This window comes from Pinus tabuliformis, chromosome 1_1 (assembly GCF_031772625.1).
Source record: "Pinus tabuliformis cultivar Carrire ecotype Pingquan chromosome 1_1, CPIR1, whole genome shotgun sequence".
NCBI lineage: Eukaryota > Viridiplantae > Streptophyta > Pinopsida > Pinales > Pinaceae > Pinus > Pinus tabuliformis.
Window position 1 is genome coordinate 865,026,682 of NC_142297.1, and position 144,179 is coordinate 865,170,860.

A 144,179-nucleotide genomic window follows, 5' to 3' on the forward strand; every position below is an offset into this window, starting at 1 on the left:
ATTCAATCTCAAAAGAGGGAAGGGAAGCCAAGCGATGTGGCTGCTACAGGTCAAGGCTTGAGGGAAAGGAAGGCAAGGAAAGAAAAACAATTGGCTCGTCTGGGGAATGACGTCCATATAAATAGAAAAATTAAGGAAAAATAAAATTATCAAACATATGTTGACTTAATTAAATATATTTTGTATTCATATGATTGATAAATACATAATTCTTCACAACGGGAAGGTAATTTCTGCTTACCAAACGTAAGTATTCCTGTATATTCATTTACCATGGAGGTTTCGATTTCTATGCAACGTGTTAGAAATATTATTAGATATGCATTTAACATGGAGGTTTCAATTTCTATGCAACGTGTTAGAACGATTCCTTATTGCTCAGGTTGATCAACATGGGAGGGTCCTAGTGTTCTAGAAATTTGTTTGGTGGCTTGTTAGTTTATCCAGTTGGAAAATTTGAGTTTTCGATATGGAGTTTAAGCATTTCTCCTAAACCTTATGTAAATGTAATGAATGCGAGTTCTCATTAAGGGATGGATGGGTGTTTGCAGGAGTGCGATTATCTATGTAACTGTACTTAGTTGCTTCTACATGTTTTTAGTTTTCAATTACTAAGGTAATTGTAATTAGTTGTTACATGTGTCCTTACCTATTAGTTGCTTCAATGCAATATTATTCTGTTTTGTAAATGGTGTAGCATTATCCTTTTGTTTACTTGAAGGTTGGTCTTTCCTTTGTTCATGGAAGCCAGAGAAGTTCATTCATTAATATTAATTCCCTTGGTTTTTTATTGAATCTAAAGTTCATTCTTTTTTTTTTTGCTGAAGCAAGAGACGTTCCTTCTATTTCATTAATCCAAAAGTAATGTTACATAATGTACAATAAATCGTCCAACTTCATGGACTCAGGAAAAAAAGGGTTTCCTGCCGAAGACAAAACCCCCAACCCTACACCAGTTGTCACCAAACCCTCAAATTACATACTCTGTTGGGCTATATGATCCCCCAACCATAGGAAAAACTCCAGAAACTCCCACTCACCCACTGCTCGGAAAAACATCAACAGTCACCACCATCCATGCTTTTTGTGCAAACAAACAGTTGAGGGAAAAAACGCCCTGACAAGACGAGTGGAGAAAAATGACCTGGCCCCACAAAACAGCATGGTAATTCCTGATCGTAGATCTGGGCAGCGGGATCCCATGGCCAGGAGCAATATCGAACTACCTAATCTGACAGAATGTTAGTGAGAGATGGGGGGTGGTATTCAATTCCACCCCCCTGCCACGTGTTGGAAGTCGAATGGAATCGCTTCCAAATCTCCAAAACCATTTTCCGCTCAAGAGCCATGCGATTGCTTGAAAACCATCTTGGGCACAGTTTTCCTTCCCAAAAGTGGAATGAGGGGATATTACCGCTGCCAGTAAAAACAATCCTCCCTTCCCGCGCATTCTTTCTTTGGAACCTAAACCAGAGACTGTGGCTAACTTTGCTTGCCCTCCTCCAAAGTACATACTAAAAGACTGAGGTCGAACTTGTTGAGAAAAATTCATTCCGTGCCTGTCACCCTGGCGCGATGTCGAAATACTTCTCTGTCCTCTACTGCTTGCTCGTCACAGAGAGCTTTTAATATGCTTTGAGGCATCTCCTGCCACTTCATCACAATCTTGCATTCTGAATTGTTCACACCTTGGTTGGCCAAGATGTCCACTAGTTTATTGGCTTTTCATCGAACATGGTTGAAACTAATAGTTCGAAGTCCCTGGAGATGTCTTTGAATTCTTTGGTAAACCTGGATTAGTCTCCAGTGATTTGAGACTTTCTCCGGCCCAGTTCCACAACTGATTCTTTTCACAGAGTTTATGGTTATCTATGAGTCTGCTTCTATAATGACATTTGAGCCATGGTCCTGCATCAGAAACTCTAGGCATTGCTCCAAAGCCATTAATTCAGCCATATTGTTGGTGGATCTTCCTAAATGGTAGTGGAAGATAAAGATAATGCCTCCTTCTTCATCTCTTAACACCCCTCCAAAACCAGCTTGTTATAGACACTTTTGTGCCTAACAGCATGGAGCATGAAATGTCAATAATCTGAGGGATCCAAAGTCCCTAAACATGTTGTTCTTACCCTTAGAGGAACAAGGTCAGCAAACCACATCACTAAAAATCAGTTCTCCACCTAAAAACACTCAAAAACAGGCTATTTCTGGATCATGTCAGCTGCTCCACTGAGCATCTGCGCTGAATGTCAACTGCTCCACTCTGTACCTGCGCTGAATGTCAAATCTAATGAAGGCTACCTGCGCTGGGCGAGATTGGCCAAGTGGCACAGTCATTCTGCAAGGTGTCAATTGCCCAGGAAGCTTCCAAACTGACACTTGGGTCAAGAAATTCGCCTTGTGATGAGTAAGAGGGTCTTGATCTCCAAGTGGACTCAAGAACTGAAGATTAACTAAAGTGGGAGAGGACACTAGTCAGCTTCATGCCAGCCTCAAGCTGACTCATCCTTTCTCCAAAACTCCTATATATAGAGCTCTCTCATGAGGTCTAAAGAGGCTGGAATTTGGTGCAAGTAAGGAAGCGCTGTTGGTTTGAGTATAGAACTATTGGGTGATTTGCTTGAAGGAGGTGAAGAGGAGATTTCTTTCTGCTGGGAGGTGTTGCTGGATTGGGCCTCTTATGGTTGTAACACTCTCAGAACTTTACTTCTTCCATTAATAAAGCATTTGAGGTTCTTCTATATGCATGTGTCTTTGTGGCGTATTGATGCTTGTATATTTGATTTATTCTAATCCTTGAATCAATTATGGATGTATGCTTCTTGTAGTTTCCTTTTCTTGTGCTTTTGTAGGATCTTTGTGTAGCTGGGCCAGTGAAAGAGCAAGGAGCTGGGAGCAAGCAGCAAAGAGGGAAGATTGGATCAATCATTAGCGGAAGATAACGGTTAGTGGATCTCTTCCTCCTCTCTCTTACATCTCATAAAGAAGTAATCTTAAATAGCTTTGCATTCGGTTGTTGCTGAGGTACTATCACCCTTAGAGTGGGATAGGGTCATTCCGTATTGGATACTTTTCCCAACAACAAATTGGCGACTCCACTGGGGATCGTATCTTGTTGGTTGTTTGTGTTTTTTGCTATTCATTTCATAAACAAAGGGAGTACCGAATCGAACTGTATTTGGATCTTTCAAATACAAAGTAGAGGGCAGCTACTCTAGCTCAGTTTCTGGGCAAGTTTATGATTTGAAGAGCTGATCCACAAGGACTCTAAATAGCTCTTAGTGATAGCTTTTCATCCTCCTTTTCATCCCTTAGTGTGTACTTGACAGATAGCTTCTGATTTGGCCAAAAACTGTGAATTTTTGAGCAATCTGTGACCCGGAAACTGAGAAAAACGAAAGTTTGAATCTTCAATGCAGGTGTTGTGAAGGCAGTCTGCATTTCAGCGCAGTTCCCGAAGGGGCTACCTGCGCTGAATGTCAAACTGACAGTTTACCACCTGCGCTGAACCAGTTTTGCCTAGTGCTACTAGGGTTTCCTGCTGTTTCTTGCCCTGTTTTCACTCTTGTTTTTGCTGCCTGTTACCAGTCAATGTGCCTATCTGAAACCAACTTTCCTTGTCACTATTCCGCCTCGGTTGTATAAAGAAACTGTGTTTGTTCTGTGTATTTCTTGTGCATTTACAGTTTCCCATAACGAAAAGTGAACTAGTCTTGTTGTGGCCTCTTAGATCTAGACCCGTGAGAAAGTGTCGTTTTGATCTTAAGAGTTAGTTTATTTGCTGTTCATAGCTGATTGAGCTTTTGCTTTCGTCATATGGTTTGAATTTATATATTTCTAGTGTCGAAACAAGTAAATCTTAAGGTGTCTTTTGATTTTGGACAAGCTTGTTTGCTTTCACTTGAAATTGAATTCAAAGTTATACAACAACTTTCTTTTTGTATTGCACCAACATTAAGAAAGAGAAAAGAAATACCTGCATTTTGCATTTTGCATATAAGTTTGTATGTTGATTTAATGAAAAAGTGCATTAGCGAGTGCTCTTTGATCTGTGTGAAAAGATTTTGTCTCTCTTTTCCCTCAATAGTTAAGATTTTCATAAGTCGAAAAGATTGAAAAAGCTTGCTTCTCATCTTAGACTGCATTTAGGAATTTGTATCAATACATCTCATGGTGAACCTTGAAAGGCAAACTTTAAAAAGATCAACTTAAAATATATTGAATGAACCTAACAATGCTTTGAAACATAACGCAAACATCTAGAGGTCTAAGCTAGAGACGTGTTCCGGCGTCGTTAAACGTAGTGACTGTCGATCTCGACGAAGGTGGGTGATTCCTCCTGAGAGTCGGTGGCACTAATACGGACTTGTGCTCCCACGTACCGTCGCGTATATATTGGGAGACCCCTATAGGCATATATCTTTTATCCATAGGAAGCCGTGTCGGCCGCCCTACTGATCGCAATGCAGTGAACACAGCATTCACGAAGATCGACCACCCGTACCGTAAAACGTATTCTGTGGTTTTGCGAAAGGTTTGGCACACCCTCTGCCTAGATCTCCAGAGCAGTTTCTTTTGGCCTTTTTCAAACTCTATAACTGAAAAAGTCCATCCGAGCATTTGTCCCTTCGGGCTCGATAAAACATCGAAGGAGACTAGAGTCATCTTTAGCTTTTTCTCGACTCTTTAAAACTGAAAAAGCAAGTTGTGTCTAAAGCGTCGTTATAAAATTTATTTTAAGCGGAATAATCATCACCTTTCCCTCGTTGATCTTCGAAGTTAGTCCACCACAAGTGGAAGTTCCTGTAGAATCGCTAAGAAATCTTTTGGATAGACTAGATATGTCTGAACAACTGTCGACATCTAGGACTGTGTCGTCCGACACAGCAGCAGCAGAGCCTCCTGCTGCTACTCCAACGATGTTCGCTGGTATACCATCTGTCCCGACAAATTTTCAACAACAAGCTGGAGTCCAATCAGGGACAACGACATGGTTAGTTCCTATTTCTTTATCCGGATTATCATCTGGTATTTCTTATGTTGAAACTCAACAAATTGATCCAATGTGTCTTCAAAGGCCAATTTACCCTTTAAGTACTGGATTTCCACCATATGGAGGGTAGTATGCTCTTTCATTGTTCCCTCCCAGAGAACAACCATATGGGAGTTTACAACAAAGTTCAGGTCAAACTGGAATTACATCCAGCGGTTGGGTACCAATACTGCCTCAACAACCAGGGGATGTATATTCAATGCAACCAGTACACCCTGTGTCGAATATTCCCACCATACCTGCTATAGTGAATGTGTCGCAAGTACAAGCTCCACCTGTTGTATGTCAACCCCAAGTTTTTCAGGTTGCAATACAACAACCTCTTGTCTCAACGACTCAATCACAATCTCAGGGTAGTGCCTCCTTATCTGGAGTGACTCAGGCTCAAACACGTACTGTGACTCCTCATCCCGGTCAATCATCCAGTATTGGTCAACAGCAAATGGTCCAACAACCAGAGCTGGTTCAATCTCAACAACCGCCATTCCAGCAATCATATCAAGGACCTGAGCAACAAGTCTTTGTAAGTAATGGGCAACCATACTATAATGGTTATGCCCATCAACCTTGTCAAAGTTGCCAGCATTATGCTGGTCTGCAAAGACCCATTGCTCAAGCGATACCATCTTATCCTGGATATGCTTCGCCTAACCTGAACCAACAGTTGCCCTTTGTAGCAACTCTAGAATTACCAGATCTAAATCGGCTGACAAATGATCCAATTGCTTATGCCCCTTGGTGGCCAGCGATTCCGCATAAACTTCCGTCAGATATTCCTAAATTTAATGGAAATCCGGGTGAAGATCCGTCGAATCATGTGATGACATTCCATCTATGGTGTTCATCGAACACTCTGAATGATGATTCGATAAGACTTCACCTCTTTCAGAGGACGTTAACGGGTCCAGCGGCAAAATGGTACATTGAATTGCCTAGAGCTTCGTTCGACAACTTCAGTACCTTAGCCACAACCTTTTTAACCCATTTTCAATTACCGATAAGGTATGAAACGGGAACAGAACTCCTTACCAACTTCAAACAGACGACTGCCACCCACATATCTAATCATATACATGAGTGGCGACGTCGTCGTAGGATGGTAAAAACGTACGTTCCCGATCAGCTATTAGCTGAATGGTTTATCAAGTCATTACTTCCTGCCATCACGGAAGATGTGGCAAAGGGGGGGGGTCGTAACGGAAGAGCAGGTTATCGCTCATGCGCAATATCTGGACTTGGTCTATACTCAGTCCGACACGCTCTACGACAAAATACCTGACGCCCCTAGACCGGAATTCTCAATTCCTCCTCCTCCTAAATCAAACAATGACTCTCACGCCGATGATGGCGTGATTGGCAAGCACAAAATTTATAGTCAAAATGCAAATGAAGAACTTCTTGCCTCAGAAGTAAATGCCATGTCGACCGACAAGGGCAAACAACTGAAGCAACCAGGGGGAAAGAAGAAAAAGAAAGGGAGAAAAAGGAAACCCCCAGCAGGGTGTCATATATGCGATGAGGATCATTGGACGAAAGATTGTCCACATATAGCTGAAGTTAAGAAACTCTTTAAGAGTTCAAAAACCCCAGCAGTATTGACTGATCCGTTTCCTAATCCAGGTCAAAATCTGGTTGCTAATCAAAATGCTTCCTGATCCCAAGTGCTTATGTTGTCTACCTCAAAGCATCAAACTAATGCTTTGACGAGGAATAAAGATTACAGGAATCCAAAGCTGTCGAACAACAAGGCTAATGAACAACCTAGTAGTTCGACAACAACTTTGACCGAAGTTGTGCCACCCATCGTCCCTGAGCCAATAATAAAGTTGCAAAAGGGAGCAGTACACAAATCGACATTTAATCCTTGTGCCAAAATAGCACAGATAGAGGACCTGGCCCAATCGCCGTCCGTTATGTCGACACTTGAGGTACCGCAAAATTGCTTCTCCCAAGAACAAGCTTTATTATCAGCAATAGGTGGAATTGACCCAATGGATTCCAATCTTGTCGCCTTTGATCATAAAGGATATGACCCTCAGTTACCAGCTCAACTAGCTTTCCTTATTCAAGTGAAAGCCCTCAACAAAACTGTTCATCGAACAATTATTGATGAGGGGGAATCTACATGCCTTATGTCGATGAGTTGCTGGAAAGATTTAGGCTCACCACCCTTGTCGAAATCATCAACGACGTTAAAAGCATTTGATGGACGATCATACACTCCATACGGGATTTTAAGTAACTTGCAAGTTGAACTGGGGGGCAAAACAGTAGAAGTTGATGTTGAAGTAATCGATGGAAACCTCGATTACAACATCCTACTGGGAAGGCCCTGGATATATGCCATGGCCGCAGTTGTGTCGACCTACTTCAGGAAGATTGCATTTCCTTTCCAAGGAGGAATTGCAATCGTCGACCAACAAACTTTTCTCCACAACAGTTCACAAGTTACAGGAAGCATTCCAATGATCCATGGAAGGAATCATTTGCTCCAAAATATCGGAGTAGGTCTCCTAAAAGACCCTGCCTTAATGGGTACTTTTGCCCTACCGCCCCCAAGTAATCTGGCAGAAGTGGCCACAGTGGAATATGAAACCTTCTATGTCTGATGGATTTGGACTCTGAGGACGGTTCTAATCTTGTGTCAACCTCATTAAAAAATGAAACAAATCCCCGAGGAAAACCTTCATTCCAACCACCGAGTTGAATGCAATGAAGCTTGGGGGGCGTGCACCTCGATTTGCATTATTATGCTGGGGGCATGCAAACTTATCTCCGAGCAGTTTTAGCACATAGTTCATGCTCGTTAAAAAATAAACATAAGATTGAGCATTCAAGCTCATTAAAAAATGAACATACCCCGGTAAATAATCTCTGTGATCGTAAATTTATTAGCCATAAAAAGCCTTGGTCGTGTTTGCACCTGCCACCTCCATTCCATTTGGCCAATCGTTCACCTCCATATGATTGTTTACCTATTTTGAGGAACAGCTGCGAAGAGTGATTTCACTTAGCCATCCTTGTGACACTGCCGTGATTGGAAAATTCCAACCTGTACCTGGAATCTGCTGCTATCCCTGTTTATCACTCGTTCCTCAAAAGACGAGTCTTCTTTGAGCTCTTTTCATCTGACTCGTAAAATATGAAAAGTTTGCCGAGTTTTGACCTTCCAGCTCGTTAAAGTGACCGGAAGAGCTATCCCTCCTCTAGATTTTAATCTTTTTGGACCTGAGGGATTATTACACAAAAAGGTCGAGCGCTTGTTTTATTCGGCTCGTTAAAGTTATCGAAAACTCATCCCTTTTGTATTGTTTTATACTTTTTCGGACTTAAGGGATTAGATGACGAAAAAGGAATTTTGGAGTTAACTTTCTGTACCTTTTCAGACTCTCTAAAAATGAAAAGGACCGAGTTTTCCTTGTCGTTAGACTCGTTAAAATGATTAAATAGCGACAAACTTGTCTTTAGACGAGAACGAGTTTCCCTATCGCTAGGCTCGTTAAAACATAGCGATGGGCTTGCCCGAAGGGCAGGTTATAGAACAAGCATATGTTATCCTCCTCAAGCTTGACAAAAATAAAGAGGTACTGGTCAGAAATGACTGGGGAAAAATTGGGAGAACCTCAAAGCTTTAATGGTAGCAAGTCGCTCTTGAACATGACACTTTTCCTCCGTATCACATCGGGTTGGGTTGTTTCATTCACCGGTCTCATCACCATGGTCTTCGCCAAACCATCCACATTTGGGGGTAATGCTACTGATCCATCACATCAGTGTCGTTATATGTTCAAGAGATGTTGTTCAGAAAGAGTCAACCGTGTCCCATCCACTGCCATACATTATCCTTCATCCACCCATGATCGCCACCCTGAATCATATCTCACAGACTGTTTTCACCTCCACTAAAATCATTAGCTCCGTTCCATGTCACTGATGTGGGATTCATTAAGGCCCTCCTTTGACGGATCCCTTCTTGTCGACTTCAGCTCATTATCCAAGAAGTTGATCTAGGAACACCCCCCCCAGTACTTTGAAGCTTGCATGCCTCAATGGCAAGTTTCTCACTTCCAGCGACAGGTATACATCAATGACCTTCGACCAGAAGATTTTGCGTGGTGTTCGACGCCAAGTCCTTTATTCACACCACGTGAATTGTAATGCAGTACCTTGAGGGTCATTGTCATTATTGGTGATTCCTCTCGCGCTTGTTAACGGTTTACATTATTGGCCGGTAATCAAGCGATGTCTTTCCATGTTCGACTTCAGCGTAATTCTCACATGGATCGACTTGTACTTAGAGTGAAGATCGAACGAGATCGAAGACCCCGGATCTAGTTTCATCCATCCGGGCTGCGATATATATTCAGGAAATATAAAGACATTTGATAGGTACATTATTGCAGCAGATGATCATCCTACTCAAAGGATGATAATTTCAGCAGAGAATTATCAGTCTATCATCAGACGGTCGTCTGTTATATGTACCAAAATGAATTTATAAAGCTGAGCATGGGAATGCCCGCCTCAGCTAGATCATGAAAGCAGAATGAAAAATAATGTATTGTATTGTATTTTATTGCAGGGCACCTCTCAGCGATTGAATGAACTTCGGATCCTCCTGATAAAGCATTTCACCCGATAAACGACCTCATACTTTAGGGGGCAACTGTTATAGACATTTTTGTGCCTAACAGCATGGAGCATGAAATGTCAATAATCTGAGGGATCCAAAGTCCCTAAACATGTTGTTCTTACCCTTAGAGGAACAAGGTCAGCAAACCACAGCACTAAAAATCAGTTCTCCACCTGAAAACACTCAAAAACAGGCTATTTCTGGATCATGTCAGCTGCTCCACTGAGCATCTGCGCTGAATGTCAACTGCTCCACTCTGTACCTGCGCTGAATGTCAACTGCTCCACTCTGTACCTGCGCTGAATGTCAAATCTAATGAAGGCTACCTGCGCTGGGCGAGATTGGCCAAGTGGCACAGTCATTCTGCAAGGTGTCAATTTCCCAGGAAGCTTCCAAACTGACACTTGGGTCAAGAAATTCGCCTTGTGATGAGTAAGAGGGTCTTGATCTCCAAGTGGAAGCAAGAATCTCCAAGTGGAATCAAGAACTGAAGATTAACTAAAGTGGGAGAGGACACTAGTCAGCTTCATGCCAGCCTCAAGCTGACTCATCCTTTCTCCAAAACTCCTATATATAGAGCTCTCTCATGAGGTCTAAAGAGGCTGGAATTTGGTGCAAGTAAGGAAGTGCTGTTGGTTTGAGTATAGAACTATTGGGTGATTTGCTTGAAGGAGGTGAAGAGGAGATTTCTTTCTGCTGGGAGGTGTTGCTGGATTGGGCCTCTTATGGTTGTAATACTCTCAGAACTTTACTTCTTCCATTAATAAAGCATTTGAGGTTCTTCTATATGCATGTGTCTTTGTGGCGTATTGATGCTTGTATATTTGATTTATTCTAATCCTTGAATCAATTATGGATGTATGCTTCTTGTAGTTTCCTTTTCTTGTGCTTTTGCAGGATCTTTGTGTAGCTGGGCCAGTGAAAGAGCAAGGAGCTGGGAGCAAGCAGCAAAGAGGGAAGATTGGATCAATCATTAGCGGAAGATAACGGTTAGTGGATCTCTTCCTCCTCTCTCTTACATCTCATAAAGAAGTAATCTTAAATAGCTTTGCATTCGGTTGTTGCTGAGGTACTATCACCCTTAGAGTGGGATAGGGTCATTCCGTATTGGATACTTTTCCCAACAACACAGCTGTTCCCGGGTTGCCTTTTGAAGCACCATCAATGTTGTATTTTAGATAGCCTTTCAGTGGAGGATGCCAGAAATCCTTCTCTGTCTCCATTGCGATTTCCTTCCTGTTTAGGCCTTGGGGAATAATCCCTTGCATTCCCAGTTTCCTGAGAGTTCTCAACTTAGTCTCTGAGGGGGGATTCTTGGGGTGATTTCGAATTGTGGTGCTAACTGTCTCCTTAAGCTGTTTCAAGATCAGTTCAAATAGGCGATGAGGGATAGTCTTTTCATCCTTGAAAATTCTTTTGTTCCTTTCTTTCCAAACATTCTAGATAATGAAGCTTGGCATAAAGGCCCAAGCCAAATTAAGGAACTCATGCTCCGTAAATTTTCTTCTCCACTTGTTTAGGGTATTAATGATACTTCCTCTGTCCCTGTCTGTCTATTGAAAAATGGAAAGAATCCCACAACCAGGTGGTATAAGTGCAGCTGTTGAGAATATGATCCATTGTCTCCTCTTGAGCTTCACATAGCTAGCATCTAGAAGGCCCCATAACACCCCTCTTCCTAATATTGTCCCAAGTCAAGATTTTCTTGTGATGTACCAACCACATGAAAAGCTTGATCTTCATCCACCCTTGGTGCCTCCAAAGGTGCTGCCAGGTCTTATTCGGAACACTGGAATCTAGCTCAAGGAGAATACCTTTTGCTTCCTTAAGATTAAAGGTGCCTTCTTTATTGTTGCCCCATCTTAACTGATCCTGCCCCTCTGTTACCAAGATCATCCTTTGTTTTAACATGCTCATAAGTGCCTCTGCTTTTATTTTTATGGGGTTGTCATCTCTGCAATCAATGTTTCTCTAGCTTCTCCACTTTCCCGAGTTATGAGAAAGATCCCAGAAATCCTTTACTTTGTTTAATCCTTGGGAATTTGTTTCTTGCTTGAGGCTCAAAAAGTCCTCTTTTGACAATGTTGGTTCTTGTTGCCATTTGTCCTCCCAGAAGAGTGCTAGATCTCCTGCTCTGATTTCCTAGAAACTATTTTTTTGTACTAGGCTTCTGTTTTCCCAGGATTTATTCCAGATGTATGAGCCCTTTATGTTTCCAGACATTCTTATGAGATCACTAGTGTGCTAGGAGATGGCATATTTTTCTTTCCAGATCCTTGCCCATTGAGCTTTTGGCTCTTGAACCCATCGCCACCAAAGCTTGGCTCTTAAAACTTTACTAAGTATCTCTTGATCATCTAGGCCTAGACCCCCGTGGCTCATTGGTTTAGAGATTTTATCCCAAGAAACAAGGGCCCATTTCTTCCTTGTTTCCTCCTTACCCCAAAGGAAGTCTCTTTGGATATTCTTGAATTGCTATAAAACACTTTTGGGAGTTGGGAGGGCTGATAACATGAAAACAAATATTGATTGAAGAACAACCTTTGTCAGAACTGACCTGCCAACCAGGTTCAAAGATCTGATGGTCCATTTTTTGACTTTGTCCTGCATCTTATTGAGCACCAGTTCCCAAATACTCTTGTGCATTGGTCTGGCCATGAGAGGAACTCCCAAATACTTTGAGGGGAGGGAATCCCTTTGAAAGCCAAGAATTCTGGAGATATTTCTATGAATAGCAATGTTATTATTTAAGAAGAATATTTTTGATTTAGAGAGATTAACTTCCTTACCCGTAGCCATGGAAAAGTCATTCAATATTTTTTTGTAGGCTAAAGCTTCTTTGACTGTGGGGATTCCCTGCAGCATGGTATCATCTAAAAAATTTTGGTGAGTCAGTGCCTGACCATTCTCAGTTAATTGAAGGCCCTTAATATTGCTCGTGACCTTGGCATGCTTAATGGACCGACCAAGTCCTTCCATCATAAGGATGAAGAGAAAGGGAGAGAGCGGGTCTCCCTGCCTGAGGCCTCTAGAAGGAATAAAGATCTCTGAGGGAGAGCCATTCACCAAAATTGAAAAGCTAGAAGAAGTCACCAGAGCCATAACCCATCTGATTCAGTTGTGATTGAAACCAAAAGTAGCAAGAACCTTCTTGATGTAAATCCAATTCACCTTGTTATACGATTTAGCAATATCCAATTGCATGATCATTCCCGCCTGCCTCTTGCTAGTTAGCGTGTGAACCACCTCGTGGGCTTGAATAATGTTATTTAGAATTTGTCTGCCTTCCACATAATCGGGTTGTTCCCTTGAAAATAAAGAAGGAAGTATAGGTTTGAGTATGTTAGCCACTACCTTGGATATTATCTTGTATACCACATTACATAAAGCTATGGGTTTGTACTTATCAACAGTTTGAGTTGTGTCCTGTTTGGGATCATGGAAATGAAGGAGGTGTTGAAGGCTTTCAAAATAGTTATGTTTCTTTTGGAATCCTCCACTACATTCAAAATATCCTGTTTGACAATATTCCATCATGCTTTAAAAAAATCCACATTGAAACCATCCGAGCATGGTGCTTTGCCATTTTGCATATCTTTGAGAACCTCACTGACCTCCTCTTCAGTTATTGGTCTATTTAGGTTAAAATTGTCCTCTCTAGACACCAGCTTAGGGATATGTCTTGTAATTTCCCTGATGCATTGCTCTCTATTTGGATTGTTTTCCCAAGTGATGCCTCAGAAATGCTGGACAAACACAGCTTCGATATCCTTATAAGAGATCTGAAGCTCCCCATCCTCATCCTTTATCGAAGAGATTATATTGTGTGCTCTATTAGCCATAGTGGATCTATGGAAAAATCTTGTATTACGCTCTCCTTCTTTGAGCCATTGAACTCTAGACTTTTGTCTCCAAAATATTTCCTCTTGTTTGCATAAATTCTCCCATTCTTGATGGTGTTTATCAGCTTGATCACTTTTGACTTTGTCAAAGCCATCCATGATCAGTGCCTGGTTGAGTTCCTGAATTTTGATTTCCACTGATTTTTTGTCCACAAAAATGTTACCAAAATCATTCTTGTTCCATTCTTTGAGCCTGAGCTTAATGTGCTTTAGTCTTTTATGGAGGAGGAACATTTTTTATCCCTGGATATGCAAATCTTCTGACCACCATTTTTCAATGTTGCTGATGAAATCTGGATGGGAGAGCCCGATATTCTCAAATTTGAAGGGTCTATTCCTGGGAGAATCTATACCCTTGATCTCTATTTGAATTGGCCGGTGATCTGAGCCTGCAAAGGGGAGAACTCTTGTTGTTATTTCTTTGTCTGTAAGCATAAGCTCCTTTGAGATCATAAATCTATCTAACTTGGAGGCTACCTGTGCCTCACCTCCTCTTTTGTTGTTCCAAGTAAAAAGGCCATTGTTTGTTTCTAAGTCAACCAGTTTCATATTATTTGTGAAGGTTTGGAATGCTAAGGAGTCTTTACTTAGCGCTCTGGTACCTCCTTTTTTTTCTAAAAGAGATTTAATCATGTTAAAATCCCCTCCCATGACCCAAGGTATTCCTGCATGTCTGTTCCTAAGATCCTCAAGGGAGTCTAGAAATATGAGTTTATCATCTATTATTTGAGGGCCATATACATTTATGACCAGGAAGGTATCTGAAACCCCCACTGGTTGAATAACTGCTGATAAATAATTTCTTGATGCCTCTGCATCTATGATGCTAACTTTTTTGGGGTTCCAAAGAGTGAGAATGCCCCCCGCTGTGTTCTCTGCTTTAACTTCTAGAAACTCAAATCTATTGAGCCATTTGCTATGGATTTGTTTTAATTTTTGAATGGAGCATTTCATTTCCTGGATGAAGATTATATCCGGCGTTGTTTGTTTCATTCTATTACTAAGCATTCTTTGTTTTCTTTTACTACCTAGACCTCTGATATTCCAAGATGTGAACTTAATTATTAAAGATTTGTAAAGGAGTAGCTGGTTAGGTCTTTCATCTTACCTGAATTTATCATTAGCTTTCCACACTCCATCAAGAGCTCATTTTGCTTTTTCCTGCCCCTCTTCTTTCCTGGATTTCTAGTAGCTAATCCTGGAGTTGATTTCATTGTTTTCACACCTCTGTACTCCTACTTGTCAATGGTTTTTCCTTTATCCAACCCCCTTTCCTGAGTTTTCCATAAAAACAACTGCTATATTCTGTTGCATTCTTCTTGAGGAAATGAATCTATCCCTCCTGCGGTTCCCTGGATCAAGAATTTCTTGTAGTTCATGGTCCTCCAGATCTATTTCACTCTAGGTCATTTCCTGATCCATCTCTAGTTCTGTTTCACTCATCATAGTCTCTTTCTGATTACCAATATCTTGTGTTTGGTTGTTGTCTTCTTCTTTCTCCTTTTCATTAGGACCTTCCTCCATAGATTGGTCTTCTTTTGTAATTTCTTCATTCTCTTCTAGTACTTGAAACTTGTTCTGACTGACCTTTTGCCCCTCATTATGTTGTTGCTTTGGACCTTTTTTACCTCCTTTTCCTCTACTTACCACTTTATGAAAGCTTTTTGTGTCCTTCATTGTATTAGGTTTGCTCTTGTTGTCTGCTTTACTAAGAGGGCAGTCTCTGAACAAGTGTCCATGTTCGTGGCATCTACGACATCTGAATGGGATATGCTCATAGTCCACTGTTTGCACCCATTCCTCATCAAAAACTTCCAAGATAACTTCATCTAGAAGAGCTCCTGATAGATCCATTTCCACACATATCCTTGCAAAGGAAGTATATTTCCCCCTTCTTGGGGCTTCAAAATCTTTGACAAAACAACCTAGTTTATTGCCTATGGCAGCTAGCAATTCAGTTTTCTAGTAATCAAGAGGTAGAGAATAGAGCCTTACCCAGACTGGTACCGAAGTGAAAGTATCCCGCTCTGGAACAAAGTTCATCATCCAAGGCCGCATATAGAGACCAGTTGTTGCATAAAAGTAGGGCCCTCCTTCGAATACTCTGTCTTTATCTTCGATGTTTGTGAACAACACGGTGAAGAATCCCTTTGACCTAAGATGTAGGTTGATGCTTCCTTTGGGTTTCCAGTGATACTTGATCCACGTCTGTAAAGCTTTTTCAGTGGGCCATAATCCCATGAATTTACAAATGATAGCATAAGTCCCCATGTGTTCCCTGTGTGCCTGCAGAGTAGGATCATTTAACACTACTCTAGGAGTGATCTCTGCTTTGGGTCTACAAGGTCCCTTTTGTTTTTTGTCTCTTGTTCCCTGACTTTTGTCTTCTTCCTCCTTGTCCTTTGTGCTACTGTTTTCCTTGGTCTTGGTCCCATCTGTCTCCTTTTCATTATTCCTTTTCCCTTCCTCCGCAGATCCTCTAACATTTACCAGTGGTGTCTTACCTCTACTGGCTACGACATCCTTATAGGAGGGAGTGGAGCTCCCTCCTCTACGACCCTCCATTAGGATCAACCTCTGCAACTCTCAGAAACCCTAGCTGCTCGCCCTCCGTTCTCGTAATAGTTAACTAAGAGATGAATGTCGTATCACAGTCACAAAATACTTCGACTCTAAAGTTCATTCATTAACATTATATATATATATATATATATATATATATATATATATATATATATATATATATAAAACTGGATTGCTTATTAAACTAGATTGACTTCAGGTATTGGTTGGGGGGATTTTAGTTGTATTCGATGTCTTAATTATTCTCCCAATTTCAATAGTTTTTTTTATAGCTCCTCGCCACGACAATTCTCTCATCTGGACAATTGTAAATTGCTTCATCTATGGTCATATATTTGTGTCTTACTTGTCTCATTGAATCTTATGTTTAGCTTTGGCTTAATTTTCTTTCTTGGCTCTGGGTCTTGTCACCAAATTGAAACTTTATTTACATTCATGATATGTTTCCAAATTGATTTAATACTGACAACTTATCTAGAAATTTTGATGATGACATTGCGGGTTTGAAAAAGAAACAACTTCCCTAATGAGGCAATTTCTTAAAAAATAATGGAAAATTCTGCACAATGTTGATGATAATTTCTGGTTATAATTTTCAAACTTTCAAATTTCCAATTGGTTATAATTGTCAATTATCATCAACATCGACAATTACAAACTTTTTGGTTAGCCCAACCCAACAAATTTCAGTTGCAGGGATTCGCTACTTCGCAATAATTCTTGTTAACCTGTTGTGGCCAGCAACAACCCCCCTTCTTATTTAGTTTTCTCACTAATACTAAATAAGTGGGGACCCTTATCCATAAAATTCAAAAAAATAAATTAGGACTTGTATTATTTTTTTGAATAAATCTTACTATCATAAACTAAGGAGAATACGCGAAAAATCTAAAAAGACTTAAGTTTTATGATAAGTTCGAACAAAATCATTCTCTTAATAAAAAGTGTCACATCACATCGCAAAAAGGAAATAGATGCTTTCCTACGAACCGAATCCTAAGATTGCGAAATAGCGATGCAAGATCACGTATTAAAAGAACTTCATCGCATCGCAATTTTAATGTGCTTCAAGTATCACTTAAATTGAAATACCTCAAACCACCGATATGCGATGGCGCGTCTCGCAAATTGCATTGCGCAGAAAACATATGGTAATAGATGATTGTCACACGTAACGGATCAGCGATATTGTGAAACAAATCACAAAATCGCCTTATCACAGATCTACAGGGCTCGTCGTTCGAAAAAGCTTTTCCACAAACCGATGCCCAGTTATGGGTGTTAATGTTAATTTAATGAGTTAGTTGGAAATCATTAATGAAATATGGTTTTGATCTGATCGAAGAGCCATTTCATGTAAGGTGATATATTTTATATGTTTTCGGCATTTAAAGCTTTCATGTCACCTTTTTCTTATCATTACTCTTTCCTCATTTGCAAATTGCAGGAGCGAAAAGTAGAGAAGTATACATAGCAGTGTTCAGAATATTATGGGAAAGAAAGGAAAGGCTTCGAGTTCTGAAGACAAAGAAATGACGCCCTTATACACAAACACCACCTGTAATAGAGATGCCGACGTTACTACTTGGGAAGGAATGCACAATCTACTTGAGGAAGAAAATCCCAAAGTAATGGAGGTTACAACTACTGCAGACTCACGCGGGTTATCTGAGGCGTCAATTACAGAACTAGCATGCTCATTCTTGCACCGGATAGTGGCAAGGCCCAAGATTCTTCCATACATGGACATGGTCAAATGGGTATTAGATAGCGCTGAGATAACAGACCGATAGTTTAAGACTCATAGCTAAGAACTCGTGGAGTCATTCCTTCCACAAAATTTAAGGTTTATAGCCTCTAACAAAAAAAGCGTAAGAGGCGAAAAATAACACCAGGGAAGCCTGGATCAAGAAACAGAGGCAATTTCCGATGCGCGATTAGCGCCTAGGAAAAACCTCTTGAAAAGGAAAACCTCTAATCACTCAGTCGCTTGTAAGCTTAGAAAATTGTAGGAAAAACTGCTCAAGGCGAAAGGAAAAACCTGAGCTCTAAAAACCAGTGGTATTTATCAAAGATATCTTCAAGTGGTATGTAAATTTCTACCAAATGTGCAGCATCTACAGACAAGCTGGAGACAAAAGGCTCAATAAAAAACAGAGTCCATCAAAAGGTTAACCAAGTTAAATTGGGATTCTTACTGGCAGTACTTGGTTAAAACACCCAGTCAGTGCATGACTCTCAAGTGTCTCACTAATTCTGCCGAGAAGATGGCACCAGCACTTGTCGATTCCATTTTCGTAGGACAACTAAAGTCGAAGGTCAGCCAACCAACTCTCCTCAAGCTGATGCTGGATGCTTATGACTACAAAGATCAGATACATAGATAGATAATTTCTAGTTTTACTTTTAGATTCAGTTTTAGTTTTAGTTTTGCTTTATTTTTGCCTGAAATGAGGACGGTCATTTAAACCGCCTCCTATATTTTTGTAGTAAACTGTTTTTAGATTTAGCTAGTAGTATTTAAACCCTTCTCATGCATTTAGAGAAGGGTCCTGAAATTTATCAAAAACTTGTCCTCAGAACATGCACTTCTGTACCCTCCGAGGAGGTTTTGATGAAAGAATGGAACAAGATTTATTGACATCTGTGTTTGATATCTGCTACTGAAATTGCACTTTTGTACTCTTAGTAGATGTTGAATTAAGAAGAAGATAAATCATTATTGCTGGAGCTCATGAGTAGAACTCATTATAAATGGTACTTTTATCTCTTAAAAATTTCTACTTATGTGTTAAGATGATATTCATGTTCAGTTATTTATGTATGAATTCTTGAATGCTTGAGTTATCATTTGGCACTTCTGTACAGTGATAGCCATTTATTTATGGTTAATATATGAGTGACTTAGTATGCGATATGTTTTCATAACTGTTTGGCTAACTTTTTATACGAAACAGTTCATCTTTATTGAATTCTTTTCTTATAGCAATTGAATGATCTTTATTACCAATTGTTGTAGAAACTATTTTAGATCGCATAATTGAAAGATTAAATCCCGGGTTAGTTTTAGAATTAGATATTTCTGTTCATTAGAATACAATTGCATGTTGTTAAATTAGATTTAGAATAAAAGCATTTTACTTAGAAATTATTAGGAAGGAAATATCAATTCTCAACACACACACACATAAATTGGGAAACTGGTCCCATATCCCCAGTCGGACCCACTATACCAAACGGAAAAGGAGCTGCTAACCAAGGTCTGGACTGGGTGGGTATCCCCCTTGTTGTAGACCCGATTTTCAGGGCTTCAACATATTTGGTGCTAGAAGGAGGGCCCCGAACTATGAATGGCAAGTAAATCTAAATCTAAATAGCATTTTGAGAGTAATTCACCCTCACCATCTCCCACGACTTCTCCATCGCATTTAGAATATTTAAATCTTGAGCGAGAAGTCGATAAAACAACAACCACTGCCACAAACCCGAATATTTCAGAGAAATCTACTATTGAACCTCCTGAAGTTGAATCTTTGATCCATAAAATTCAGCGATTTTCTATATCACCCCAAAAATATGAAAAATTTCAAGGTAGTGTGACTTCGCAATATAACCCTTCTCATCCCCTTACCAGATTGCGGAGTGAAACGTTTGGTATTGAACCAACCGAATTACCTCTACCTACAAGGAAGAGAGCAAGGAAATCACCTAAAGGGTCTGATAGTGAGACTCTTTTGTCATCATCATCCATCTCAACCTCTTCACCACGAAGTCAACCATCCACTACTCCACTTCAAATTATTGTCCACCAGACCACTGGAACTTCAACATCTCCTTCTCAATCATCTGGAACTATAATATCCTCATCTTCCCAACCGCAAGGATCATCTTCTGCGCTTTCCTCTGTTAGTAGTTCAACGATGGCCCAAACTCCATGGAATAACCCAGGGGCAGTCTTAATGCTTGCACCCTTGATCAATTACCGGTCCATCTTGAAAAATGGTTGCCTAAGTTTAATCCTGAAGCAGACATGCTAGCAGAAGAACACATAAACAACTTTATGTTATCTATAAATCTCAATGGGGTTACTAATGAAAACACTGCCAACCGGCTCTTTCCTTACACTTTGCAAGGAGCAGCCGGATCATGGTATTTCTCATTACCATCCAGATCTATCACTAGTTGGGATGTTTTCCAAGAACAATTCTTGACTAAGTTCGGAGATGACAAGTTTACTGCGACACTGATCAATGACCTGTCTAACCTTAGGGCTGAATCAAGGGAACCTGTCAAAGATTTTAACTCACGTTTCAATAAACTTTTGAAAAAAATCCCTACCGCCTCCAAGCCTAGCGAAGAAGTTCGAAGTGAATGGTACATATCTGCTCTACCATCAAAAATAGCAATCTTCATTGATAGAGCTAACAAAACAACTTTAGCTGACAATATGAAGGAATCAATAACTGTAGAGAAACGTATCATAGCCTTAGAAAAGAAAAACGCCGTTGATGAATGAATCTAAGAAGGTTAATCTTAAAGAAGATCCAAAGAAAAAACAATTGAAAGACCCATTCGATTTAGAAGGATTGCAGAAATTTTTGAAACCCATGTCTAACGAAATGGTTGACATTAAGAAACAAGTAGCAGAGAATTCTTCTAAAAAGCCTTACAAGCCTTATAGAAGAAATCATTCAACTGATTCAAAGCCTCCCAATGTTATCACAAATGCCAAATCAGAAGAAGGAGAAGAGGAAATTTCCAACGAGGAGCCTACTGATGAAGAAGAAGTTGTAGAAGTACAGGGAATGTGGGATTTCATCCTCCTAGATGAAGAGGATCAAGAGGCATCACTAGTTAGTACTAGAAGTAGAAATCAACTCAATCCTCCTCAACCTACTCCTAAGCCAAAGAGCGCAAGCTCAATGTCTAAGGATAAAGTCGCAGGTAAGAAAACGTCACCCAAAGCGACTCAAACAAGCCAAGTCCAAACATATTCACTAACTCCATCTAAAACATTGATTGTTTCTGATGAGATGGAGTATAATATTGTAGAAGACATGAAGAAGACTAGGGCTAACATTACTTTTTATGAATTGAGCAAGTTAAAACATCAACAAAAGCTACTTTTGAAAGAATTACATGCAATACCAGTTGCACCTTTTCCTGTCATTGTAATCTCGCAAGATTCTCATGAGATGGGAAGACCTCCAACTACTGTGACTAGTAAAGTTGATCCAAACGATATCGCTTTAATTGGAGGAAGGTCAAGATCTCATACTCATCCATTTCTTCTTACTTATGAAGTTTTCATTAAAAATTTGCATAATTGTTTAGTTGATTCAGGAGCTTCATCCAATATCTTACCTAAATCAATATGTGCAAAGCTGAATGTTCAACCTCAAAAATCTACAGTACGCATAGTTCATTTGGACTGGTCGTAGGTTGAAGTGATCGATGAACTAAATCAGGTTACCATAAGGCTGTCATCTATTCCAAAGGTATGTCAAGTTATTGATATTTTAGTTGCAGACATTCCAGAATTTTATGGCTTAATTCTTAGCAAGGATTGGTCTGAAAAGATTCATGGATATTTTGCAACCAATTGGTTGCATATGTGGCTCCCTTACAATGGTAAACCAAATCAAATAAAGGTTGAGTGAGAAAGGCATCAAAAATACATAGTAACAGAATTGGAAGGAGAAAATGAACCTGTAGCATACAACAACAATATAATTGGCAACTATTATGTTGACTCTTTCTTAGGAAATTTCAATGCTCATACTTCACCTTATTTAGAACATTCTGTTTTATCTCAAGTAGAAAACTTTTCTCAAATAGATAGTTCTAAATGTGTTAATTTCATAGATAGTCCTGTAAATAAATCTTTATTTTGGAAGTTATTTTTTGACGGTTCTAAGTCTAATGATGGAGCAGGAGCAGGATGCGTATTAGTTAGTCTAGAGGGAAACAAAACTATGCTAACTTGTAGACTCGAGTTTGATTGCACCAATAATACTGCAGAATATGAGGCTTTAATCCAAGGATTATACAAAGCAATCGGACTAGATATCAAGTATCTACAAGTTTTTGGAGATTTTGAAATTGTAATTAGACAGGTACGAAATACTATACATTGTCTATCAGGTCATTTAAAGCATTATCAATCTTTAGTACAAGATCTGACTGAACATTTTATAGCATTCAATATTTCATCAATTCCTAGACTCCAAAATGCTAGTGTTGACCTCTTGGCAAACGTAGCTTCCAAGCTCATTCCCTCAGAAGACTATAGCCTGGATAGATTCTCAATTGAATTGATTTTTAGACCCTCGATTCCTGATAACATTACCAATTGGAGAATTTTCAACGATGATCCTGATATTGTAAGCTTCCTCACATCAGAGGGATCTTACAATAATCAGATTATAGATGAAGACCAACATGACAAACAGTTGCAACAAGATAGCACTAATAATGCTATGCCAAAATCAGTAGTCAAATTGGAAGACCTATATGATTTTAAAGAACAATTCAAAATATCTACCAATTCAAAACTTCAAAGTTCAACTCTGAACTATGAATTAGTAAATCTAGGAACTGATACCAAGCCGCAGAATATCAATCTAGGTCTTGGCCTAACCCCTGAAGAAGGATTAGTGTACGTTCATTTCTTGAAACAATACAAAAGTGTCTTTGACTGGAACTATGATGAACTTAAGACTCACGACACTTCTATCATTCAACATACTATCCCAATGATAGACGATGAAAAACCTATCCAGCAAACGCTGAGAAAAATTCATCCTAATTTGGAAAATCAAATTAAGTCTAAGCTCAAAAAATTATTGAAATCCAAAATCATTTTTCCCGTTCGACATTCTAAATTGGTTTCCAATATGGTTCCCGTTAGAAAGAAAAACAGAGACATTATAATTTGCATTGACTTTCGAAATCTTAACAAAGCCTGCCAAAAAGATAATTTTCCTTTGCCTCCCATGGAGCAAATATTACAAGCAGTTGCAGGATCAGAATTAATGTCCTTTTTGGATGGTTTCTCTGGTTACAACCAAGTTTTGGTCCACCCCGATGATCAATTAAAGACGATGTTCAGAACTAAATGCGGTACTTATGCATATCAAAAGATGCCTTTTGGTCTGATCAATGCTGGCACCACATTTCAAAGGGCCATGGACATTGCATTTAAGGGATTAGTAAACAAATCAGTAGTAATCCACTTGGATGATATAACTGTGTATTCCAAGAAACGAAGTAATCATCTCAAAGATTTGAAACAGATCTTCCAACGTTGCCAAAGGTATGGAATTTCACTTAATCCAAAAAAGTCATTTTTTGCATTAAGTGAAGGAAAACTTCTTTGATTTATAGTGTCAAAATATGGAATCCATATTCATCTCGACAGAATCAAGAATATTTTTGAAATACCCTTGCCTCACAACAAGAAAGCTATGCAATCCTTCCTTGGCCAGATTAATTTTGTAAAGAGATTCGTTCTAGGCTTTTCAAGGATCGTATCTCCCTTACAAGCAATGATTAAAAAGAATTCAATATTTAAATGGGGCCAAGAAGAATATGGAGTGATCAATCTGATTAAACAAGCGATTGTAAACGCCCCATCTTTTGCCACTCCAAATTTCTCCGATCCTTTCATTTTATATACATTTGCCTCTGATAAATCATATGTTGCGATACTCACTCAAGCAAATCAAGATAAGGCGGAAGCCACAATTGCCTTTTTCAGTTCAAATCTACAAGGGGCCAAATTAAATTATTTTGACATCGAGAAGCAAGCTTACGCTATTTTCAAAGCGATCAAACATTTTAGACCCTTCTTACTTAAAACCCATACAAAAATCATTGTGCCGTTTCCAGCGGTAAGAAATATTTTAGTATAGAAAGATGTGGGTGAAAAGAGATAAAATTGGGTTATTGCCTTACAAGAATACGACACTGAAATTAAACCAGCAAATATTGTAAAAGGTCAAGTCTTTTTTAAAATGTTGGTTGGAGCATCGCTTATTTCCGAAATACCATATTTAGAAGTACAAATGTATGAGGTAAGCCTAAACGATCTTGAATCATTATACGCTGATATCATATTTTATCCAAAGAATGGATATGCTCCTTCAAACCTAGATTATACAAAGAAAAAAGCCCTAAGGTTGAAGGCTAAGCAATATCAACTCGTAAATGATGTACTTTTTAGGATGAATTATGATTCTGTTCTCCTTCGATGTCTCGAGAAATCTGAAGCTGAAAAGGTGTTGCAGGAACTCCATGATGGACCAGTAGGTGGACATTATTCTGGAGATACTATAGCACATAAAATCTTACGCGCAGGGTACTATTGGCTTACACTATTCAAAGATGCGCATAGCTACATAAGGAAATGTCAAGTTTGTCAAACTACTGCTAGGAGATAAAAGAAACCATCATTGCCTTTGTAACCAGTCAATATTGATCAACCTTTTGATCAATGGGGATTGGATATAATAGGTGAGATTTTTCCTCACTCTTCTAAATAGCATAGGTATATCCTTACAGCTACATATTATTTTACTAAATGGGTAGAAGCAGTTCCTCTCAAGACAGCCAATGCCGAACACATCATTGATTTCATAGATCAGTTCATAATCACCAGGTTTGGTTTATCCTCTGCTTCAATGTTTGATAATGCATCGTATTTTTCTGGCAATGCTATGACTGAATTTTCGCTCAAAAGAGGTTTTAAGCTTAAATACTTTGCCAATTATTACCCACAGGGGAATGGGTTAGCTGAATCAACAAATAAAAACTTAATTAAAATCATTAAGCAAACCATTGATCAAACTCATAAGAATTGGCACAAATCCTTAACATATGCTCTATGGGCACACCGAATAACGCAAAAATCCTCCATTGGCACTTCTCCCCTTAATTTGGTTTATGGGAAAGAAGTGGTCCTTCCAACTCATCTAGCGATTCCCTCATTGGCCTTAGTTTAATTTATTGATGAAACACCAACTTCTTCCTTACAACTAAGGCAGCTGCAAATCCTTAAGCTAGAAGAGCAACGAGAACAGGCTAAAATAACTCATGCGCATCACTAAGCATTGGTAAAATCTTCTTTTGATTCAAACATGATATCTAGAAAGGACTTTCAGACTGGAGATCTAGTTTTAAAATGGGATAAGGCTCACAAGCAAAAGGGCAAACATACAAAATTTCAACGAATGTGGCTTGGCTCTTTCCAAATCGCGAAATCATAGGTCCATCTACTTTTATGTTGCAGGATTTAATAGGAAAAAGAGAATCTTTACCTGTTAATGGTTAGATCCTCAAAAAGTAATTTCCATAGGAGATCATTCTTCTATTTTTGTAAATTATCTTTCCTTTTATTTTGATAATAAAACTAGTTGTAAATGGTTACATTTGGACTTCACGAAAAGGACTAGAATTTCTTTTAATTTTATTTTTTCGCTTGTATAAATAGGATTGATTTAGAAGATTGGACATTATTATTGAAAGATACAGTCAAAGGCTATAAGCTTGAAAATGATACTAGTTTCAACCTTGTAAATCTTGATAAAAAAAACGACCTTTAGTGGGAATTTGTTTTATATCAGTCAAATGAAAAGTATCAATAACAAAACAAAGATTCTCTGCAGAAAAACTCTTTCCAAAAATTCTAACATTGTCGTCCAAAGCTATTCTTAAGGAAATAATGACTTCCTCCCCACCAAGGGAATTATGAGCTTCAAGGAATAATCCAACAATACACTTTAACTTAAAGAATAAGAGGTCTCATCACGAGCCGACTTATCATGATCATAGATATTATAGCTTGCTGACTTTGCCAAAATTGCATATCACAACAGGGCAATGATCCGAGATTATTGAAACCAAAAGACAAGGGGTCTCATCATGAGCCAGCTTGTTCAACAAAGTTATAAATCAAGTGAGTGGCACTACCATAATTTTGCTACCAAACCAAGGCATTGTTCTTAAAGGATTAAAAGAAAATCAATAAGTGTGGATATGGATTTCCCTTTGAAAATTGTATATTTCTCCAAGTAGGATATAGGATCATTGCTGGGTAACAGGTAACCCTGTGGAGGCTATAAATGTCTGCTGGCAACAGAGGCTCTACCTACGACAAATGAGCATATTTAAATCTGATTTACAGAGAAGACTTTGTTTTTATCTTTATAAACCAAGTAGTGACTGATGTAATAACAATGACTAGCTCTAGGAAGTAAATAACCAAAGTTAACATAGAAGAAACAAACTATCCTCAACAGCTGAAAGTATGATGTACTTTATCTTTCTATAATAAAGTTTGATTCTCTAAAAAACCTTCTGTTTTGGAAGTTTAGAAAATTCAAAAGAAAAGCAAAGATAACTGGTTCTTCCAAGTGAATCGCCAATTGTTGTGGTCAGCAACAACCCCCCTTCTTATTTAGCTTTCTCACTAATACTAAATAAGTGGGGACCCTTATCCATAAAATTCAAAAAAATAAATTAGGACTTCTATTCTTTTTTTTGAATAAATCTTACTATCATAAACTTAGGAGAATACCCGAAAAATCTAAAAAGACTTAAGTTTTATGATAAGTTCGAACAAAACCGTTCTCTCAATAAAAAGCGTCGCATCGCATCGCAAAAAGGTAATAGATGCTTTCCTACAAACCGAATCCTAAGATTGTGAAATAGCGATGCGAGATCACGTATTAAAAGAACTTCATCGCATCGCAGTTTTAATGTGCTTCAAGTATCACTTAAAGTGAAATACCTCAAATCGCCGATATGCGATGGCACGTCTTGCAAATCGCATTGTGCAGAAAACATATGGTAATAGATGATTGCCACACGTAATGGATCAGCGATATTGCAAAGAAAATTGCAAAATCACCTTATCGCAAATTTGTAGGGCTCGTTGTTCAAAAAATCTTTTCCACAAACCAATGCCCAGTTATGCGTGTTAATGTTAATTTAATGAGTTAGTTGGCAATCATTAATGAAATGTGGTTTTGATCTGATCGAAGAGCCATTTCACGTAATGTGATATATTTTATATGTTTTCAGCATTTAAAGCTTTCCCATCACCTTTTTCTTATCATTACTCTTTCCTCATTTTAAAATTGCAGGAGCGAAAAGCAGAGAAGTATACATAGCAGTGTTCAAAATATTATGGGAAAGAAAGGAAAGGCTTCAAGTTCTGAAGACAAAGAAATGGTGCCCTTATACAGACACCACCTGTAATAGAGATGCCGACGTTACTACTTGGGAAGGCATGCACAGTCTACTCAAGGAAGAAAATGCCAGAGTAATGGAGGTTACAGCTACTGCAGACTCACGTGGGTTGTCTATGGCATCAATTATAGAACTAGCATGCTCGTTCTTACATCGGATAGTGGCAAGGCCCAAGATTCTTCCATACACAGACATGGTCAAATGGGTATTGGATAGCGTTGAGATAACAGACCGATAGTTTAAGAATCATAGCTAAGAACTCGTGGAGTCATTCCTTCCACAAAATTTAAGGTTTACATCCTCTAACAAAAAACGTGTAAGAGGCGAAAAATAGCACCAGGGAAGCCTAGATCAAGAAACGGAGGCAGTTTCTGATGTGCGATTAGCGCCTAGCGCTAATTGCACATCGCCAAGCAAAACCTCTTGAAAAGGAAAACCTCTAATCACTCAGTCGCCTGTAAGCCCAGAAAATTGTAGAAAAAAGTGCTAAAGGCAAAAGGCAAAACTTGAGCTCTAAAAACCAGTGGTATTTATCAAAGATATCTTCAAGTGGTATGTAAATTTCTACCAAATGTGCAACATCTACAGACAAGCTGGAGACAAAAGGCTCAAGAAAAAATAGAGTCCATCAAAAGGTTAACCAAGTTAAATTGGTATTCTTACTGGCAGTACTTGGTTAAAACACCCAGTCAATGCATGAATCTCAAGTGTCTCACTACTTCTGCCAAGAAGATGGCGCCAACACTTATTGATTCTGTTTTCGAAGGATAGCTAAAGTTGGAGGTCGGCTAGCCAACTCTCCTCAAGCCGGTGTTGGATGCTTGTGACTACAGAGATCAGACACATATATAGCTAATTGCTAGTTTTACTTTTAGATTCAGTTTTAGTTTTAGTTTTGCTTTATTTTTGCCTGAAATGAGGACGGTCATTTAAACCACCTCTTATATTTTTGTAATAAACTATTTTTAGATTTATCTAGTAGTATTTAAACCCTTCTCATGCATTTAGAGAAGGGTCCTAAAATTTATCAAAAACTTGTCCTCAGAACATGTGCTTCTGCACCCTCCGAGGAGGTTTTGATGAATGAATGGAACAAGATTTATTGACATTTGTGTTTGATATCTGCTACTGAAATTGCACTTTTGTACTCTTAGTAGATGTTGAATTAAGAAGAAGATAAATTATTATTGCTGGAGCTCATGAGTAGAACTCGTTATAAATGGTACTTTTATCTCTTAACTATTTCTGTTTATGTGTTAAGGTGATATTCATGTTTAGTTATTTATGTATGAATGCTTGAGTTATCATTTTACACTTCTGTACAGTGATAGTCATTTATTTATGCTTAATATATGAGTGACTTATTATGCAATATGTTTTCATAACTGTTCGGCTAACTTTTTATACGAAACAGTTCATCTTTATTGAATTCTTTTCTTATAGCAATTGAATGATCTTTATTACCAATTGTTGTAGAAACTATTTTAGATCGCATAATTGAAAGATTAAATCCTAGGTTAGTTTTAGAATTAGATATTTCTATTCATTAGAATACAATTGCGTGTTGTTAAATTAGATTTAGAATAAAATCTTTTTACTTAGAAATTATTAGGAAGGAAATATCAATTCTCAACACACACACACATAAATTGGGAAACCGGTCCCATATCCCCAGTCAGACCCACTATACCAAACAGAAAAGAACCAAGGTCCAGACCGGGTGGTTATCACCCTTGTTGTAGACCCAATTTTTGGGGATTCAACATATTTTGCACTAGAAGGAGGGCCCCGAACTATGAATGGCAAGTAAATCTAAATCTAAATACCATTCTGAGAGTAAATCACCCTCACCATCTCCCCCGACTTCTCCATTGCATTTAGAATCTTTAAATCTTGAGCGAGAAGTCGATAAAACAACAACCACTACCACAAACCCAAATATTTCAGAGAAATCTACTATTGAACCTCCTAAAGTTGAATCTTTGATCCATAAACTTCAGCGATTTTCTATATCACCCCAAAAATCTGAAAAATCTCATGGTAGTGTGACTTCGCATTATAACTCTTCTCATCTTCTTACTAGATTGCAGAGTGAAAAGTTTGGTATTGAACCAACCGAATTACCTCTACCTACAAGGAAGAGAGCAAGGAAATCACCTAAAGGGTCTGATAGCGAGACTCTTTCGTCATCATCATCCATCTCAATCTCTTCACCGCGAAGTCAACCATCCACTACTTCACTTCAAATTATTGTCCACCAGACCACTAGAACTTCAACATCTCCTTCTCAATCATCTGGAACTGTAATATCCTCATCTTCCCAACCTCAAGGATCATCTTCTGCGCTCTCCTCTGTTAGTAGTTCAACGATGGCCCAAACTCCATGGAATAACCCAGGGGCAGTCTTAATGCCTGCACCCTTGAGTCAATTACTGGCCCATCCTGAAAAATGGTTGCCTAAGTTTAATCCTGAAGCAGGCATGCTAGCAGAAGAACACATAAACAACTTTATATTATCTATAAATCTCAATGGGGTTACTATGAAGACGCTATCATCTGGCTCTTTCCTTACAATTTGCAAGGTGCCGGATCATGGTATTTTTCATTACCATCCGGATCTATCACTAGTTGGGATGTTTTCCAAGAACAATTCTTGACTAAGTTCGGTGATGACAGGTCTACTACGACACTGATCAATGACCCGTCTAACCTTAGGGCTGATCAAGGGAACCTAGCAAAGATTTTAACTTGCGTTTCAGTAAACTTTTGAACAAAATCCCTACTGCCTCCAAGCCTAGCGAAGAAGTTCGAAGTGAATGGTACATATCTGCTCTACCATCAAACATAGCAATCTTCGTTGATAGAGCTAACAAACTAACTTTAGCTGACAATATGAAGGAAGCAATAGCGATAGAGAAATGTATCATAGCCTTAGAAAAGAAAAACGTCGTTGATGAATGAAAATCTAAGAAGGTCAATTTTAAAGAAGATCCAAAGAAAAAACAGTCGAAAGTCAAAGACCCATTCGATTTAGAAGGATTGCAGAAAGTTTTGAAAACCATGTCTAACAAAATGGTTGACATTAAGAAACAAGTAGCAGAGAATTCTTCTAAAAATCCTTACAAGCCTTAAAGAAGAAATCCTTCAACTAATTCAAAGCCTCCCAATGCTATCACAAATGCCAAATCAGAAGAAGAAGAAGAGGAAATTTCCAACGAGGAGCCTACTGATGAAGAAGAAGTTGTAGAAGTACAGGGAATGTGGGATTTCATCTTCCAGATGAAGAGGATCAAGAGGCATCACTAGTCAGTACTAGAAGTAGAAATCAACTCGATCCTCCTCAACCTACTCCTAAGCCAAAGAGCGCAAGCTCAATGTCTAAGGATAAAGTCGCAGGTAAGAAAACATCACCCAAAGCGACTCAAACAAGCCCAGTCCAAACAGATTCACCAACTCCATCTAAAACATTGATTGTTTCTTATGAGATGGAGTATAATATCGTAGAAGACATGAAGAAGACTAGGGCTAACATTACTTTTTATGAATTGAGCAAGTTAAAACATCAACAAAAGCTACTTTTGAAAGAGTTACACGCAATACCAGTTGCAGCTTTGCATGCTGTTGTAATCTCGCAAGCTTCTCACGAGATGGGAAGACCTCCAACTACTGTGACTAGCAAAGTTGATCCAAACGATATCGCTTTAATTGGAGGAAGGTCAAGATCTCATACTCCTCCATTTCTTCTTACTTATGAAGTTTTCAATAAAAATTTGCATAATTGTTTAGTTGATTCAGGAGCTTCATCCAATATCTTACCTAAATCAATATGTGCAAAGCTGAATGTTCAACCTCAAAAATCTATAGTACGCATAGTTCAGATGCACCGATCGCAAGTTGAAGTGATCAGTGAACTAAATCAGGTTACCATAAGGCTGTCATCTAATCCAAAGGTATGTCAAGTTATTGATATTTTAGTTGCAGACATTCCAGAATTTTATAGCTTAATTCTTAGCAGGGATTGGTCTGAAAAGTTTCATGGATATTTTGCAACCGATTGGTTGCATATGTGGCTCCCTTACAATGGTAAACCAAATCAAATAAAGGTTGAGTGAGGAAGGCATAAAAAATACATAGTAACAGAATTGGAAGGAGAAAATGAACCTGTAGCATACAACAACAATATAATTGGCAACTATTCTGTTGAAGCTTTCTTAGGAAATTTCAATGCTCATACTTCGCCTTATTTAGAACATTTTGTTTTATCTCAAGTAGAAAACTTTTCTCAAACAGATAGTTCTAAATGTGTTAATTTCATAGATAGTCTTGTAAATAAATATTTATTTTGGAAGTTATTTTTTGACGGAAAGTCTAATGATTGAGCAGGAGTAGGATGCATATTAGTTAGTCCATAGGGAAACAAAACTATGCTAACTTGTAGACTTGAGTTTGATTTCACCAATAATACTACAGAATATGAGGCTTTAATCCAAGGATTATACAAAGCAATCGGACTAGATATCAAGTATCTACAAGTTTTTGGAGATTCTGAAATTGTAATTAGATAGGTACGAAATACTATACATTGTCTATCAAGTCATTTAAAGCATTATCAATCTTTAGTAAAAGATCTGACTGAAAATTTTATAGCATTCAATATTTCATCAATTCCTAGACTCCAAAATGCTAGTGCTGACCTCTTGGCAAATGTAGCTTCCAAGCTTATTCCCTCAAAAGACTATAGCCCAGATAGATTCTCAATTGAATTGATTTTTAGACCCTTGATTCCTGATAACATTACCAATTGGAGAGTTTTCAACGATGATCCTAATATTGTAAGGTTCCTCACATTAGAGGGATCTTACAATAATCATATTATAGATGAAGAGCAACATGACAAACAATTGCAACAAGATAGCACTAATAATGATATGCCAAAATCAGTAGTCAAATTGGAAGACCTATATGATTTGAAAGAACGATTCAAAATATCTACCAATTCAAAACTTCAAATTTCAACTCTGAACTATGAATTAGTAAATCTAGGAACTGATACCAAGCTTCAGAATATCAATCTAGGTCTCGGTCTAGCCCCTGAAGAAATATTAGCGTACATTCATCTCTTGAAACAATACAAAAGTGTCTTTGCATGGAACTATGATGAACTTAAGACTTACGACACTTCTACCATTCATCATACTATCCCAATGATAGGCGATGAAAAACCTGTCCAGCAAAAGCTGAGAAAAATTCATCCTAATATGGAAAATCAGATTAAGTCTGAGCTCAACAAATTATTGAAAGCCAAAATCATTTTTCCCGTTCGACATTCTAAATGGGTTTCCAATATGGTTCCCGTTAGAAAGAAAAACGGAGACATTATAATTTGCATTGACTTTCGAAATCTTAACAAAGCCTGTCAAAAAGCTAATTTTCCTTTGCCTCCCATGGAGCAAATATTACAAGCAGTTGCAGGATCAAAATTAATGTCCTTTTTGGATGGTTTCTCCGGTTACAACCAAGTTTTGGTCCACCCTGATGATCAATTAAAGACGACGTTCAGAACTAAATGGGGTACTTATGCATATCAAAAGATGCCTTTTGGTTTGATCAATGCTGGCGCCACATTTCAAAGGGCCATGGACATCACATTTAAGGGATTAGTAAACAAACAGTAGTAATCTACTTGGATGATATAACTGTATATTCCAAGAAACAAAGTAATCATCTCGGAGATTTGAAACAGATCTTCCAATGCTGCCAAAGGTATGGAATTTCACTTAATCCAAAAAAGTCCTTCTTTGCATTAAGTGAAGGAAAACTTCTTGGATTTATAGTGTCAAAATCTGGAATCCATATTGATCCCGATAGAATCAAGAAGATTTCCGAAATACCCTTGCCTCACAACAAGAAATCTATCTAATCCTTCCTTGGCTAGATTAATTTTGTAAAGAGATTCATTCCAGAATTTTCAAGGATCGTATCTCCCTTACAAGAAATGATTAAAAAGAATTCAATCTTTAAATGGGGCCAAGAAGAATATGCAGCATTCAATCTGATTAAACAAGCGATTGTAAACGCCCCATCTTTAGCCACTCCAAATTTCTCCGATCCTTTCATTTTATATACATTTGCCTCTGATAAATCATATGCTGCGATACTCACTCAAGCAAATCAAGATAAGGCGGAAGCCACAATTGCCTTTTTCAGTTCAAATCTACAAGGGGCCGAATTAAATTATTTTGACGTTGAGAAGTAAGCTTACGTTGTTTTCAAAGCGATCAAACATTTAAGACCCTTCCTACTTAAAACCCATACAAAAATCATTATGCCGTTTCCAGCGGTAAGAAATCTTTTAGTACAGAAAGATGTGGGTGAAAAGAGAGAAAAATGGGTTATTTCCTTACAAGAATATGACGCTGAAATTAAACCAACAAATATTGTAAAAGGTTAAGGATTTTGTAAAATGATGGTTGGAGCATCGCTTATTTCCGAAATACCATCTTCAGAAGTACAAATGTATGAGGTAAGCCTAAACGATATTGAATCATTACACGATGATATCATATTTTATCTAAAGAATGGATATGCTCCTTCAAACCTAGATTATACAAAAAGAGCCCTAAGGTTGAAGGCTAAGCAATATAAACTCGTAAACGATGTACTTTTTAGGATGAATTATGATGATGTTCTCCTTTGATGTCTCGAGAAATCTGATGCTGAAAATGTGTTGCAGGAACTCCATGATGGACCAGTAGGTGGACATTATGCTGGAGATACTACAACACATAACATCTTACGCGCAGGGTACTATTGGCCTACACTATTCAAAGATGCGCATAGCTACGTAAGGAAATGTCAAGTTTGTCAAACTGTTGTTGGGAGACAAAAGAAACCATCATTGCCTTTGCAACCAGTCAATATTGATCAACCTTTTGATCAATGGGGATTGGATATAATAGGTGAGATCGTTCCTCACTCGTATAGACAGCACAGGTATATCCTTACAACTACAGATTATTTTACTAAATGGGTAGAATCAGTTCCTCTCAAGACAACAAATGCCAAACACATCATTGATTTCATAGATTAGTTCATAATCACCAGGTTTGGTTTACCCTCCGCTTTAATGTTTGATAATGCATCGTATTTTTCTGGCAATGATATGACTGAATTTGCGCTCAAAAGAGGTTTTAAGCTTAAATACTCTGCCAATTATTACCCACAGGGGAATGGGTTAGCTGAATCAAAAAATAAAAACTTAATTAGAATCATTAAGCGAACCATTGATCAAACTCATAAGAATTGGCACAAATCCTTAACATATGCTCTATGGGCAGACCGAATAACGCAGAAAGCCTCCATTGGCACTTCTCCCTTTAATTTGGTTTATGGGAAAGAAGTGGTCCTTCCAACTCATCTAGCGATTCCCTCGTTGGCCTTAGTTCAATTTATTGATGAAACACCAACTTCTTCCTTACAACTAAGGCAGCTGCAAATCCTTAAGCTAGAAGAGCAACGAGAATAGGCTAAAATAACTCATGCGCATCACCAAGCATTAGTAAAAGCTTCTTTTGATTCAAACATGATATCCAGAAAGGACTTTTAGATTAGAGATCTAGTTTTAAAATGGGATAAGGCTCACGAGGAAAAGGGAAAACATACGAAATTTCAACGAATGTGGCTTGGCCCTTTCCAAATCGCAGAAATCATAGGTCCATCTACTTTTACATTGCAGGATTTGACAGGAAAAAGAGAATCTTTACCTGTTAATGGTCAGATCCTCAAAAAATACTTTCCATAGGAGATCATTCTTCTATTTTTGTAAATTAGCTTTCCTTTTATTTTGATAATAAAACCAATTGTAAATGGTTACATTTGGACTTCCCAGAAAAGACTAGAATTTCTTTTAAATTTTGTTTTTTCGCTTATATAAATAGGACTAGTTTAGAAGATTGGACATTATTATTGAAAGATACAGTCAAAGGGTATAAGCTTGAAAATGATACTAGTTTCAACCTTGTAAATTTTGATAAAAAAACGACCTTTAGTGGGAATTTGTTTTATATCAGTCAAATGAAAAGTATCAATAACAAAACAAAGATTCTCTGTAGAAAAGCTCTTTCCAAAAACTCTAACATTTTCGTCTAGAGCTATTCTTAAGGAAACAATGACTTCCTCCCCACCAAGGGAATTACGAGCTTCAAGGAATAATCCAGCAATACGCTTTAACTTAAAGAATAAGAGGTCTCATCACGAGCCGACTTATCATGATCATACATATTATAGCTTGCTGACTTTGCCAAAATTGCATATCACAACAGGGCAATGACTCGAGATTATTGAAATCAAAAGACAAGGGGTCTCATCACGAGCCAGTTTGTTCAAAAAAGTTATAAATCAAGTGAGTGGCATTGTCATAATTTGGCTACCAAACCAAGGCATTGTTCTTTAAGGATTAAAATAAAAGCAATAAGTGTGGATATGGATTTCCCTTTGAAAATCGTATATTTCTCCAAGTATGATATAGGATCATTGTTGGGTAATAGGTAACCCTCTCGAGGCTCTAAACGCCTGCTGGCAGCAGAGTTTCTACCTATGACAAATGAGCATATTTAAAACTGATTTACAAAGAAGACTTTTTTTTATCTTTATAAACCAAGTAGTGACTGATGTAAATATAATGACTAGCTCTGGGAAGTAAATAACCAAAGTTAACATAGAAGAAACAAACTATCCTCAACAGTTGAAAGTATGATGTACTTTATCTTTCTATAATAAAGTTTGATTCTCTAAAAAACCTTTTGTTTTGGAAGTTTAGAAAATTCAAAAGAAAAGCAGAGATAACTGGTTCTTCCAAGTGAATCGCCAATTGTTGTGGCCAGCAACAACCCCCTTTCTTATTTAGTTTTCTCACTAATACTAAATAAGTGGGGACCCTTATCCATAAAATTCAAAAAAATAAATTAGGACTTGTATTCTTTTTTTGAATAAATCTTACTATCATAAACTTAGGAGAATACTCGAAAAATCTAAAAAGACTTAAGTTTTATGACAAGTTCGAACAAAACCGTTCTCTCAATAAAAAGCGTCGCATCGCATCACAAAAAGGTAATAGATGCTTTCCTACAAACTGAATCCTAATATTGCGAAATAGCGATGTGAGATCACGTATTAAAATAACTTCATCGCATCGCAGTTTTAATGTGCTTCAAGTATCACTTAAAGTGAAATACCTCAAACCACCGATACACGATGGCGTGTCTCGCAAATCGCATTGTGTAGAAAACATATGGTAATAGATGATTGCCACACATAACGGATCAGTGATATTGCGATCTACGATATTGTGAAGCAAATCACAAAATCGCCTTATCGCAGATCTATAGGGCTTGTCATTCGAAAAAGCTTTTCCACAAACCGATGCCTAGTTATGCGCATTAATGTTAATTTAATGAGTTAGTAGGCAATCATTAATGAAATATGGTTTTGATCTGATCGAAGATTCATTTCACGTAAGGTGATATATTTTATATGTTTTCGGCATTTAAAGCTTTCTTGTCACCTTTTTCTTATCATTACTCTTTCCTCATTTGCAAATTGCAGGAGCAAAAAGTAGAGAAGTATACATAGTAGTGTTCAGAATATTATGGGAAAGAAAGGAAAGACTCCGAGTTCTGAAGACAAAGAAATGACGCCCTTATACATAGACACCACCTGTAACAGAGATGTCTGTGTTACTACTTGGGAAGGCATGCACAGTCTACTCGAGGAAGAAAATCCCAGAGTAATGTAGGCTACAACTATTGCAGACTCACGCAGGTCATCTGAGGCATCAATTACAAAACTAGCATTCTCGTTCTTGCATCGGATAGTGGCAAGGCCCAAGATTCTTCCATACACAGACATGGTCAAATGGGTATTGGATAGCGCTGAGATAACAGACCGATAGTTTAAGACTCAGAGCTAAGAACTCGTGGAGTCATTCCCTCCACAAAATTTAAGGTTTACATCCTCTAACAAAAAACACGCAAGAGGCGAAAAATAGCACCAGGGAAGCCCGGATCAAGAAATGGAGGCAGTTTCGCTAGGCAAAACCTCTTGAAAAGGAAAAACTCTAATCACTCAGTCACCTGTAAGCCCGGAAAATTGTAGGAAAAAGTGCTAAAGGCGAAAGGCAAAACTTGAGCTCTAAAAACTAGTGGTATTTATCAGAGATATCTTCAAGTGGTATGTAAATTTCTACCAAATGTGCAGCATCTACAAACAAGCTGGAGACAAAAGGCTCAAGAAAAAATAGAGTCCATCAAAAGGTTAACCAAGTTAAATTGGGATTCTTACTGGAAGTACTTGGTTAAAACACCCAGTCAGTGCATGACTCTCAAGTGTCTCACTAATTCTACTAAGAAGATGGCACCAGCACTTGTCGATTCTGTTTTCGCCGGACAGCTAAAGTCGGAGGTCGGCCAGCCAACTCTCCTCAAGCCAATGCTGGATGCTTGTGACTACAAAGATCAGATACATAGATAGCTAATTTCTATTTTTACTTTTAGATTCAATTTTAGTTTTAGTTTTGCTTTATTTTTTCCTAAAATGAGGACGGTCATTTAAACTGCCTCCTATATTTTTGTAATAAACTATTTTTAGATTTAGCTAGTAGTATTTAAACTCTTCTCATGCATTTAGAGAAGGGTCCTGAAATTTATCAGAAACTTGTCCTCAGAACATGCACTTCTACACCCTCCGAGGAGGTTTTGATGAATGAATGGAACAAGATTTATTGACATTTGTGTTTGATATCTGCTACTCAAATTGCACTTTTGTACTCTTAGTAGATGTCGAATTAAGAAGAAGATAAATCATTATTACTGGAGCTCATGAGTAGAACTCATTATAAATGGTACTTTTATCTCTTAACAATTTCTGCTTATGTGTTAAGGTGATATTCATGTTCAGTTATTTATGTATGAATGCTTGAATGCTTGAGTTATCATTTGGCACTTCTATACGGTGATAGCCATTTATTTATGCTTAATATATGAGTGACTTATTATGCGATATGTTTTCATAACTGTTCGGCTAACTTTTTATACGAAACAGTTCATCTTTATTGAATTCTTTTCTTATAACAATTGAATGATCTTTATTACCAATTGTTGTAGAAACTATTTTAGATTGCATAATTGAAAGATTAAATCTCGGGTTAGTTTTAGAATTAGATATTTCTGTTCATTAGAATACAATTGCACGTTTTTAAATTAGATTTAGAATAAAAGCATTTTACTTAGAAATTATTGGGAAGGAAATATCAATTCTCAACACACACACACACATAAATTGGGAAACTGGTCTCATATCCCCAGTCGGACCCACTATACCAAACGGAAAAGGAGCTGCTAACCAAGGTCTGGACCGAGTGGGTATCCCCCTTGTTGTAGACCTGATTTTTGGGGCTTCAACATAACCATCATTTCGATTCCCATATTAATTCATTTCTCATGCCAACTTTTCACGTTACACTATCATTTTCCTTCTCCCATTTATATGCACTCATCTTCAATGCTTTCCTCTTGTGGTGTCACTAAAAGCTTTGGGCGAATATGCTGCTCTTCTTTATTTTTTATTTCTTTTATTCTTCGGGTGAATATGCTGCTCTTCTTTATTTTTAATTTTCTTCTATTTCTTTATTGTGTATACGTAGGAATGAGAATCATTATTTCTTTATTTTGTGTGACAGAGGAATGAGAAACGAAAAAGAGTTAGATACACAATTTATTTTATTTTATATATAAATCTTATCAGCTCTTCTATTTTTTTATGAAAAAGTATTTGGATGATATATTCTTGGTTAGGTAATTTTAAGGAATTTTATTAGATTCCAATTTGTTATCTGTAATTTTTATGTTCAGTAATTAGATCGCAGTTCAATGAATTAAATTAATCTTTAAAATTAAATATTTAAATATAATTATGATAAGATGTTTGAACATTATATTTTTTTCTTATTTTATCATTAAGACATTTAAATCTAAATAATTAATTATACTTATAAGTTATTATTCCCTGCCGCAACAGGGTAATAATACATTCACAATGCATTGATGTTGACATTAAATCTAAATTCACAAAAAATTAAACGACATCATCTAATGTTTACATTTGAGAAAATTTTAAGTTATTTTTTAATTTTTTTAAATTTAAATTTTCTTCGTTCTGATTGGTTAAATTATTTGGGGTCTTATTTCGTAATGATAATATGGTCGTCATTCGTACGTTGATGGATACCATCATTATTGCATTTTTACCGTAGATCCATTATTACATGTGTACCACAGGTATGGGTAGATTTTGTTTTTAATAAAATAATTTAAACTCTCCGTCGTCTAAATTCAATCGGCTGCCACCATCTCAAGTGAGAATGAACGAAACCATATGATGGTGTTTAGAACTGGTGGCGTTTAACAAATAACAAAGCTCTAGCTATTAAATATTTATATTCATTATGTCGTTCATTCGTCTGTCGACAATTACTCTAACATGTGTCCATGGATGTGGTTGTACATAATTGATTTATTCAATTTGTAAAACTTTCTCTTATATCTGTTCTTTGAATGATAAAAGTTTACGCAATGGTAGAATAAATCATGTGAAAGAGATAAAGTAAATGAAATTATTATTGAATTTAACATGGTATCATGATGCTAACTTCAAAGTTTTCCAAGCTGCGATAAAGAAAAAAATTAATACCTCCACTTACTAGCGTTTTTATAACAAAGTTTTTAAACTTTAGTTAATGTTATTCTTATCAAATTCTACACTTGACCAGTGCTAGTGAGGCCCACATCCCTATGGTATTCACCTGGCATTGATTTCATGGGGGATGGTTGCACACCTACAAAGGAGAAACAAGATAAATAGGTTTTGGCTTGTTGGGGCTTGACCTAGGTTCAGAAGTGATTTAGCCAAACAATTCCTGCACTATCAGCCCTTTCGGCAACAGTTCGCAGAGCGCGGACTGAAGTCTCACCCGAGGTAGTAGGGGATGGTGTTGGAACCAGGTTTCCACACCCTTGGGATGTCTTAATGTAGTCTGGAAGGGTCACGATCATATCGGTGCACTCGCGATGTTCCACGTAGATCCGTGATAAGCACTTCCTAGGTTCTTATTATTATATGTGTTTATTATCGCTCAGATCTATCTCTTAAAGTATTTAAGCAAACATTTAACAATAATAACCAGAGCGCCCAATCATAAATATGGATAAATTCAGAACATAAGAAAACAACTATATTCGCGATAAAACACACAATTGATTTAGAATGTCTTATCTTTATTTATCTTCTGTCAATACAACCAGATCTGTCCTGTGCACTCAGTTGCAGGGGTCCGCGCACACAGCTGCAAGCCTCTATCTATCTACTAAAACCCTCGACTCGGACTTACAAACGCAGAGAGAATATTAACTTCATAAACCCATAACATTCAAGATCAAAACCGAAACTTACTTCTAACCTTAGAGCCTTGCTCTATTTATACATTCCCATGGTCCGCGGACCATGGGCAGGCAAACTCACTTTATATTTTCTTACATTATTTTCGGGCAGACAACCCTTTGACTTGACTCATTACAATTCGCGCTCCACACACCTCGTGGAGCCTTTACCATACTATTACCCAAAATTGTGGGCTTTGAGCCCCAAAACCATTACGCGGGGCCTCTGCTACCCAACAGGCCCCCAACACAATCATCATGACTCATCCTGAGTCACTCAGCTGGTGCAGTAATCTTTGTGCGGAGGTCATCCAGTAACTTCTGTGCTTTGCTTACACTCACAACAAAGTCTTCCGCCATCTGCTGTACTCGTTCTACATGAGCCACCGATGCATCAATATCCTTTTCAGTTGCTTGTCTAGGTTCATATACTACTTGCATGTGTGCTAACTTTCCCTCGATGTTGGTGGAGACCGCGAATGCCTCATCAAGCCAAGGCTAGATGCGTTCTTTAAGCACTGCTTCCTTCTACCGAGCGGCGTCAACTTGTGCCTTGAGAACCTGGGCCTCCCTCATTTTGGCTAATCACTACGTGATGGCAACCGTTTGCGCAATGCCCCAAACTTTGTCACAAGCCTGCTGTAACTCCTGCGCTTCTATTTCTACCTGTTGGAGTGTTGGGTCTTCTTGGAGGGATGTGAGCATAAGGAGGGACTGATCCAACAATCCCGAGCAATCTTGGAAAGTGCGCTTTATCACTTCCAAGCCTGTTTGAATTTTGCTACGGCGTTGCTCTCGAACTTCTGGGGGTGTGGGTGGCTGCGCCTTCAGTCTTAGCTCCGAAATTTGTAAATTTAATTCCCACAAAGCTTTCGCGGCCTCCTCTTGGGCCGTACGGAATCCTGCGGCCATCTGATGAATCTTGTCAACTATTGGAAGTTCCGCTAGCACAACCAACTCTGGTACCTTGCTGCAGGCCTCCGCCATGGTCTGTTCCAATTCCTGGTCATGTGTGACCAAGTCATTGCACTGTAGATTGACCTGTTCTAGATTTTCCTTGTGCTCCATTAAGATATGGAGGGCGCGGCCTTCCCTAGCATGAAGCTCAGCGGTTACCCCATCTTGCAGTTGATATAGCGTTTCTCTACGAAGGGTGGCTAGATTCAACCCCCAACTTTGCATGTCACCTTCGGCTTTTTCTAGGACAATGCCTATTGGCAACATTAAGGTGTTCATTGTGTGGGTGTGCACCCTCTGCTCGGCTATGGCTATGTCATCTGCTAGGTTTGGTATCATCTCTGCTGGGGGTCACACCTGTAATTCCTGCAGCTGCGCTCTGAGCTCCCCCAACATAGTTTTTGGCTCTATCATCAGCTCCTCCAACGCATCTTTAATGACATTACGCGTCGGTTCTATACTGTCAAGAAACTCTTTCTCCAAAGTCTTTTTTGTCTTTGTCTTCTTGCGTGTATGTGGCGACTCCCTGATGCGCAGCCTCTTGGCTTGGGTCGATTTTTTGGTAAGGTCCGTGCGTTCATGTGTCTCCATTACCCTCTACATGTCTTGCTCCGAGGACATTTCCTGATCTTCCCTGATCTCTTCGGTGATTACTTCCTTGGTCGCCTCTTGTTGTGAAGCTGCCTTTTGTCCTTGATGCGTCCTTTCCGCCATTTTAGTGAGTCGCAGCTAGAGTTCCTTCTTTTGTTGTTGTGATGCCATCATTTCTAATGCGGCCATGTCTGGGGTGTGCCACTCCAGAGGCCATGTGGCCATTACCTCGTAAATTGCATCGTTCATTGCAATGAACGGAAGCTTTACCCATGTTTGTTTTGGATCCTTCCGCGCCTCGATATATAGGTTATGCATGTGCAATTTGAATTCGACCGCGCTTTGAAAATTGTTGAATATTGTTGGGGATAACCACGGTCTGCGAGTGATCCATGTCTGGATGCTTGATTCCATGAATATCCAAAATACCTTGATCTCACGAACCCTTGTGGCGTCCTTTGTAGCCCAGAGCGAGTTATACCACACTCCTTCAGGTAGGTTCTTCTCAATACTTGGAAACTGGCTACCCTGCGGAAGTTCTCCTGTAACCAGAAGGATTGAAAGTAGTGACCATGTATAATGGAAAGTCTTACCTTTCTCTTGGGCTTCCTTACAATTCGTCAAAAATTCGTTGCAGAGAAACTGTGCCCAGTTGAACTGAACCCCTTCTACACACTGCTCCGCAAGTGCAATGACAGGGGCTGGCACCTCATCTGCGCGGCATTTCCTCATGAGTTTACTGGCCAGTAGTTGGGTGGTGACTCGCACCCCTCGGTCTTTGATGCTTGCTATTACATACCCGCGCTTTCGCTTTTCCAGCTTATATTTAGCCTTCATTGCTTCTGCAAGACCCACATCGCTACTTGTTCCGACTATGTCTGCAGGGTCATTCCCTTTAGTAGGTAGGTGGGTAATTCGGTGTACTAAATCAGCTGTGATGGGAATGGATTCCTCCAACCAGAGATACCCATCATGTACCAGACATAGTAACTGTCAGATAACAAAAATGGTGATGGTCGCGCGGTGATAGTGGGGTATCCACCTCAGATTGAGTAATCCCGCCTTTTCCACACCCCGTAACCACTTCCGTTGTAGTAATTTCTCTTCGACCAATTTGGGGAACTTCTCGCTATCCGCAAGATGCCAATCTTCGAACTTGCTACTTGGTACTCGGACCAGTGGCAGACCATCAAACCTTGTCTCATCCAGAAGAAGCAGGGTTTGGAGCGTACTCTTCGCAACATCCCAGTCCTTTGGTATCTTGGTCGTCCCATTCCATGGAGAGATATATGGTGGTAGTGAAGGGATTGGGAAAGCATCCTCCTCTTCCTCATCTTGTGCTTCAATCTGAGCGATCAGGGCTTGCAAATCTTCCTAGTCCTCCTCGATTTCAGTGGTAATTGCTTTACCCTTTGCGGCCACTGATAATTTACTGAATCTCGGTGATGCCCAAAATGGCCCCATAGTCTACTTGTCTTTCTGGGGTCGCGGTGTGCGTGGGGACTTTGGAACCTCGGGGGCTGTAGCCGCTTCATCTGGATTCTCCTGGGTCAGATACAACTCTTCCGCAAACCATGCTCGGGTTCTCACCATGGTACTCATGCGAGGCTTGGTACCTGGGTGTTTGCTGGTCTGTACTGGCTCAAATCTCAAATATCCTAGTGTTGTCCAAGGGTTTTTATAGGAACACGTGAATTTGAATGTAACCCTTTCCTCCATTTTCAATTCATTAGTATCTTCTTGGCGGCAGATATTCTCGTATCTAGTTCGGAACTCCTGTCTTAATGACCTGCTGCCCACTCCTCTCTGCCATAACTCGAATTTCTTGTCGTGAATAGTGACGTCAACGGTCACCTCCCAACCTTCCCACGCGGCAGCGCAGTCCCTTCGGCGAACCGCGATCTTGCCAACCGATTGGCCCTGCACAAAACCTTCTTTCCGCACAGGCCTCCCACAGACTTGTTTATAGTCCCGCACCTCCTTTCAACTGCTTGGAGCGCTGAGACTATGATTTCCACAGCTAGTCAGGTAGTCGCACCTCAGGTGCAAGATTTCAGCTTCCCTGCTAGCCCGGGCTGTGGGCACCTTCCGATTGCCTGTGTATCTGTTATCCCATCATGCTTTGTTTTATATGGTACATTCCTTTGTTGGTGCAGTCGCAGCCATCATAGCAAGGTCGCAGCTCGGTCCAGTACCGAGGTAGACCTGGCTAGTCCTGGTTCCCTTATTTGCAAGTTCGTGCTGCCCACTTGTGTGACACCGATTTTTATTTTGTTGATTTTTTCATCCAGCATCATGCTTTTCCTCCTCAGTTGTGCTCATTCTTCATCAATTTCTCAAAGCCTTCTGCTGCGACGTCGAATGGCTTTCTGCAACCACTGAATTCCTTGGCCCAAGACCTCGCGTGTAGCCCAAACTACGGAAATTGTGGGTTGGGGAGTTTCTTATGTCTTATTGGTTCCCTCCTTTTGCTGATGGTCTTATAGGCCCATCGAACCCCTGGTATCCGCAGATTCCCACTGGATCGTCTTACTCGGCAGACGTTGTTCATGCTCCCCCCTGTTTTCCTGCTGGCTTTGTTGCGAACAACTGGTGGAATGCATCACTGAGGAGAATTCAGATTTTTGATTCTTAATCTATTAGGCATTACAACATACACCTGCATCCTATGCCGCCAATGGACACTCACCCCGTTTTGTCCTCCAAACCATACGCGTTCCTACCTTCTACATTCGTGCCACCTTCTCCTATTCTTTTGGTGTGTATTCCACCCTTGTGCAGTTGTCATGCACATCGCCCCCATTTATGCACCCTGCTACTTTTGTTCCAGAATTTCCATTTTGCAGTGGTCTACATGTTCCTCCACATTCGTTGCACACATATCTATTGGCAGCTCCCTTTCTTCTATAGTTACGTGGCGTAGTGATCTAACCATCATATTATAATTTAGTGTTGTTACCTCATGCAATCATTTTTGCCATCGCTTAATCTCTTCATCTGAGTCTGACGTGCAGGAACTGTCACGTTCCCATGAGATTCTCCCATCCGCTGTTGGATTCACCCGATCCTGATCCTGTGCTGTCAGTGTAGTGCGCCCCTTCGGCAGGGTCCAGCAGAACCACTACGCAGAGGGATTTTTTTTCAAATATCATTTTTTGTCTCTTTAGGTTGATGACTCCATTCATATCCATGGCCCAGTCTATCCCTAAAAATGCAGGATACAAGTTATTGTCATCCACAATTCCTATTACCTCAAAATCTATTTGTGTGCTTTCACCTTTGATATCTACTGTAACTCCTTGCAGTCTCCCCATGGGCAAGATATTTTGTCGATTCGCCATTCGTAATTGAATAAGAGACCATTGTAGTGTGGGCCTGCCCATGCGCTCCCAGGTCTATTTAGGTAGCACATTCGCATCTGATCCCAATTCCAGAATGACCTAATCCATCTCATAGTCACCAATCTGGGCAGTCAACCGCATTTCCTGCCCAGTGCGCAAACCATGTTTGCCTAGTTTCCAGACCATGCACAATTCACTCGTTCCTGCACACCTAGTTATCAACTCTTGTAATCCCTTAACTACCTTATTATCCCATAGTAGCTTCATGCATGTCTCTAAAAAGGTAGTTAGCAGAGAAGGATTCATTTCTAGCTCAGTTTGATCCTTGCTATCTGAAGTAGAAGCCTCCGCGAAGCTCTTCTTAGCTTCCATAAATGTTTCCTTCACACGTTCCAAATCAAACTCAAGTTGCTTTGTAGGGGCCTTGCAAACCTAGGTATCCTCCTCAGGTTGCTTCCCCTTATCCTCTCCCGTAGTTGCACCACTTTTGAGCACCATGTTCACGTTAGGGTCCTCTTCGCGCGGTTCAACCTTCATCATTTGGACGTTCTGAGTGGGCGTAGTCTGAAGCACCCCTTTCTCACGCATCTATGCAATTAGTGTGGGGAAATCTACCGCTTCATGATCAAACTGGTAATAGTACGGGAAACATGTTCTGGTCGGATTCATGCAATCACGCGTGTAGTGCCTAGGTCCTCCACAATTGTAGCAGATTAATTGTCTGCGCCCTCGCCCGGGTGCCATTCCTCCTCGCCCCCGTCCGTGTCCCTGGAATCCACCGCGCACTATTGCTGCAACTGGATCCTGACCTCACGCCTTAGTTTGCATCCTCTAAGCAGATGTCCAATCCATCAGTAACTCATAACTTCGGCAATTTCATTCGTCATGGCCCATCGATCTACAAAAATTGCAAAATAGTTGCTGGGGGGCTGTATAAATTTCGGCAATACATGACAGTTGTTCATTGTGTGATTTCCCCCCACCTGACAGATTGCGCACCAGAGCGCGGGCGCCGCACTTGGCCCCACTTGTGCCTTTGGTCGCAATGGCATTGGTACCCCCCTGCCAAATAGTTCAAGAATATCAGGCAATGATCCTTATCGTCGCCCTGGCCTTTACATTTTATACACCACACCTCTTTGCGCACCTCTGACAGGGCACCTTATCTCGTTTAAAACTTTGCATCTCTAAGCATAAGTTTTGTAGTTGCGCGTGGATTTGTTGAACTCCCAACCCTGGATCCTGTATTGGAGTTTCATGCAACCTCATCGCTATCTCTAATTTTTCAGCTTGGGCTGAGATATTTTGCTGTGACAACGTCGTCCTTAGATGTGGTGTCAAATACGCCACAAACCATGCGTGGTGTTGCGCATCTGTCAGCATCATGTTAGCCTCACAGATCGTATTCTTCAATCTCTGATCCAGATCCCATGGGGTCTCACCTGGTAGCATTACGATCTCCTTAAACCCTATAATTGATTGTGTTTCTGATTTTGGCCGGCTGAATTATTTGTTCAATGCAACCTGAATCTCCATTATTCCCGCATTCGGATGATCACTAGAGTGCTTTATATACCACGTCAACGTGCGATCCTACAGCGCGCTTACCAGAGTAGCCTTTTTTATGTTATCATCTGTTATGCCTTGGGCTTCCCACACAACCTTTACCATGAACCAGAACTGATCTGGTTCCTCATTTCCTACGCCTCTAAAGATAGGTAACTTGATCGCACTCACCATTCCAACCCTCAGTGGTGGCGTAGGTGGGGTAGGTGAAGATAGGTTTGTTGTAAGTGAAGCGGGGGATGGTGTGGGTGGCGGTGGTATCAGTGGAATCCACTGCTTTATTAACCAAACTGCACTTATTGGATAGAACCCTGCGAGCTCCTCCTCACTTTCACGCGAAAGGGAAATTAGGGGACTGTTCTCTAATCCTTTGGTCCCTTGGTAGCCTCTTCCGCTCTGCGTTACCCCAAACAATAATGGATTCGCATAACCTTTTTTTCACATAACAACATTTTAATCCAGGTATTCAATGATTTGATGTACTTACCTCGTGGTCCCTTGAGAAATTTCCACTCTGCTTCGCTTTAGCTCACAGTTTTGTTTATCACGAACTTAGTGATAAACCCACCTATTATCCGATCCAACCAGTGATCTATTGCCCAAGCAATTTTATCTTCAGATGTCTCCAGTCTGCGCACCAACTCTGGAGTCCACACGATGGGTTGTTCCAGTCTGCACCTTTCATGACTGTCAGCTAGCCTCGTGATCCACTCATACAGTTCTGTCGAGAAGGACGTGAAGAAGATCTCATGGATCTCTGTGTAATGTAGCGATCCAACCACTTCTCCTCAGATATCTACGAGTTTTTGTTTTCTTGTACCACAAACTCGTGAAGCTTCTGATCCAACCGATCTTCAAGTTATTTCTTTGTAGGGTTCCAGTGTTCCAACATCAGACATCCCTTAGGCAAATCTCGGTCTTAGCAACGGAACCATTTGTTGGTTTGTTAGGGCCTGACCCAGGTTCAGAAGTGATTTAGCCAAACAAATCCCACACTACCGGCCCTTTTGGGAACAATCCGTGGATTGCAGACTGAAGTCTCACTTGAGGTAGTAGGGGAGGGTGCTGGAACTAGGTTTCTGCACCCTTGGGATGTCTTGATGTAGTCTGGAAGGGTCGCGATCAGATCGGTGCACTTGCGCTAATCTGCGACAGACGCTTCCTAGGTTCTTATTATTATATGTGTTTATTATCGCTCAGACCTATCTCTTAAAGTCTTTAAGCAAACATCTAACAGTAATAACTAAAGCGCGCAATGATAAATATGCATAAATTCAGAACATAAGCAAACAACTATATTCGCAATAAAACACACAATTGATTCAGAAACTCTTATCTTTATTTATCTTCTGTCAATACAACTAGATCCGCCCTATGCACTCAGCTGCAGGGGTCCACGCACACAACTGTGGACTCTACCAGGCCTCTATGCACACAGCTGCAAAGCCTCTATCTATCTACTAACACCCTCGACTCGGACTTACAGACGCAGAGAGAATATTACCTTCATAAACCCATAACATTCAAGATCAAAACCCAAACTTACTTCTAACGTTTGAGCCTTGCTCTATTTATACATTCCCATGGTCCTCTATTTACACATTCCCATGGTCCGCGGACCATGGGTAGACCGACCTACTTTCTATTTTCTTACATTATTTTCGGGCGAACAACCCTTTGACTTGACTCATTACAATTCGCGCTCTGCACACCTCGCGCAGCCTTTACCATACTATTACCCAAAATTGTGGGCTTTGAGCCCTAAAACCGTTATGCGGGGCCTCCACTACCCAACAATAGATTACAAGATTTCAAAGGAAGATGGAATAATGGCCTCGAGGAAATATTAAAAACACACCTTTCGTATCCTCCCTTATTATTCCCTACCGTATCAAGGTAATAATGTTGCCGCAACAAGGTAATAATGTTGCCGCAATAGGGTAATAATGCTTTCAGAATGCATTGATGTTGACATTAAATCTAAATTCACCAAATAATTTAACCACGTTACCTAATGTTTACGTTTGAGAAAATTTTAATTTAATTTAATTTTTTTATTTTTTTTAAATCTAATTTTTCTAAGCCCCATAAGTCATTGTTTCAATAATATTAAACACAACAGTGCCAATATAAATTAACATGGCCAAAAGTGTGTAGCGAGGTACAATTAACATTATCAATTTTTTTTAAATATTGAAATTACGATTTAAAAAAAAATTGCCAAATTTTCTGCTGAAATTTCAAATATTTTTCAAACCAACTAAGCCACAAAAGTCGTTGTTTGAATAATATTAAACACAACATTGCCAATATAAATTAACATAGCTAGAAGTGTGTACTCGGGTACAATTAACATTAACAAATTTACATTGTATCTTTCCCAATGCTACCCATGAAAAGCACTAAAGTTCTTGAACCAATTGGCTCTGTAGATGACACATTAAAAGAAAAAAAGAAATTGTTATATAACATCTTGGAAAAAAAACAATATGATGGAGCATTACTTTGACCAATTTTTGGACTAATTACATTTAACCAAAACAAATTACATCATAGCAATACAAAATCAATTAGTAGCTAAATTAAACTATGCGGCAGGGAATGCTAGTTATGCTACCTTTTTATTTCCAAAATGTCAAAACTGCTCGTTCTTACTGCATATTGAAGCATGTATCCTTATGGTCTCAAAAAAGGTGCGTGAAAACAAGAAGGAAACATTTTACAACCAAATTGCCTCATAAGTTGATAACCTCATAATTTTCTCCACGTGGGTAAGAAATAGAGTGCGCAACTTTTAGCCCCTTTAAAAAAGGTCAATGAGGTTAGGTTGAAGGTTCAAGAGACTCACTGTTTGTGCAAACCTAGAGGATAGACATTGGGATTTTTTTGGAATATGTCCCAGAAGTAAATAAAGTTTTTTTCCTAGTTATATATATATATATATATATATATATATAGTTGTCTTTAGTGTGATTTTTTGGAAGTTTTTTTGGTGAGTTTTTCGGTCTAATTTCTCTATAAAATCCGGCAAGAATTTAATGAAATCACAAGTTTGATGGGTAACCCCTGCATAATAGAAGTGCCCTAGGGGTTTTCCAGGGTGCTGAATCATATTTTGTAGTCAAAAAACTAGTTTAAATAACACAAATCAAGATTTCACCTCAAATTTATCTACAGGATTCTAGCATCATAAAGTCCAAAATGTTGCACTAAAGACAACTCCTATATATATATATATATATATTTTATTTTAAATTATATAACGAGTGTTAATTTTTTAATTAATTTTTTTAATATGGTTAATTTTGTTTTAAATTTTATATATATATGTTGAAATTATAAGTCTGAGTTGTCAAATTTGTATAATTTGAAAGTTTCAAGAATCTTTAAAATTGCTAAATCTATTTATGTATTCTAAAACACATTAAAATATAAAAATCCACCACCTTACCAAAAAAACAGTCCATGAAAAAAGACAAAACATAAAAGAATTAAATTGTGCTTATTATTATATGAATTTACTTTGCATGTCAATTACTGGGAGAAAATTCTTTCCTTATATTAGGTCAAAAAGTGTTTGGAGTACTTCCTTATGCTAGTTTCAAGTTCTACATATATGAGGATCTAAAAGGTCATTTTCCAATGGAGCATCAAAACCATTTGTTGTCATGAAACTTGTTTGCGGTGCTTTAGCATGTTTATTAGGACAAACTTTTACCTATCCATTGGATACTATCAAATGACAAGCATAGGAATCTAATAACACATAATTTAATTTCTCTAGGTGTATAACATTTGGACAATTTATCTTGGGTGGATTCTATAATTGATCTTAGTAGCATTTAGAATTCAGTTGGACAACTAGTCTAGGGATTTCTTTATGATTAATATTTTCTTATTTGTGAGATTGTGTTTAGATACAAAGCACATTAGTTAGCCAAAGCCAAATGTTTTTTCTTCGATAAGAAAAACCAAAAATTAGAGGAACACTTGAGGGACTATCAACCATTATTCAAGTACAAGGTCGGAAACAGATGTTTTTAAGTTTGAGCATCAACTACATGAAATAAAATGTTATTCTTCAGTTGTGTTAATGAAAATTGTTCTCATTTAACTCATAATATTTGTGAATGTGTGATTGTTGTACTACTATTTGATCTATTTATGGTTGATGCTAGATTTTTTGGGTGGTTTGATTTATTTACAAACATAGTGCACAAATTCTTGCTAACTACAATGTCAACTAATATTCATTTGGGCTGCAAAAATTGACAATTTTTCCATCAATGATAATAGGCCTCACTGTTTATGATGGAATGAAATCTTGGCTCGAGTGTTTACATTCAGAAAAGACAAAACTCAAGATTTCAAAGTGAGAGAGATAGGCCCCCTTATTGGTGTGAAAAAAAAGAAGTTTACATTAGGTAAATACCTTTTTAAATTTTTTTGGACTTGGTTATATTATAAAATAAACATGATTTAAAATATTCCATTGGAACTTGAGTTGTAGTTTGTTTTTGCTAACCGTTCTTGTTGATTATTATCACCATTTAAGTTTCTTTGTAACTCTTATAACACATTAGTAAAAAATAAATTATTAATTAGACCATTTCTACAATAAAATGAACGGGTCCTATTTGAGAGATTTATCGTTACAATGCATTTTGAATGATTCAATGTTGGACTTTAAATGTTGGTTGGCTATATTACTTTTTAAAGTTGCAAATGTTGTGAACCCAAAATCTTACAACATATCTTCTTGTTTATGTCATGTGAAAATTTTTGAATACAATCGGTCATATCATGAACAGAAAGAACTTATTATCATTTTAAATGTATTCAATTGCATATGCTACAATTTTTGGGTATTGTGGATTGTTTAATTATATTTATTGCTTCAATAGGAAAACCTTTAAAGCAATGTAGCATTCTATAAGATGTAATTTAATTTTACGTATTCGACTTAAACTAAACATGGCAAACACCTTACTAATTCTAAAATGTTGATAGTAGAAGTTAAATCCACACCCATGTATAAGTACATGGAATATGTATGCTATAGTATATGTTCATTGCAGGGAAGTAAGCATTATAAAAATAATCTAACTCCATAAATAATCAATTATTAACATGCTGAGATGAATACGTAGAATATGTTTCCTAATGTTGACGATGAAGTGAACAAGGTTAAGTTTCCAAGTCCAACTCACCGATAGACCAATTTCTCTAAATTGTCGTGATTAAGTGATTCACATAAAAACATTTAATAGAATAGAAAATAGAGAATTACTAATGAATACGATAGACCAATTTCTCTAAAGTGTCGTGATTAAGTGATTCACATAAAAACATTTAAGAGAATAGAAAATAGAGAATTAGTAATGAATAAATCCTCTTGGATCAATTCACATCCAATGATAAAAGGGTTTTTACAAGATGCTTCTCAAAACTCTTAATGTGCCAAGCATCCACTTCCTCTCAAGAGGAGAGATGTTGCATTGTAATTTATGGTATATGATCTTCTATCTATCTTTTTGCTATTCAACAACTACCACAAGGGTGTGCCACCTCATGAAGAGTAAACATATCACTTAATGAAGACTTGAACCTTATCTTACTTTCACTAAAAAACAAGCACCCTATAGCAATAGCAGATCATATAAATGAAAAACATTTTCCTTGGAATAAATTACACTTCAAATTAAATAATAATCCAATATTTAGGAATAAGTGAAGTTGACTATTCAAGTGAGGGATTGTACTCTAAGAATGAATGATCTTGGTTTCTAGTTTAAGGTCAGATTCCAAAAAGTGGAATAAAACTTGAGATGTTTGGTATGGTTGATAACAAATGCAAAGAATTAAATCTCAACTTATTTCGATTAATTTTTTTAATTCAATCCATCATGCATGTCAAATCAATGCATATATTGTAAGCCAATGCTCAATTCCTTAATATTCATAAAGTTGCAATCTTAAATGTGTCTCAGTTTAAATACAAGTCAAATATGAAATCCTTGATCTTTGTGAAGCATAACATGTTGAGAATGTTGCAATATTCATAGTAGTCATGACCATCTCATATTGTGTTATTAATGCATCTAGTTAGTTGTTAATTATAGCTATGCCAATTTATTATAATACAAGGTGATGATTAATATTGACATAGCCAACTTTGACATGCAACCTTAGTAATCATTTTTAAGAGTGTATCCTATTTATATTGGCTAATGAAACCCTTTATTGGAGAATATCCTATTTTAGGTTTGTAAATATACCATTCAAACCTATTCTATAAATGGTCTTTCTTCTCATCATTGCTAGCATAAGTATTCAATTGTATGTGCTCTACATCTTTGGAAATCCCTTGTGGATGGTTTATGTTAAAATAAGTTGAGCCTATACATGTAGTAGTTGTTGAAATTCTGTGACCTTGGGTCTAGGTTAGAGTCTTAAATCATTGACACTACCAAACCAAGAGTCTCAACCATGAACTACTTCACACAACGGAATATAAATAACTGTAAATCACAAATGCACAAAATATATACAACTTTTTAAGTTTTCAACCCAACTTTGTTATATTAACAACATATAATACAACAGTCTAGGGCTCCCGTAATAGGGATAATGGCCCTCGGTCGTACCCTGTACTTGCCCAGTCCTTCGGCTCCCGATCTGTAGCTCTTGCCTCTATAAATGCTCCAAGTCCATCTGGCCACTGAATCTCGGCTATCCAATATGCTCTCTAGTTATCCCTTCATCCATCAAGGGCACGATTCATCGATACTCCTATCGAGTTGTTCATAGCTCCACTTTTGAACAACTCTCAATTTGCCCACTGCTGCTCCTTAGCTACTCTGGGACTTCATCCCACTATGGTCTTATTGTGATGCTCCAATGAAGACCAACATAGGGTACAAAGGGCTACCACCTATCACTACGGGATTTCCATCTCCCACAATGAACATGGGCTAGGAGGATTGTTCATCATCTTCTGCAGAAGTCCTTCTCCACACGCAAGTCTCGGACTATTCAACCCTGCTCCTGGTTGATCAAACCCTTGATCTCTAACAACACCTGCCAGGGTAGCAGTCACCTTTTGCCATCAAGGTATTTCACTTCAGCTCCAACATAGATATTGTCACATTGTCCTTCGGCAGACCATAAGTGTCCAATCTCGTCCACACTTGGTATCTCTCAAGATGCCCTCCAATAACCCATGAGAGATCAAGTTCATGTTATATCATCTGCTCCTAGTTAGGGCATCTACACACCTGAGAGACCCTTACACATGGATGCCCATAGACTCCACCAATCTGCCATGTGTCCTCACCTAGGACACCATCAATCCATCATGCATGAGTCAATATGCAACATACCTTGTTGTTGTCCTCTTGCCTCTTGATCTAATGTGACTTCTATCACCTTGGTTGCTTGGTAGGTCTCCCAATATTCCACATGGGATCCACCAAACAACTCTTAAGGGATGCTAAAATCGACACATCAAACAGTTCCTTGCAAGAGTCAACCCTTGACCCAATACACCTCTAAGCACATTGTTGTTCACCACGTTGCATTATCTCTATGGGATCTATCACAAGGGCATCTGATCAACATATCTTCCCCCTCTCCTTGACTCCGAATCCTACCTTATCCTGATCCAAATCTGGTCACCAAATCGTGACCCAACACACAAGGTGCACTCCAAAATGTGTGCACTAGCTCACTGTTTTAGGGTACCTTGGCTGCTGTAATTCTGGACTACTTAGTGCACCGAACCATAGTCCATAACAACCCTCAAACTAACCCATAATTTCTTCCTCCTGCTGTGATTGTGCTTAATAGGATGCTGCCATCCATGCTGCTCCTTTAGGGAAATTTCAAGCCCAACGCACAGACTTGTCTCCCCAAAATAGCTGCGACATCCCATAGGTCCTTTACTAGGCCCATGGCAACTTTTTAGGAGGACTATCCACCCTTCAGCAAGGCCCTAAAACAATCCCTTCTCCCTTTGACAAACAAGAAGAGGCCTGCGACCTTCACACTAGCCCTTGGTCACTCAAACAACCCCGAAAATAGTCCTCAAATCAACATCCTCCAAAGTAGGGTATTCAGCCTCCTCTCCAACTCTTGGACACCCTGAAACTGCCTTCAAACAACACCTCGACCCTCTTGAAATGAACCCACAAACAAGCCCTAAATCATCTCCTTTCTTGCTGCAGCTAGGGTAGAAAAACATAGCTCTTCCCTTGTGATTTTCGTTGCACAAAATGGATACTCCAAATGACTCCCATCCATCCTCTATTTATACTAAAAGAGGCCTCCACGAAGCTAATCATGAACCGACACATCTTTATGATATTTTTCATGTCGGCCTACCTAGAACTCATGTAGGCCTGCTTAAAAAATCCATAATTATTATGTCGACTTCAAAATTCAATATCTCCCAAACAACAACTTAGATTTGGATGATTTTCAATGCATTGGAATCATATTTTCGAGCACTATCATCCTAATCCATCACATGCCATGGGATCATCATGGTTCTACCCCAAAAACATGATTGGTGCAAAAACGTCTTTCTTGGGTTCCAAGCCCACAAGCTACCCTTGTGGCGCTTTGTCCTCCAACCCCTAAACACCTAGGGCTTGGAGTACCTCCCAAGCTACACAAAAATCAACACTCCCTTTTAGTGAGGGAGGTACTTCCAAGACTAGGAAGTAATCCGGCGATGACACTAACCTACCTAGCATACACCACTGCAACATACCCTGTAAATGAATTTGACAATCTCGGTAGTGCCTTTGCCTTGTCATATCTGAACCTGGAGATCTCGAGCCTCCATAGGGATGCTTCCTTTGAGGCTAGATTCCCTCTACACCTACGCCATCTCCATTGGCCCAGATTTGCCAGCACTCATCCTCTTGGATCAAATACAACTCGTGTAAATCTCGCTAATCTCACATATGAGACACTACGATCCGATGAAGACTCTAGCTTGCCAATATCCAGTGCATCACATGAATCCATATCGATCAACTTGATCTCGTCCATGCCGAAGAAACCCTCAAGCTGTCCCAACCATCCATGGCACATCAACAAAAGTCCATGATCAACAATCTGCCCTACAACAAATTGTTGTTCACCAGGCTCACCATCAATCCACCAGAAATCCCAACCAATCTCGCTGCCAAGCCAGTTAAGACCACATCTCAATGTCTTTAGCTGAACCCTCTGCTCCATGATCTAGACACCCACAACTCGCTCTGAGTTGCTTTGCTATGCACACTCTGATTCAGTGTCCTCCAAAGTAGTTTAGATATGCTCTGATACCATGTTGAAATTTCGTGACCTTGGGTCTAGGTTAGAGTCTTAAATCACTAGCGCTACCAAACCAAGAGTCTCAACCATGAACTACTTTACACAACAGAATATAAATAACAGTAAATCACAAATGCACAAAATATATACAACTTTTTAATTTTTCAACTCAACTTTGTTATATTAACAACATGTAATACAACATTTTATGGCTCCTGTACCATGGATAATGGCCCGCATACATCCACTAGTACAAGACAAAATACTTTGACCATTTGGCTATAGCATCTAATAACTCCTCTCGGTCGTACCCTGTACCTGCTCGGTCCTTCGGCTCCCGATTTGCAGCTCCTGCCTCCATCAATGCTCCAAGTCCATATGACCACTGAATCTCGGCTATCCAATCTTCTCTCTAGTTATCCCTTCATCCATCAAGGGAACGACTCATTAAGACTCCTGTTGAGTTGTTCACAGCTCCACTTTTGAACAACTCTCAATCTGCCCACTGCTGCTCCTCAACTACTATGGGAATCCATACCACTATGGTCTTCTTGCGCTGCTCTAATGAAGACCAACATAAGGAATGAAGCGCTGCCACCTATCACTGCGAGATGTCGATCTCCCACAATGAACATGGGCTAAGAGGATTGTCCATCATCTGTTGCAGAAGTCCTTCTCCACACACAAGTCTTAGACTAATCAACCTTGCTCCTGGTTGATCAAACCCTTGAGCTCTAACGACACCTACCTGACTTGCAGTCACCTTTTTCCATCAAGGTATTGCACTTCAGCTCCAACATAGATACTCTTACGTTGCCCTCCGACAGACCATAAATGTCCAATCTTATCCACACTTGGTCTTCTCTCACACTGCCCTCCAACAAACCATGAGAGATCAAGTTCATGTTGTAGCATATGCTCCTAGTTAGGACATCTACACACCTGAGAGACCCTTACACATGGCTACTCACAGACTCCACCAATCTACCATGTGTCTTCACCTAGGACACCATCAATCAATCATACATGAGTCAATCTGCAACATACCTTGTTGTTGTCCTCTTGCCTGTTGATCTAATGTGACTTCTATCACCTTGGCTACTTGGTAGGCCTCCCAATAGTCCACATGGGATCCACCAAAAAACTCTTGAGGGCTGCTACAATCGACACATCAAACAGTTCCTTGCAAGAGTCAACCCTTGACCCAATACACCTCTAAGAACGTTGTTGTTCACCACATTGCATTATCTCTGTGGGATCTGTCACTAGGGCATCTGATCAATAGATCTGCCCCCTCTCCTTGACTCCCAAACTTGCCTTATCCTGATCCAAATCTGGTCACCAAATCGTGACCCAACACACACAAGGTGCACTCCAAAATGTGTGCACTAGCTCATTGTTTTAGGGTACCTTGGCTGCTACAATTCTGGACTGATTAGGGCACCCAACCATAGTCCCTAACAACCCTCAAACTAACCCAGAATTGCTACCCCTTCCCCTTGTTGTGGCTGTCCTCCAATAGGATGCTGCCATCCACACTGCTCCCTTCCTCTTGCTGCAGTTGTCCTCCAATAGGATGTTGCCATCCACACTGCTCATTTAGGGCAATTTCAAGCCCAACACATAGACCTGTCTCCCTAAAATAGTTGCGGTATCCTACATGTCCTTTACTAGGCCTGTGGCAGCCTTTTAGGAGGACTATCTACCCTTCAACAAGGCCCTAAAATAGTCCCTTCTCCTGCGGCAAACACGAACAAGCCTGCGGCCTTCACACTAGCCCTTGGTCACTCAAATAGCCTCGAAAACAATCCTCAAACCAGTGTCCTCTAAGCTAGGTTACTCGGCCCATTCTCTAGCTCTTGGACACCCTGAAACTACCTTCAAACAACACCTCATCCCTCTTGAGATGACCCAACAGACAAGCCCTAAATCATCTTTCTTGCTGCGGTTAGGGTAGAAAAACAAAGCTCTTCCCTTATGATTTTCGTTGCACAAAATGGATACTCCAATGACTACCATCCATCCTCTATTTATACTAAAAGAGGCCTCCACGAAGCCAATTATGAACCAACACGTCTTTATGATAATTTTCACATCGGCCTACCTAGAACTCATGTCAGTCTGCTTAAAAAAATCCATAATTATTATGTCGACTTCAAAAATCAATATCTCCCAAATGACAACTCGGATTCAGACGATTTTCGATGCGTTGGAATCATATTTCTGAACACTATCATCATTTCTGAACACTATCATCTTCATCCATCACATGTCATGAGACCATCATGGTTATGCCCCAAAAAAACGATTGGTGCAAAAACCCTTTTCTTGGGTTCCAAGCCCACAAGCTGTTGTTGTGGCACTTTGTCCTCCAACCCCTGAACCCCTGGGGCTTGGAGTACCTCCCAAGCTACACAAAAATCAACAGTAGTGAGTTATATTTGCAATTGTAGTTAAAGTGAGAGAGGTTAGAGATGAAGTTTTGCATGTTGTTTGAATTAGCAAAATGTAAAAAAATTATAAGATAATTGTTCGACCTACTCATAACAAATCTGTTATCAAACATTGCTCATTCTTCTTCCATGGATGGTAAGTTGAAATATACACTATAAAACAATAAATTGACAATTATATAAACATTATATAATTAAATCATGAACATTATTTGCTTGGCATTTTAAATGGAATTTTTTTTAATAAATAGAAACACAATTTTGAGAGCAAAACAATATACTCCCTTTAAGATAATATCTAATCTACTCTCATCTTTAACGAAATAGTCTAACCAGTGCTACCCGTAACTTCCAACTTCTCATTCCCTTTTCCCTTACCATTCCAATTAACAACATCAATATTAAAACCTCCATTAAACTCCCATTCACCTTTTCGTGGGTAACTCGCGTGTAACCTAATAGAAATTCAACACAAATCTGGTGGTCCAGTCCACCGTTTCGAAGGTTACGCCTCTTCGCATAGGGTGGCGAATGGGCCTCATTTAACTCTTCTTGTCGGCTGGCATGCCGTTTCATTTGGCACGCAGCATCATTATACGTGCCACAGACAAAGAGGAGCAATCTTTTCTAGGTGCTGATGGTGACGTTAATGGATATCTAGGTGCCATTGCCAACGGTAACAGGTTTTGTGGTTCGCAGAGATTAAGAGCTGCAAGAATCTAATGGACTCCGAGGCAAAGTTCACCTTTCAGGGGTGCATCTCTCGATGATAACGGGTTTTTGGGGTTCGCAGAGATTAGGGCATGAGGAGAATCTAGTGGCCTGTGACGCAGAATTCATCACGTCGATTTCATGCCTCATCTACCTTGGTTGCCCAGATGCTTCTTGGATCTAATAAGAGAACTTTTATCTGACGAGTAACTTTAATCTCGCTGATTCTCCACCATTATTAGCACTACAGAAATCGACTTGTAGATCATGATGCACAGTAATTTTTTATGGAGTTGAGGGGAGTTGCAGAAGCGGTCATGTTTCTAAGTGGGTGCACTCGTTTTCTGTAACGAAAACTGTGCGGAAATTTGGGAACTGTGCAAAGAATCTGATGAAGCCGAACCAGAGCTTTTGTACAAATTTGGATTTCACCCATAGTCCAAATTATTTTTGTGGGTTATGTCTAAAGTTAATACAGACATGGTAAGTGCCCCTTTGTGTCACGTTTTCAATTGCTTTTAATGGAAATTGGATGAATGTTTTGTCCCCCATAAGTATGTCTAAGTATGGGTAAATAGGGAGATTTGAATTTTATTTTTTATATAATATTTTATTTTTATAATCATTGTTAATTGAGTTATTTTAAGAATTTAAAATGTGTAATTTCAATGGTTGATTATTTTAATTTATTTTTAATCTACGTCCTCTTATGTAGTTACTTTCATGTTTGCACGAAACTAGATTGGGCCACCAATAAAAATCTTAACCAGTACAAATCCATTTTAACCACTGATGTAACATGAATCAAGAAGGATCAAATATAGTTAAGTACAATTTAGAAAAAAAATTGCATCCTTCTTATCCTTGATAGATCCCAAAGAATCTATAGTGCTTGTCCTTGATAGATCCCAACTAATCTATAGTGGCCAAAACATTTGACCCAAAAAATATACCCAAAAAAAAGTTGAAATATAAAATAGTGACATGATTTTACATGCTTTATCATAAATTTCTTTCTAATTATTTTATATAATCTATACATAATTTTTTTTAAACAATATATAATATATACAAAGTTAACATTCAAATATTTTATATAAATTGTGTATTGACATATTATATATATGGACTACACCGTCCAAGTTAAAATATTATTTTTTTGTTATTAATTATTTTTGAGTGTATGTGAATGTTACTTAATCTTGTATATTAAAATATTTTATTGATGTCCATATTGATTTTTTTTTATTATTAATTATATATATATATATATATATATATTTCTAAATAAGATTAATCTATTAACAAAGTAAGGAGGTACAATTACAACGTAACCGAAGTCAAAACTCTGCTCTAAAGAGAGGCAGAACTCTCAAGAAAAGCATATGAGAAGACTGATTGTAGGCAGTGAGCTCATTGTTGAGTCGGTTTTCAGGACCCACGCAGGGGACCGGGTTGAGATTCTCTTGATAATGCAGAATTAACAAAAGAGCCAAAAAACACCGGAAAACCACAAAACTGTCTGCATTACAAACTTGCCCAGTGGTAAGTGTCACGGCCCCAATTCTTTTTTCCTTAAATTGGCCGGGTGCGACACCGCCTAAGTAACCAACATTCTCCATTGTTAGCCTACTTTGCGAACTACGCCTTAACATTCATTATAAACATGAATTATATTATTAATGTGTGGAAACCATTAATAACAATATGATAGAACAACAACAAGAATACAATCATATGCAAGAGAACTTCTTTTATTATATATGAGAATTTTGTACAATGACCGGGAGCCGGGCTCAACCGGTGTTCATAACCAAGTTGGGCGCCCACCCGTGCAAGATCGCACGGTGGTCAAACCACGACTTTACCCAAAATACAATACAATACAACACAAAGTTCTTTCCCGAACGGGCGGACGCGCCCGTGCACACCCGCACGACCCACAATCAAAACCTGTTTAACACAACCGGCGGGCGGGCGCCTTAGTACGCCCTCCACCCGCGCCTCCAACCGCCCTACAACCTTGTGCGACCGTGCCTTCCGCCCGGCTGGCGGGCGCATCACCCTTGCGCCTTCAAGCTGCGGCTTTACACTTCGCACCTTTTGCTTTTGTGATAGAAGCTTGCGATGGTTGATGGTTTGAATGACCATCCGCTCCACTTGTTTATATGCTTCCAAGGTGTGGCGACCTCACCTTCGGCTGACCCACCAAAGTCTCCAACGAACGCCCAACCGATGTGTCTCCAAACGTTTTACAAGGTCGGCTTTCTCCTTTCGTTTGATGCACCCTTGGTTGGCTCGTTTGGCAAGTTACCCAACTCGTCCTATAAACATATGAGCGCCAACCCGCCTATACATGTGTATTTCGTCCTTGGTCGCTCGCTGTTTTTTCCTTAGTCGATTTTCAGAGTGAGTGGAGCGCGCGCTCAGTCGCCCAATGACTGCAGGGTGTTACATCCTCCCCCACTCGAAATCATTGTCGCCCTCGACAATCCCGACTGCCTCAGTATCTTTCATTCATACTTCGCAATCTTCTTCTTCCATCTCCAAAGCGAGTCCTTCGATTCCCAACTTTCCACTTCCGATGCATTCTTCCATCTGACAAGATACTCCCGTTTCATGTGGCAACCAATCGCTATAGTTCTGTAGCTCAAGATCTTATCCAACTCTAGTCCTGGCTTGTCCACAATCCCGGTTGGTCCTCTCGGCGGTTCAGCTCTCTCTGGATGATCAGCATCAAGTCTGCATCTCTTCAACTGACTCATGTGAAAAATTGGATGCTTCATGTGCATATGGTGCGGAAGCTCCAGCTCATAAGCAACTTCCCCCACTCTCTTCTTCACTCGGAATGGTCCCTCATACTTCCGTGTCAGTTTGCTCGCAGTCCCCTTGGCTGGCTAAAACTGCTCCCCGGTAATCCTGAGAAACACCATATCTCCCACACTGAAGTGTGCATCCCGTCTTCCTCGATCAGCATATTTCTTCATTCTCCTTGCAGCTTCGTGCAAGCGCAACTATGCTAACTCCAAGGTCTCATCCCAAGCCTTCATGAACTTCTTCGCATGAGGACTCCTCAAAAAACCTCCTGTCACTACGGTATGCGGTGCAACCGGCATCTGTCCATTCACCAACTCAAATGGACTATACCCCGTCGCAGAACTCTTTTGAATATTGTAGCTAAACTGAGCAATATCCAAGAGTTCAGGCCAATTCTTTTGATCAGCTGTCACATAATGTCTCAAGTAGTCCTCCAGCAATGCATTGATCCTCTCGGTCTGCCCATCTGTCTGCGGATGGTAACTCGAACTCATCAACAACTCTGTCTCGACTAACTTGAACAATGTGGTCCAAAATCTGCCTGTAAAACGCAGATCTCTATCTGACACGATGCTTAATGGCATCCCCCAATACTTCACTATGTTCTTAAAGAACAACTTCGCAGTCCGCTCGGCTCCACAAGGCATATTTGTAGGAACAAAGACAACATACTTGGAAAAACGATCAACCACGACCATAATCCCATTATACCCCTGAACCTGTGGCAACTGAGTGATGAAGTCCATCGAGACACTCATCCATGGCCTCACAGGAATCGGTAAAGGCTGCAACAGTCCTCCTTATCTCTCAGTATCTGATTTGTCTTGCTAACAAATGATGCACGTATGTACATACTCCTCCACATCCTCTCGCATCTTCTCCCAAAAGAATCCTCTCTCCAACAATGCCAAAGAACGACGCATCCGTGGGTGGCCAGCCCATGGCGAGTCGTGGCACTCCTTCAAAAGGTGCCTCCTGAGTCCAGATGACTTTGGAACATAGAGTCGGTTTCCAAAGAACAAGAACCCGTCTCATAGAAAGAACTTTCGTGTCTTCCCCTCCTTTATCTGCTTCATTATATTCTGCACCAAAGTATCGGTTTCAACACTTTCCTTGATCTTATTCTGCATCTCTTCTGACATCTGAACTCGACTCCTACTCCTAGCTGCCCGGTCTTCTCCCTCCAATGCTGTAAGTTGCCCCTTCCTACTAAGGGCATCTGCTACCGCATTGTGCCTTCCTGGTCTATACTCGATAGTCATGTCGAATTCTGCCAAGAAGTCCTGCCAACGAGCTTGCTTTGCAGAAAGATTTGGTTGTGATGCAAAATAACTTGCTGCAACGTTTTCAGTCTTGACAACAAACGACTTCCCAATCAGGTAATGCCTCCACACATGAAGACAATGAATGATTGTAGTCATCTCCTTCTCATGGACCGGATACCTTCATTCTCTATCCTGCAACTTCGACTCTCATACGCCACCAGATGCCCATCCTGCATAAGAACCCCTCCTATGTCAAAATCCGAAGCATCAGTGTGTACCTCAAATGGTCTCTCGAAGTCCGGCAACTTCAGTATTGGTGCTGTAACCATCCTCTTCTTCAAGTCATCAAATGCCTCTTGACATTTTTTCGTCCAACTCCACCTCTTGTCTTTCTTCAATAGGTCTGTCAGTGCCGATGTCACCTTGGAGTACCCCTCTACAAACTTTCGTTGGTAGTTGGTCATGCCCAAGAACACCCTCATCTCATGGACATTCTTCGGTTCAACCCAATCCTCAATCGCCTCCACTCTGCTCGGCTCCATCCGTATGTACCCTTGACCAACAATATGCCCAAGGAACGAAATCTCGGTTTGAGTGAACACACACTTAGACTTCTTCAAGAACAACTGATTTGCCCTCAGTGCCTCGAACACCATCGCCAAGTGCTTCTTATGATCCTCCATGTTTTCACTGAACAACACAATATCGTCCAAGTACACTACTACAAATGAATCCAAGTATGGTCGTAGCCTGTAGGACATCATTCATCAAAGTGCAAAACGTAGCAGGAGCATTACACAACCCGAATGGCATAACAAGGAACTCAAAGCTACCATACCTTGTTACTATCGCGGTCTTCTTCTCATCTCCTTCAGCTATCCGCACTTGATAATACCCATGCCTCAAGTCCAGCTTGGAAAACACTCGAGCTTTCGCAAGCTTGTCAAAGCAATCAGCAGCCAATGGCAAAGGATACCTGTTCCTTACCGTCTGCTTGTTCAGTGCACGGTAATCACAACACATCCGTAGCTCATTCGAATCCTTCTTCCGCTGGAACAATACCGGAGCTCCATAAGGGGACCTTGAAGGTCTGATGAAACCTGCATCAGTTAACTCCTTTAACTGTCGTTTCAACTCCTCCAACTCAGGTCCTGACAACCGATAAGGTGCTTTAGCCAGGGGTTGCTTTCCTAGCTCAAGCTCAATGCTATGGTCCATTGCACGACTTGGTGGAAGCTTCTTTGGTAGCTCATTAGGCATCAAATCGGCATATTTGGTTAGCACCTCGGAAATCTCGGCTGGAACAGGCGTCCCCCCTCCATCACCTTCGACATCCTTGAACATCACCGCATATGTCTCCATATCTGACTCCTTCATAGCCTTCTCCAAACTTAGTGCCGAAACATGCTGCACCTTGACTTCCCTCCTTTGCCTTTGAGTGGGAAAAGTCCAAGTTTGTGACTGTCCAACCAACACCACCTCATCACAGAAGGGGACAACAATAACCCTGTTGCCCTTCAAGAAATTCTGTCCGAGTATCATATCGAAGTCGTTCATCTCCATCACTGTGAAGTCCAACTGACCCTTCCAGTCTTTTATGCACAGGTACTTCGTGTACCAAACCCGCCAATTTAGCTCTAGAGTTCACTGCCTTGACTTCCACATTTGATGGGAAGATCATCAGTCCAACCTCTTTTGCCAACCGTGTCGTCATGAAGTTATGAGTGGCCCCCGTGTCCACCAGAGCTTGAATGGTCTTGCCATGAACCATCAAGTCCACGAAACCCAGATTGTTAATCCACGATTTCTCCATAACTTTTCCCTGCATACATGTCTGTTCTCTACGTTCATCGAGCAATGGTTTCACTACCTGTGAACCTGCTCTGATACCACCTGTCACGAAGTGTAGGTGTGTGTCATCTTCATCATACACTGGCTTCACTCATTGTGAACCTACTCTGATACCACCTGTCACGCCCCCAATTCTTTTTTCCTTAAATTGTCCGGGTGCGGCACCGCCTAAGTAACCAACATTCTCCATTGTTAGCCTACTTTGCGAACTACGCCTTAACATTCATTATAAACATGAATTATATTATTAATGCGCGGAAACCATTAATAACAGTATGATAGAACATCGACAAGAATACAATCATATGTAAGAGAACTTCTTTTATTATATATGAGAATTTTGTACAATGACCGGGAGCTGGGCTCAACCGGCGTTCATAACCAAGTCGGGCGCCCACTCGTGCAAGAGCGCACGGTGGTCACACCACGGCTTCACCCAAAATACAATACAATACAACACAAGTTCTTGCCCGAACGGGCGGGCGTGCCCATGCACACCCGCACGACCCATAATCAAAACTTGTTTAACACAACCGGCGGGCGGGCGCCTCAGTACACCCTCCACCCGTGCCTCCAACCGCCCTACAACCTTGTGCGACCGTGCCTTCCGCCCGGCTGGCGGGCACATCACCCTTGCGCCTTCAAGCTACGGCTTTACACTTCGCACCTTTTGCTTTTGCAATAGAAGCTTGCGATGGTTGATGGTTCGAATAACCATCCACTCCACTTGTTTATATGCTTCCAAGGTGTGGCGACCTCACCTTCGGCCGACCCACCAAAGTCTCCAACGAACGCCCAACCAATGTGTCTCCAAATGTTTTACAAGGTCGGCTTGCTCCTTTCGTTTGATGCACCCTTGGTCGGCTCGTTTGGCAAGTTACCCAACTCGCCCTATAAACATATGAGCGCCAACCCGCCTATACATGTGTATTTCGTCCTTGGTCGCTTGCTGTTTTTTCCTTAGTCGATTTTCAGAGTGAGCGGAGCGCGCACCCGGTCGCCTGATGACTTCAGGGCGTTACAGTAAGGGTCGCATTGCACGAAGAGGGGCCGGGGTGAGAAAACTAGTCATATGGAGGCTCTTCCTCGATACGGCACCAACCATAATTTGGCAAATCCCTTGCTTGAGCCGCATTCCGATCAGAGGGACCAGGGTCAACCGACGCCATCACCACATCTTGAGCACTGCGAACCTGTACATTCAAATCCTGCCGAGGTGCATTTCCAATTCCTAGCTGGAGGGATGAAGAAGGAGCAGAGATTGCCCCCGAACCTCCTGGATGAGAACCAGAGTCCTCTATCTGATCAGCCTCATGGAAAACCACGGAGATATGAGCAGTTATCGTAGGGAAATTCAGAGAGTTGTTAAAGGTGAAGATTGTAGAGCCGGACGTGGAAGGAGGCCCAGGGTGGAAGCTAGAGGAATGGAGCTGCCCTCTCCCACTGCAGGTGCTGGGGTAGCGGCCTGCAAACAGCTCATTGGAGAGGGAAGGTGAATCGGAGGACGAAATGGAAGGCGCGCGCCGGGGCTGGCCTCTTCGGCACCCCATTCTTTGGCGCAGACGAGGCATCTGGGAGAGAGTAGCAGCGGGATGCCAGGTAGGCAGAGCAACAGCGAGGACCGGGAGATGGCAATAGCTTTGCCAGCAGATTGGAAAAACTTTGCAACAGAGATCGAAGGTCCAGTAAGGGAGCCAGCAGAAAAGCTGAAGCCGCTTCACCAAGAGGACAAAGCTGAGTGCTGAATTATCCCTTCCTAGCAAATCTCGAGAGCCTCAGGAATGACAGGGCCAACATCCCACAACCCGAAACCAGAAACGAGTCCTGAGACAAGATAATGAATCAATGAGACAAAGACATCGAAACAACAGATCAAAACCCAGGAAAGGAACGAGAGGAAGAACAGAAGCCGCTTCGCCAAGAGGGTCGAGCCAAGCACCAAAGTAACCTTCCCCAGCAAGTTCCGAGAGACCTCAGAAATGACAAAGTTCACAACAAATAGCCGGAAATCAAAAATGAGGCCAGAGGCGAGAGAATGAATCGAATGAAACAACAAAGACGAATTCACCGCATACTTGAGACATAGCCTGGCCTTATCCTCCTCTGGCACGCCTCAAGATGCTCCTTCCATAACTATAGCATTGAAAAACGCCGCCTTTTGATGCAGGCGTGCGGAGGGAAGAACCAGCGCTATAGACATGATGTGTGAAATGGAGCTGCTGGAATGAGAGCCGATGAACCTTGCTCTGCGCATGCCAAGAGCCAACTGCCTTACCTTTATTTAACGTTCTGTACTGGGTGGGCAGGTGTCGATCTACCTTGCCCCACCCTTGTCCTTTCATATTTATAGCCACCTCAAACACCCGCATCCGGGAATATTAATTATATATTAACAATTGAAGAACTCTCTCTTTTTATTATGTTTAGGTAGTACTTTATATAATTTATGTTGTTTTTAAACTTTCAATTACTTTTTAAATATTATATATATATATATATATATATATCTTATATATATATATATATATATATATATATATATATATATATATATATATATATATATATATATAGCTAGTTAGTTAATATCCACATAAAGTAGTTAATATAGATTTTCAAATGTTTATTTAAATCTTGTGTTGAAATATGTTTGAAAGTGTTATCACCTAGGTTGTTCCCTTTGACTCCCAAGGGAATACGGCCGGGGTAACCACTAACCAGTCTTTGGATTACAGCCTCTAGCCAAACTGTAATCAGAGAGGGCTCTCTCTTTAAGGTTTGTCTCTGTTTTGTGAAGATTTTATGCTAGTTATGAGTTCAGGGTTTGGTTTATGTTTTGGTTGAGGGATATCTTTCTGTACCTAAGGTGGAAATCTTCAGATAGTTCTAATCCATTGGGCTATGGAGTCTGTGGCTACATGTTGTTTGAAATATTGAGTTGATTTACTGAAACTACAGGGCCTTTTAAATACTTCATGAAACAAGATTTAAAGTGAGATTATGAGCTGTGATCAACCAGTGAAAAGCAATTAAGAATTGCCCACTAAGTTGGGGTGTAAGAATGAGATATATTGCACAGGAGCATACTTGAATTCCTGAAACAAAAATCACTGTGAAAGATATAGTTTGGAGGTGCAGCATTTAAGAATTACACCTTATGACTATAACTGAAGAAAAACATTTGTAATAGCATAGATTGAGTTCAGGGTAATCTGTGATTAAATCCTAGAACTATTCTTTTTCCTTGCCATTAACTGTGAAACACAGAACATGAATGAGCTATGAAAAGATGACAAAAACACATAACGAAGAGTTTTAAGAAAACCTATTGAACCATGAAATACGCAGGAATCCTGTAACATTCAGCAAAAACACCACAATGCCTCAGGTAACACAGAGCTTTGGAAATTCCATCAGCTTTGTATTAATTCTCTGAAAATTTACAGCATGATAACTCTAGAAGAGAAATCAACAACAACCCCTGCAAACTTATGCGAGGGGGGTATTTATACAAACGGTGATACAAAATATCTCAAGCGTTGAGTCATCTGAGAAATAAATATTTTCATCAAATTGTACAGAACAACAGATGAGAAGTTATTACAGCTTTGAATACAACATAAATGCTATTTAATGTTGTCAGAAAACTTTTTGACCTTTGGAGGCCATTGAGTCGGTTTAACGCTTTGTTGTAAATGATGAATGACGTGTCTTTGTAGCTCTGTCCTCCTGTAGCTTTTCGGCCCTGTCACCTGTGACTGTCACTGCTGCTTTGGTGGCCGAATAGTTTTGCTGAGTTGGCTCAGCCCATTCTTCTCCATGCATGCTGATTTTATCAAAATTTTCCTGTACCTGATAACTTATATTTTTTGATGAAAAACTTAGTGAATGGCTTCTTGTCTATAATATCATTTGTATCGCCTTAGTCCACCATTCCTGTGTGGGAAATTGATGTCTCAGAATTGCCTCTAAAGTCTCATCTGCCTCTGTGTATTTGTAGAAGTTTGGAGGCACTTCAAACAGATGTTTAATTTCATTCATTATAAAGAATAAGTTCTCTACCCTGTTGTAGAGACTTTGTCCTGTTGCTGGTCCTGTTTCTTCTGAGGTACTGGGCCTTTCAGTGATCTGATTAGTAGCGAATGTATTGACCCTCTTGGCATAATGCTCATGTGAAAGTAGTCTCCCTGCGTTGTTCAGTAAGCTAGGAAGACCTTTGCCCTGTAGTGTTGTGAACTTGTCCATGAACTTATTTATCTTTGTCTGCATGTCCTGGCTTCTTCTTTCCAGTGTTTGTACCAGGCTTCTCAGTGTAAGGACCCTCTTTATCAGCTGGATGGTCTCAGTTCTGCTTGTGATTCCCATTGTCGCCAGCTGAGCACTTGTTCTGTTATTGAGCAAATTAATCATTCTGTTGGAAACCTCAGGCATATTGCCTAGAGATGCCCTTGCTCTCTGGATTTCCCTCTGTGCTTTTCCTATGAGCTCTATTTGCTCATGAATGGTCTCAGTGTATTGCCATTGATCAGTTATGGATTGGCCAATGTTGGCCCATAGGACTGTCTTGAGCTCAGTTGTCACTTTGTCAAGTGTGAGCTCCTTCTCCAGCTCCTTTATCTTATCCTTAAGGGCCTTTATTTCCCTGCCCTTTTCTGCTACAGTCTGCTTGGATTTATCATATCTTTCATTGAGCTTGGCTAGACTCTCCCTGGCCTCATTTAGCTCTGCCATTTGGGCTTCCAGGGCTTGGATTTCATTCTTGAGCTTCTTCATATCCAGGCTTGGAGCCTGCTCTGTTGTTGGTGAATTTGCTGATGTAAATGGTGTTGTCTGTTCAGTAGGAGGAGCTGTAGTCTGAGGAGGTTCCTCCAAGTTAATTATTTCTGGAGGAGGCTGAGATGTTTGTCCTCCTTCTTTTTCTTGTAATGCTGCCTGCAGTGCAGCCTGTGTAGCCTCTGATTCTCCCAATTTTTCTTGTGTTTGGATCAGCTGTTTGTATAGGGACACCAGCATAGCTGATGCATCTTGGTCATGTCTCAGCTGGGCAACTTCTCCAGTTTGTGGGTGAATGGTTGCTAGGACTTTCACCATTTTTCTTAATGCTGCCATATCTGCATCTCTCAATTTCAACAATGCCTGCACAGCCTTGATGTCCTTGGGATCATGCCCAAGTTCTATGATTATCTCCTCCAAGGCTTTGATTCTGTTGTCCTTTGCTTGAGAGGATGCTCTCTCCAACTCAAGTTGGGCAGCTGTATTATTTAGGCTATTTTCTAGCCTGTAGTTCTCCAAGGTCTTATCTGCCAAGGAGGCATACACCATCTCACCCGTTTGCTTATGCAATTCGATTTTGTCCATTGGGTGGATGTCCTTGGCAAGGACCTCAAGGTTGGTCCTTATGTAATCTGCAGCTGACTGCGGCTGCAACACTGCTGGCATAAAATGGCTCATGATCATCTTGCCCTCCTGGACATCAAATGCAGACATTAGTCTTTGCTGGTTAGTGGGAGCCATTTTCAACAAATGATTATATAGCTGTACTCTTATGGGCTCATTCCTCTTCTTTATGTCAATGAATTGTTGCTTGATGCCCACCTCAGCTCCTCTTTACTGGCTTGAGGAGCTGACTTCTCCTCCCACTGTCCTCTCTTGTTCCTGCTGGAAGGAACTTGCAGATGCCTCCATACTAGGTGGGCCCATGCCCAAAGACTGCCCTATTGGCATTTCCTCCTCAGAAAGGGGATTCATTCTATGTCTTTTCTCCCCATGACTTGTTGATGTTGTGAGGGGAGTCTCTCTGTCCCTCTTTCTGCTTATGTCTTCTTTTGTGGGGTTTGGAGGACTGAGGCCTCCACTGTTGTCTCCTGCCTAGGAGGCAGGGTGTCCTGAGCTTGTTGCCCGGTGGATTCTGGGGCCTGTGATGTATTTTCTTGCTGTCCTGGTTTCTCCTTTTCTTGCTGCCCCTCTTGCTGCTGCTGTACCTATTGCTGTTGCTGCATTTCCTGCTGCTGTACCTCTTCATGCTGCATTTCTTCATGAGGTGGCTGCTCTGGCTCCATCTCTTTCTCTTTTCCTTTACTAGAGGTTTGATCAGTAGCTTTGGCTGCTTGCTGCTGTGCTGTGGAGGATGAGGCAGCTGCTCCCACTTGAGTGCCTGTAAGACCAAATACCTGTGCACAAAGCTCTAAGATAGCCATTTTTTGGATATTTTTAACTGCTCTTTGATTTAAATCTTCTTGTGTGGCAGCCTCCTCTAAGGTTCCTCTCCTCCACTTAATTTGATTTGCATACTTTTCTATGTGAGGCAACCTTACATGGTCATAACCGGACAGCCTATATTTGACCCTTCTTAAAGTTATGAAGTGGTTGGGGTCATAAGGTTTCCAAAGGAAACTGGTCTGTAGGCCAAGGGACTCTAGCATTCTGTCTGCTTCTTGCCAACCTTCCTCCCTTTTGTTGTAAATGAAGTGGCCTAATTGGTTTCTTACTTTGAGCTGTGCTTTCTTTCCTTTCCCTGAAAAATGTAGTATATCAGCATTCCCAAACTGTCTGAAATATTCAAGGGCAAATAATCTCATGGGCACATATCTGGGCAATCTGTATGGGGGCAACTCACACCCATATATTCTGATGACTGTGTGGTGTTGGTAATAGTACCAATCCCCAATGCTGTATGCCTTGGACAGCTGAAGAATCCTCTGCATCTCATCAGTTAATCTAGGAGGAGGTGAGCTCATGAGTAGAGACATGGCTGGGTGGATGAAAAGGTCTATAAAGTCACAATAAGTATATGGAGAACAAGATCTGCAGTGGAAGGCAGAGGACCAATAAACCACTGACCTTGGATTTCCTTGTGCATCCACTCTCTTCATAGCAAAGTGGAACTTCTCATATTGATAATACAAAATCAAGTGGTAGACGTAAGAGGTGTATCTAAACACCCTTTCTCTTGCCAAGTTCATTAATTGCTCATGTATTTTGTCAGATATGTAGGTGGCATAGTCATAGCAGATTAGAGACTTGTCAGGGGAAAACATGAGCATCATCACCAGCACAATTTCATCAACAAACTCAATTGAATTATAGCCCAAAATGGGACTGATCATGTCTACAATGTCCCTGCCCAATTGGTTGAGGTAAACATGAGAAATGGGAGGGTATTTCACAGTGTCAGAGTCAATGTATAATTGATTTAGTTTGGTGACCTGAGCATCTGTCAATTTAGCTCCTTCCTTTATCAGATCAACCAGTGATAAAGGGACTAATTTCTTTTCAGTTTTGAAGTGCAGCATCTCTCTGATGGCTTCAGGGGTGACATAAAAAAAAAATGAGCCTGAAGGGTCAATCACATCCCTCTGAGTGGCGTCGTAGCATTCAGCACATAGGTGGATTAGGTCAGGAAACTGGTTGACCTGAGGGAGCTTGAAGAGAGGGAGGAAAGAATCCCAAATGCCCAACACATCTGTTCCAGCCTCATGTTTAATCTTCAATTCGTTTAACAAGTGGATGTGGTACTTGCTGTGCATTAGCATTTCTTCTGATATCTGATAATCCAGGTCTGCTAATGGTTGCCATTCCAATTGTCTCTGAGGAGCATTTAAAGGAGCAATGTTCAAGGCTACAGGAGCTACTGGAGCATCCATGGTTACTTTAAAGCTCTGTTTGTATGTAAACTGGTGTTACTGTGCAGAGCAACACAAAAGAGTAATTCTTGAAAAGAGAGGTGATTTACTGAGGAACAGAGGATAAAATGGTGATGGCAGCAATTGAAATACTACACAAGCGCTGATAGGGCGAATGCTTGGCCTTAAAAAACTCTTTTTCACAGCAAATTGGTGCAGTTTGGGTTCCCCGTTCACGATTGCGCGAACAGAATGCAGGTTTGTGAAAACTCGGGTAAACAAGGCTTAGCAGGTGAATTTCGACCTTACAGTTGCAAATGGAGACTAGGCACAGAGGATTTGCCGGTAAATTATGTGTTTTTTCAGTGTTTTACGTTATCCTTGGAGAATTATGGACAAACTTAGGCGCAGGGAGGATAATTCGGATAAATACCTGGTACACTGCGGCAATGGTGACAAATGCAGGTGGGTTTGGCGCGCCAACGGTCTCCAGGTCGAATTCAGCAGGTTGGTGAGAGCTTGGACGTAAAATGCATGCAGAAGAAACAACAGTCGTTTTTGCAAAAAGTGCAAAAAACACGGTTTTTTGGCCAAAATATGGATTTTTTGGAACATTGGCACTTTTTTTGGATGACGTCAGCATGACGTCATCAGGTGGGGTCAAGGTCGGATGACGTCAGCATGACGTCATCGAGCGACGTGGCGGCTTAAGAGTGGTCCACGGGGATGGTGAGGTGGCGGACAGGTCAGAGCAGTGGCAGACGGGGGCGCTGACGCGGCGGTGATGCAGCAATGACGTGGTAATGACGTTGGCATAGCGGGTTAATGGAAACCGGAAACAGTGAGCGGTTTGATATCGCACCGCCTTATATACGGAAGCGGAAATGTCAGGGGGTGCTCCGATACAATTTGGGGGTGACGCGTGGCAGAGGCCTGACGTCACCCTCTGACAAATATCGGAAGCTATCTTACGGACGTCGGGGCCGCTCCGATATGCATGTGGGCCGTCGGATGAAAAGGGCCCGATCCGACGGTCGACGGATCGTTAAGCTGCCAGGTCGATACGGATATTGGCGGGGAATAAAATAATATTTTCTTTGGTAAATGCGCCCGGCGGGGACCTTAGAACTTTGGCGGATTTGCATGATTTTTCAATGTATTTTGTAAAAACGCGCATAGCGCCCAGAACTTAGGATAAAGGGAAAAAGTGGGTTTTTATGTATATTTTGCAAATGAAGCGGGATAGGGGTGAAAATGGGGTTTTTTACAAGGGTTTTTTAACAAATGAAGGGGTTTAGATAACTTCTGAAGGGGGAAGAGGGGTTGGGTTTGTGTTCTTAAAATTACCGGATGTCAATTTAATCCCAGATAGTGAACATATGGCTATGATGCCAAGGGGAAGGGATATTTATAGAATGCTTGGGGTTTATACACCATAGTGTTTATAATAATAGGGAAAGGGTAACATAGGGGATTTAGATAATAAGAATTTAGGGGTTAATATGAATGGAAGAGGTGAATGAGGAGTGAGATCACTAAGTTTATATAGAAACAACTTAGCTAAGGGAGTAGATCAAAATGAAAAGAATTCTAGACAAGAAATGTGGCTGTTAAAGGAATAAGAACCAACATAAAACTTGGATTCTCTTTCATGAATACAACTGATGAAGGGATGTTAGTGATGAATGTGAAAGGGGAGAAAAGGGAGTTAGTCATGCTCCTTTGCTTTGCTGCAACATGATGGAGAAGAGGAGCCTCTCTATCCACTGATGTTCCTTTTTGCTAGACCAGCAGAACTCATTTGAGAGTAACAACATTTCTGCAACCCCATTTGCCTACCCATCTACTTGCCTAGCATTTTTTGTTTCTTCAAGGAGGGTGCACTTAGACTTGCAGACCCTTATGTGCCTTTTCTTTTCTTTTGGCTTTTTCTTTTGACTTTCTATCTAAAGCTACCCTTATTGCTTCCAAGGTCCCAGATTAAGCAGTTGGAAACCTTACCTTCTCTACCTAGCTACTGGTCTGCCAAGATTACACAGTTTGGATAGACTTCTTTCTCTATTCTACAACAGAAAATTGAAACATGGCATGATCCAGATTAGGTAGTTGGACCATCCATCAAAATTGAGACAACATCAAGCTTATGTACACACCTTGTCTTCTCATGGAAATATGGGATCTTTGAATCACCAAAGCAGAGCATATTTGGAACTTTTATTTGCCAATCATGAAATATGAAACCTATTGGTATAGGTAGCTAACAGTGGCTCCACATGGGGATGGTTTTTCCATTTGAAAGACCAAGAACAGCAGGTCAGAATGCCTTGGCCCTTGACTTTTTGTATCAAAACTTGGGGTATTGTTCTTTGAAATCTCAAAACTGTGCCCTTCCCATCTTGGTAGATCTCTGAACTTATTTGCCTTTTGCTGATAACTAATAAAACTTGAGAAACTGCATTTTTACATGTTAACAGAAAGTAAAACATACACCTGAATATGTACAGGGGAAACTTAGGCTGTATTTATGGATAGTAGTCAAAATAGTGCTTCAACATCCTGCCATTTACAGGACCTTCATCTAAATCAGTTTCATCAAGATTCCTAAGGAAGTAAGTATTATTTCCTTGCACTGCTTGAACAACAAATGGTCCTCTCCAAAGGGAATCAAATTTTCCATGTTTTCCTTTATCTTCCCTTCTTGAATCCCACTTGAGGACTTTATCACCTATGTTGAAATCTTCAGCCTCAGTCCTTCTGTCAAAGGCTTTCTTTAACTTTTCTTGTAAAACTTGAACCCTGTGATAGACTTGGTCTCTAGTTTGCTGCAAACATATAATTTGATTACCCTTCTTTGCACATCATTTGGTTTTGCCTGGATTTCTTGAAGAAGTTTCATGACAGGGATCCCTAGTGATGAAGGAAATTTGGCTTCTAATCCATAAACTAACTCATATGGGCTGATCCCAATTGATCTTTTGGTTGTTAGTCTATCTGCCCATAGGGCATTGACAAGCTTCTTATGCCAATTCTTTTTATTTTCTTCCAACACCTTCTTTATGATGTTCACAAGGCTTTTATTTAATGATTCAGCAAGGCCATTTCCTTGGGGATAGTATGCAGTAGAATGGCCCAAGGTAATGTGATATTTGTGGCAGAAATTCACCATCTTCTTAGATCTGAAGGCAACAACATTGTCTGTTATTATCTTATTAGGACAACCAAATCTAGAAAGAATATTAGTCTCAAGGAACTGAATGATAGTGGAATCATTTGCTTGTCTGCATGGAACAGCTTCAATCCATTTAGTAAAGTAGTCTGTAGCCGTTAAAATCCATCTTTGTTGGCCTGAAGATGAGGGGTGAATTTCCCTAATGAAATCCATGCCCCATTGTTGAAAAGGTCTCTCTGTTGCAATAGGCCTCAAAGGAAGTGGCAGTAACTTTCTCTTTCCCTCAAACACTTGACATTTATGACATGAGGTGGTAAATTTCTTGACATCAGAGAAAACGGTGGGCCAATAGTAACCAGCTCTCAGTATCTTATCCACAATGGACTTCCAATACAAGTGTCCACCACAGTCACCTGCATGAAATTCTTTGGTGACATTGTTAGTCTCATTCTCAATCAGGCAGTTTAACAATATACCCTCATGGTTTTTCCAAAGAAAATTGCCATCCATAACACAAAATCTTGAAGCTTTCATTTTTAGGAACCTACATTTAGTTCTGGACAATCCTGGGGGAGCACACAGGTTTTGTAACACATAACAGATATCAGAATACCAAGGGGATTGTTCAAAGGCTACATTGATCTTTGGAGTCACCAGCTCCGGTTCATTGTCCAGCTGGTTTATGTATAAGGCTTGGAAGTTTGCTTCTGTCATTAGTTTGGCCAAACCTTTCCCTTTTATTAGTTTTGTAGGTTTTCTTTCAATATCAAATTCCAAAATGTTGGCAATCCATTTTCCTCTTCTGCCCTCTAAGTTTTCTTGAGTGAGTATGTCTTTCACAATGGGACTTGGCACATAAGCTATAACATGGGAATAAAGGATATAAATCCTGAAGTCTTTAATGGCTTTGACCAAAGCATAAGCTTGTTTCTCCATGATCTGATATTTCAGAGGTGCATCTCTAAGAGCTCTACTAAATAAAGCAATGGGTTTCTCATTTCCTTGGTCATCTTTCTGTAATAAAATAGCAGCAATAGTATGCTGGGAGGCAAAAGAGGAAATGGTAAATTCTCTATCAAATTGGGGATTTGTTAAGACTGGGGTTCGGGTAAGGGCCAATTTTATACCTTCAAAGGCTTGATTTGCTTCTACTGTCCATTTCACTTTTGAATCCTTTTTTAGCATGTTGTTCAATAATCTGATCAGTTCTGCTAAGTTTGGGATAAACCTTCTTAAGAAATTGATCTTCCCTAAGAAAGCTTGCAATTCTTTGATGTTTCTTGGGTGGGGCATTTGTAAGATAGCTTGTATCCTGTCTGGGTCAATTCTTATGCCATCCTTTGAAATGATATGCCCTAACAGCTTACCTTCTTCCAAGTCGAATAGAGACTTCTTGGGATTCAGGGAAATTCCATATTTCCTACATGTTAAGAAGATCTGCCTTAAATGCTTCAAGTGTTCTTGGTCAGATTTTGAGAAAGGTGTAAGGTCATCCAAATAAATGACAAGAAAGTCATGAATCTCTTTGGCAAAAGCAATATCCATTGCCCTTTGAAAAGTTGCCCCTGCATTTTTCAATCCGAAAGGCATTTTCACATATTTGAAAGTTCCCCATGGGGTTGTGAATGCAGTTTTGTCCTGATCATCAGGGTGCACTAGGATTTGATTAAAGCCTGAGAATCCATCCAGTAATGAGATCCTTGAGGCCCCTACCACTCTTTGGAGAATGTGATCCATCTTAGGTAAGGGATAGTTGTCTTTTAGGGACACTTGATTTAGATTTCTAAGATCAACACAAAGTCTTATCTCACCAGTTTTCTTTCTTGTAGGTACCAAATTAGAAATCCAATCAGAAAACCTGATGGGTGCTATGATACCAGCTTTAACATTTTTTGTAGTTCTTTTTCAATTGAAGGGAGAAGCATGGGATTGATCCTTCTCAATTTCTGCTTGAATGGCTTTTGATTAGGCTTGAGAGGGATGGTATGCTGGATAACAGAGGTGTCATAGGATTTCAAATCCTCATAACCCCATGCAAAGACATATTGAAACTCTTTGAAGAGGTCAATGTATTTAGGTTTTTGATCAGGAGGTAAGGATGCAGACAATTTTATTATTTTGGGCTTCTCAATAGTTCCAATGTTGCATTCCTCAATGGCAGCATTAAGGGGCTGCATTTTTGGTTTTCTAGGGATATCATTTGAGTCAAAGATGTCCTCTAAGGGAGTTAGGCCTGTTGGAAGAAAATTGTCTTTCAGCTCTATGATCTCAGCCTCTGTAGCAGCTATTTCTTCATAACTGGTTTGTTGAATTTCTTGTATGTTGTTTTTGTTAAAAATTGTTGGGTGCAGGATTTGGTGAGCTGTCTTGGGTGATATTGGCTTGTTATTCTGTTCACTCTGTATTTGTGATTGACTTGCTCCCTCAGTGTCAATGTTTAATCCTACAAATTCAAGGTCAAGAAATTATTTATTTGTGTATCATCTTCAAATACTTGCCAATGGGACAGAAGGTCTGTGTTTTACCTCAGCTGTAAAGCAATGGCTAGGTTCAAAGGGTAGTTTACAGGTGCTTGCAAATGTGGCTAAACTATGAGCATGAAGATTGTGGGTTCTAGGAATTTTGGTAATTTGAAATTCAGTGAAGGACTTTAGTAGTTCAGCGGCAGCAGATCTATAAGATCTCAGTCTTTTATCATTGGTGACAAAATTACCCTTTACTTGTTGGACCACTAGGTCTGAATCTCCTAGTATTGAAACCTTTGTGGCTTGTAAGAATTTTACTAGTTTGAGGCCTAGTAAAATAGATTCATATTCTGCCACGTTATTAGTGCATCTGAAATTTAGCCTATAGGCTCGACCTTCTGCATGATTGTTCTGCTTGTTATGTATCCAAACTCCAGCTCCTGCCCCTAATTTGTTGACTAACCCATCAAATTCAAGAAACCATAGGATCTCTTTTTCTAGGGGAGACTTAATAACTTTTCTGTGATCTGGGATTGTGAGTTGAAGTTCTGGCTTTTCATTTATTTTGTCTTTTAGGACAGTCTCATCACTTGATTGGATCAGCTTTATTTCTAGAGCAACAGCTTGTTCATTAATGTCCTGATCTGGTTTAAGTGTCTTGGTTTCTTCATCATTTGTAAGACCTGAATTATCATTGAAGAGGATATATGAATCTATATCAGAATGGACGGCATATATGGGAAAGTTTTGAAGTTTTTCTTCACTTCTGACCATGTATTTCATAAGTGACTCTCTATATAACCTCTTAGGTTGACCAAAGACTAAGATGGTTGCATATGACATGTTTAATTGTAGGGAACCTTGGAGTTTAGCCCGCCATGATCTTGATAACAGCATCCCATATTTGGGTGGGATATCAGCAACTACAACGTCCATTAGAATTGTTTTATTTGGGTACTGAACTAGGGATACACATAGATCTTTTATCAGACCTAAACACTTAACTTGGCTGGAGTCAAATGAGAATAGGTCCTTATATGGTCTTGTAATGTCTAGATTCAATCTTTCCATTACTGATTTAGGCATCAAGTTGTGAGAGGCACCTGAGTCAAACATTGCATTGTGTAGTATCTTATCATGAACATGCAGGCTGACATAGAAAGGTAAGATCCCTGTAACTGCTGTCTTTCCATCGACCTCTGGACCAAATAGCAATTCTGGGGTGTCATCCAACACATTGACATTATCTTTATTACGAGTAATTTGAAGGGACTTCTTGATTTGTTGTCTATAAATGTCATGCTTGGCTAGTTCTAAAAGAGGAATAACTACCTTCAATTTACCAATTTCAGCTTCTAAGTCAAAGGGTCTTTCAGATAGGGTCTTGGTATTTTGGTTAATAGCCCTTTCCTTTTCAATGGAATCCTTGATGCCCTCCTCTTGATTCTCTTTTTGATCTTGAGGCTTATCCCTCTTACTTGTCTTTTGAGAAATGTTGCTTGGGTTGTTTTGGAAGGGTGTTGTATCTGCTGGTTGCTGTTTTGAGGGGGATGTTTGAGTTACTTCTTCAACTGTTACCTCATCTGTAATTGGACCAGTTTTGTCACTTGGTTCTATGACAATAGCTTCCTTAGGCTGCGGGCTATCCTTTGTTTTTCAGGCTGTGTTACATTTATAGTTCTGCTTCTTAGCTTGTATTGCTTATGAACTTCATAAACAGATGTGTCATATCCTTGTTTAAAGTCAAATGACTCACCTGACCTGGTCTGGAATTGGTGAATGTCATCATCCTTATGATCTTCTTGACACAAAAAAACTTGCTGCTCATCATTCAGGCCCATCAGGTTAATGTGGGTGTCATCTGTTTGCTCATTTGAAGTGGATGCCTCAGTATAGTTTTCCTGGAAAGGAGGCCTTATGTCTGGATCAGAACCGGTTTTGCTAATGTTTGGGCTTTGATTTCTCCTAAAATTTGGATTCCTGATAGGGTTATTTTGTGGTGCTTCCCATGATGACTTTCTCTCAACTGATTCTACTCTATCCCCCAATCTCTTCATACCAGTGAGTATTGCATCTAGTTTTTGATCAAAGGCTGAGGGTTCTTCTTTGAAGGTGGTTCTCTTTTCCAATCTTGCCCTGTTTCTTTTGGCAATCAGGCTAGCCTCTATTGTGACAACAACCTTTTGGCCATCTTCAAGGGTTTCAGGAGCTCTTTCCTTCAACTGATATGCCATATCAGGGTCAAAACCATCAGGAAATTTGTACAAGGCTAAATCAGGAGGAGGTCTTAAATTATGTGGTATTGCGTTATATACGTTGTTGAATCTTGCACAATACTCCAAAACGGTCTCTTGAGGACCACGTTTGATTGTATCATATTCACCAAGTATGTGCAGGGGATCTTTCTTTTTCTCCCATCTGTTAGTAAAGGCTTGATAAATCTCATCAGGAGTTGTGATGGTATTTGCAGCCAGTGATCTGAACCAAGTTCTTACATCCCCTGTCAGGCTCTGAACAAAGATTCTCATTCTCACACTGTCATCATCTATTTCATAGTTCTCAAAATGGTCTTGCATCCTTCTGGCATGCTGAATCATTGTGAAAGGGCCAGTGGAGTCAAAATATGAGATCTTGGATTGGTAGTCCTGAGGTAGAGCTGCAGCATTAGCAGGCAACTGCAGGGGTGCATATCTATTAGCCATACTTGCAGGATTTACAGGGTTGACAGGGATTACTGGGACAACATGAATGACTGGTACAACAGGCGTAGTGGCAACGGTAGAAACTAGAGTGTTGGTCAAGGGAATATGTGCAGTGGATGGAGGTGTGAAAGGAGGGCTTTGAGATGTGGATGGTGAACTAGGGGAGTCAAGGGTAGATCGAAATAGAACCTTGATTGGAGTTGGAACAGGGTTTGGATAAGCTGTCTCAGGACTTAAATCAGCAAGAGTTTCCTGTCCTTGTTGCTTCCTAATGATTTTAGGGATTGTATTAGGATTTTCAAAAACAGTTGGAGGATTGGGGTCAGGATTTGACCTTGTATATCACGGATTCTTCTTGGGAGCCAGCTTCTAAACTGTTTTTGAGTATGTTTTTGGAATATTTGTGTCTACAAGGGCCAGACAAGATTTTGGAGTGACTGTGTATGTCTTAAAGCCAACATGAAATTTGACTGAAGCAGCTTAAAGAAATATACAGAAATTAGAAAATCCTGAGGGACTCCCCAGCGGAGTCGCCAATTATGTTATCACCCAGGTTGTTCCCTTTGACTCCCAAGGGAATACGGCCGGGGTAACCACTAACCAGTCTTTGGATTACAGCCTCTAGCCAAACTGTAATCAGAGAGGGCTCTCTCTTTAAGGTTTGTCTCTGTTTTGTGAAGATTTTATGCTAGTTATGAGTTCAGGGTTTGGTTTATGTTTTGGTTGAGGGATATCTTTCTGTACCTAAGGTGGAAATCTTCAGATAGTTCTAATCCATTGGGCTATGGAGTCTGTGGCTACAGGTTGTTTGAAATATTGAGTTGATTTGCTGAAACTACAGGGCCTTTTAAATACTTCATGAAACAAGATTTAAAGTGAGATTATGAGCTGTGATCAACCAGTGAAAAACAATTAAGAATTGTCCACTAAGCTGGGGTGTAAGAATGAGATATATTGCACAGGAGCATACTTGAATTCCTGAAACAACAATCACTGTGAAAGACATAGTTTGGAGGTGCAGCATTTAAGAATTACACCTTATGACTATAACTGAAGAAAAACATTTGTAATAGCATAGATTGAGTTCAGGGTAATCTGTGATTAAATCCTAGAACTATTCTTTTTCCTTGCCATTAACTGTGAAACACAGAACATGAATGAGCTATGAAAAGATGACAAAAACACATAACGAAGAGTTTTAAGAAAACTTATTGAACCATGAAATACGCAGGAATCCCGTAACATTCAGCAAAAACACCACAATGCCTCAGGTAACACAGAGCTTTGGAAATTCCATCATCTTTGTATTAATTCTCTGAAAATTTACAGCATGATAACTCTAGAAGAGAAATCAACAACAACCCCTGCAAACTTATGCGAGGGGGGTATTTATACAAACGGTGATACAAAATATCTCAAGCGTTGAGTCATCTGAGAAATAAATATTTTCATCAACTTGTACAGAACAACAGATGAGAAGTTATTACAGCTTTGAACACAACATAAATGCTCTTTAATGCTGTCAGAAAACTTTTTGACCTTTGGAGGCCATTGAGTCGGTTGAACGCTCTGTTGTAAATGATGAATGACGTGTCTTTGTAGCTCTGTCCTCCTGTAGCTTTTCTGCCCTGTCACCTGTGACTGTCACTGCTGCTTTGGTGGCCGAATAGTTTTGCTGAGTTGGCTCAGCCCATTCTTCTCCATGCATGCTGATTTTATCAAAATTTTCCTATGCCTGATAACTTATATTTTTTGATGAAAAACTTAGTGAATGGCTTCTTGTCTATAATATCATTTGTATCGCCTTAGTCCACCATTCCTGTGTGGGCAATTGATGTCTCAGAATTGCCTCTAAAGTCTCATCTGCCTCTATGTATTTGTAGAATTTTGGAGGCACTTCAAATAGATGTTTAATTTCATTCATTATAAAGAATAAGTTCTCTACCCTGTTGTAGAGACTTTGTCCTGTTGCTGGTCCTGTTTCTTCTGAGGTACTGGGCCTTTCAGTGATCTGATTAGTAGCGAATGTATTGACCCTCTTGGCATAATGCTCATGTGAAAGTAGTCTCCCTGCGTTGTTCAGTAAGCTAGGAAGACCTTTGCCCTGTAGTGCTGTGAACTTGTCCATGAACTTATTTACCTCTGTCTGCATGTCCTGGCTTCTTCTTTCCAGTGTTTGTACCAGGCTTCTCAGTGTAAGGACCCTCTTTATCAACTGGATGGTCTCAGTTCTGCTTGTGATTCCCATTGTCGCCAGCTGAGCACTTGTTCTGTTATTGAGCACATTAATCATTCTGTTGGCAACCTCAGGCATATTGCCTAGAAATGCCCTTGCTCTCTGGATTTCCCTCTGTGCTTTTCCTATGAGCTCTATTTGCTCATGAATGGTCTCAATGTATTTCCATTGATCAGTTATGGATTGGCCAATGTTGGCCCATAGGATTGTCTTGAGCTCAGCTGTCACTTTGTCAAGTGTGAGCTCCTTCTCCAGCTCCTTTATCTTATCCTTAAGGGCCTTTATTTCCCTTCCCTTTTCTGCTACAGTCTGCATGGATTTATCATATCTTTCATTGAGCTTGGCTAGACTCTCCCTGGCCTCATTTAGCTCTGCCATTTGGGCTTCCAGGGCTTGGATTTCATTCTTGAGCTTCTGCATATCTAGGCTTGGAGCCTGCTCCGTTGTTGGTGCAGTTGCTGATGTAGATGGTGTTGTCTGTTCAGTAGGAGGAGCTGTAGTCTGAGGAGGTTCCTCCAGGTTAATTATTTCTGGAGGAGGCTGAGATGTTTGTCCTCCTTCTTTTTCTTGTAATGCTACTTGCAGTGCAGCCTGTGCAGCCTCTGATTCTCCCAATTTTTCTTGTGTTTGGATCAGCTGTTTGTATAGGGACACCAGCATAACTGATGCATCATGGTCATGTCTCAGCTGGGCAACTTCTCCAGTTTGTGGGTGAATGGTTGCTGGGACTTTCACCATTTTTCTTAATGCTGCCATATCTGCATCTCTCAATTTCAACAATGCCTGCACAGCCTTGATGTCCTTGGGATCATGCCCAAGTTCTATGATTATCTCCTCCGAGGCTTTGATTCTGTTGTCCTTTGCTTGAGAGGATGCTCTCTCCAACTCAAGTTGGGCAGCTGTATTATTTAGGCTATTTTCTAGCCTGTAGTTCTCCAAGGTCTTATCTGCCAAGGAGGCATACACCATCTCACCCGTTTGCTTATGCAATTCGATTTTGTCCATTGGGTGGATGTCCTTGGCAAGGACCTCAAGGTTGGTCCTTATGTAATCTGCAGCTGACTGCGGCTGCAACACTGCTGGCATAAAATGGCTCATGATCATCTTGCCCTCCTGGACATCAAATGCAGACATTAGTCTTTGCTGGTTAGTGGGAGCCATTTTCAACAAATGATTATATAGTTGTACTCTTATGGGCTCATTCCTCTTCTTTATGTCAATGAACTGTTGCTTGATGCCCACCTCAGCTCCTCTTTGCTAGCTTGAGGAGCTGACTTCTCCTCCCACTGTCCTCTCTTGTTCCTGCTGGAAGGAACTTGCAGATGCCTCCATACTAGGTGGGCCCATGCCCAAAGACTGCCCTATTGGCATTTCCTCCTTAGAAAGGGGATTCATTCTATGTCTTTTCTCCCCATGACTTGTTGATGTTGTGAGGGGAGTCTCTCTGTCCCTCTTTCTGCTTATGTCTTCTTTTTGTGGGGTTTGGAGGACTGAGGCCTCCACTGTTGTCTCCTGCCTAGGAGGCAGGGTGTCCTGAGCTTGTTGCCCGGTGGATTCTGGGGCCTGTGATGTATTTTCTTGCTGTCCTGGTTTCTCCTTTTCTTGCTGCCCCTCTTGCTGCTGTTGTACCTGTTGCTGTTGCTGCATTTCCTGCTGCTGTACCTCTTCATGCTGCATTTCTTCATGAGGTGGCTGCTCTGGCTCCATCTCTTTCTCTTTGCCTTTGCTAGAGGTTTGATCAGTAGCTTTGGCTGCTTGCTGCTGTGCTGTGGAGGATGAGGCAGCTGCTCCCACTTGAGTGCCTGGAAGACCAAATACCTGTGCACAAAGCTCTAAGTCAGCCATTTTTTGGATATTTTTAAGTGCTCTTTGATTTAAATCTTCTTGTGTGGTAGCCTCCTCTAAGGTTCCTCTCCTCCACTTAATTTGATTTGCATACTTTTCTATGTGAGGCAACCTTACATGGTCATAACCGGACAACCTATATTTGACCCTTCTTAAAGTTATGAAGTGGTTGGGGTCATAAGGTTTCCAAAGGAAACTGGTCTGTAGGCCAAGGGACTCTAGCATTCTGTCTGCTTCTTGCCAACCTTCCTCCCTTTTGTTGTAAATGAAGTGGCCTGATTGGTTTCTTACTTTGAGCTGTGCTTTCTTGCCTTTCCCTGAAAAATGTAGTATATCAGCATTCCCAAACTGTCTGAAATATTCAAGGGCAAATAATCTCATGGGCACATATCTGGGCAATCTGTATGGGGGTAACTCACACCCATATATTCTGATGACTGTGTGGTGTTGGTAATAGTACCAATCCCCAATGCTGTATGCCTTGGACAGCTGAAGAATCCTCTGCATCTCATCAGTTAGTCTAGGAGGAGGTGAGCTCATGAGCAGAGACATGGCTGGGTGGATGAAAAGGTCTATAAACTCACAATAAGTATATGGAGAACAAGATCTGCAGTGGAAGGCAGAGGACCAATAAACCATTGACCTTGGATTTCCTTGTGCATCCACTCTCTTCATAGCAAAGTGGAACTTCTCATATTGATAATACAAAATCAAGTGGTAGATGTAAGAGGTGTATCTGAACACCCTTTCTCTTGCCAAGTTCATTAATTGCTCATGTATTTTGTCAGATATGTAGGTGGCATAGTCATAGCAGATTGGAGACTTGCCAGCGGAAAACATGAGCATCATCACCAGCACAGTTTCATCAACAAACTCAATTGAATTATAGACCAAAATGGGACTGATCATGTCTACAAGGTCCCTGCCCAATTGGTTGAGGTAAACATGAGAAATGGGAGGGTATTTCACAGTGTCAGAGTCAATGTATAATTGATTTAGTTTGGTGACCTGAGCATCTGTCAATTTAGCTCCTTGCTTTATCAGATCAACCAGTGATAAAGGGACTAATTTCTTCTCAGTTTTGAAGTGCAACATCTCTCTGATGGCTTCAGGGGTGACATAGAAAACAACTGAGCCTGAAGGGTCAATCACAGCCCTCTGAGTGGCGTCGTAGCATTCAGCACATAGGTGGATTAGGTCAGGAAACTGGTTGACCTGAGGGAGCTTGAAGAGAGGGAGGAAAGAATCCCAAATGCCCAACACATCTGTTCCAACCTCATGTTTAATCTTCAATTCGTTTAACAAGTGGATGTGGTACTTGCTGTGCATTAGCATTTCTTCTGATATCTGATAATCCAGGTCTGCTAATGGTTGCCATTCCAATTGTCTCTGAGGAGCATTTAAAGGAGCAATTTTCAAGGCTACAGGAGCTACTGGAGCATCCATGGTTACTTTAAAGCTCTGTTTGTATGTAAACTGGTGTTACTGTGCAGAGCAACACAAAAGAGTAATTCTTGAAAAGAGAGGTGATTTACTGAGGAACAGAGGATAAAATGGTGATGGCAGCAATTGAAATACTGCACAAGCGCTGATAGGGCGAATGCTTGGCCTTAAAAAACTCTTTTTCACAGCAAATTGGTGCAGTTTGGGTTCCCTGTTCACGATTGCACGAACAGAATGCAGGTTTGTGAAAACTCGGGTAAACAAGGCTTAGCAGGTGAATTTCGACCTTACAGTTGCAAATGGAGACTAGGCACAGAGGATTTGCCGGTAAATTATGTGTTTTTTCAGTGTTTTACGTTATCCTTGGAGAATTATGGACAAACTTAGGCGCAGGGACGATAATTCGGATAAATACCTGGTACACTGTGGCAATGGCGACAAATGCAGGTGGGTTTGGCACGCCAACGGTCTCCAGGTCGAATTCAACAGATTGGTGAGAGCTTGGACGTAAAATGCATGCAGAAGAAACAACAGTCGTTTTTGCAAAAAGTGCAAAAAACATGGTTTTTTGGCCAAAATATGGATTTTTTGGAACATTGGCGCTTTTTTTGGATGATGTCAGCATGACGTCATCAGGTGGGGTCAAGGTCGGATGATGTCAGCATGACGTCATCGAGCGACGTGGCAGCTTAAGAGTGGTCCACGAGGATGGTGAGGTGGCGGACAGGTCAGAGCAGTGGCGGACGGGGGCGCTGACGCGGCGGTGATGCAGCAATGACGTGGTAATGACATTGGCATAGCGGGTTAATGGAAACTGGAAACAGTGAGCGGTTTGATATCGCACCGCCTTATATACGGAAACGGAAATGTCAGGGGGTGTTCCGATACAATTTGGGGGTGACGCGTGGCAGAGGCCTGACGTCACCCTCTAACAAATATCGGAAGCTATCTTACGGACGTCGGGGCCGCTCCGATATGCATGTGGGCCGTCGGATGAAAAGGGCCCGATCCGACGGTCGACGGATCGTTAAGCTGCCAGGTCGATACGGATATTGGCGGGGAATAAAATAATATTTTCTTTGGTAAATGCGCCCGGCGGGGACCTTAGAACTTTGGCGGATTTGCATGATTTTTCAATGTATTTTGTAAAAACGCGCATAGCGCCCAGAACTTAGGATAAAGGGAAAAAGTGGGTTTTTATGTATATTTTGCAAATGAAGCGGGATAGGGGTGAAAATGGGGTTTTTTACAAGGGTTTTTTAGCAAATGAAGGGGTTTAGATAACTTCTGAAGGGGGAAGAGGGGTTGGGTTTGGGTTCTTAAACTGACCGGATGTCAATTTAATCCCAGATAGTGAACATATGGCTATAATGCCAAGGGGAAGGGATATTTATAGAATGCTTGGGGTTTATACACCATAGTGTTTATAATAATAGGGAAAGGGTAACATAGGGGATTTAGATAATAAGAAGTTAGGGGTTAATATGAATGGAAGAGGTGAATGAGGAGTGAGATCACTAAGTTTATATAGAAACAACTTAGCTAAGGGAGTAGATCAAAATGAAAAGAATTCTAGACAAGAAATGTGGCTGTTAAAGGAATAAGAACCAACATAAAACTTGGATTCTCTTTCATGAATACAACTGATGAAGGGATGTTAGTGATGAATGTGAAAGGGGAGAAAAGGGAGTTAGTCATGCTCCTTTGCTTTGCTGCAACATGATGGAGAAGAGGAGCCTCTCTATCCACTGATGTTCCTTTCTGCTAGACTAGCAGAACTCATTTGAGAGTAACAACATTTCTGCAACCCCATCTGCCTACCCATCTACTTGCCTAGCATTTTTTGTTTCTTCAAGGAGGGTGCACTTAGACTTGCAGACCCTTATGTGCCTTTTCTTTTCTTTTGGCTTTTTCTTTTGACTTTCTATCTAAAGCTACCCTTATTGCTTCCAAGGTCCCAGATTAAAGCAGTTGGAAACCTTACCTTCTCTACCTAGCTACTGGTCTGCCAAGATTACACAGTTTGGACAGACTTGTTTCTCTATTCTACAACAGAAAATTGAAACATGGCATGATCCAGATTAGGTAGTTGGACCATCCATCAAAATTGAGACAACATCAAGCTTATGTACACACCTTGTCTTCTCATGGAAATATGGGATCTTTGAATCACCAAAGCTGAGCATATTTGGAGCTTTTATTTGCCAATCATGAAATATGAAACCTATTGGTATATGTAGCTAGCAGAAAGTATAAATTTTGAACATCTTATTCACAATTTTTTTTTAATTTTTAATTTTTGTTTATTTTATCTATTTTAAAAATTGATATAAAACTGACATCAATATATTTTATTCATAATTAAAAACAAATAACTTATAATATTAACAATAAATAATTAACTAAATATTTTATTATTTAAAAATATTTTATTTTTATTTAAAAATATATAAATAAACTTCTTCTTAAACACACAAAAATCACACTACCCTCTTACTATACTTGGAGTGGGCCTTGCCAATCAACCAACCAATAATGCAGTGAGACACTAAGCTATTGACAATAATATTAAATTTTAGTTGAGTACGTCATCTACAGTTACCTAAGCTTTGGATTAATGCCTCAGATTTGCGGCGCAGCGCATTAAAGGAATATAATAGTGGTATACGAATAAACACTAGGCGTGCGTCATTTTCCAATCTAGAGTCAATTTTGGTCTAGAATCGAGATAAATGTTTCGGATCATTAAATTAAATTTCAGTTCAGTATGGGAAAATTTTAGGGTGTTTTGATTACATAAAATTATTTATTAAATTTGTGATTTCAATAAATTTTTCTTGAATCTAAAAATAATCATCAAAAATTTTAAGTAAAAACTTTTAAAAGACAATTCCAAACTAAACAAATAATTACACATAAATTTTGCCATGAACGAAAAATTTGTGTGTTATTTCTGTGTTTTTGGGTGGCAAATCCTCATTGCGTTTCAAATAAGCTAAAATATTATTTCTTCGTGGCTTTGTTCACGACGCTGCCAACCTTGAGCTAAAATCACATGAGACCCAATGAGGAGGGATCAAAATTGTGACGCAGTATATAACGAGATTAAAGTAGGTATCAAAATTGAGTGGAAAGATTAAATTTCATTTTAACACTTTAATATTTACACATTAAAATAAATATAAATTAGTGTTTTTATATAAAATAAAAAACAATTTAAAATTTTATATATCATATTTTTTTTATAATATTAAATTGTTTAGATTTTAAATGAAGATATATTTGAAAAGTATATATAGATGATGTTTTTTCACAAATTTATGTAAGTATCTGATAGAAGGATAGAAGGTAATTAATAGGATTATTTTTTTTTTACCTTAAAAAGAATGCAAGACCATATGACACTGGTTCACTAGTTTATAGAACTCTAAGATGAAAGGAATTTAATAGGACCATTTAATCTCTTATTCTTTAGATGATGTCTAGATATTGTTCTTCTTTCTTGCAAGATTATTGGTCCAATTGTTCAATAAACTTTTTAAAAGCAATCAAAATGTAGTATTGTTTGGTTAATATAACTCCAACTTTCCATCATAAAATTAAAAACTTTAACTATTTAAAACCTCCAACATAACAACTTTTCCCAAATAAATATAACTTACTAAAAGCTTTTGCCATGATAATTGTAGGCTTAATGATTGGTGCACATTTGCATTATGATGCAAAACACCACTTGTAAAAGAGATATAGAAATGAACGTTTAAATTGAATTCTAGTTATTTAGTAAGAATTTATGATAATAAGGATTCAAAAGTACATTGAATAAATTTTGATCCTTGGTGCCCATTATCATGTCCTCATATTCAACATGCATAAAGAAGATGTACATGTACTATTCATAAATTCAGTGTTATGAAACGAGCTCAAGAAAAAGATAGAAAAGATAGATCAACGCCTTAAAGTTTAGCCTCTTCGAGGGGGCAACCTCCTTTACATTACATAAATGAATAATTCTTGGATGATTCAAATGAAAAAACCTCATTTCTATATATAGGAGTCTAAGGAGTCACCATATAACCCATCCGACCTAACAATAATAATATAAAGCCACAAAAATAACAATAGAGGGATTCTATGGGGCACAGTAATAACAATAGGGGGACAATAGGGGCACAATAATATTAATAAGGGGTACAACTACAATAGTAATGGGGTAATCACTAGTATTATAGGGACCCAACATGCCCCTCTCCTTCAAAAAAGTGTTGTCCTCAACGCTTGAGTAGTTCTGAATGCTTCTGTATAAAATTATCATCCTCCCATGTGGAATCTTCAGCAGATAAGTTCTTCCACTTGATAAGATACTTTGAAATTGATCGATTTCGTAGTTGTCGAGTTCTTGTTTCTGTGACTGCTTCTGGTTCCAATATAATTTTTCCTTCCTCTTCAAGTTCTGGCAATATTGTTTGAACTGGGAGCTTATCGCCTATAACCTTTTTTAAACATGAAACATGGAAAACTGGGTGCAATCGAGAAGCTGCAGGAAGCTCCAATTTGTATGCCATAGTACTAATCTTTTGCAACACCTTGTATGGACCATAATACTTTGGTGATAATTTATTATCCTTCTTAGCTTGCTTGAGGGACATTTGCTTATATGGTTGTAGCCGTAGGAATACCAAATCACCTACATCAAAACTTCTTTCGTTGCGATGTTGATCTACCTGTTGTTTCATTCTATTTTGTGCCAACACGAGGTTATCCTTTAAGGGTTGGAGGACTTGTTGTTGATGTTCGATGTGATGTTCCACTACTTGAACCTTAGAATTTTCTCTTAAATATGATGTGATGGATGGTGGTTGATACCCATAAAGTGCCATAAATGGGGTCATTTTTGTTGCTGTATGGAAGAAAGTGTTATACCACCATTCAGCCAGAGGCAACCATTTGACCCATTGTATATGTTTATCAGATACAAAGCAACGAAGATATCCTTCCAAACATTTGTTTACTATCTCAGTTTGCCCATCAGATTGAGGATGATAAGATGAGCTATGAGCTAACTGAGTACCAAGACAAGAAAATAATTTTGTCCAAAAATTTCCAATGAAAATGGGATCTCTGTCACTTACAATAATCTTTGGGTTTCCATGTAGCTTTTGAATTGTTTCCATAAATGCAGTAGAAACTGTACTGGCTTTAAATGGATGTGATAATGCACAAAAGTGTGCATACTTGGTAAGTCTGTCAACTACCACCATGATGACACTCTTTCCCTCAGACTTGGGTAAACCTGTGATAAAATCCATTGAAACCTCCTCTCAACGTTGGATTGGAATGGATAAAGGTTGTAATAGACCCGGTGTCTTAATTGTTTCAACTTTATTTTGTTGGCAAACCAAACATTCTGCCACAAACTTTTGAATATCTGATTTAAGGCCATCCTAAAAAATTCCTTCTTTCCCTGAGGTAAGTTTTTAAAAATCCCGAGTACCCTCCGAAGGGAGAAGTGTGCAATTCCATAAGAATCTTTTGTTTTAGCTGGGAATTCTTACAGAGGTATAAGCAATCTTTGTACCATAACGAATCATTTTTTCAGCTAAATTTATCCGACGTACTGGAATCTTGTTGTAACTTTCGAATAAGTGTCCAAACTTCTTCATCATTCTTACATTCCTCCCTTGCTTCGTTTATCCAATCTGGTTGGATAATAGAAATGGAGCACAACAATGCTTCCACATCCTCATCATTTCTTGAGAGTGCATCTGCCACCACATTTTGCTTCCCTTTTTTATAGATGATTTCAAAGTCATAACCCAACATCTTTGTGACCCACTTTTGTTGCTCTTCAGAGGATAATCTTTGTTCTAAAAAGTATTTAAGGCTATCATGATCCGTTTTTACCTTGAAGTGTCTTCCCATTAGGTATGATCGCCATTTCTTAAGTGCATGGAGTATTTCCAACATTTCCTTCTCATAAATAGCTTTGTGTAAAAACTTTCCCTTGATTGGACGAATTTCAAAAGCAATGGGTCTTTCATCTTGCATTAAAACAGCACCAATTCCATGTCCTGAAGCATCACATTCCACAATAAAGGTTTTTGTGAAATCCAGTGTAGCTAAGACAGGTGCTTGGCACATTGCCTCTTTAAGATGTTCGAAGGCCTTTGTTGCTTCTTGAGTCCATGAAAATGCATCTTTCTTCAATAATGTTGTTAGAGGTGCTGCTATTCTCCCATAATTCTTAACAAACTTGCGATAATACCCTGTCAACCCGAGAAATCCTCGCAGATGCTTTATGGATGTGGGGATTTTCCATTCCTTAATAGTTTTAATTTTGCTAGGGTCTACCTTAAGTCCTTCATGAGATACAATATGACCCAGATATTCCACCTCATGTAATCCAAAGACACATTTGGATCTCTTTGCATATAATTGTTTCTCCTCTAATAGTTGTAGCACCCTGTTAACACGTTCAACATGATCCTTCCAAGACTTGTTGTAGATTAGTATATCATCAAAAAATACTAACACAAATTTTCTAAGGAATGGTTTGAAAATTGAATTCATCAAACCTTGAAATGTTGAGGGTGCATTGGTAAGGCCAAAAGGCATGACCAAAAATTCATAATGACCCTCATGAGTTCTAAATGTTGTTTTCGCAATGTCTTCAGTCTTCATTCTGATTTGATGATATCCTGAACGAAGATCCAACTTGGTGAAGTAAATTGATCCATGCAATTCATCCAGTAATTCATCAATGACAGGAATGGGAAACTTATCTTTAATAGTGAGCTTATTGAGCTCCCTATAATCCGGACACATGCGGCATGATCCATCCTTCTTGTGCACCAATACTACTGGAGCAGAGAAAGAACTTTGACTCGGTTGAATTATACCAGCCTCTAGCATTTTTGCAACCATACATTCAATTTCACTCTTTTGGGCATAGGGATATCTGTACGGCCTGATGTTTGGAGGAACACTTCCTGGAATCAGATGAATAGCATGATCATGATCACGAATAGGTGGGATACCTTTGGGAATCTCAAATACCTTGGAATGATTGTCCAAGACTTTTTGGAGATCTGGAGAAATAGATGATTCCAATGTGGAAACATCTAGCGAACATAATTGTGCAATTACACCTTTTGGTTCCTTTTTTAGAAGCTTTGTCATACCGTTAGAGATGATTACTTTTCGGTTTCCCTGCAATACCCCTTAATTCAAATTCCTTTCCTTCCACAGAAAATTTCATGAAAAGTTCTTGAAAATTAAAAGCTATTGTACCCAAGGATTGTAGCCATTGGACTCCTAATACAACATCAGCACCTCCCATTGGAATGGAAATCATTGGGCTAGTCAATACACATTCTTCCATGGATAGCTTGATATTTTGGCACTTTCCAGAGCAATTTATTGTTCCTCCATTTGCAACCATCACTTGACACTCTGGTGCTAGATATAAGAAGCAATTCAATTCTTTTGCTACCTTACAATGAATAAAATTGTGGGTACTTCCTGAATCAATCAACACTATTACCTTTTTCTTCTTGATTTTTCCTTCTATCTTGATGGTTTGAGGAGTGGTAATTCCCGCCAATGCATTACAAGATATGGTCGGATTCATTTGTTCTTCATCTAGGCTTTGTTCCTGGAGTATATCCTCTTCTTTTGACCTTTCTTGCTCATTTTCTTCTTCCTCTTCACAATCTATGTAGAATAATTTCTTCTCAGCACACTTATGACCTTTAGTGTATTTGCTATCACAACTGTAACAAAGACCTTTTTCTATTTTTTCTTCCAATTGTTGTGGTGTCAACCTTATAGGTTGTGGAAGACTAGTGGCAACAACACTTCCGTCTTTATAGTTGTGAGTGGTATGCTTCCTGGTTGCCATAATTTTGTTTTCCATTTTTCTTGCTAACCTGAATGCCTTCTCTAATGAATCAAGTTCCCAAAGGCGAACATCATGTTGGATATTATCCTTTAAAGACCCTATGAACACATCAATCCTATGCTCCTTTGGAATATTTTTTACACTTATGTTCAATTTTTGGAACTCCTCAATGTGCTCCATTATTGAACCCTTTTGTTTAAGACTTATCAATTGGCTAAAAAAAGTGTAAATTTTTGTATCCTCATAATGTGCTATCAATTCTTCCATAAAAATTGCCCAAGTGATAAATTGTTTACGAGAGCAAAGCCATTGATACCATACAAACTGATTTGGTTCCAAATATAAAGTTGCAATACGTACCTTTTGTGTGTTTGGCACATTATTGAGATCGAAAAATTGTTGCATCTGTAATATCCATGTTGTAGGATCCTTGCCATCAAACTTCCTCATATCGGTGGTTGGAATATGGTGCGTCTTCAATCCAACATTAGAGTATATGAAATCATGATTAACATTTCCTTTGTTTGCATCATGAGTTTCCTTTCCTCCCCTTTCACCATTAGTAAGTATTTCTTGTAGAAAATTTGTCAAATCTGCCTTCAAATCTATCTTCAAATCGTCAATCTTGGCTTCCACGCCCTTTATCTTAGATTCCACTCCATTTATCTTAGCTTCTGTTAGCTTTTGTGAAAGTGAAATTTGTTGCACTTGGTCTTGTAATTTTGATATATCATGTAGCATTTCTTCCTCTTCTTCATGAGTCATGCTAGAGCTTTCAGATTGCTTACTAGGTGTTTGCATTTTCTTTCCTCGGGGCATCAGTTACCGATACTAATGCTCTACTATGCCCTTTGAATTCCTTCAAAATAATTTTTCAAACCAAGTTTAAGCAAAAATTTAAAAAATCTACACACCTTTTTTCACTTTGTAGGAGCTCGATATTGCTTCTGATGTATCTCTGTAATTTATGATCATCCAATTCTGAAATTGTGACCTATGGTAGTCCTCTGTGTCCTCTTTCCAGTGCCACCTGTCTGACCCCAATTGGATTCTTCGATGAAGAGTTATGCCAAATCTCCCACAATGACCTGATTATAGACTAATTCAGTAGAGTGAACTTGTACGACGTGCTACGTGTCCCTGTTTTGACCTTTGGCTCTGAAAAATATATAAAGGAAACTACAGTCTGTCCTCTTTCTATAACTTCTTACAAAATTTCAATCCGATGCTCAGAGAGAAAGTTATGATGATTTTCCCTAGGTCACCTGTTTGGAATGTAATTCAAGAGTCTGCAAAAAGACCAACTTCCTCAGATCATATCTCCATAAATATAGCGCAAAAAAACTCTGAAATTCAGACCCGAGCTTCAGCGCGATGTCTTTTCAAATAGTTTTTTTTTAGCTTCTAAAACATCGCAGAAAAAACGTTATAGCGAAAATGCCACGATGACCTGTTTGGAGCAGCGAAACCCTAGAATCCAAAGCTCTGATACCAAATGTTATGAAACCATCTCAAGAAAAAGATAGAAAAGATAGATCAATACCTTAAAATTCAGCCTCTTCGAGGGGGCAACCTCCTTTACATTACATAAATGAACAATTCTTGGATGATTCAAATGACAAAACCTCCTTTCTATATATAGGAGTCTAAGGAGTCACCATATAACCCAACCAACCTAAAAATAATAATATAAAGCCACAAAAATAACAATAGAGGGATTCTATGGGGCACAGTAATAACAATATGGGGACAATAAGGGCACAACAATATTAATAAGGGGTACAACTACAATAGTAATGGGGTAATCACTAGTATTATAGGGACCCAACATTCAACTAAGTGGAGTAGATAGTAAATGCAAACAAGTAGAGTAGGTGGAAAGAGTATTTGTAGATGAAGCCATGGAAGATTGGTAAGTAGGCAAGAACCAAGAGAAGGATGTGGGAATTATTTCTCCTTTATGAGAAACAAGAAGATCCACCACAACTAAAGCATTTGATCTCCAATGTCCACTATTAATATGCAGTTTCAATAAATAGGTGATACATGCATGTATGGACTCCATGACAACATGATAATATTGTATAAAAATGATAACACACACACATATTAACTATCATGACAATGGGGAAAATTTTTAACATTCTAGTAAAACTTTCATTTACATAGGAAATAATTTTATGCCCTTGAAAAATAATGGATACAATTTTTTGGCTTCAAGGTTTTAACTTTGCATTTCAACATGACCTTAACTTCATTGTAGTTTAGAGTAATCCTAGGGCTTAGCTATAAATTTAATTATTGACTTTGTAGTTAAATCCTTTAATGATTCAAATTTACAATCGAGTTAAGAATGACCTACATTTTACCTTATTTATTTTAAGTGTTGAACATACCATTACTTATTCATAATTGTTTTTGCTACACTTTTTCCATTGAAGAAATGCATGGTAACTGACATGCCTTTTAATTGACTTTCTAATTTCTTAGAGAGACAACCAAAATATTGTTCATTTAATTTTCAAGCTGGAGTTAATAGTGAACTTGTGAACTATCATTCATAGTATATGCTAGTACAATTGTGTATGCGTCTGAAGTTGCAGTAACTATTAAATGATTGTCATAGTTAAAGATATGTAGATGATTTTACAAGTCACCAAGTAATCTAAATCACACCTTCAATCGAATACACACTTCTAGGAATGTAAAGGCACACTGTCTAATCTATGTTGTAGGAAATTAAATCACACCACCATATAAATGTGACATACTCAAGTGTTAAGGTTATCTTGGTTGTTGTAACTAATATGCGGTTGCATGTGCAATGAAATGGATTCAATCACAAGCTATTAGCTCATACTTGCTTGCAAAGAAAACATAACCATAAACCAAATCTTTGATAAAATGGGCAATCTAAATTTTTTAGGAAAACAAATCTATTATGATTATGGAAACAAAGTATTTTTTTAATACTAAAGTTACATCAATAAGAATTGCAACAACAATCCTAGCTCATGAGGTGTTGTAAATCCTTCACGAAAGCAATTAATGAGTTTATGAAGATGACATTGACACCTAGGTTACAAAAATAAACCCACAGTTCAGAGTTGCAACAATGTAGTTTATTAGAGTTTCAACAATTAGTAATTCAGAGTTGCAACAATCTAAAAAACAAAGTAAATGTAGAAATAGACAAAAATATAAATTATATCTATATCTATGTTATGGATAAGAACAATACTAGTTAAGTTGCATCCTTAGGCAAGGCACTAGTTAGAAAAAAAACATAATACAAATTCTCAACACACCATTACTTGAACTGGAGTGAAAATGAAATTAAATTGCAAGATATATAGAAAGTACAATAACTTTTTATTCTCTCTCAATTCTCAGTATAAACAAGTAGGGGTTTGGACAATGATGAGAGTTAGTTTGTTCTTCTTGTTATATCAATTTTCTCAATAGTTGGTGGTAGAGCCATTCTCTTTTCTTGGTCATAAAGTTTCTCCTGTCATCTTCCAACTTGAGACATTACTCGTTGGCTACTTGAGTGGTCAAAAACTGATGGTTGGATGCTTTACTGTTGTTGAAAATGGCAACAAGAAATTCTAGTTTAATTTTTCCTTGAATTAAACTATGAATTAAAATCGAATTCTATTCTCATAACAACTTGTAAATAGTTAATTAAGTTTATTAAACTTAATTGGCTTAGGAATTTCGAGTTGGAAGTCTTTCTGAAGTCATGTATATGTTCTCCCTATATTATAGGGGTCCAGGATGAGTTAAGTATAAGTAGTAATTAGTTCTCAGTTTATTTAGTTAAGTCCAGTTAAATTAGTTCCAAACTATTTGAGGAAGTAATAGTGAGTTAACATTCAGTTGATGCATTAGTGCGCTCAACTAGTGCTACTCCAGTTAACTGAATATTCCCTCATTAGAAACTCATGCATGTCAATTCTTAGAAAGACCTAGTTGAGACTAGAGTGCAGGGACAATGTACTATTTGTTTTAGATTTTTCTAAGTTGCACTAGTAGTGCATGCAATCAGGAACTGATCCTTGAATGGATTGTGCAGTTTTGAGTGCATTGATTTCCCTTTAAGATGGGTTAATCAACAATAGGAATTTTGTAAGGAAATAGGGACTTGAAGAGCTGGTGAATTGGCTAAGTGTTGGCCAAGAGCTTGCTTGTGAGTTGGAGATTGATTTTACTGAGTGTTGGGATTATTCTTGTGAGAACAAGCATTGTAATCTCATCTTGATTTTCCGATATATGTAATACAGATAGTGGGGTTTTGAGCTGTTGCTTTCCCTAGATATTTATTGTGTTATGTGTATTTGATTCTCTTCCTCTATCGATTATCCTTTTTCTCGATCTTTATGTCCTTCCGCTGTAAAGAGTAGAAGTATATTCTTATCTATTGCTTTAGTGAATTGCATGAGCTTGTGAATCTACAGGAAATTATACAACTGTTGTGCTGGAACAATAGGCACAAGGTTGCAACATTGTCACCCTAGTTGCAACAACAAGGAAAATGGGGAATTGCAAAAATGCAACACTAACATGGTTAACACAAGTTGTAGTAGTGATATCAGAGCCAACTTGAGCCACAACAACAAGAATCACAACACCATATTCACAACAATGATGATAATGATTCATAGTTGCAACTCTTTGAAGTTGCATTATGGAGTTACAACAACAATGAGGAATTGCAACAATTATGGTTACATCTCAAAGTTGCAACAACTATCTGTAACACCCTCTTCCCACATCTACCCAAGTAACCATGCCAATAGGGGTAAACATGACATGAGAGGCCACTATGATCACATTCAACCTCCCATGTGACCTTAAGGAAGTGGAATTGATAGAAACATCACACACAATCATCGAACATCAGCTTCAAAATGTTTATTTTTTTTTAGCATTAGATGTGCTCTAGCCATGAAAATTGGTGGAGAGGCTAAGACACATGAGGTATCCAAGACCCAGAAACTGTTTGGAGAAATTCCACCTAGATGAAGAGATATTGAAATAATTAATATTTTTAATGGGGTTCCTAAGTTTAAACTTAGAAAAATTAAAATATTAATGTGTATTAATACAAAATAGGTGAGAAATTTCTAAATAACGAGGATCAAGACAGATATAATCTTAGCCATTGATTAAAGGATTCATCTCGACCGTTGATTCATAAAAATAAAAAGTATAAGAAGAGGCTTGAGGGTCAGTTGGAGACACACCAAGAGAGATCAAGAATTCGATTTTCTGGGGCTCGGTTTGTTGAGGAAATTGAGTGAGTGATTAGTTGCAGTGAGGGGCAGTTCAACAAAGGATTTCTATCCAAGGTTGAAGAATACATATTAGAGAGGTAACAAAGTGCCAGAAGAGGCAACACAAAGCCTAGGAGGGATGATGCAGAGGTTGAGAAGGCCTATGCAGAGGACGCAAAAGCCAAAGAGGTAGACAAAGAGGACACAAAGGCTGCCACAAAAATCCATAGAGGTTGATGTAGATAACGCAGAGGGCTATAGAGGTTGACGTTGGGATGAAGAGGCTACGCTGAGAAGGTTCTGTGGGGAGAGCAGATCAATCGAGAGAGGGTGATGCATTTCCAGAGGAGTGCTTGGAGCAGCTTTCGCTGTCCAACACACGGAACAACCGGAGTCACTGTGGGCTTGTTCATCCGGTTACTAATTTGTTGGAATATTTGTCTCCTGATAGAGGTACTACTGCCAAGGATATTCTCTAAAGGGTGAGCCATTTTTGGCACCCTAGTTGTATTTAGAAATATTCTTAATAATAAAACCCTCATATATGTTGCACCGGTTTTCTTGAATTGGGTTTTTCTGAGGACGGTTGTCCAAAAATAACGATGTTCCGTGTGTTGTGTTGGTTTATTTCAGTTGTTGATTTGTATATTTGTGAAGGTTGTAATTGTGTTTACTTTGATATTTATGTTATTAAATAATTTGTTAATGCAAAGAACAAGTAGGAGATAGTAAACCAAATATTGCAGTAGGGGTTTCTAATTGTTAGATTCATAAATTTTCACATGGTATTAAAGCGATTGCAGATCAAAGAGGATTGGAGACACCAACTAAAGAAATCTGAAAATTTGCAGTAGAGAAGCAGTTATTCTGAGAGACAACATTATTCTACAGCTGAAGAGGTAAGAGGAGGAGTGATTCAGTGCAAAGACGGTGATGTAAAGACTCACACAGAGCCTACATCAGCATTCTAAGCCAGGAGAAGGGCCAACGCAGAAGAAGATAGGGGCAGAACAGGATCACACAAAGCCACGTCATCCTTCTCAGCAAGGAAGGATTGACGTAGTTGGCTAGGAGGAGCAGATTCAACCCAAGCCGTGATTGTCAAGAGCCTGAAGGGCTCAGAATATTCAATTGTCAGGGCTAAGGGAGTTGTGCAGATTTTGATTTGAGGAGCTGGTGGGACGCTATTTTTGTCTGTGCAAAACATTGTCTAAGGGGAGTGAACCAAGGTAGAGGGAAGAACTACCTCGAAAAATTTCTAGCCAAGAAATCTAGATCCGAGTTTCAGTGACAAAGGAGGATTGGAGAGGAGTGATTTGATAGTTGGATGGAGGATTTCTAGGAGGGAAGTCGAGACTCAGAGCGAGTCTAGAAGAGGAGCAGAGATGGCAGTAAATAGATTGAGGGATCATGACAAATTGGATGGGGATTCCAATTTTGTCATCTGGAAGGCCAGGACCCTAGAGATCCTTGATAAACATCGCATCAAGGAGTATGCCTTGAAAACTGTAGCTATCCCAATTGAAATTGATGCAAATAAGAAGTATAAGGAGGCCATGGCAAAGGTAAAATGCATGATCCTAGATGGGGTTAAGGATAATTCAATACCACATGTTGCTAAGAAGTCAACAGTAAGGGAGATGTGTGAGACCCTGACCACCTTATACCAGGGCTCTTCTGTGTAGCGAAAGATGTTATTGGAAAATAAACTAAGGTCATATCAGCTGCAGAAAGGAGAGGGGATAGATCACTTCCTTCTTAGATTTCAAGGAATTCACAACCATATCACTTCTGTGGGGTCTACACCGGATCCAAAATTTATGGTTAGGACTGCTTTGAATGTAGTCTTCGAGGACTAGGAGACATTTGTCCAAATAATTTTGGGTAGAGAAATTATCCCTAGTTTGGAGGAGATGTGGGCAGCTCTTCGACAGGAAGAGATTAGGAGGTTGACCAAGGAGGGGAGTAGTGATAAGGGAGTTCAAGTAAAGAAATATGAAGAGGAGGATGTAGATCTAGCATCTGCAAGACAACAAGGGGTTTAGAAGAGGAAGAAGAAGGACATATCCAAGGTCAAGTGCTTCAACTGTGGGGAGCTGGGACATTATGCCTCTTAGTGCCCTAGGAAGAAAGGTAGGGGAGAAGCTTCCGACTCAAAGGTAGCTCCAACAAAGGCATAGAAGGATGTCAAGACTGATGACGATTGTGCCATGAGTGCTCATGTGCCTCTAGAGAAGAGGTGGGTCGATATAGAGTTGTAGTCGAGAGGACTACAGAAGTGGGGAAGGATCCTTGAGGTGTCCAAACTCTTGGATCACATCCGGCTACGGGAGCCCTTAATGACAATGGAGATAGGTGTCGGGTGGAGCAAGGTGTGGTGTAGCAGCAAGGCGGTGCTAGAGTGCAGAATTCTGTAGGAGCGCACTGGATGTTGTAGCAGTGCGAGCGACACAAATGTGTTTGCAGCAACACAGTGGCAACAGAGGGATCACAAGATAGAAGCAGAGGTAGCTTCAGCATCATGAGGCTTCTAGACTGACTGGGATGTCAGTGTTTGGGTGAAGTCAATTACTTACTCTCGGTAACTGAGTTGTAGTGCAATAGTTAGCAGTGGCAGTGCTATGGGAAGCATGATGCAACATGTTGAGAGGAAGATGCAGTATAGATGTAGCAGTGGTAGTGGAAGTGTCATGGGCAATAGTACATGAAGCAACAGTGCAGGGGATGTGAGGCAACAAGCCAAGCATCAACACAGGTACCGATGTGGAAGATCAATGTGATGTTTCTATGGTGAAGCATTACTAGAGCACATTCCTCGCTAAGAGGGAGTGTTGATTTTTGGTAGCATCAAATGTGCTCTAGCCATGAAAATTGGTGGAGAGGCTAAAGCACATGAGATCTCCAAGACTCAGAAATCATTTGGAGAAATTCCACCCGGATGAAGAGATATTAAAATAATTAATATTTTTAATGGGGTTCCTAAGTCTAAACTTAGGAAAATTAAAATATTAATGTGTATTAACATAAAATGGGTGAGAAATTTCTAAATAATGAGGATCAAGCCAGATCTAATCTTAGTCATTGATTAGAGGCTTAATCTCACTCGTTGATTCATCAACAGGAAAAGTATAAGAAGAGGCTTGAGGGCCAGTTGGAGAGACACCAAGAGAGATCAAGAATTCGATTTTCTGGGGCTGGTTTTGCTGAGGAAATTGAGTGAGTGATCAGTTGTAGTGAGGGGCAGTTCAACAAGGGATTTCGATTCAAGGCTGAAGAATACATATCAGAGAGGTAGAAAAGTGCAGGAAGAGGCAACACAGAGCCTAGGAGGGCTGACACGGAGGCTGAGGATGCCAAAACATAGGACGTAGAAGCCAAAGAGGCAGACACAGAGGACGTAGAGGCTAATGCAGAGAGCCGTGGAGGCTGACACAGACAATGCAGAGGGTTGTAGAGGCTGACACTAAGCTGAAGAGGCTGCGCTGAGAAGGTTATGTGGGGCAGACTAAGAGAAGATTAATCGAGAGAGCGGGACGTAGTTCCAGAGAGGGTGATGCAGTTCTAGAGGAGTGCTTGGAGTAGCTTTCACTGTCCAGCATAAGGAACATCCAGAGTCATTGTGGGCTTGTTCATCCAGTTGCTGATTTGCCGAAATATCTATCTTTGGATAGAGGTACTAATGCCAAGGATATTCTCTGAAGGATGAGCCATTTCTAGCACCCTAGTTGTATTCAGAAATATTCTTAATAATAAAACCCTCATATATGTTGCATTGGTTTTCCCGAATTGGGGGTTTTTCCGGGGACAATTGTCCAAAAATAACGGTGTCCCTTGTGTTGTCTCAGGTTATTTTAGTTGTTGATCTGTATATTTTTGAAGGCTATAATTGTGTTTACTTCAATATTTATGTTATTAAATAACTTGTTAATGCAAAGAACAAGTAGGAGATAGTAAACCAGATATTGCAGTAGGGGTTTCTGATGTGTTAGATTCAAAAATTTTCACACAGAACACTCAGGAGACATGTTAGCCACTCAGACAATCTTTCCCTAGGTGCCACTACTGTTCTAGATCTCTTAGGCCATAGTCACTCTCATGCTATGGGCAAGGGAGTGACCAACAACCCAAAGTCTCTCTCACAGGATTTCTTGCCAGCGACTAGAGACCAAAATTTCCAGTTCTGTGCCAGTGACCCTGAAATTTAAGCTACTTTTTCAGGTCCAAATCCCGGGATAAGAATGGAGTGATAACTTAGAATCAGTAAAAATATAGGGAAATAATGATGAAAAAACAATAAGTTGAACAAGACCATAACCAGACCCCTACTAGCCATGGCAGGCATTTCGTCAAACATATAATCAACATGTAACTTATAGGTGTAAACAATAGAATTAAGTTTATGGATCTCATACTTATTTGGGAATCACTATGAACCATGGTCCCCTCATGTCAATTGCTACATTATCATCTATTAGGTCATATACACATTATCCATTCATATACAAGTAAAAATGTTCTAAGAGGCATACATAACTACTGTCATAAAATATACATATAACCAACATAATAGGAACATAAATACCATAAAAATATTAGCCATCAAAATCCATATATACATCAGTACATTTACACATGAAAATCAAGGGAATGAATTTTCTCATTAAGGAATGCAATGAACCAACCACATATGGGACTACCACATTGCACCTGACCATATAATGCCTGAGCCAAATATCTCTTCAGTCATTCACCCTCGTGCCATATTCCAAGCTTGAATGTGGTACTCAAACCAAAAGAACTAACCAGGGCATATCGAGGCTAAACCACCTCACCCTCATCAACAGAAACCAGGCTTTATCGTAATCCATCCTGGATCACTAGGCCAACACAATGAACACATCATAACATGATTTACCATGATATCCACCCGATCACCAGACCAAACAAGCATGGATGCCACTAGATTTATCCACATACACTGTGAGGAATTTTCCTGTCTCCTAGTCTCTCAGGCTTTACCACAATTCAAACATGGATCACTATTTCATAAATCGAGACCCACTCTCTAGGATTTATTACATATCCCAAACCCAAGATTACTAGGCCCAACGAAGAGCAAACCACCTCTTGGCTTTACCATATATCCTGCCATTCACCGACAGGTGGTTAAATTCCGTACGAGAGGGCCACCCGAGATCGCATATGGACCATTGGATTGGGGATCCCATAGATCAACGATGGGGATTGCAGTAGCGCCCAAAGGTGGAACCGATAGGAAAATAGAGCAGATTTGAGGACTTTTGAAGTCTGATGAATAGTGTTCTGTTAGGGTCCCACCCAAACTCCCTTATTTATGTAGTAGGATCGAGTCATAGTTATAGTTAAGTAAAGAGTCAATAAAGCCCATATTAATAATTGTAAGTGGTTAACCCACATTTAATGACGAGACCACAGTTAGTTGCAAATGGGCCATGGTATTAGATAGATGGTATTAATAAGAACCATGGTATTGCTCCATGGTATTGCATGTATGAATCATATATAAAGGATAGAGACTCTTTGCGAGGAGCATCGTATCTTATTTTGTAATTGAGCTCAGCTCTATTGGAGGTTGCCCCCTCGAAGAGGCAAGTGAACATTGCTTTCTGAATAATAAAATACTTGTTGTTGTTCCTCATTGTTCTATGTTCTGGGTATATTTTTTCACATATTTGGTATTATGTTATCGTCTTGCAGGTTAAGAGCATAACAAGTGGTATCAGAGTACTTTCCAGGGCCAGTGGGATCTCCATTTTTTAGCAATTTGTTTTTTGCTAGAGACGTGTTCTGGCGTCTTTAAACCACAAGATTTTTCATTGAGCGCATAAACCTGCAGATTTGGGGAGGCATGCATGCAGGAAATACAAGAGGTGGTCACACTTGTTGGACTCCCTTGTAACCCCTGTGGGTACCCCTTCGAGTAGTAGCGCATTAGATAGAACCGCGCACGGACTGTCTTCCAAGTACCCTCTGGGTATATCGAAAGCCCCATAGCTCTTTTGAAACCTTGCCATTGATAAACCGTCAGTCGTCTTGCTACTATAATATACCGAGAACAACATTGGAAGAGATTACTCACCCGTATGATAGAGTAGTCGGGTTGTACAGCTAAGGGTATGGTTGATCCTCCTTAGTCAGTGCCCTGAAACATTGGGCTGAGTACTATTGTCAGACCCTTATGTATATTGCGATCTATAGCACCTGACACTCCTCGAGACCATAATTCCCTTCTCTATCTCTGGATCACGCATAATCTTTGCCAAATCAGATCTCACAAGTGGGGATTTTACAGCAGGAGCTACAATTAGTCCCACCGTTCATATTTATCAGAACAGCCATTCAGATCTATTAGATCCATCAGATCCGTAGCAGCAATCTGTTCTGCCATTCAAGATCTCTCACGTCAGCCATTTAGATTTCTCAGATCCATTAGATCTATCATCCAGATCTGAGTAGTTGTGTGGGTTCCTATACCTGGGCGTGATTTTTGCAGGACTTTTGGCAGCATTGACATTTTGGAGATTCAGCGATTGCAGTATTCCTAAGCAAGGAGTAAAACTCTATTAGGAGTTTTTAGGAAAAAAAAAAAAAAATCTAAGACCCCCTGGGGTGCTTATTGGTGACTTAGCCCATAAGAATCAAGACGACGAGCTAAGCAAGTTGGTACCATTCAATTGTTAGTGCCAAAAAAAATTCGGGCAGTCTCAAATTTCAAGTACATCGGATCGGTGCATGGTAGAAACTAGAGCTCAAGCTATGGCCAATGAGAAGATCGACAAAATTGAACAATCCTTGAAAGACATCCAAGACCAGCTGGCAAAAATAAATACAACACTCTCTACGGGAAAGGCGAAATTCTGCGAGGAGGCGTATATTGGTAATGAACATAGTGAGGGTGAGTCTAGCCACTCTCTTCACCTCTGGGGCACCCACCAACAATCCCGTTCGCGACCACCCAAGCTGGATATGCATAAATTTGATGGCTCTCACCTAGCAACATGGATAGCACAAATGGAGCAATATTTAAAGCTGAATTACATTTTGGATAATGCCACTCACCGTATGGTGGGGAGCATGTACTTGGACAATGAAAGATGGAAATGGTGGCAATGGCATCAACATTGCAATGGAAGGCCCTTGACTTGGGACACATTCAAAAAAGCTCTTATGGAGTGCTTTGACCATGACTCTGCATTTTTGGGTCGTCTCAGTAAGCTCCGACAGACTGGCACAGTGAATGAATATACTACAGCCTTTGAAGCCTTAGCTTTCCGCACTTTAGGTCTACAAGATGAGTTCTACACCGAATGTTTTATCAGTGGTATTAAAGAGGCCATACAAGCTCACGTCCGACTCCACCACCCTCCCACATGGTTGTAGGCTTGCAAGGTAGCTCGTGAAGTTGAACGTGCATTATCGGCCCAGTCCAATCGCCCAAATTTCACCTCCAAGGGTCGCCCCCCACAGGCTCACAACGCTACCCAAACACTTAAGGTTCAAAAGGTGTCACCTGCAAAAATGGCAGAAAGAAGAAAGCAGGGATTATGTTACTACTGTGATGAAAAATAATCCCCCAGTCATAAATTCAAGGAGCCCAAATTCTTTCAAATTGATGCTACTGATCACAACTCATCGGAGGAAGCCCCACCACTTGAGGAACCAGAGGAGGAAGAAGAGGACAACCAGAAGGACCATGTCCCTGAAGAACTAGTTATTTTGCTGCATGCTTTGGCAGGGATTTCTTCGCTTCAAACTCTCAAAATCAGAGGTTTTATTAAGAATCGGCCAGTGGTAGTCTTGATTGATAGTGGAAGTACACATAATTTTATCCATCAAAGAGTCACAGAAGCAGTGCATTGTTTTGTATGAGCAGTTTCTAACTTCCAAGTCCAAATTGCAGATGGGGGAACAATGAAATGTGACGACTGCTGTGAAAATGTCAAACTTCAAAAGGGGGATTATCAGTTAAAGACCCACATGTTTGCCATCCACATGGGAGGGTGCGACATTGTCCTTGGTGCTGAATGGCTTCGCACACTGGGACCAATCATAATGGATTTCCAGGAGTGATATATGAGCTTTAAGCAGAATAACCACACACATACCCTCTGTGGACTCCAGGCGGGAGCTACCTCTATCATCAACTCACATAGGATGGAAAAATTGTTAAAAAAGGGCCATCATGGAGTTATAGCTCAACTTAATGCCATCCAGGCCGTCGAACACAATTCTCTTCCGATTCATAATGAGATGCAAAAAATCTTAAATAACCATCTGCCAATCTTTGACAAGCCTCATGAACTTCCACCCTCGAGAGGGGAACATGATCATAGCATCACTTTGGTCCCAGGGGACCAACCACCAAATGTATGCCCATATAGATATCCGTTCGCCCAAAAGAATGAAATAGAAAAAATAATCAAGGAACTTTTGGAAGCAGGCGTCATTCGTCCCAGCATTAGTCCTTATTCATCACCGGTGGTCATGGTGCTCAAGAAAGATGGGGAATGGCGTATGTGTCCAGACTTCAGGGCCCTCAATAATTTGACAATCAAAGATAAATTTCCCATCCCAGTTGTTTATGATTTGCTGGATGAACTAAATGGGGCTCAATTCTTCACTAAGCTTGATCTTCATTCAGGCTACCACCAAATTCGCATGGAAGAAGTTGACATTCCAAAGTGTTAACGAGAAAAGTGTCTATTCAGCACGACCCTATCCCACTGAGGTGTGACAGTGACCTTAGAAACAAACAAGGAAAACTACAGTCGTATTCTTCTTTATGAACTATAAACGAAGAGGAATAGGATGAACCAACCTGTGTCTTGCGCTAGTCCTTTGATCCAATCTCTCTCCTCTTTGATAGCTTCCAGCTACCTGCTCTCTTACTTGCCTAGCTTCACCAAGTTCCTGTAAGATCACAGAAGAAGAAAACTACACAAATACATGGATTTATATTCATAAATAGCTTAGGATCAGATTTAAGCTAAACATGCAAATATAACAAACATCAATGATACACAAGCATGTAGGAGAAACTCAAATAGTTTTATTGATATAACAATAAGATCCAGGAGGAGTTACAACCGATGATTCCTGATCCAGCATCAACCTCCCAGCAAAGGAGTCCCCTCTTCACCTCCAACAAAGCATAAATCACCCAATACTCTGATATCTATCTCAAAACCAACAGCAGTTCTCTACAATGTACAAAATTCCAGCCTCTGGATCTCTGGGATGAGGGATCCATATATAGATGTATGCAAAGAGGATGAGTCAGCTTATGATCTAACTAGTGGCTTCTCTCTATCAGTTCTTTCTTCCACTTGGAGACTGAGAGCCTCTTACTCATCCTTGGTCGAACTCAATGAGGCAAGTGTCATTGGGGAATATTCTGGAAGCTTCCATTGTCTGTCCACCTCGCGGAATGACACTGCCATTTGTCATTTCCCGCTCAACGCACCCTGGTAGTGCATTTAGGTGCATTGCAACGCACCTAGCTAGTGTACTTGGGTGTTATGTAATGCAGCTAGCTAGTGGAGTAGCTGAAATGATCCTGATTTGACTGATTCTGAGCAGTTTCTGGTGGAGAACTTCTGGGAGAAGCTGTAATTTGTTGACCTTGTTCCTTTAGGGGCTGGAACAACACTTTTAGGGACTTATGATCCCTTGGTTTATGGACATTTCATGCTTAGAGCTGTAAGGCACAAAAATGTCTATAACAGTTGCCCCCTAAAGTATGAGGCCGTTTATCGGGTGAAATGCTTTATTAGGAGGATCCAAAGTTCTTTCAATGCTGGGAGGAGACCTGTAATAAGATACAATACAATACATTATCTTCATACTGTTTTCATGATCTAGCTGAGGCGGGCATTCCCATGCTCAGCTTTATAAATTCATTTTCATGTACATAGGACAGACAATCGTCTGATGGTAGACTGATGATTCTGATAGAGCCATCATCCTTTTGGTAGGATGATTATCTGTGCTGTAGTGTTGTACATTTCAATGTCTTTATTTTCCTGAATATATATTGCAGCCCGGATGGATGAAACTAGATCCGGGGTCTTCAATCTCGTCCGATCTTCACTCGAAGTACAAGTCGATCCATGTGAGAAATGTTTTGAAGTCGAACATGGAAAGACATCGCTTGATTACCAGTAAATGATGTAAACTGTTAACAAGCGCGAGAGGAATCACCGATAATGATGATGACCCTCAAGGTACTGCAGTACAATTTACGTGGTGTGAATAAAGGATTTGGCGTCGAACACCATGCAAAATCCTTCGGTCGAAGGTCATTGATGTATACCTATCGCCGGAAGTGAGAAACTTGCCATTGAGGCATGCAAGCTTCAAAGTACTAAATGGGGTGTTCCTAGATCAACTTCTTGGATAATGAGCTGGTGTCGACAAGAAGCGATCCATCAAAGGAGGGCCTTAATGAATCCCACATCAATGACACGGAACGGAGCAAATGATTTTGATGGAGGTGAAAACGATCTGATGATATATGGTTCAGGATGGCGGTCATGAAAGAATGAAGTATAATGTATGGTAGTGGATGGGACACGGGTGACTTCTCTGGATGACTTCTCTTGAACATGTCGGCGACACTTATGTGATGGATTGGTAGCATTTACCCCAAATGTGGATGGTATGGCGTGACCATGGTGATGTGACCGGTGAATGAAACAACCCAACCCGACTCAGGCACGGAGTGGAAGTGTCATGTTCAAGAGCGACTTGCTACCAATAAAGATTCTTTGAGTTTCTTCCCAATTTTTCCCCAGTCATTGCTGACCAGTACCTCTTTATTTTTGTCAAGCTTGAGGAGGATAACATATGATTGTTCTATAATTTGCCCTTCGGGCAAACCCATCGCTATGTTTTAACGAGCCTAGCGATAGTGAAACTCGTTCTCGTCTAAAGACAAGTTTGTCGCTATTAATCTTTTTAACGAGTTTAACGACAAAGATAACTCGGTCCTTTTCATTTTTAGAGAGTCTGAAAAGGCACGTAAAGATAACTCCAAAATTCCTTTTTCGTCATATAATCCCTTGAGTCCGAAAAAGTATAAAACAATACAGAAGGGATGAATTTTCGATAGTTTTAACGAGCCGAACAAAACAAGCGCTCGATCTTTTTGTGCAATAATCCCTCAGGTCCAAAAATATTAAAATCTAGAGGAGGGATAGCACTTCCGGTCGCTTTAATGAGCTAGAAGGCCAAAACTCGGCAATCTTTTCATATTTTACGAGTCAGTTGAAAAGAGCTTAAAGAAGACTCATCTTTTGAGGAACGAGTGATAAAATGGGTAGCAGCTGATTCCAGGTAAGGCTTGGAATTTTCCAATCACGGCAGTGTCACAAGGATGGCTAGTGAAATCACTCTTCACAGCTGTTCCTCAAAATGGGTAAACAATCAAATGGAGGTGAATGATCGGCCAATGGAAAAGTGGAGGCGACGGTGCAAACACGACCAAGGCTTTAATGGCTGAAATGTTTCATTCATGGTGGTTATTTACCGGGGAATAGTTCATTTTTTAACGAGCTTAAACGCGGGTGGAAACATTTGCTCATGTCTTATATTTATTTTTTAACGAGCTTGAACTATGTGCTAAAACTGATCGATTAATCCAGTCATATGATAAGAATGTCTCATATAAAACGGCAACTTTTAGATTTTTGCCCCACATCCTTTCTTTATGTAAGTTAGGAAACGACTAATCCAAAAAACAGATAAATAATCGCTCTTTGCTTGCACTCCAAAAGGTTTGCATGCCCCCAGGTATAAAATAAGGTTTCAAGGTTACCCCTCAATTTGCAGACAAAACATTTGTTCTATCAGGAGAGGCCTACCTCTTACAGGTTACCAAAGATTGTCTTATTCGCGCAGCAAGCAAAACACTTCTTCGGCGATGTCTATCGAGATAAGCAAAGGTGAGCAACGACGTCTGCCACTCACATAACTTTGACAAGAGAATCTTATTCTAGAATAACCCCTCTTCCACTGATGGATGGGGTACAGACTAGTCATATTCTCCCGCGGAAACCTACCCTATACCCGAAGTTTTCCTGCCGAAGCAGACCAGGACGCATGCCCCCTGGGTTTCAGTCATATCCCTCCGAATTACTCGCGCTTATCGGGAGGACGGACTGGAGATTGAGACATTTCTTGCGTGAAGAGACCATTTATGGATGGTATATGACTATTTGCTATGCGTGATCCGGGAAATGAAAGCTGGTCCACGAGCTTGACCACTCTTCCTTCGTGCGGAAAACACATTACTCTAAAGAGTGAGGAGACGATGGCTCCCATGCAATAAATATAGTCTCGTCCAAGGAGTAGGTTATAATCCAAGGGTCCTTGAACTACCATTACGTTCATTTGAACTGTCTTCCCTCTCAATGTTATGGGCACATCGGGAAGGATCCCTAAAGGTCGACTGGTTCCTTTATCAAAGCCTGTCAGATTTCTCATCTCAGGCAACAGCGATGGTGAACCAAGCACTTTCCAAGCAATAGAGGAAAGGATACTCACAGAAGCCCCCTCATCTATGATGGTACCAGCCATTACCATTCTATATATTTGAACGATAATTCGGAATGGTATGCTTGCTAGTAAACGGGGTCTGCCTAGTTGATTCCAGTCGAAGGAGACAACTAGGTTGCTTGGAGGTGGGACCGAGTAGACGACCGGGTATGGCTCTGACGAACTTCCCTCCTGCGGTAAGGGAATGGGTAGATTGCCCCCATGTTCGTCGGAGTCTGTGTTGATGAAGAGAATTTGGACGGTGTCATCCTTGTTTTCTTCAGTGACTGTATCATTCGAAGATAAAACCTCTGAAGGCAAGACCGGGTCAACTGCCGCCTCGACCTTTTGACTTTCGTCTGGTATGGATTCAGATGGTTTATCTTCAATGACAGGCGTTTCAGCCGACCACTTGAGTGGGCCAGCTGGATTTTCAACTAGCGACGGACTCGACAAGAGTTTTCTATATCCAGGAGGAAGTCGTAACGGTGAAACCGGGAGATCATCCAAAACTCTTTTCGCTTCGTCTAAGAAGGGACAACGGTGGACGGCATGCTTGCCTTCGCACAGTTTACAAGGAAATCTAATTTTCCCTTTTTGTCCTGGGGCTTCACTTTCTCTAGTTGACGGTGTGCTTTCAACATGATCATCAGAGGTTGATGACACCGTATTGTGCAAACGAGGAGACCAGTACCTTAGTATCCGAGGGATGCAAGGACAATCTCTGTGAAAGTGGTCTCCTTTGCAAATGACACATGGCGATTTAGGCCTGGTCGGTGCAGTGTGTGGATTTTCGTTAGATGACACTCGTTTTCCCCCATTTGCCTTTGGCTCCTTCTTCTTCTTCTCCTTCTTCTCCTCAGGAACTTGACTTTTGGCTTTGCCAGCCCCATCAAGCGAAGAGGAAGGAGGAGAGGAAGAATTAGAGGAAGTAGAAGGCTGGTGGGCAACTCTGGACTCGTCTGGTTGCTGATTCGATTGTTCAGGAATAGTGGTGTTCTGAACGACATTGGTTGAGAAGAGCCATACTGGCAAGCCAATTGTCAGTCCTGGAAGCGACAATGTGGCCATATTGGGTGCGCCAACATCTCCCCAAGAGGAGAAGGGACTAGGATTTCCACCAAGGGGAATTCCTTGGTTGGTAGACTCCATTTTCTCAACCTAAGATCAACGTAGGAAAAGGGTATGAATATTCCATTTAAAATAAATTTTTAGACGCTTTGACACAACTTGTTTTTTCAGTTTTTAAGAGTCGAGAAAAAACAAAAGATGACTCTAGTCTCCTTCGATTTTTAATGAGCCTGAAGTGACAAGTGCTCAGATGGACCTTTTCCGTTAAGGAGTTTGAAAAGGAACGAAAGGGACTGCTCTGGAGATCTAGGTAGAGGGAGAACCAAACCAATCGCAAAACTGCAGAATACTTTTTACAGTACGACAGTCAATCTTCCCGAATGTTGTGTTCGGTGCATTGCGATCAGTAGGGCGGCTACCACGGCTTCATATGGATAAAAGGTTTTAAGCCTATAGGGGTCTACCAATATATACTCGACGGTACGTGGGAGCACAAGCCCGTACTGGCACTTATCGTCTCAAAGTGGAGGAATCACCCAACCATCAGTGAGGACAACAGTTACCAGGCTTTACGACGCCAGAATACGTCTCTAGCCTAGACCTCTAAATGTTGTGCGTTAAGTTCCAAAGCGTTGTTAGATTCATTCAATTTATTTTAAGTTGATCTTTCTTAGAAGTTTGCCTTTTGGGATCACCACGAGATGTAGATGTAATTCCTAAAATGCAATCTAAATATGATAAGCAAACTTTTATCTCTTTTCAGCAATGAAAATCCTAGCTACAAGGGGAAAAGAAAGACACAATCTTTTCTCAAAGAGCAAAGAGCACACTGTAAATGCACTTTTCCTAAATCAAGCCAAACAGACTGTCAATATGCAAATGCACATGTGCATGTATTTTTTTTCACTTTCTTAATATTGATGCCTAAAAAGAAAGTTGATGTACAAATCTGAATTTGCTTTCAAGTGACAAACACACACAAGCTTATTTCGAAATCAAAAGGTAGAGATGATTACGACACTTTATGATTTTGAAATAAATACTTGTTTCGACACCAGAAAGTCACAAATTCAAACCAAAGGCAAAAGTAAAAGCATAACCGACTGTCAACAGCAAATAAACTTTCTCCTAAGATCAAAATTGACACTTACGACAGATCTAAATCAAAGGACGACAGCATGACTATTCTACTTTTTCAATGGAAAACTGTAAATGATGTAACAAACACACAAAGAACATCTACAGTCTTTTTGTACAAAGGAGGCAGAATTAAGGCAAAGAAAAGGGGTTTTTAAACAGACACACACACTGATCACAGGCTGCAAAAATCAGAGACAAAACTGAAAAAATGAAGCAAAGAACCTCAGCTGCACATGGCTAGGCTGATCAGCGCACCTGTTACATAGAGAAACTGGATTGCAGCGCAGGTAGCCCTCTCAGGAACTGCGTTGAAATGCATAATCTCTTCACAGAGCCTGCGCTGGGGCAGAAACGAGAATTCTATCCGGGTTCTGGGTCACGGTTTGCAGTTTAATCTATGGTTTTTGGCCGAGTAAAAGCAATCAGTAATGCACAATCAGAGGGTAGATTTAAAAGAGGTCTAAGAGCTATCACAAAGGGCAATCAGATCATTTGTGAATCAGCTATTCAAATCATAAACAGATCCAGTGAATGGATTGAAGTAGCAGATGTCTACTTTGCATTTGTCAATGGCAAATGCAGTTCGATTGCTACTTCTATGTTTATGAAACAAACAACAAGAGAAACACAAACAAACTAATTAGACACGATCCCCAGTGGAGTCGCCATTTTGTTAACGGGAAAAGTGTCTATTCAGAACAACCCTATCCCACTAAGGTGTGACAGTGACCTTAGAAACAAACAAGGAAAACTACTGTCGTATTCTTCTTTATGAACTATAAACGAAGAGGAATAGGATGAACCAACCTGTGTCTTGCGCTAGTCCTTTGATCCAATCTCTCTCCTCTTTGACAGCTTCCAGCTACCTGCTCTCTTACTTGCCTAGCTTCACCAAGTTCCTGTAAGATCACAGAAGAAGAAAACTACACAAAGACATGGATTTATATTCATAAATAGCTTAGGATCAGATTTAAGCTAAACATGCAAATATAACAAACATCAATGATACACAAGCATGTAGGAGAAACTCAAATGGTTTTATTGATATAACAAAAAGATCCAGGAGGAGTTACAACCGATGATTCCTGATCCCGCATCAACCTCCCAGCAAAGGAGTCCCCTCTTCACCTCCAACAAAGCATAAATCACCCAATACTCTGATATCTATCTCAAAACCAACAGCAGTTCTCTACAATGTACAAAATTCCAGCCTCTGGATCTCTGGGATGAGGGATCCATATATAGATGTATGCAAAGAGGATGAGTCAGCTTATGATCTGACTAGTGGCTTCTCTCTGTCAGTTCTTGCTTCCACTTGGAGACTGAGAACCTCTTACTCATCCTTGGTCGAACTCAGTGAGGCAAGTGTCATTGGGGAAGATTCTGGAAGCTTCCATTATCTGTCCACCTCGCGGAATGACACTGCCATTTGTCATTTCCCGCTCAACGCACCCTGGTAGTGCATTTAGGTGCGTTGCAACGCACCTAGCTAGTGTATTTGGGTGCTATGCAACGCAGCTAGCTAGTGGTGCAGCTGAAATGATCCTGATTTGACTGATTCTGAGCAGTTTCTGGTGGAGAACTTCTGGGAGAAGCTGTAATTTGTTGACCTTGTTCCTTTAGGGGCTGGAACAACACTTTTAGGGACTTAGGATCCCTTGGTTTATGGACATTTCATGCTTAGATTTGTAAGGCACAAAAATGTCTATAACACAAAGACTGCTTTCCAAACTCATGAAGGCCATTATGAGTTTTTGGTCATGCCATTTGGTCTTTGTAATGCCCCATCTACTTTTCAGAGCCTTATGAACCACCTGCTCAAACCACATCTCAGAAAATTTGTCCTTGTTTTCTTCGATGACATCCTCATCTACAGTCGCACTTGGGCCACACATCTTCAGCATGTAGATCAGCTCTTGCACCTGCTCCGCGAACATAAATTATTTGTTAAGATGTCCAAGTGTTCTTTTGGCATGGAAGAAGTTGAGTATTTGGGCCACATTTTGGGGCATGAAGGTGTCAGGGTGGAACCCAAAAAGATCCAGGCAATGTAGGATTGGCCTGAACCTAAGACCTTGAAGAGCCTGAGAGGATTTTTGGGTCTCACGGGCTACTATCGCAAATTTGTCCGCAACTATGGTCGCATTGTGAGGCCCCTCACTCAACTCCTCAAGAAAAATTCATTCCTCTGGAATGATAAAGCACAGTAGGCCATTACAGCTCTCAAAAATGCCATGTGTTCCACTCCAGTCTTAGCACTACCCGACTTCACCAAATCTTTTGTCATTGAATGTGACGCTTCGGGTACGGGTATTGGGGCAGTCTTAATATAGGAAGGTCGACCCTTGGCCTTCACAAGCCAACAACTAAGTGGGAAGAATCTGGGACAATCTACCTATGAGAAGGAGATGATGGCCATCTTACATGCAGTAGATACCTGGCGACCTTACTTGTTGGGGCGACGCTTCCAAATCCATGCAGACCATCAAAGTCTTAAACATTTTTTGGAGCAACGCCTATCCTTACCACAACAAAATAAATGGCTCGCCAAAATGCTGGGATATGATTATGAACCACCCATACTATTACCCAAAATTGTGGGCTTTGAGCCCCAAAACCATTACGCGGGGCCTCCGCAACCCAACAATAGATTACAAGATTTCAGAGGAAGATGGAATAGTGGCCTCGAGGAAATATTAAAAACGCACATTTCGTATCCTCCCTTATTATTCCCTACTACAGCAGGGTAATAAAGTTGCCGCAACAGGGTAATAATGCTTTCAGAATGCATTGATGTTGATATTAAATCTAAATTCACCAAAAAATTAAACCACGTTACCTAATGTTTACATTCGAGAAAATTTTAATTTAATTTAATTTTTTTATTTTTTTAAAATCTAATTTTTCTAAGCCCCATAAGTCGTTGTTTCAATAATATTAAACACGACATTGCCAATATAAATTAACATGGCCAGAAGTGTGTACCGAGGTACAATTAACATTATCATTTTTTTTTTAAATATTGAAATTACGATTTAAAAAAAAAATTGCCAAATTTTCTTCTGAAATTTCAAATATTTTTCAAACCAACTAAGCCACAAAATTCGTTGTTTGAATAATATTAAACACGACATTGCCAATATAAATTAACATAGCCAGAAGTGTGTACTTGGGTACAATTAACATTAACAAATTTACATTGTATCTTTCCCAATGCCACCCATGAAAAGCACTAAAGTTCTTGAACCAATTGGCTCTGCCGATGACACATTAAAAGAAAAAAAGAAATTATTATACAACATCTTGGAAAAAAAACGATATGATGGGAACATTACATTTGACCAATTTTTGGACTAATTACATTTAACCAAAACAAATTTCATCATAGCAATACAAAATTAATTAGAATCTAAATTAAACTAAGCGGCAGGGAATGCTAGCTATGCTGCCTTGTTATTTCCAAAATTCAAAACTACTTGTTCTTACTGCATGTTGAAGCATGTATCCTTATGGTCTCAAAAAAGGTGCTTTAAAACAAGAAGGAAACATTTTACAACCAAATTGCCTCATAAGTTGATAGCCTCATAATTTTCTCCACGTGGGTAAGAAATAGAGTCCGCAACTTTTAGCCCCTTTAAAAAAGGTCAATGAGGTTAGGTTGAAGATTCAAGAGACTCATTGTTTGTGCGAGCCTAGAGGATAGACATTGGGATTTTTTTGGAATATGTCCCAGAAGTAAATGAAGTTTTTTTCCTAGTTATATGAAATTATGTTGTAATTTGGTTATATATATATATATATATATATATATATATATATATATATATATATATATATATAAGTTGTCTTTAGTGTGATTTTTTGGAAGTTTTTTGGTCTAATTTCTCTAAAATCCGGCAGGAATTTAATGAAATCACAAGTTTGATGGGTAACCCCTGCATAATAGAAGTGCCCTAGGGGTTTTCCACGGTGCTGAATCCTATTTTGCAATAAAAAAACCAGTTTAAATAACACAAATCAAGATTTCACCTCAAATTTATCTGCAGGATTCTCGCATCAGAAAGTCCAAAAAGTTGCACTAAAGACAACTCCTATATAGATATATATATTTTATTTTATTTTAAAGTATTATAAGTCGTGTTAATTTTTTAATTAATTTTTTTATATGGTTAATTTTGTTTTAAATTTTATATAGATTTATTGAAATTATAAGTCTGAGTTGTCCAATCTATATAATTTGAAAGTTTCAAGAATCTTTAAAATTGCTAAATCTATTTATGTATTCTAAAACACATTAAAAGATAAAAACCCACCACCTTACCAAAAAACCGTCCATGAAAAAAGACAAAACATAAAAGAATTAAATTGTGCCTTATTATTATATGAATTTACTTTGCATGTCCATTACTGGGAGAAAATTCTTTCCTGATATTAGGTCAAAAAGTGTTTGGAGTACTTCCTTATGCTAGTTTCAAGTTCTACATATATGAGGATCTAAAAGGTCATTTTCCAATGGAGCATCAAAACCATTTGTTGTCATGAAACTTGTTTGCGGTGCTTTAGCATGTTTATTAGGACAAACTTTTACCTATCCATTGGATACTATCAAATGATAAACATAGGAATCTAATAACACATAATTTAATTTCTCTAGGTGTAGTATAACATTTGGACAATTTATCTTGGGTGGATTCTATGATTGATCTTAGTAGCATTTAGAATTCAATTGGACAACTAGTCTAGGGATTTCTTTATGATTAATCTTTTGTTATTTGTGAGATTGTGTTTAGATACAAAGCACATCAGTTAGCCAAAGCCAAATGTTTTTTCTTCGATAAGAAAAACCGAAAATTAGAGGAACACTTGAGGGACTATCAACCATTATTCAAGTACAAGGTCGAAAACAGATGTTTTTAAGTTTGAGCATCAACTACATGAAATAAAATGTTATTTATCAGTTGTGTTATTGAAAACTGTTCTCATTTAACTCATAATATTTGTGAATGTGTGATTGTTGTACTACTATTTGATCTATTTATGGTTGATGCTAGATTTTTTGGGTGATTTGATTTATTTACAAACATAGTGCACAAATTCTTGCTAACTACAATGTCAACTAATATTCATTAGGGCTGCAAAAATTGACAATTTTTCCATCAATGATAATAGGCTTCACTGTTTATGATGGAATGAAATCTTGGCTCGGGCGTTTACATTCAGAAAAGACAAAACTCAAGATTTCAAAGTGAGAGAGATAGGCCCCCCTTACTGGTGTGAAAAAAAATATGTTTACATTAGGTAAATACCTTTTTAAATTTTTTTGGACTTGGTCATATTATAAAATAAACATGATTTAAAATATGCCATTGGAACTTGTTGCTAACCGTTCTTGTTGATTAATTATCACCATTTAAGTTTCTTTGTAACTTTTATAACACATTAATAAAAAACAAATTATTAATTAGACCATTTCTACAACAAAATGAACGGGTCCTATTTGAGGGATTTATTGTTACAATGCATTTTGAAGGATTCAATGTTGGACTTTAAATGTATGTTGGCTATATTACTTTTCAAAGTTGCAAAAGCTGTGAACCCAAAATCTTACAATATCTTCTTGTTTATGTCATGTGCAAATTTTTTAATACAATCGGTCATATCATGAATGGAAAGAACTTATTATCATTTCAAATGTATTCAATTGCATATGCTACAATTTTTGGGCATTGTGGATTGTTTAATTATATTTAGTGCTTCAATAGGAAAACCTTTAAAGCAACGTAACATTCTATAAGATGTAATTTAATTTTACGTATTCAATTTAAACTAAACATGGCAAACACCTTACTAATTCTAAAATGTTGATAGTAGAAGTTAAATCCACACCCATGTATAAGTACATGGAATATGTATGCTATAGCATATGTTCATTGCAGGGAAGTAAGCATTATAAAAATAATTTAACTCCATAAATAATCAATTATTAACATGCTGAGATGAATACGTAGAATATGTTTCCTAATGTTGACGATGAAGTGAACAAAGTTAAGTTTCAAAGTCCAACTCACTGATAGACCAATTTCTCTAAAGTGTCGTGATTAAGTGATTCACATTAAAACATTTAATATAATAGAAAATAGAGAATTAGTAATGAATATGATAGACCAATTTCTCTAAAGTGTCGTGATTAAGTGATTCACATAAAAACATTTAAGAGAATAGAAAATAGAAACATTTAAGAGAATAGAAAATAGAGAATTAGTAATGAATAAATCCTCTTGGATCAATTCACATCCAATGATAAAAGGGTTTTTACAAGATGCTTCTCAAAACTCTTAATGTGCCAAGCATCCACTTCCTCTCAAGAGGAGAGATATTGCATTGTAATTTATGGTATATGATCATCCATCTATCTTTTTGCTATTCCAAAACTACCACAAAGGTGTGCCACCTCATGAAGAGTAAACATATCACTTAATGAAGACTTGAACCTTATCTTACTTTCACTAAAAAAACAAGCACCCTATAGCAATAGCAGATCATATAAATGAAAAACATTTTCCTTGGAATAAATTACACTTCAAATTAAATAATAATCCAATATTTAGGAATAAGGTGAAGTTGACTATTCAAGTGAGGGATTGCACTCTAAGAATGAATGATCTTGGTTTCTAGTTTAAGGTCAGATTCCAAAAAGTGGAATAAACCTTGAGATGTTTTGTATGGTTGATAACAAATGCAAAGAATTGAATCTCAACTTATTTCGATTAATTTTTTTAATTCAATCCATCATGCATGTCAAATCAATGCATATATTGTAAGCCAATGCTCAATTCCTTAATATTCATAAAGTTGCAATCTTAAATGTGTCTCAATTTAAATACAAGTCAAATATGAAATCCTTGATCTTTGTGAAGCATAACATGTTGAGAATGTTACAATATTCATAGTAGTCATGACCATCTCATATTGTGTTATTAATTTATCTAGTTAGTTGTTAATTATAGCTATGCCAATTTATTACAATACAAGGTTATGATTAATATTGACATAGCCAACTTTGACATGCAACCTTAGTAATCATTTTTAAGAGTGTATCCTATTTATATTTGCTAATGAAACCCTTTATTGGAGAATATCCTATTTTAGGTTTGTAAATATACCATTCAAACCTATTCTGTAAATTGTCTTTCTTCTCATCATTGCTAGCTTAAGTATTCAGGTGTATGTGCTCTACATCTTTGGAAATCCCTTGTGGATGGTTTATGTTAAAATAAGTTGAGCCTATACATGCAGTAGTTGTTGAAATTCCATGACCTTGGGTCTAGGTTAGAGTCTTAAATCACTGACACTACCAAACCAAGAGTCTCAACCATGATCTACTTCACACAACGGAATATAAATAACCATAAATCACAAATGCACAGAATATATACAACTTTTTAAGTTTTCAACCCAACTTTGTTATATTAACAACATATAATACAATAGTTTAGGGCTCCCGTAACAGAGATAATGGCCCTCATACATCCACTAGTACAAGACAAGATACTTTGACCATCTGGCCATAGCATCTAACAACACCTCTCAGTCATACCCTGTACCTGCCTGGTCCTTCGACTCCCAATCTACAGCTCCTGCCTCTATAAATGCTCCAAGTCCATCTGGCCACTGAAACTCGGCTATCTGATCTGCTCTCTAGTTATCCATTCATCCATCAAGGGCACGACTCATCGATACTCCTATCGAGTTATTCACAGATCCACTTTTGAACAACTCTCAATCTGCCCACTGCCGCTCCTCAGCTACTTTGGGACTTCATCCCACTATGGTCTTCTTGCGATGCTCCAATGAAGACCAACATAGGGTACGAAGGGCTACCACATATCACTGCGAGATGTCCATCTCCCACAATGAACATGGGCTAGGAGGATTGTCCATCATATTCTGCAGAAGTCCTTCTCCACACGCAAGTCTCGGACTATTCAACCCTGCTCCTGGTTGATCAAACCCTGAGCTCTAACAACACCTACCAGGGTAGCAGTCACGTTTTTCCATCAAGGTATTTCACTTCAGCTCCAACATAGATATTGTCACGTTGTCCTTCAGCAGACCATAAGTGTCCAATCTCGTCCACACTTGGTCTTCTCTCAAGATGCCCTCCAACAACCCATGAGAGATCAAGTTCATGCTATATCATCTACTCCTAGTTAGGGAATCTACGCACCTGAGAGACCCTTACACATGGATGCCCACAAACTCCACCAATCTGCCATGTGTCCTCACCTTGGACACCATCAATCCATCGTACATGAGTTGATATGCAACATACCTTGCTACTGTCCTCTTGCCTCTTGATCTAGTGTGACTTTTATCACCTTGGCTGCTTGGTAGGTCTCCCAACAGTCCACGTGGGATCCACCAAACAACTCCTAAGGGCTACTATAATTGACACATCAAACAGTTCCTTGCAAGAGCCAACCCTTGACCCAATACACCTCTAAGCACGTTGTTGTTCACCACGTTGCATTATCTCTATGGGATCTGTCATAAGGGCATCTGATCAACAGATCTACCCCCTCTCCTTAACTCCCAAACCTGCCTTTTCCTGATCCAAATCTAGTCACCAAATCGTGACCCAACACACACAAGGTGCACTACAAAATGTGTGCACTAGCTCACTGTTTTAGGGTACCTTGGCTGTTGTAATTTCTTCCTCTTGCTGCGACTGTGCTCAATAGGATGCTGCCATCCACACTGCTCCTTTAGGGAAATTTCAAGCTCAACGCACATACTTGTCTCCCCAAAATAGTTGCGGCATCCCATAGGTCCTTTACTAGGCCCATGGCAACTTTTTAGGAGGACTATCCACCCTTCAGCAAGGCCCTAAAACAATCCCTTCTCCCTCTGACAAACAAGAACAGGTCTGTAGCCTTCACACTAGCCCTTGGTCACTCAAACAATCCTGAAAATAGTCCTCAAATCAATAACCTCCAAGGTAGGGTATTTAGCCTCTTCTCCAAATCTTGGACACCCTGAAACTGCCTTCAAACAACACCTCGACTCTCTTGAAATGACCCAACAAACAAGTCCTAAATCATCTCCTTTCTTGTTGCAGCTAAGGTAGAAAAATATAGCTCTTCCCTTGTGATTTTCGTTGCACAAAATGGATACTCCAAATGACTCCCATCCATCCTCTATTTATATTAAAAGAGTCCTCCACGAAGCTAATCATGAACCGACACATCTTTATGATATCTTTCATGTTAGCCTACCTGGAACTCATGTAGGCCTACTTAAAAAATCCATAATTATTATGTTGACTTCAAAATTCAATATCTCCCAAATGACAATTCAGATTCGGATGATTTTCAATGCATTGGAATCATCTTTTCGAGCACTATCATCCTAATCCATCACATGCCATGAGATCATCATGGTTTTGCCCCAAAAACATGGTTGGTGCAAAAACGCCTTTCTTGGGTTCCAAGCCCACAAGCTACCCTTGCGCTTTTTCCTCCAACCCCTGAACACATGGGGCTTGGAGTAACTCCCAAGCTACACAAAAATCAACACTCCATTTTAGTGAGGGAGGTACTTCCAAGACTAGGAAGTAATCCAACGATGACACTAACCTACCTAGCGTACACCACTACAACATACCCTGTAAATGAATCTGACAATCTCGGTAGTGCCTCTGCTTTGTCGTATTTGAACCTGGAGATCTTGAACCTCCATAGGGATGCTGCCTTTGAGGCTAGACTCCCTCTGGGCCTACACGATCTCCATTGGTCCAGATTTGCCAGCACTCATCCTCCTGGATCAAATACGACTCGTGTAAATCTCGCTAATCTCAGATATGCAACACCAAGGTCTGATGAAGACTCTAGCCTGCCAATATCCAGTGCATCACATGAAGCCATATCGATCAACTTGATCTCGTCCATGCCAAAGAGACCCTCAAGCTGTCCCAACCATCCATGGCACATCAATGGAAGTCCATGATCAGCAATCTGTGTTACACAGTAATTTGTCACCATCCCTGTTACTCCTCTTGTCGTACCTTAAAGGACTCATTCCGGGAGTTATAAGAAGTGACAAGGGCTAAAAACACTTGCATTATGTTCCCTAAAAAGTGCTCTTTTTTCCATTGGCGCAAGTCCACAGTATCCTACCCGCGCCAATGATGGAGATCCTCAAAAGAGGGCGCGACCATTGGCGCTCTATCTTAGAGCAACAGTCGCGCCAACCAAATTTAGTCGTGCTTTTTGCCTTAATGCACGTCCGACTGTTGTTTCCTTCATTACATGGAGCTTTTCTGAGAATAGAAAATCAGTTTTTTGTCGAGCTTTATCCATCTTTATGGCTTTTGCTAATTCCACGAAAGGTGTCCCGGTTCATCTCATCCTCCTCCCTTCTTCATCTATATAAGCTTGTCATTATGCATTGGACAAGCTAGAGAGAGTGTTGGTGTTAGTGTTATGCTAGTGATTTGGTGATTGAGTGATAGTAGTGATGATTATTGGTCATGGAGTGTTAGATGTTGAGTTCTTGGAGGAATGCTAGTGAGTGCTAGAGAGGTTATGCTGCCGGAGAAGAGATGCATGTCAAGACACATATAGTTACTCGCCCAGCCAGGAGAAGGGTCGACGTCAGAACAATGGTTGTAACTTTTCCTGTTTATTAATTGATGAGCGACTGCTATTATAGTTCCAATCTCATTATCTATCATGGTGATATGTTGATTTATTTCCTTTCTGACTGAAATATAGTTGTGCCTTGGTAGTTTTTATGTTGGTATCTGTCTCTTCCTTTGCATGTGCAGGTATTCGTTATGATCTGTTGGAGCAAAGGAGCGAGGATATCAACTCTGCTTTAATCATAGCGTTGGACTCCAGGTTAGTCTTCTTGATTCACCTTTGATGCATAACTAGGAACTTGCGTAGCAGCGTGGTTTGTTTGTGGCTAGTTCTGTGATAGGCTAGTGGGATCGCCTCTGTCCGCAGAGGGGATTTACCTTACCAACAAATTGGCGACTCCGCTGGGGAGTAACTCTTTGATTTCTGTCTTGCATGTTAATTTTCTTCTGCTTGCTTGAGTGCATGAGCTTCCTGAGTCAGTTTTGAGTTGATTCTTTACTGTTTGACCCATCTGAGCACTGTCAACCCGACCTGAGGTCGTATCATATATCTTTTTAGTTGGCAAGCTTAATTGGCGCGGTTATTTCTCTGACAGTCGTGCCAGTTGGCGCATTTTGCTCAAAAGAAACTCGCGCCAATTCTGTGGTAGCGCAAGTTGCAGGCTGACAGTCGCGCCAGCTCTGTAAATTTTGCCTGTGTGTGGGTGGAAAGCTCATTCAGTCTCTTTATATATCTCTTTCAGCCTCTGGAACTGTGTTGAACCTCTGCTTGACTGGTTTTAGCCTGTATCCCTCAGCTGTTTGCTTATTTCCAATGACTTTGCATGTCTAGCCTTCTATGGGAAGTTTCGGTCTCTTGATCATCCAGTCAGCTTGTTGATTGTTCTACACCTATCCAGTGCTTTGTTAAAGCTTGATCTTCTATACTCTGAATACTTCACTTCTAGCCTCTTTGAAGTTCACTAGTTTTTGTGTTTTTCCTTGCTTGCATGGTTCATTTTGTGTTTTAGAATTGGTTCTATTTCATTGACTGAACTTGGATTGTGCATATCTCTTAGAATTTGTTTACATGCATCATGCCATCTTAAAGGAAAGAAAAACAAAAAAATCTCTTGCATCATAGTAGTTAGCATTTATTGTTATTTGTTGCTATTGAAAAGAAAAAGACAAAATTTCGTTTCTTGTTATTAGCTGCATTAGGATCTTTGTTCTTTGTTGAAGTGATCATTTCGTTTGTGAAAAAGATCTCAACCCTCCTGTAGATAGAATTCATCGAATCAAATGATTTAATTTCGGCATATAGTTTGCATGTAAGAAGTTTTCGAGATATCACATACGGTAGGACCAAAAAACTGAAACATAATCAAAGATAAACTTTAAAATGAACACAATGAACATAACAACGCATTAGAACATAACGCAAACACTCTAGAGGTCTAGGTTAGAGACGTGTTCCGGCGTCGTTAAACCTGGTAGTTTATCGTCGAGTGGTTGGGTGATTCCTCCACGGTGAAACGGTAGCTGCCAATACGGACTCTGCTCCCACGTACCGTCGAGTATATATTGGGAGACCCCTATAGGAATAAAGCCTTTATCCATAGGAAGCCGTGTCAGCCGCCCTACGATTCGCAATGCAGTGAACACAGCATTCACGAAGATCGACCACCCGTACCCTAAAAAGTATTCTGTGGTTTTGCGAAAAGTTTGGCACACCCTCTACCTAGAATTCCAGAGCAGTCACTTTTGATCCTTTTCGGATTCCCTATACGAAAAGGTGCCTGTGAGCGTATTGTCACTTCATGCTCATTAAATATTCGAAGGAGACTAGAGTCATCTTTTACCCTTTTCTCGACTCTTAAAAAATGAAAAGGTTAAGTTCATTGTCTTAAAAATTATTGACCACGATAACATTACCCAATTAGATTTTGTTTGCGTTAGCTTGAGTAGGGTTATTCCTCGTTCAATGGCAGCCTTTCCGGTGCCCACCGGCCAAGGTGTTCCTCCTGATGGGTACCCTTGCCCATTTCCTTCTGTTGGAAATGTTGGTGTTCAGTATATCGCAACATTGTCTTTGCCTGGGTTGACCATTGGTTTACCTGTATGGTTGTTTTCAAACTCATTGGTCTCAAGTGTGATGAATCCTGTCCCACCACCACCTCCTCCACCCGAACAACACCATGTTGATTCTAAGGTGGACCCCTTCCCTTCTTCGCCTATTGCTGCGTCCTCATCTTCTACTTCGCCTGGTGAAACCTTGGATTTCACTAACCAGGTGGCTAAGAAGAAGAAGAAGAAGACCAAAAAGAAGAAGTCTCCTAAGGGAAAGGTCGTATCTACCACGAAGCTATCAGAAGTGGAACCACCTTCTGCTCCTCCGCGGAAGCTTCGGTTTCCTTGTCGATTATGCAAAGGGGACCATTTTCTTTCTGATTGTCCTGGCATTCCCAGGATCCTAGATATATGGTCTCGTGACCCGACTCGCCCCTTGCTGTCACAAATCGACGATACCTTACTAGTTGGTAACAGAAAAGGGAAGGTTCGTTTCCCTTGTCGACTTTGTGAAGGTAATCATCTCCTTCGCCTTTGTCCACTTATGGATGAAGCTTCTTGTCTTTTGGCAACTCTGTCGGATCCCTTACCCCAACTACCCGCTGGATATCAGCGTCTTTTTACACCTGCAGAGCGTCTCCCTACTAACCAAGTGATCAAACATGATTCCTCTCTGGTCCAGCTTCCTCTTCCTGAACCTACCTGTGCTTCGCCTGCTCCAGACCAGTCCCTGGTCGGAACAAGTGATTTATATTCATCATCTACGCACCACTTGATCATCAAAGATGAACTCCCTGAGTCCAAACCAACCGAAAGTCCACAGTTCAAGCTTACAAGTAACCCGGTCTTTCAAAAGGTCCAGCTTACAAGTGACCCGGTTTTGCCTACAGAAGTTCCATCTTTAGCTGCTCTTACATCTGAATCTAAACCAGACGAAAGTCAAAAGGTCCGGCTTACAAGTGACCCGGTTTTGCTTTCAGAACTTCCACCCCTAGATGATCCTACATCTGAATCCAAACCAAACAATAGTCAAACGGTCCGGATTACAAGTGACCCGGTTTCGCCTTCAGAAGTTACCTCCTCAGATGATGTTATCATTGCCAAGAATGACGAACCCACCGTCCAAATTCTATTCATTGACGTAGACGTTAATGATCAAGTGAGCATCCCTCTCATTTCTTCACAACAGGAAGAAAGTCCATTAGAGGCATATCCGGCTGTCTATCCAGTCCCACCTCCAAGCAACCTAGTTATTTCCTTTAATTGGGATCAACTAGTCAATCCTCGGTTACCAGCCTCCATACCATTTCGAATTATAGTTCAAGTCTATCGCATGGTTATGGCTGGTACAATTATTGATGAAGGATCTCCTGTTAGTATCCTTTCTTCAACAGCTTGGGAAGCACTTGGTTCCCCACTGCTTCTGCCTGAGATGAGAAGCCTTGTAGGTTTCCAACGAGAAATCACTCGACCTTTAGGAATTCTTCCCAATGTACCTATCACGTTAGAAGGGAAGACCATCCAAATGGGTCTCATGGTAGTCCAAGGTCCGTTAGATTACAATTTACTCCTTGGACGAGACTATATTTATCGCATACGTGCTATTGTGTCCTCACTCTTCAGAGTGATGTGTTTTCCGCATGAAGGAAGAACGATCAAAGTCGTAGACCAACTTTCATTCCCCGGTTCACACTTCACATATAGCCATTTTCCATTCCTAAATGGTCTTATTTCCACAGGAAATTCCCCAGCACCCACCCCGTCATTCTGATGACGGCAGCTCACCCGGGCGCGTGACTGAAGCCCGGGGGCATCCTCCAATCGAGTCTTTCCAAGTAAACCTTCATTCCATCCACTCCGTGAATGCCATGAAGCTTGGGGGGCATGTACCTCGATTGGTATAATCATGCTGGGGGCATGCAACAAAATTTTTTTTAACAAGCAAAGTTCTCCATGGTTCAAGCTTGTGTAAAAATGAACCCATTTACATCCCGTGATTGCCTTTTATCCGCTAAAATTCTGCTAGATGAGCCCTGGTTGTTTCATTCCATCGCTACTATCTTTTTGGCCGATCATATGCTTTCACTTGGTTGTTTCTCCTTTCCTGAGGAACCGCAGCGATAAGTGGTCTTGTTAGCCAGCCTCTTAACCTTTACGTGTTTCAAGTAAAGTTCCACCATTACCGGAACCAGTTGCTATCCCTTATACCACTCGTTCCTTCAGGACGAGTCGCCTTTACGCTCTTTTCTGACTCGTAAAATATGAAAAGATTGCCGAGTATTTTTCCCTTTTTGACTCGTTAAAGAAAATAAAAATGGAGGTCCGCTTTCAGCTCTTTTCTGACCATTTAAAGAAGAAAAGATTGCCGAGTCGCTCCTCTTGACTCGTTAAATGGTGATAAGGGGCGGTCGTGTTAAGTTCTTTTTGTCGACCGTTAAAACATAAAAAGATTACCGGGTTTTTGTCGTTTCAAACTCGTTAGTGGTTACGAAACGACGTGGTTTTGACCGCTTTTTTACTTTTTCAGGTCGAAGTCACTAATCATGAAAAGTACTCCTCGATCGTAATGATCGGGCGGTTCTTTCGGGTATTATTTTATACTTTTTCGGGCCCGAGAGACACAACTTTACGAAAAAGGACATCCCTGGAGTTTCCTTTTCTGCTGTCTTTTCAAACTCTCTAAACAAGAAAAGACGCCGAGTTCTTCCTTTGTCAGACTCGTTAAAACTTAATGACATCGGATTTTGTCACAACACAAGCATATGCTATCCCCATCAAGCTTGTTAAAAATAATTGGGGTACTCGCCAGAAATGGTGGGGGAAAATAAAATTTTTTGAACCATAATTATTACCGTAACGGCAGTATGTCGCTCTTGAACATGGCACTTGTTGCTTTCGTGTCCAGGGTGGGGATATTTCATCTCATATCTTTCACTTGCTTCCATGGATTTGGGTACCCTATTTGACCTCTCATTCACTCATTGCCTCGTCATAATGACCTTTGATACATTGATGTCAAATACTGCCAATTCCGTTAATGTGCCGCCGATATGTTCAAGAGAAGTTGACCTCTGCAAATAAACAACCTCCCTCTGATAGTTCGCACAATCTTGATTCACGACATTATCTCTCTGTCTCGTGTCGATGATGTGGGAAACATTATGGCCCACCTTCGATCAAGGTCACTCCCTGTCGACTTCAGCTCATTATCCAGGAAGTTGACCTAGAGACTCCCTTTCGGTGCCTTGGAGCCTGCATGCCTCAATGGCAGGTTCTTCGTGTTCGACGTGAGGTTTTCATCATTGGCCTCTGATCGAATGATTCTACGGGTGTTCGACTTCAGCTCATTAATTCACACGCCGTAGATTGTACCTATAGTACCTTGAGGGCCATTGTCATTATTGGTGGTACCTCTCGCGTCTGTTAACGGTTTCCATTATTGACTGGTAATCAGGCGATGTTCATGCATGTTCGACTTCAGCTCATATATTCACATGCTTGGACTTGTACTCTTGTTCGGGTCGAGATGGAGCGCAAGACCCTGGATTGTGTCTGTTGTAATCCAGGCGTGATTCTTGGTACTTGACTCATTCACTGGATGGCTGCGACCATACCTGAGTCAGTTCATTGATCCTAACCAGATGGCTGCGTCCATACTATGGATCCAGATTATTTATGTACTCTCTTATGGATGGCTGCGACCATGCCACGTACATCATGTAATTGAACTATCAGTCATGTCTCTTAATACAGCTCCTCGGCGGCAGTAACTATATGTGCTCTTGTGTACTCGCGTTCTGGTAAAGCATTTCACCCCTCTCCACCTCTCGGACTTCATGCTTTAGGGGGCATCTGTTACACGGTAATTTGTCACCATCCCTGTTACTCCTCTTTTCGTACCTTAAAGGACTCATACCGGGAGTTATAAGAAGTGACAAGGGCTAAAAACACTTGCATTATGTTCCCCTGAGTATGTACTCCATGTTCCCTGAAGACACCTTCTGCAGATCATCCCTAAAAAGTGCTCTTTTTTCCATTGGCGCAAGTCCACAGTATCCTACCCGCGCCAATGATGGAGATCCTCAAAAGAGGGCGCGACCATTGGCGCTCTATCTTAGAGCAACAGTCGCGCCAACCAAATTTAGTCGTGCTTTTTGCCTTAATGCACGTCCGACTGTTGTTTCCTTCATTACATGGAGCTTTTCTGAGGATAGAAAATCAGTTTTTTGTCGAGCTTTATCCATCTTTATGGCTTTTGCTAATTCCACGAAAGGTGTCCCGGTTCATCGCATCCTCCTCCCTTCTTCATCTATATAAGCTTGTCATTATGCATTGGACAAGCTAGAGAGAGTGTTGGTGTTAGTGTTATGCTAGTGATTTGGTGATTGAGTGATAGTAGTGATGATTATTGGTCATGGAGTGTTAGATGTTGAGTTCTTGGAGGAATGCTAGTGAGTGCTAGAGAGGTTATGCTGCCGGAGAAGAGATGCATGTCAAGACACATATAGTTACTCGCCCAGCCAGGAGAAGGGTCGACGTCAGAACAATGGTTGTAACTTTTCCTGTTTATTAATTGATGAGCGACTGCTATTATAGTTCCAATCTCATTATCTATCATGGTGATATGTTGATTTATTTCCTTTCTGACTGAAATATAGTTGTGCCTTGGTAGTTTTTATGTTGGTATCTGTCTCTTCCTTTGCATGTGCAGGTATTCGTTATGATCTGTTGGAGAAAAGGAGCGAGGATATCAACTCTGCTTTAATCATAGCGTTGGACTCCAGGTTAGTCTTCTTGATTCAACTTTGATGCATAACTAGGAACTTGCGTAGCAGCGTGGTTTGTTTGTGGCTAGTTCTGTGATAGGCTAGTGGGATTGCCTCTGTCCGCAGAGGGGATTTACCTTACCAACAATCTGCCCTACAACAAATTGTTGTTCACCAGGCTCACGACCAATCCACCAGAAATCCCAACCAATCTCGCTGCCAAGCCAGTTAAGACCACATCTCCATGTCTTTAGTTGAACCCTCTACTCCATGATCTAGACACCCACAACTCACTCTGAGTTGCTTTGCTATGCACACTCTGATTCAGTGTCTTCTAAAGTAGTTTAGATATGCTATGATACCATGTTGAAATTTCGTGACCTTGGGTCTAGGTTAGAGTCTTAAATCACTGGTGCTACCAAACTAAGAGTCTCAACCATGAACTACTTTACACAACATAATATAAATTACAGTAAATCACAAATGCACAGAATATATACAACTTTTTAATTTTTCAACCCAACTTCGTTATATATACAACATGTAATACAACATTCTATGGCTCCTGTACCATGGATAATGGCCCTCATACATCCACTAGTACAAGTCAAAATACTATGACCATTTGGCTATAGCATCTAACAACTCCTCTCGGTCGTACCCTGTACCTGCCCAGTCCTTCGGCTCCCGATTTGCAGCTCCTACCTCCATCAATGCTCCAAGTCCATATGGCCACTGAATCTCAGCTATCCAATGTTCTCTCTAGTTATCCTTTCATCCATCAAGCGCCCGACTCATTAAGACTCCTATCGAGTTGTTCACAGCTCCACTTTTGAACAACCCTCAATCTGCCCACTACTGCTCCTCAACTACTATGGGAATTCATCCCACTATGGTCTTCCTGCGCTGCTCTAATGAAGACCAACATAGGGAATGAAGGGCTGCCACCTATCACTGTGAGATGTCCATCTCCCACAATGAACATGGGTTAAGAGGACTGTCCATCATCTGTTGTAGAAGTCCTTCTCCACACACAAGTCTCAGACTAATCAACCTTGCTCCTGGTTGATCAAACCCTTGAGCTCTAATGACACCTGCCTGACTTGCGGTCACCTTTTTCTATCAAGGTACTGCACTTCAGCTCCAACATAGATACTATTAGGTTGTCCTCCGGCAGACCATAAGTGTCCAATCTTATCCACACTTGGTCTTCTCTCATGCTGCCCTCCAACAACCCATGAGAGATCAAGTTCATGTTGTAGCATCTGCTCCTAGTTAGGGCATCTACACACCTGAGAGACCCTTACACATGGCTACTCACAGACTCCACCAATCTGCCATGTGTCCTCACCTAGGACACCATCAATCCGTCGTACATGAGTAAATCTGCAACATACCTTGTTGTTGTCCTCTTGCCTCTTGATCTAATGTGACTTTTGTCACCTTGGCTACTTGGTAGGCCTCCCAATAGTCCACGTGGGATCCACCAAAAAACTCCTGAGGGCTGCTACAATTGACACATCAAACAGTTCCTTGCAAGAGTCAACTCTTGACCCAATACACCTCTAAGCACTCTGTTGTTCACTACACTACATTATCTCTGTGGGATCTGTCACCAGGGCATCTGATAAATAGATTTGTCCCCTCTCCTTGACTCACAAACCTGCCTTATCCTGATCCAAATCTAGTCACCAAATCGTGACCCAACACACACAAGGTGCACTCCAAAATGTGTGCACTAGCTCATTGTTTTAGGGTACCTTGGCTGCTGCAATTCTCGATTGATTATGGCACCCAACCACAGTCCCTAACAACCCTCAAACTAACCAAAAATTGCTTCCCCTTCCCCTTGCTGTGGTTGTCCTCCAATAGGATGTTGCCATCCACACTGCTCCCTTCCCCTTGCTGCAGTGGTCCTCCAATAGGATGCTGCCATCCACACTGCTCCTTTAGGGCAATTTCAAACCCAACACACAGAACTGTATCCCTAAAATAGCTACGGTATCCTACATGTCCTTTACTAGGCCTATGGCAGCCTTTTAGGAGGACTATCTACCCTTCAACAAGGCCCTAAAATAGTCCCTTCTCCCTGCGGCAAACAAGAACAAGCCTGCGGCCTTCACACTAGCCCTTGGTCACTCAAATAGCCTCGAAAACAATCCTCAAACCAATGTCCTCTAAGCTAGGTTACTTGGCCCATTCTCTAGCTCTTGGACACCCTGAAACTGCCTTCAAACAACACCTCAACCCTCTTGAGATGACCCAACAGACAAGCCCTAAATCATCTTTCTTGCTGCGGTTAGGGTAGAAAAACAAAGCTCTTCCCTTATGATTTTCGTTGCACAAAATGGATACTCCAAATGACTCCCATCCGTCCTCTATTTATACTAAAAGAGGCCTCCACAAAGCCAATTATGAACCAACACGTCTTTATGATAATTTTCACATCGGCCTACCTGGAACTCATGTCAATCTGCTTAAAAAAATCCATAATTATTATGTCGACTTCAAAAATCATTATCTCCCAAACGACAACTCGAATTCAGACGATTTTTGATGCGTTGGAATCGTATTTCCGAACACTATCATCCTCATCCATCACATGTCATGAGACCATCATGGTTATGCCCCAAAAACACGATTGGTGCAAAAACGCTTTTCTTGGGTTCCAAGCCCACAAGCTATCATTGTGGCACTTTGTCCTCCAATCCCTGAACCCCTGGGGCTTGGAGTACCTCCCAAGCTACACAAAAATCAACAGTAGTGAGTTATATTTGCAATTGTAGTTAAAGTGAGAGAGGTTAGAGATGAAGTTTTGGATGTTGTTTGAATTAGCAAAATGTAAAAAAATTATAAGATAACTGTTCGACCTACTCATAACAAATATGTTATCAAACATTGCTCATTCTTCTTCCATGGATGGTAAGTTGAAATATACACTATGTATATCACAAAAACAATAAATTGACAATTATATAAGCATTAAATCATGAACATTATTTCCTTGGTATTTTAAATGGAATTTTTTTAATAAACAGAAACACAATTTTGAGAAAAAACAATATATTCCTTTAAGATAATATCTAATCTACTCTCATCTTTAATGAAATAGTCTAACCAGTAAACACATATTGTGCTACCCCTAACTTCCAACTTCTCATTCCCTTTTCCCTTACCATTCCAATTAACAACATCAATATTAAAACCTCCATTAAACTCCCATTCACCTTTTCCTGGCTAACTCGCGTGTAACCTAATAGAAATTCAACACAAATCTGGTGGTCCAGTCCACCGTTTCGAAGGTTACGCCTCTTCGCATAGGGTGGCGAATGGGCCTCATTTAACTCTTCTTGTCGGCTGGCATGCGGTTTCATTTGGCACGCAGAATCATTATACGTGCCACAGACAAAGAGGAGCATTCTTTTCTAGGTGCTGATGGTGACGTTAATGAATATCTAGGTGCCATTGCCAACGGTAACAGGTTTTGTGGTTCGCAGAGATTAAGAGCTGCAAGAATCTAATGGACTCCGAGGCAAAGTTCACCTTTCAGGTGCAGGTAGTGATGGTTATGGTTATGTGGGGTGCATCTCTCGATGATAACGGGTTTTTGGGGTTCGCAGAGATTAGGGCATGAGGAGAATCTAGTGGCCTGTGACGCAGAATTCATCACGTCGATTTCATACCTCATCTACCTTGGTTGCACAGATGCTTCTTGGATCTAATAAGAGAACTTTTATCTGACGAGTAACTTTAATCTCGCTGATTCTCCACCATTATTAGCACTACAGAAATCGACTTGTAGATCATGGTGCACAGTAATTTTTTATGGAGTTGAGGGGAGTTGCAGAAGCGGTCATGTTTCTAAGTGGGTGCACTCGTTTTTTGTAACGAAAACTGTGCGGAAATTTGGGAACTGTGCAAAGAATCTGATGAAGCCGAACCAGAGCTTTTGTACAAATTTGGATTTCACCCATAGTCCAAATTATTTTTGTGGGTTATGTTTAAAGTTACTACAGACATGGTAAGTGTCCAGTTTTCAATTGCTTTTAATGGAAATTGGATGAATGTTTTGTCTACCATATTTGTTGGTCTGAAATTGGTTAGCAAAAAATTTCTCTTATGTGATTTCTACCAAAAGACTTTGCTTAGCTACAGAGTTATCGAAGTTAACCAATTAGAAATTTTTGAAAGAGTGTGATTTCTTTTGGGGGTGAGGGATACGTCATTAGAGAAATGGCGGGAGGTTTTGTATTCACATGATATGGTTATATCTCTAGCTGTCTAGGTTTTTCAGAGGATACCTACTAAGTCTAGGTATGGGTAAATAGGGAAATTTTAACTTTATTTTTTTGGTATATAATATTTTATTTTCATAATTATTGCTAATTGAGTTGTCTATGTCTAGGTATGGGTAAATAGGGAGATTTGAACTTTATTTTTTATATAATATTTTATTTTTATAATCATTGTTAATTGAGTTGTCTTAAGAATTTAAATGTGTAATTTTAATGGCTGATTATTTTAATTTATTTTTAATCTGCACCCTCTTATGTAGTTACTTTCATGTTTGCACGAAACTAGATTGAGCCACCAATAAAAATCTTAACCAGTACAAATCCATTTTAAGCACTGATGTAACATGAATCAAGAAGGATCAAATTCAATCAAGAAGGATCAAATATATTTAAGTACAATTTGGAAAAAAAATTGCATCCTTCTTATCCTTGATAGATCCCAAAGAATCTATAGTGCTTGTCCTTGATAAATCCCAACTAATCTATAGTGGCCAAAACATTTGACCCAAAAAAATATTCCCAAAAAAAGTTGAAATATAAAATAGTGACATGATTTTACATGCTTTATCATAAATTTCTTTTTAATTATTTTATATAATATATACATAATTTTTTTAAACAATATATAATATATACAAAGTTAACATTCAAATATTTTATATAACTTGTGTATTGAGATATTATATATATGGACTACACTGTCCACGTTAAAATATTAATTTTTTGTTATTAATTATTTTTGAGTTTATGTGAATGTTACTTAATCTTGTATATTAAAATATTTTATTGATGTCCATATTGATTTTTTTATTATTATTAATTATATATATATTTTTTTCTACATAAGATTAATCTATTAACAAAGGAAGGAAGTACAATTACAACGTGACCGAAGTCAAAACTCTGCTCTGAAGAGAGGTAGAACTGTCAAGAAAAGCAGATGAGAAGACTGACTGTAAGCAGTGAGCTCATTGTTGAGTCGGTTTTCAGGACCCACGCAGGGGACCGGGTTGAGATTCTCTTGATAATGCAGAATTAACAAAAATGCCAAAAAACACCGGAAAACCACAAAACTGTTTGCATTACAAACTTGCCCAGTGGTAAGGGTCGCACTGCACGAAGACGAGGCCGGGGTGAGCGAACTAGTCATCTGGAGGCTCTTCCTCGATACGGCACCAACCATAATCTGGCAAATCCCTTGCTTGAGCCGCATTCTGATTAGAGGGACCAGGGTCAACCGACGCCATCACCACATCCTGAGCGCTGCGAACCTGTACATTCAAATCCTACTGAGGCGCATTTCCAATTCCCAGCTGGAGGGATGAAGAAGGAGTAGAGATTGCCCCCGAACCTCCCGGATGAGAACCAGAGTCCTTTGTCTGATCAGCCTCATGGAAAACCACCGAGATATGAGCAGTTATCCTAGGGCGATTCAGAGAGCTGTTAAAGGTGAAGATTGCAGAGCCAGACATGGAAGGAGCCCCAAGGTGGAAGCTAGAGGAATGGAGCTGCCCTCTCCCACTGCGGGCGCTGGGGTAGTGGCCTGCAAACAGCTCACTAGAGAGGGAAGGTGAATCAGAGGACGAACTGGAAGGCGCGCGCCGAGGCTGGCCTCTTCGGCACCCCATTTTTTGGCGCAGACAAGGCATCTGGGAGAGGGCAGCAGCGGGATTCCAGGTAGGCAGAGCAACAGCAAGGACTGGGAGATGGCAACAGCTTTGCCAGCAGATCAAAAAAACTTCGCAGCAGAGACCCAAGGTCCAGGAAGGGAGCCAGCGGAAAAGCTGAAGCCGCTTCGCCAAGAGAACAGAGCTGAGCACTGAATTATCCCTTCCTAGCAAATCCCGAGAGGCCTCAGGAATGACAGGGCCAACATCCCACAACCCGAAACCAGAAACGAGGCCTGAGACAAGATAATGAATCAACGAGACAAAGACATCGAAACAACAGCTCGAAACCCAGGAAAGGAATGAGAGGAAGAATAGAAGCCGCTCCACCAAGAGGGCCGAGCCAAGCACCAGAGTAACCTTCCCCAGCAAGTTCCGAGAGACCTCAGGAATGATAAAGTTCACAACAAACAGTCAGAAATCAGAAATGAGGCCAGAGGCAAGAGAATGAATCGAATGAAACAACGAAGATGAATTCACCACATACCCGAGACATGGCCTGGCCTTATCCTCCTCTGGCACGCCTCGAGATGCTCCTTCCATAACTATAGCATTGAAGAACGCCGCTTTCTGATGCAAGCCAGAGCATGCGGAGGGAAGAACCAGCGCTGTAGACATGATGTGTGAATTGGAGCCGCTGGAATGAGAGCTAATGAACCTTGCTCTGCTCGCATGCCAAGAGCCAATTGCCTTACCTTTATTTAATGTTCTGTACTGGGTGGGCAGGTGTCGATCTACCTTGCCCCACCCTTGTCTTTTCATATTTATAGCCACCTCAAACACCCGCATCCGGGAATATTAATTATATATTAGCAATTGAAAAACTCTCTCTTTTTATTATGTTTAGGTAGTACTTTATATAATTTATGTTGTTTTTAAACTTTCAATTACTTTTTTAATATATATATATATATATATATATATATATATATATATATATATATATATATTTTGTTAATATCCACATAAAGTAGTTAATATAGATTTTCAAATGTTTATTTAAATCTTGTGTTGAAATATGTTTGAAAGTATAAATTTTGAACATCTTATTCACATTTTTTTTTGTTTATTTTTAATTATTTTATCTATTTTAAAAATTGATATAAAACTAACATCAATATATTTTATTCATAATTAAAAACAAATAACTTATAATATTAACAACAAATAATTAACTAAATATTTTATTATTTAAAAATATTTTATTTTTATTTAAAAAAATATAAATAAACTTCTTATTAAACACACAAAAATCACACTACCCTCTTACTTGGAATGGGCCTTGCCAACCAACCAACCAATAATGCAGTAAGACACTAAACTATTGACAATAATATTAAATTTTTAGTTGAGTACGTCATCTACAGTTACCTAAGCTTTGGATTAATGCCTCAGATTTCTGGCGCAGCGCATTAAAGGAATATAATAGTGTTATACGAATAAAACACTGGGCGTGCGACATTTTCCCATTTAGAGTCAAATTTGGTCTAGAATCATTTGGAAAATTTTAAGGTATTTTGATTACATAGAATTATTTATTAAATTTGTGATTTCAATAAATTTTTGTTGAATTTAAAAAAAAATTATCAAAAAAATTTACATAAAAATTTCCAAAAGACAACTCCAAACTAAACAAATAGCTGTATATAAATTTTGCCATGAACAAAAAAATTTTGTGTATTATTTTTGTGTTTTTGGAGGGCAAATCCTCATTGCGTTTCAAATAAGCTAAAATATTATTTCTTCGTCGCTTTGTTCACGAAGCTGCCTATCTTGAGCTAAAATCACATGAAACCCAATGAGGAGGGATCAAAATTGTGACGCAGTATATAACGAGGTTAAAGTAGGTATCAAAATTGAGTGGAAAGATTAAATTTCACTTTAACATTTTAATATTTCATATTAAAATATATCACATTTTTTTATAATATTAAATTGTTTAGATTTTAAATGAAGATATATTTGAACAATTATATATAGATGATGTTTTTTCACAAATTTATGTAAGTATCTGATAGAAGGATAGAAGGTAATCAATAGGGCTATTTATCTTTTTTTACCTTAAAGAGAATGCAGGACTATATGACACTCGTTCACTAGTTTATACAACTCTAAGATGAAAGGAATTTAATAGGACCATTTAATCTCTTATTCTTTAGATGATGTCTAGATATTGTTCTTCTTTCTTGCAATATTATTGGTCCAATTGTTCAATAAACTTTTTAAAAGCAATCAAAATGTAGTATTGTTTTGTTAATATAACTCCAACTTTCCATCATAAAATTGAAAACTTTAACTATTTAAAACCTCCAACATAACAACTTTTCCTAAATAAATATAACTTACTAAAAGCTTTTGCCATGATAATTGTAGGCTTAATGATTGGTGCACATTTACATTATGATGCAAAACACCACTTGTAAAAGAGATATAGAAATGAACGTTTAAATTGAATTCTAGTTATTTAGTAAGAATTTATGATAATAAGGATCCAAAAGTACATTGAATAAATTTTGATCCTTGGTGCCCATTATCATGTCCTCATATTCAACATGCATAAAGAAGATGTACATGTACTATTCATAAATTCAGTGTTATGAAACCAGCTCAAGAAAAAGATAGAAAAGATAGATCAACGCCTTAAAATTCAGCCTCTTCGAGGGGGAAACCTCCTTTACATTACATAAATGAACAATTCTTGGATGATTCAAATGACAAAACCTCCTTTCTATATATAGGAGTCTAAGGAGTCACCATATAACCCAACCGACCTAACAATAATAATATAAAGCCACAAAAATAACAATAGAGGGATTCTATGGGGCACAGTAATAACAATATGGGGACAATAGCGGCACAACAATATTAATAAGGGGTACAACTACAATTGTAATGGGGTAATCACTAGTATTATAGGGACCCAACATGCTCCTCTCCTTCAAAAAAGTGTTGTCCTCAACACTTGAGTAGTTCTGGATGCTTCTGTATAAAATTCTCATCCTCCCATGTGGAATCTTCAGCAGATAAGTTCTTCCACTTGATAAGATACTCTGAAATTGATCGATTTCGTAGCTGTCGAGTTCTTGTTTCTGTGACTGCTTCTGGTTTCAATATAATTTTTCCTTCCTCGTTAAGTTCTGGCAATATTGTTTGACCTGGGAGCTTATCGCCTATAACCTTTTTTAAACATGAAACATGGAAAACTGGGTGCAATTGAGAAGCTGTAGGAAGCTCCAATTTGTATGCCATAGTACTAATCTTTTGCAACACCTTGTACGGACCATAATACTTTGGTGATAATTTATTATCCTTCTTAGCTTGCTTGAGGGACATTTGCTTATATGGTTGTAGCCGTAGGAATACCCAATCACCTACATCAAAACTTCTTTCGCTGCGATGTTGATCTGCCTGTTGTTTCATTCTATTCTGTGCCAACACAAGGTTATCCTTTAAGAGTTGGAGGACTTGTTGTTGATGTTCGATGTGATGTTCCACTGCTTGAACCTTAGAATTTTCTCTTAAATATGATGTGATGGATGGTGGCTGATACCCATAAGTGCCATAAATGGGGTCATTTTTGTTGTTGTATGGAAGGAAGTGTTATACCACCATTCAGCCAGAGGCAACCATTTGACCCATTGTGTCTGTTTATCAGATACAAAGCAACGAAGATATACTTCCAAACATTTGTTTACTATCTCAATTTTCCCATCAGATTGAGGATGATAAGATGAGCTATGAGCTAACTGAGTACCAAGACAAGAAAATAAATCTGTCCAAAAATTTCCAGTGAAAATGGGATCTCTATCACTTACAATAATCTTTGGGTTTCCATGTAGCTTTTGAATTGTTTCCATAAATGCAGTAGAAACTGTACTGGCTTTAAATGGATGTGATAATGCACAAAAGTGTGCATACTTGGTAAGTCTGTCAACTACCACCATGATGACACTCTTTCCCTCAGAGTTGGGTAAACCTGTGATAAAATCCATTGAAACCTCCTCCCAATGTTGGCTTGGAATGGATAAAGGTTGTAATAGACCCGGTGTCTTAATTGTTTCAACTTTATTTTGTTGGCAAACCAAACATTCTACCACAAACTTTTGAATATCTGATTTAAGGCCATCCCAAAAAAATTCCTTCTTAACCCTGTGGTAAGTTTTTAAAAATCCCGAGTGCCCTCCTAAGGGAGAAGTGTGCAATTCCATAAGAATCTTTTGTTTTAGCTGGGAATTCTTACAGAGGTATAAGCGATCTTTGTACCATAACGAATCATTTTTCCAGCTAAATGTATCCGACGTAATGGAATCTTGTTGTAACTTTCGAATAAGTGCCCACACTTCTTCGTCATTCTTCCATTCCTTCCTTTCTTCATTTATCCAATCTGGTTGGATAATAGAAATGGAGCACAACAATGCTTCCACATCCTCATCCTTTCTTGAGAGTGCATCTGCCACCACATTTTGCTTCCCTTTTTTGTAGATGATTTCAAAGTCATAACCCAACATCTTTGTGACCCACTTTTGTTGCTCTTCAGAGGATAATCTTTGTTCTAAAAAGTATTTAAGGCTATCATGATCCGTTTTTGCCTTGAAGTGTTTTCCCATTAGGTAGGGTCGCTATTTCTTAAGTGCATGGAGTATTTCCAACATTTCCTTCTCATAAATAGCTTTCTGTAGAAACTTTCCCTTGATTGGACGACTTTCAAAAGCAATGGGTCTTTCATCTTGCATTAAAACAACACCAATTCCATTTCCTGAAGCATCACATTCTACAATAAAGGTTTTTGTGAAGTCCGGTGTAGCTAAGACAGGTGCTTGGCACATTGCCTCTTTTAAGATGTTCGAAGGCCTTTGTTGCTTCTGGATTCCATGAAAATGCATCTTTCTTCAATGGTGTTGTTAGAGGTGCTGCTATTCTCCCATAATTCTTAACAAACTTGCGATAATACCCTGTCAACCTGAGAAATCCTCGCAGATGCTTTAGGGATGTGGTTATTTTCCATTCCTTAATGGCTTTAATTTTGCTAGGGTCTACCTTAAGTCCTTCATGAGATACAATATGACCCAGATATTCCACCTCTTGTACTCCAAAGAAACATTTGGATCTTTTTGCATATAATTGTTTCTCCTCTAATAGTTGTAGCACCCTGTTAACATGTTCAACATGATCCTTCCAAGACTTGTTGTAGATTAGTATATCATCAAAAAATACTAACACAAATTTTCTAAGGAATGGTTTGAAAATTGAATTCATCAAACCTTGAAATGTTGAGGGTGCATTGGTAAGGCCAAAAGGCATGACCAAAAATTCATAATGACCCTCATGAGTTCTAAATGTTTTTTTTGGAATGTCTTAAGTCTTCATTCTGATTTGATGACATCCTGAATGAAGATCCAACTTTGTGAAGTAAATTGATCCATGCAATTCATCCAGTAATTCATCAATGACAGGAATGGGAAACTTATCTTTAATAGTGAGCTTGTTGAGCTCCCTATAATCCGGACACATGCGCCATGATCCATCCTTCTTGT